The 144,179-nt window shown below is 45.2% G+C and overlaps 2 protein-coding genes, 1 long non-coding RNA gene and 1 pseudogene across 4 annotated transcripts in view; 2 read left to right on the top strand and 2 right to left on the bottom strand.

Annotated features, from left to right (window-relative positions):
* Window positions 1-41,950: 41,950 nt before the first annotated feature.
* On the bottom strand, window positions 41,951-44,625 carry LOC135522483 (uncharacterized). Its single transcript, XR_010452685.1, has 2 exons — window positions 43,787-44,625; window positions 41,951-42,596 (listed from the first exon to the last, which is right to left on the bottom strand). It is a non-coding gene; the product is annotated as an uncharacterized LOC135522483 (long non-coding RNA).
* A 6,460-nt stretch (window positions 44,626-51,085) lies between these two features.
* Window positions 51,086-62,262, bottom strand: LOC135521623 (E3 ubiquitin-protein ligase E3D-like; annotated as a pseudogene).
* A 64-nt stretch (window positions 62,263-62,326) lies between these two features.
* Window positions 62,327-96,952, top strand: LOC135522484 (protein dopey-1-like). Of its 2 annotated transcripts, none has more exons than XM_064948778.1 (38): window positions 62,327-62,704; window positions 63,989-64,180; window positions 64,506-64,687; window positions 65,068-65,238; window positions 65,417-65,606; window positions 65,947-66,045; window positions 66,344-66,443; window positions 69,330-69,439; window positions 70,316-70,430; window positions 70,746-70,866; window positions 70,974-71,093; window positions 71,312-71,417; window positions 74,975-75,196; window positions 76,968-77,466; window positions 77,722-78,005; window positions 79,893-80,045; window positions 80,189-80,289; window positions 82,149-82,408; window positions 82,685-83,953; window positions 84,041-84,944; window positions 86,792-86,903; window positions 87,953-88,135; window positions 88,685-88,810; window positions 88,943-89,077; window positions 89,420-89,475; window positions 89,841-89,945; window positions 90,572-90,638; window positions 91,012-91,156; window positions 91,540-91,619; window positions 92,129-92,238; window positions 92,446-92,595; window positions 92,706-92,767; window positions 92,912-93,064; window positions 93,244-93,380; window positions 93,742-93,797; window positions 94,182-94,346; window positions 94,691-94,820; window positions 96,337-96,952. In XM_064948778.1, exons 2-38 carry the CDS (start codon window positions 64,043-64,045, stop codon window positions 96,643-96,645), a joined length of 7,425 nt encoding a protein of 2,474 aa, XP_064804850.1. In that variant the 5' UTR covers window positions 62,327-62,704; window positions 63,989-64,042; the 3' UTR covers window positions 96,646-96,952. The 2 variants fall into 2 exon arrangements, with proteins under 2 accessions (XP_064804850.1, XP_064804851.1); XM_064948779.1 differs by having other exon boundaries at window positions 62,329-62,434.
* Window positions 96,953-109,719: 12,767 nt separating this feature from the next.
* Window positions 109,720-144,179, top strand: part of LOC135522488 (clathrin coat assembly protein AP180-like) — a 74,744-nt gene continuing 40,284 nt past the window's right edge. The window contains 2 exon segments of the mRNA XM_064948785.1: window positions 109,720-109,977; window positions 110,424-110,652. Of these exon segments, the coding sequence (XP_064804857.1) occupies window positions 110,523-110,652 (130 nt within the window). The 5' untranslated portion in view covers window positions 109,720-109,977; window positions 110,424-110,522.

Genomic DNA, 144,179 nt, shown 5'->3' on the forward strand with positions numbered 1-144,179 from the left:
AATGTCAGATATTGGGTATTTATAAAAAAGAAAATGTGTTATCACTGTGCTTCATCTAATAGCACAACCAAGTGACCTGGATTGTAGTTGAGATTACATTAAAAGTGCATAGTGCAGGTGATCAATGCTGTTCAATATTCTGCGCAGATTATTACAGACCTGTGATCTTTGCATGCATTTATTAGACATTGAATATTCGTGAGCATGGTTAAATGATTAATTACACTTTGGATGGTGTAGATAGATAGATAGATAGATAGATAGATAGATAGATAGATAGATAGATAGATAGATAGATAGATAGATAGATAGATAGATAGATAGATAGATAGATAGATAGATAGATAGATAGATAGATAGATAGATAGATAGAGAGAGAGAGAGAGAGAGAGAGAGAGAGCGAGAGAGAGACTTAGACTTAGATTTATTTTAACTTAATATAATACATCAATAAAATTCTATTTAGACTCTAATAAATAATGAAACATGTTCAATATTGTTTAAATAATGATGCAAAAACAAAGTGTTGGAGAAGAAAGTAAAAGTGCAATATGTGCCATGTAAAAAAGCTAACGTTTGAGTTCCTAGGTCAGAACATGAGAACATATGAAAGTTGGTGGTTCCTTTTAACATGAGACTTCAATATTCCAAGGTAAGAGGTTTTAGGTTGTAGTTAATATAGTATTTATAGGACTATTTCTCTCTATACTCTTTGTATTTCATATACCTTTGACTATTGGATGTTCTTATAGGCACTTTAGTATTGCCAGTTTAACAGTATAGCTTCCGTCCCTCTCCTCGCTCCCACCTGGGCTCGAACCAGGAACACATCGACAACAGCCACACTCGAAGCAGCGTTACCCATGCAGAGCAAGGGGAACAACTACTCCAAGTCTCAGAGCGAGTGACATTTAAAACGCTATTAGTGCGCACCCCGCTATCAAGCTAGCCATTTCACATCGGTTACACCAGCCATTAGGCTGATAGGCTTGAAGTCATAAACAGAGCTGTGCTTGCGAAGAGCTGCTGGCAAAACGCACGAAAGTGCTGTTTGAATGAATGCTTACGAGCCTGCTGCTGCCTACCATCGCTCAGTCAGACTGCTCTATCAAATCATAGACTTAATTATAAAATAACACACAGAAATGCGAGCCTTTGGTCATTAATATGGTCGAATCCGGAAACTATCATTTCGAAAAACAAAACGTTTATTATTTCAATGAAATACGGAAACGTTCGGTATTTTATCTTATGGGTGGCATCCCTAAGTCTAAATATTGCCGTTACATTGTACAACCTTCAATGTTATGTCATAATTACGTACAATTCTGGCAAATTAGTTCGCAATGATCCAGGCTGCCCAAACTGTTGCATATACCCTGACACTGCGTGCAATGAACGCAAGAGAAGTGACACAATTTCACCTGGTTAATATTGCCTGCTAACCTGGATTTCTTTTACCTAAATATGCAGGTTTAAAAATACACTGCTCAAAAAAATAAAGGGAACACTTAAACAACACAATGTAACTCCAAGTCATTCACACTTCTGTGAAATCAAACTGTCCACTTAAGAAGCAACACTGATTGACAATAAATTTCACATGCTGTTGTGCAAAGGGAATAGACAACAGGTGGAAATTATAGGCAATTAGCAAGACACCCCCAACAAAAGAGTGGTTCTGCAGGTGGGGACCACAGACCACTTCTCAGTTCCTATGCTTTCTGGCTGATGTTTTGGTCACTTTTGAATGCTGGTGGTGCTTTCACTCTAGTGTTAGCATGAGACGGAGTCTACAACAAGTGGCTCAGGTAGTGCAGCTATTCCAAGATGGCACATCAAAGCGAGCTGTGGCAAGAAGGTTTGCTGTGTCTGTCAGCGTAGTGTCCAGAGCATGGAGGCGCTATTAGGAGACAGGGCAGTACATCAGGAGACATGGAGGAGGCCGTAGGAGGGCAACAACCCAGCAGCAGGACCGCTACCTCCGCCTTTGTGCTAGGAGGAGCAGGAGAAGCACTGCCAGAGCCCTGTAAAATGACCTCCAGCAGGCCACAGATGTGCATGTGTCTGCTCAAATGGTTAGAAACAGACTCCATGAGGGTGGTATGAGGGCCCGACGTCCACAGGTGGGGGTTGTGCTTACAGCCCAACACCGTGCAGGACGTTTTTCATTTGCCAGAGAACACCAAGATTAGCAAATTTGCCACTGGCGCACTGTGCTCTTCACAGATGAAAGCAGGTTCACACTGAGCACATGTGACAGACGTGATACCATTGAAAGCCTTGAGCTTAAGCACTCAGTATACACTTTTACATCACAACAGTAAAAAGTAGTTCTGCTGCCTGCAACCTCCAGCATGACCGGTTTAGCGGTGGGTCAGTCATGGTGTGGGGTGGCATTTATTTGGGGGGGCCGCACAGCCCTCCATGTGCTCGCCAGAGGTAGCCTGACTGCCATTAGGTACCGAGATGAGATCCTCAGACCCCTTGTGAGACCATATGCTGGTGTGGTTGGCCCTGGGTTCCTCCTAATGCAAGACAATGCTAGACCTCATGTGGCTGGAGTGTGTTAGCAGTTCCTGCAAGAGGAAGGCATTGATGCTATGGACTGGCCCGCCCGTTCCCCACACCTGAATCCAATTGAGCACATCTGGGACATCATGTCTCGCTCCATCCATCAACGCCACATTGCACCACAGACTGTCCAGGAGTTGGCGGATGCTTTAGTCCAGGTCTGGGAGGAGATCCCTCAGGAGACCATCCGCCACCTCATCAGGAGCATGCCCAGGTGTTGTAGGGAGGTCATACAGGCACGTGGAGGCCACACACACTACTGAGCCTAAGGACATTACATCAAAGTTGTAGTGTGGTTTTCCACTTTAATTTTGAGTGTGACTCCAAATCCAGACCTCCACGGGTTGATAAATTTGATTTCCATTGATAATTTTTGTGTGATTTTGTTGTCAGCACATTCAACTATGTAAAGAAAAAAGTATTTAATAAGAATATTTCATTCATTCAGATCTAGGATGTGTTATTTTAGTGTTCCATTTATTTTTTTGAGCAGTGTATATACCTCGGTGTATTGATTTTAAGAAAGGCATTGGTGTTTATGGTTAGGTACAGTCGTGCAACGATTGTGCTTTTTTCGCAAATGCGCTTTTGTTAAATCATCCCCCTGCGTTGCATCGATTATATGCAACGCAGGACACGCTAGATAAACTAGTAATATCATCAACCATGTGTAGTTAACTAGTGATTATGATTGATTGATTGATTGTTTTTTTATAAGATAAGTTTAATGCTAGCTAGCAGCTTACCTTGGCTTATACTGCATTCGCATAACAGGCAGGCTCCTGGTGGAGTGCAATGAGATGCAGGTGGTTAGTTGGACTAGTCAACCGTAAGGTTGCAAGATTGAATCCCAGAGCTGACAAGGTCAAAATCTGTAGTTCTGGCCCTGAACAAGGCAGTTAACCCACCGTTCCTAGGCTGTCATTGAAATAGGAATGTGTTCTTAACTGACTTACCTAGTTAAATGTAAAAAAGTAAATCGGCAAAATCGGCGTCCAAAAATACCGATTTCCAATTGTTGTGAAAACTTGAAATCGGCCCTAATTAATCATCAATTCCGATTAATCGGTTGACTTCTAGTTGAGAGGGATCATGCAAAAGAAAGGGCAAATAAGTCTGCACAACTGATTGACAAACGTACTGCAAATAGAGAAATCATGTGACTAAATTGAATAAAAATAAGAAGAAACTACACTATGAAAAAAGATAAATTACATAAAGAATGATAGTAAAATGCTTTGGAGCAACTTCAATGACATTTTTGGCAAAAAGGCAAATTCCGCTCCGTCATTCATTGGATCAGATGGCTCATTCATCACAAAACCCACTGGTATTGCCAACAACTTTGATGATTTTTTCATTTGCAAGATTAGCAAACCGAGGTCTGTCATGCCAGCAACAAACGCTAACACTACACATCCATGTATATCTGACCAAATTATGAAAGACCAGCATTTTCATTTGAATTCCGTAAAGTGAGTGTTGTCTGTCAACAATGACACGCCACCGGGGTCTGACAACTTGGATGGAATATTACTGAGCATAATAATGGATGATATTGCCACTCCTATTTGACATATCTTCAATTTAAGCCTACTAGCATGTGTGTGCCCTCAGGCCTGGAGGGAAGCAAACGTCATTCCCCTACCTAGGAATTAGTCTCGTCCCCTTTACTGGCTCAAATAGCTGACCAATCTGCCTTTTACCAACCCTTAGTAAACTTTTGGAAAAAATTATGTTTGACTACATTCAATGTTTTTACAGTAAACAAATTAACAGAAGACTTTCAGCACACTTACAGGGAAGGATATTCAACAAGCACAGCACTTACACAAATGACTGATGATTGGCAGAGAGAAATTGATTATAAAAAGATTGCGGGGGCTGTTTTATTAGACTTCAGTGCGGCTTTTGACACTATCGATCATAGTCTGCTGCTGGAAAAATGAAACGGTTATGGCTTTACACACCCTGCTATATTGTGGATAAAGAGTTACCTGTCTAACATAACAGAGGGTGTTCTTTAACTTTTTTGGGATAGGGGGCAGCATTTTCACTTTTGGATGAATAGCGTGCCCAGACTGAACTCCCTTCTACTCTGTCCCAGATGCTAATATATGCATATTATTATTAGTATTGGATAGAAAACACTCTGAAGTTTCTAAAACTGTTTGAATGATGTCTGTGTACAACAAAACTCATATGGCAGGCAAAAACCTGAGAAGAAATCCAAACAGGAAGTGAGAAATTGATTTCAAAACAGTACCTATTGAAATCCCAGTGAGATATGAATGATGATGCACTTCCTAGGGCTTCCACTTGATGTCACCGTCTTTAGAAACTGGTTTGATTCTACTATGAAGCGGAACCCCTGCCCTAGAAAGGTTAATTGTAAACTATCCAACATAATCCAGGTAGAATCAGGAATTCCCCAGGGCAGCTGTTTAGGCCCCATACTTTTTTCAATCTTTAGTAACGACATGTCACTGACTTTGAGCAAAGCGTCTATGTATGCAAATGACTCATCACTATACACGTCAGCTACTGTTGCGGGGTAAATATACACAGGGGTAAATATACACACAGATATTAAAGCAAATGAAAACCAGGTGTGAATGAACCAAAGACAAAACAAACAGAAAAGGAAACGGTGATCGCTAGTAACCCGGTGACGCCGACCGCCGAGCACCGCCCGAACAAGGAGAGGAAGTTGTGACAGTACCCCCCCGGCTCCCGCCTACGCCGGGCCTCGAGGGCGACCCGGAGGACGATCTGGATGGAGGCGGTGAAACTCCCTCAGCAGAGATTGGTCTAGTACGTCCTCCACCGGCACCCAGCATCTCTCCTCCAGGCCGTACCTCTCCCAATCCACAAGGTACTGAAGGCCCCTCACCCGACGCCTTGAGTCCGGTATGGACCGAACTGCATACGCCGGGGTCCCCTTGATGTCCAGGGGGGGAGGCGGAGGGACCTCCCGCACCTCAGCTTCTTGAAGCGGACCAGCCACCACCGGCCCGAGGAGAGACACATGAAACGAGGGGTTAATATGGTAATAAGGGGGAGCTGTAACCTGTAACACACCTCGTTTATTCTCCTCAGGACTTTAAATGGCCCCACAAACTGTGGTCCTAGCTTCCGGCAGGGCAGGCGGAGGGGCAGGTTTCAGGTCGAGAGCCAGACCCGGTCCCCCGGGGCCTCACTGCGGTGATGGTCAGCGCTTGCCTTTTGCCGCCCGGGTCTCCTTCGAGCGCATCACCCATTCATCCACCACAGGAGTTTCGGTCTGGCACTGATGCCATGGTACCAGAACCGGCTGATACCCCAACACACACTGGAAGGGCGATAAGTTAGTAGAGGAGTGGCGGAGTGAGTTCTGGGACATCTCTGCCCATGGAATGAACGTCGCCCACTCCCCTGGCCAGTAAGGCTGCCCGAGACCCCCAAGCGCTCCATGAACGCCTTCCAAACCCTGGACGTGAACTGGGGACCTCGATCAGGCACCCCGTAGTGCCAGAAGGCGTGTGTAAACAGGGCCTCCGCAGTTTGTAGGGCCGTAGGGAGACCGGGCAAAGGGAGGAGACGACAGGATTGTGGTGTTGCCCTGTGACGGAGGAAGATCGGTCAGGAAGTCCATCGACAGATGTGACTAAGGCCGCTGGGTAACGGGAAGGGGTTGTAATTTCCCTCAAGACAGGTGCCTAGGAGCCTTGCACTGAGAGCACACCGAGCAGGAGGAAACATAAACACTCACATCCTTGGCCAAAGTGGACCACCAGTACGTCCCACTAATACTTCGCATCGTCTTACCGATGCCCGGATAACCAGAGGAGGGTGACGTGTGAGCCCACCAGATCAATCTGTCACGAACATCGAACGGAACATACACCCATCCAGCTGGACACAGGTGGAGTGGACTTTGAACATTATGCCCGCTCAATGTCCGCGTCCACCTCCCATACCACCGGTGCCACCAGACAAGAGGTCGGAAGTATGGGAGTGGGATCGATGGACCGCTCCTCTGTATCATACAGTCGTGACAGTGCATCCACCTTAGTGTTCTGGGAACCTGGTCGATATGACATCATAAACCTAAACCGGGTGAAAAACATAGCCCACCTTGCCTGGCGAGGGTTCAGTCTCCTCGCCGCCCGGATGTACTCTAGATTACGGTGGTCAGTCCAGATGAGAAAAGGGTGATTAGCCCCCTCAAGTCAATGTCTCCACACCTTTAGAGCCCTGACGACAGCCAACAACTCCCAGTCCCTCACGTCATAGTTTCGCTCTGCCGGGCTGAGCTTCCTCGAAAAGAAAGCACAGGGGCGGAGCTTCGGTGGCGTACCCGAGCGCTGTGAGAGCACGGCTCCAATCCCAGCCTCAACACGTCCACCTCCACTATGAATGCCAAAGAGGGATCCGGATGGGCCAGCATGGGAGCCGAGGTAAACACAGCCTTCAGGCGACCAAAAGCTCTGTCCGCCTCAGCCGACAACCGCAGATGCACCGGTCCCCCCTTCAGCAATGAGGTAATGGGAGCAGCCACCTGCCCAAAACCCTGGATAAACCTCTGGTAGTAGTTGGCAAACTCTAAAAATCGCTGCACTTTCTTTACCATGGTGGGAGTCTGCCAATTACGCATGGCTGCAATGCGGTCACACTCCATCACCAACCCCGATGTGGAAATGTGATATCCTATGAAGGAGACGGCCTGTTGGAAGAACAAGCATTTCTCAGCCTTGACGTACAGGTCATGCTCCAACTGTCGGCCAAGTACTCTGTGCACCAGAGACACATGCGCGGCGCGTGTAGCGGGAATATATCAGAATGTCATCGATATAAACCAACACACCTTGCCTCTGCAGGTACCTGAGAATCTCATCTACAAAGGATTTGAAGACTGCTGGAGCATTCTTCAACCCTTACGGCATGACGAGGTACTCATAATGGCATGATGTGGAACTAAATGCTGTCTTCCACTCATCTCCCTCCCGGATGCGCTCCTGAGATCCAGTTTTGTGATGAAGCGTGCCCCGTGAAATGATTCAATCGCTGTCGCGATGAGAGGTAGCGGGTAACTGTACCCCACTGTAATGAAATTTTAGACCTCTATAGTCAATGCACAGACGCAGACCTCCCTGCTTCTTCTTCACAAAAAAAGAAACCAGAGGAGGCAGGTGACATGGAGGGCCGAATGTACCCCTGCCCCAGAGATTCAGAGACACATGTCTCCATAGCCCCCGTCTCCTCCTGTGACAGGGATACACGTGACTCCTGGGAAGTGCGGCGTCTACCAGGAGATTTATCGCACAATCCCCTCGTCGATGAGGTGGTAATTGAGTCACCTTCTTTTACAGACGGCGATAACCAAATCAGCATATTCTGAGGGAATGCACACAGTGGAGACTTGGTCTGGACTCTCCACCGTTGTAGCACCGATGGAAACTCCTACACACCTGCCTGAGCACTCCACTGACCACCCCTTTAGAGCCCTCTGTTGCCACAAAATCTTGGGGTTGTGACGGGCCAACCAGGATATCCCCAGCACCACGGGAAACGCAGCAGAATCAATAAGGAAGAGACTAATTCTCCCCTCTGACCCCCCTGTGTAACCATGTCCAGTGGAGCCGTGGCTTCCCTGATTAGCCCTGACCCTGGTCGGCTACCTAAAGAGTGCACTGGGAAGGGCTTATCAACCTGAACAAGGGGGATCCCTAGACTATCAGCAAAACCAAGGTCAATAAAATTCTCCGCTGCGCCTGAATCTCAGCCTTATGCTGGGAATGTGGGGCAAACTCAGGAAAATAAATCAACACATACATGTGAGCAACAGGGGACTCTGGGTGAGTCTGGTGCCTACTCACCTGGGTTCCCGAACAGTGCCCTGCCTGTCGTCTCGACTCCCAGAAGAGTTCCTCCAGCACCGGTCAGTAGTGTGCCCTCTCCGACCACATCTGTGCAGGAAAGGGCTCCTCCTCCGGTCGCCCTCTCTGCAGCGGTCGCCCTCGCTGGGGGATGAAACGGACAGAGCCCGATCTGGATGTCCGCGGGTGGCCAGCAAATTGTCCATCCGAATGGACATGTCCACCAGTTGGTCCAAGGTGAGGGTGGTATCTCTACAGGCTAGTTCCATACGGACATTCTCATGCAAACTACACCTATAGTGATCGATCGAGGCTCTGTCGTTCCATTCTGCGCCGGTGGCCAAGGTCCGGAACTCCAGTGCGAAGTCCTGCGCGCTCCTTGTCTCCTGCCTGAGATGAAACAGACAGACAAAGCCCTGGAGTGGGCCAACACGGTCTGGAATGATGGAGACTCGGCGAGGGACCATTATCCAGAGTTCACCCGCCGCTTTTGGGCAGTGTTCGACCACCCACCGGAGGGCCGAGCAGCGGGTGAACTCTGGATAATGGTTCCTCGCCGAGTCTCCATCATTCCAGACCGCGTTGGACCACTCCAGGGCTTTGCCTGAGAGGCAGGAGACGAGGGCGTTCAAGCTCTCACATCCCGAAGGAGCCGGGTGCACGGTTCCCAGGTAGAGCTCCAGCTGGAGTAAGAACCTCTGACACCCTGCAGCCATCCCATCGTACTCCCTCGGGAGCGCGAGCCGAATGCCACTGGAGCCAGGTGACGAATGAGAGGGTTGTGGGAGTGGTTGTAGTGTGGCTGGTGGAGGAAGGCCACCTCTCTCCTACCTGTCCATCGTCGCCATCACCTGATCCATTGCTGTTCCCAGACGCTGCAGTACGGCAGTATATTGTTGGACCGCTCCTCCATTGATGTCGGGAGAGCGTCTGCTCCTGCTGACTCCATCATGCGGGTGCGGGATTCTGTTGCGTTTACGCACTGAAGGTAGGTGTGGAGTCAAACGCAGGAGAGCAGAGATGTCAGTGCAGTGTACAGTACAATACCCCAAAACAACTCCCAAAGCAACGGGAACTAACAGTACTCCCGTAAGGCGCAAAAACACAACGCACCTTACTATAATAACAACACTCGAAATACACTGAGGAAAGCCTCCACAAGCTACAAAAAAAATCCCACACAAACCTAAGCGGGGAAACAGGGGTAAATATACACACAGAAGTTAAATTAAAGCAAATGAAAACCAGGTGTGAATGAACCAAAGACAAAATAAACAGAAAAGGAAACATGGAATGGTGATGGCTAGTAGGCCAGCGACCCCGACCGCCGAGCACCTCCAAACAGGGAGAGGAACCACCTTTGGAAGTCGTGACAGCTACTACGGCAACTGAAATGACTGCAACACTTAACAAAGAGCTGCAGTTAATTTCAGAATGGGTGGCAAGGAATAAGTTAGTCCTAAATATTTCAAAAGCTCTAACTACAGCATTGCATTTGGGACACATATTTCAATAAACCGCAGCTAAATCTTATATTTATAATATAATAAATAATGTGGAAATTGGGCAAGTTGAGGAGACTAAACTGCTTGGAGTAACCCTGGTGTAATGATGTATGCTGAGAGTCGAGAAACAAGTTCAGGGAGTGAATACATTTAATTAATAAATGAACAAAACAAGAAACAAACAGCGCACCGACATGAAACAGAAACAGAAACAATGACGATTGGCGAAGAAACAAAATTGAGTGACATATAAAGGGCAGGTAAACAAGGAGGTGATAGTGTCCAGGTGAGTGTCATTATGCTCGTAACGCTGATGACAGGTGTGTGCCATAAACGAGCAGCTTGGTGACCAAGAGGCCGGAGAGGGAGCACACGTGACACCTGGATTGTAAAACTGTCATGCTCAAAACATATTGATACAACAGTAGCTAAGATGGAGAAGTCTGTCCCTAATAAAGCACTGTTCTACCTTCTTAATAGCACTATCAACAAGGCAGGTCCTACAGGCCCAAGTTGTCGCACCTGGACTACTGTTCAGTCATGTGGTCAAGTGCCACAAAGAGGGACTTAGAAAAATTGCAATTAGCTCAGAACAGGGTAGCACGGCTGGCACTTAGATGTACACAGAGAGCTAACATTAATAATATGCATGTCAATCTCTAATGGCTCAAAGTGGAAGAGACTGACTACATCACTACTTGTATTTGTGAGAGGTATTGACATGTTGAATCCACCGAGCTGTCTGTTTGAACTACTGGCACACAGCTCGGACACCCATGCATACCCCACAAGCTCCTCGCCCAAGCCTCTCCAGGTTCTCCTTTACCCAAATCCAGATAGCAGATGTTCTGAAAGAGCTGCAAAACCTGGACCCATACAAATCAGCTGGGCTTGACAATCTGGACCCTCTATTTCAGAAACTATCCGCCGCCATTGTCGCAACCCCTATTACCAGCCTGTTCAACCTCTCTTTCATATCGTCTGAGATCCCCAAAGATTGGAAAGCTGCCGCAGTCATCCCCCTTTTCAAAGGGGGAGACACCCTTGACCCAAACTGTTACAGACCTATATCCATCCTGCCCTGCCTATCTAAGGTCTTCAAAAGCCAAGTCAACAAACAGGTCACTGACCATCTCGAATCCCACCGTACCTTCTCCGCTGTGCAATCTGGTTTCCGAGCCGGTCACGGGTGCACCTCAGCCACACTCAAGGTACTAAACGATATCATAACCGCCATCGATAAAAGACAGTACTGTGCAGCCGTCTTCATCGACCTTGCCAAGGCTTTCGACTCTGTCAATCACCATATTCTTATCGGCAGACTCAGTAGCCTCGGTTTTTCGGATGACTGCCTTGCCTGGTTCACCAATTACTTTGCAGACAGAGTTCAGTGTGTCAAATCGGAGGGCATGCTGCCCGGTCCTCTGGCAGTCTCTATGGGGGTGCCACAGGGTTCAATTCTCGGGCCGACTCTTTTCTCTGTATATATCAATGATGTTGCTCTTGCTGCGGGCGATTCCCTGATCCACCTCTACGCAGACGACACCATTCTATATACTTCCGGCCCGTCCTTGGACACTGTGCTATCTAACCTCCAAACGAGCTTCAATGCCATACAACACTCCGTCCGTGGCCTCCAACTGCTCTTAAACGCTAGTAAAACCAAATGCATGCTTTTCAACCGATCGCTGCCTGCACCCGCATGCCCAACTAGCATCACCACCCTGGATGGTTCCGACCTTGAATATGTGGACATCTATAAGTACCTAGGTGTCTAGCTAGACTGTAAACTCTCCTTCCAGACTCATATCAAACATCTCCAATCGAACATCAAATCAAGAGTCGGCTTTCTATTCCGCAACAAAGCCTCCTTCACTCACGCCGCCAAACTTACCCTAGTAAAACTGACTATCCTACCGATCCTTGACTTCGGCGATGTCATCTACAAAATTGCTTCCAACACTCTACTCAGCAAACTGGATGCAGTTTATCACAGTGCCATCCGTTTTGTCACTAAAGCACCTTATACCACCCACCACTGCGACTTGTATGCTCTAGTCGGCTGGCCCTCGCTACATATTCGTCGCCAGACCCACTGGCTCCAGGTCATCTACAAGTCCATGCTAGGTAAAGCTCCGCCTTATCTTAGTTCACTGGTCACGATGGCAACACCCATCCGTAGCACGCGCTCCAGCAGGTGTATCTCGCTGATCATCCCTAAAGCCAACACCTCATTTGGCCGCCTTTCGTTCCAGTACTCTGCTGCCTGTGACTGGAACGAATTGCAAAAATCCCTGAAGTTGGAGACTTTTATCTCCCTCACCAACTTCAAACATCTGCTATCTGAACAGCTAACCGATCGCTGCAGCTGTACATAGTCTATTGGTAAATAGCCCACCCATTTTCACCTACCTCATCCCCATACTGTTTTTATTTATTTACTTTTCTGCTCTTTTGCACACCAATATCTCTACCTGTACATGACCATCTGATCATTTATCACTCCAGTGTTAATCTGCAAAATTGTAATTATTCGCCTACCTCCTCATGCCTTTTGCACACAATGTATAAAGACTCCCTTTTTTTCTACTGTGTTATTGACTTGTTAATTGTGTAACTCTGTGTTGTCTGTTCACACTGCTATGCTTTATCTTGGCCAGGTCGCAGTTGCAACTGAGAACTTGTTCTCAACTAGCCTACCTGGTTAAATAAAGGTTAAATATTTTTTTTTAAGACTATGGGAGGCATGCAGTACAACATAGAGCCATGAATACATGGAACTCTATTCCACATCAAGTAACTCATGCAAGCAGTAAAACTAGATATAAAAAACAGGTAAAAATACACCTTATGGAACAGCGGGGACTGTGAAGCAACACAAATATAGACACAGACACATGCATACAAACACACAATAACAGACAGACTATACACACACATACATATGGATTTTGTGTTGTAGATATGTGGTTGTAGGGTAAGGGCCTGAGGACACACTTAATCTGTTGTGAATGTATTGTAATGTTTCTAAAATTGCATAACTGTTGTAATTTTGCTGGACCCCAGGAAGAAGGCAGCAGCTAATGGGTATCCATAATAAATACAAATACACCATAAGTATTTACTCATGAAAATTATACCTCCGCCTCTCTTCTTTGCAGAGAGTTCTTTATTCCTATCTACATGTACTGAGAACCGAGCAGGCTGTATGGACAGGGACAGTATTAGAGGTCGACCGATTAATCGGAATGGCCGATTAATTAGGGCTGATTTCAAGTTTTTATAACAATCGGAAATTGGTATTTTTGGGCTGCGATTTGGCCGATTAAAAAAAATTATATATATATATATATATATATATATATTTTTTTTTTTTTATATATATACCTTTATTTAACTAGGCAAGTCAGTTAAGAACACATATTTATTTTCAATGACGGTCTAGGAACGGTGGGTTAACTGTCTTGTTCAGGGGCAGAACGACAGATTTTCACCTTGTCAGCTGAGGGATCCAATCTTGCAACCTTACAGTTGACTAGTCCAACGCTATAACCACCTGCCTCTCATTGCACTCCACGAGGAGACTGCCTGTTACGCGAATGCAGTAAGCCAAGGTAAGTTGCTAGCTAGCATTAAGCTTATCTTATGAAAAACAATCAATCAATCATCATCACTAGTTATAACTACACATGGTTGATGATATTACTAGGTTAGCGTGTCCTACGTTGCATATAATCGATGCAACGCAGGGGGATGATTTAACAAAAGCACATTTGCGAAAAAAGCACAATCGTTGGACGAAAAGACCCATGGAGTTGGTAGAATAATCCTGTAATTCATTGCCACCTACTCAGCTGGGCCAGGGGCGCTTTAATTAGGTCAGGTGGAAATGTCAGACAGATCTCAACTCCATAAAAGGAGGAAATTGCCATCGCCTGATCTCGCTGCTTTCTCTTCCTTAACTCCGTCTGATCTAGAAGTTCTGTGCATCCATGAATCCACGTAAATCCACCGACTCTGTTACCTTTCATCTGAACTATCTGTGGCGATCGGGGGAGTGGGCCATCAGTTATTGCTTATAGTTATTACCACGGAGCACGGCTTGGAGCGCACGCTTCAAACATATTGTGTAATGTGAATTGTCAATGATCCTGGCCCTACGGATCCTCATAGGCCAATTATGCAATCGATATGGTTAATATGTAATGAAATGAATTATATGTACACATGAAGACAATTGAAAGGGTGAAATGAGAAACGTCATTGTTTGCTAACTGATCGACTTGATACCAAACTAATAGGGATTGTAGATTGAATTCACTGTTTGTATTATTTGATGATTTATGATAAATAGTTACGAGCCTAAATGACTCACGGATGATTACTATTGACTTCTTAATGAACTGGATTGTTGACTTCCCTAATTATGTTAATCATGAATGATTGTTATAATATGATCTTTGGGATGAGGAATTTGATCGGATACATGTTATTTGTTTCCTTTGTGATGCAGCACAGACTACTCAGTAAATATACCACTTTATGGTTAAAGGAATTCCTGCCTCAGTCTCTTCCATTCCTCTCTCACCTGACACGTGACCACCTGTTCACCTTCACTGTCAGTCATCCCTACCTGTCCAGCTACCCACACAGATTCCACTAATCTTTCAGTACCTAACCATAAACACCAATGCCTTTCTTAAAATCAATACACAGAAGTATATATTTTTAAACCTGCATATTTAGCTAAAAGAAATTCAGGTTAGCAGCCAATATTAACCAGGTGAAATTGTGTCACTTCTCTTGCACGTAGAGTCAGGGTATATGCAACAGTTTGGGCAGCCTGGCTCATTGCGAACTAATTTGCCAGAATTTTACGTAATTATGACATAACATTGAAGGTTGTGCAATGTAACAAGAATATTTAGACTTAGAGATGCCACCCGTTAGATAAAATACTGAACGGTTTCGTATTTCACTGAAATAATAAACGTTTGGTTTTTGAAATGATAGTTTCCGGATTCGACCATGTTAATGACCAAAGGCTCGTATTTCTGTGTGTTATGTTATAATTAAGTCTATGATTTGATATAGAAGTCTGACTGAGCGATGGTAGGCAGCAGCAGGCTCGTAAGCATTCATTCAAACAGCACTTTCGTGAGTTTTGCCAGCAGCTCTTCGCAAGCACAGCGCTGTTTATGACTTCAAGCCTATCAGCCTAATGGCTGGTGTAACTGATGTGAAATGGCTAGCTAGTTAGCGGGGTGCGCACTAATAGCGTTTCAAACTTCACTCGCTCTGAGACTTGGAGTAGTTGTTCCCCTTGCTCTGCATGGGTAACGCTGCTTCGAGTGTGGCTGTTGTCGATGTGTTCCTGGTTCGAGCCCAGGGAGGAGCGAGGAGAGGGACGGAAGCTATACTGTTACACTGGCAATACTAAAGTGCCTATAAGAACATCCAATAGTCAAAGGTATATGAAATGGTATAGAGAGAAATAGTCCTATAAATACTATATTAACTACATATTAACTACAACCTAAAACCTCTTACCGTGGAATATTGAAGTCTCCTGTTAAAAGGAACCACCAACTTTCATATGTTCTCATGTTCTGAGCAAGGAATTCAAACGTTAGCTTTTTTACTTGGCACATATTGCACTTTTACTTCTCCAACACTTTGTTTTTGCATTATTTAAACCAAATTGAACATGTTTCATTATTTATTTGAGGCTGAATGGATTTTTATTGATGTATTATATTTAAAATAGGTGTTCATTCAGTATTTTTGTAATTGTCATTATTACCATTAAATCAATAAAAATCGTCTGATTAATCGGTATCGGCTTTCCCCCCATCCTCCGATAATCAGTATCGGTATCAGCATAATCGGTCGACCTCTAGACAGTATATCCAGAGAAAGCCATGATTCCTTGAAACAGATTGTTACAGTCCCTGATGTCTCTCTGGAAGGAGATTCTCACCCTGAGCTCATCTACTTTATTGTCCAGGGACTGAACATTAGCGAGTAATATACTCGGAAGCGGTGTATGGTGTGCAAGCCTCCTGAGTCGAACTAGAAGTTCAATCCGAATACCTCTTCTCCGCCAGTGGCGTCTTGGAGCAGCCTCAGGGATAAGTTAAATTGCCTAGCATCCAATCCAATTTGTATAAGTCGTAATTCTGGTCAGAATACTGATGAGTTACTGCCACTCTGATATCAAAAAATAATTTCCGTCTGTATATAAAAACGCAAAAAACTTTCTGAACTAATAATGTAAGAAATAACACACAAAAATGTCTATTGGCGCCAATTTGCATCTAAAATAAGCTGCAAATAATGTCAGATTACATAAATTGGTTCATAATTGGTTCATCAAATGTATGAAAGTAATGAAGTGGGATACCTTTCGTATTTGTACAAATTCTAAGTCTGTGAAAGCTGTTGGCGCTGACAGGTGAAGGCTGCTGGCCGGATACTTGCCAAAATGTGGCTTTTTCCATTCATTGGAATGCTCACAGCGAGGGAATGCCTGTATAATGCTGATGAGGGCCCCCTTGCTGGTCTTCTCTATGCTGCATGTTGGGCTGAAAACTGGACTGTCAAATAAAATGTCTTATCAAATATGAAATTCTACATAATTTCAACTACCCAATATAGGATGATTTTATGTGGAATTTTCAACGCAATTTCAACATATACTACACATCATTTTGATGATTATGTTGAAATTAGATTGAGCTAACAATTTGTTAGTCAGTTTAAGTGAATGTTTTTAAGTTGAAATTTTACCCTAATTTCAATGTTTACAACGCTGGTTGAAATGAGATGAAAACAGTACTGGTTGATCCCATTTTTTCAAGTCCAATGTATTTTCCACGTTGATTCCACATCACAATACATTGACAAATTACGTTGAAACAATGTTGATTCAACCAGTAAAGGTTATTAAACTTCTGGTAAAAAATGTGATGCAAGTCAGTGCACGTCACAGTGAATAATGACCTCACCACCACAGAGGCATGGCAGTAGAGGCTAGAATGTCAGAGGGAGGAAGGTCTACCACGCCTCACATCAAAGCACAGCCGCTACCAAGGCCAGATGGAGGCAACCATATTTTAAAAATATTTATTTCTTCCAAATTAGCTGTGTCCCTGCCATTGATCTGTCTGCCTGAATGTTGGAGACCGGTTAAGGAAATCTGGCTCTCAGATATTCTATTTTAGATGGTTAGATTCACATTTTTCAGAGTTAATAAGTCACGGACACTAGAGAAGCATAACCAATTTTAATTCTTCCCAAAGGGTCATTACAGCTGTAATTCAGACGAAGACATGGCTTCTCCCGTGGTGGTAATCATACCCCACTTTGGGTGGAGTCTCCTCCTTATCTCGAAACATTGCATCATTCTTGCCATGCAGGGAACTAAGTGATATGAGTCTTCAACGGTTTCTCCCCTTATCAGTACTGTCACATGTTTCCCCTGCACTCAGCCCCTCCCAAGCTTCATTATGGCACCCCTCATGTCTCCTTTGTAACTAATGATCCTATACTCTGAGTATTACAATGTTCAAAGTTTACCCCAGAATCCAACAAGATACACTATGATGTTTTACAGGGTTACACACGGGTCCTACACAGATGGTGTGCTCATTGATTCAACTCAAATGCACTTCGCTCAAAGGTGTTATGACTCATAATTGTAAGCCTGGTTGAATATATTAACACTGTTTTTATTCCCTATTTAGGTGCAAACAAGTTCCCACCTGGGTCTGAGAGGTGTGGAGTGTTCTATGTCTGAAACAACATGAACATACCATGCCATTCACCACGTGTGTGTGTGTCTTTGTGTGTGTAGTGTATACATGTGTGTATACATTATGCACTTGCGCACATTCATGACAACCCCAGAGTCCATCCATCGAACCTGAGTGCTAGTGGAAACACTCCCATACTACATTTCTCTGGTTACAATATGAGCTCCCTGTTGTCAACTGCATTGTCGTTCCGCCCGCCTGATCTCAAATCTTGTCATTTTCCATTCTCTTTATGAAATGAGACGAGTCGCCTCACCAGGGAAGCTTACTGGCATTCGACACGGGGAATAATGAAATAGGCCTGAGACAGTGAGACACAGCCACAGACCGCCTCCTGAGTCCCGACAGATGTAATGAGATATTCTTAAAGTGATGTGTAATCTGAGTATTATATGTAGATATCAGATCAATTATGTGGCACTTGACTAGACTTCCCGCTATCGTGTACAATCCAAAGTTTTGTGCAATTGTGCCCCTCCACTTACTACCCCCTTCCAATTGGCTCATTCATCCCCCCTCCTTTCCCCTATAACTATTCTCCAGGTCGTTGCTGTAAATGAGAATGTGTTGTCAGTCAACTTACCTGGTTAAATAAGGGTTAAGTAAATAAATACAAAATAAAAGTCTATGAGCTCAGAGGAGATGACAAGGATAAAAGATCATTTCGGTTTGTAGGGACTTGCCTATCTCCCTCGTGCCAGCCCATATCCAACCACAGACCACACCCAGGTACATTGTTGTTTCAAACACTGACATAAGTGCTCTCCAGTTGCCCGGTTTGACCGTTGTACTTTCAAAATGGAAATCCAATTTGTCCTGACAAAAGAAATTCCTGAAATGCGCTGGAGTAGAGCAGAGCTGTAGAGAGGATTCATCTCTTGTGCTCTCCAACAAAATCCCTTAACTATGTGAAAGTAAACAGTGAATAGAACAACAGACGGTTAGACGGTACCTTTTAAAACCCGATACGACAACTTGGCCTTGAGTTAATAACCTGCCCAGGGACTGCAGTTGAAAATTAGCCAGCTGGCTAAAACCAGGCACTTTTACTGAAATGCTGTACCTATAAAAAAAAGAATCTCAATAAAGTAAAGTAAAAAGTTGAATGATAGGGTGACATTTTTATTTCTACCTAAATAGACACCCCCAAATAAATATTTTTAAAGGGACGGCCATCAACAATCAATCGTTCTGGAACTGACCTTTCTTAAAATAGTTCTAAATTGGGGAGGGGGCCTCACTTTTGAGGACCCAAGCTCAAGTACATAGTACAAATATTATTTAACAAAGTGGGGCAATAGGGCTTGAAATTAATGAAATGCGTTCTAAATATAGTAATAATACAACTTACTATAAGATTTCACATTTCTTATAACTGTAAAATTAATGACAGTACAATATTGGTGTAACTGTCACGAATCCCGCTTCCTGAGTCTGTGTTTGCCTGTGTTTCTGTCCTGGAGTGTGTTTCCGGTGTCCTGGAACGCACCCTGTCTGGTTGCCGGGCGAATTAGCTTGTTGTGAGATTGATGCTCACCCGCACCTGTATCCCATCAGTAATCTGCACACCTGTCCTGATCATCACCTCTCCCCTTCAAAAGCTCTGACCTGACATCCATTCCCTGCCGGATCGTTAGCCATGAACAGTATGTTGTGCCCACGAACCAGCCTCCAGTTTATAGAGTTTGTTTTGTTTTATTGTTTTGTACGTCTTGCTTGCCTTTAACTTACCGCCGTTTGTTTTGTCTACAGCCATTCACCCGGAACCCATACCCCATCCCTGTCTGCTCGTCGCCAGTGTGTTGTTATCCATTGGATCTGCCTATCCACTCCCATCAACCCACCTCCGCTGCCCGCTCCTCCACCCGGAACTATCTACCTCCACGTTCTCATTGATTAATAAATACTCACCATCTTTATACTCACCTTGTCCTGGTCTGCTTCTGGGTCCAATTCTGGTAAACCCTGACAGAACGATCCGGCCAGTGATGAACCCAGCGGACCTGGACTCCGTTTGCCATACAATTACCCAGCAGGAGAAGATGTTGGGACAACACAACACGGCGCTACACGAGATAGCGGGTTCAATCCGGAACTTATCGGATAGATTAACGAGTATCCAGGATCAGCTCAGGTTGCCGGCGGATCATCCACCACCTGTTTCACCCATATCACCTGCCGATTCGGGAGCGGGTTCCTTCCGTGAGCCCAAGGTTCCGACACCGGAGAAGTACGAGGGAGATCTGGGAAGATGCCGTTCATTTCTTTTACAGTGTGGGTTAGTTTTTGATCTGCAGCCCTACTCTTACGCCACAGATAAGGCTAGGATAGCTTTTGTTATTGAGCTGCTGCGTGGTAGAGCTCTGGAATGGGCTTCAGCTGTTTGGGAACGACGGGACACATGCATGACGTCATACCAGAGTTTCACGGCAGAGATGAGAAAGCTTTTTGACCATCCAGTCCGAGGTAAGGACGCAGCTAAACGTTTGTTCTCTCTTCGCCAAGGAGCTCGCAGTGTGGCAGACTTTGTGATAGAATTCAGGACATTGGCTGTGGAGAGTGGTTGGAATGAGGAATCACTACAAGCGTTTTTTTACCAGGGGTTGTCAGAGCAACTCAAGGACGAGCTGATCTCCTATCCAGAGCCTAGTGACCTAGATAGTTTGGTCACCTTTCGTGTCTCCTGCCTCAAGCCGATTCTCCTCAGTCCTCTGTTGCCCCCTCCTCCTCGTCCTCCTCCTCCTCGGATGATCGGAGGTGGTCCTGCCTACACGGTGCGCCGCATAATGGATTCCAGACGGCGGGGTCGAGGTTTCCAATATCTCGTGGATTGGGAAGGATATGGTCCAGAGGAGAGGAGTTGGATTCCTCGGCGTCAGATCCTTGATGACGACCTGCTTCGTGACTTCTACCGTCTCCACCCTGGCGCTCCAGGTAGTCCACCCAGTGGCATTCGTCGGAGTGGGGGTACTGTCACGAATCCCGCTTCCTGAGTCTGTGTTTGCCTGTGTTTCTGTCTTGGAGTGTGTTTCCGGTGTCCTGGAACGCACCCTGTCTGGTTGCCGGGCGAATTAGCTTGTTGGGAGATCGATGCTCACCCGCACCTGTATCCCATCAGTAATCTGCACACCTGTCCTGATCATCACCTCTCCCCTTCAATTGCTCTGACCTGACATCCATTCCCTGACGGATCGTTAGCCATGAACAGTATGTTGTGCCCACGAACCAGCCTCCAGTTTATAGAGTTTGTTTTATTGTTTTGTACGTCTTGCTTGCCTTTAACTTACCGCCGTTTGTTTTGTCTACAGCCATTCACCCGGAACCCATACCCCATCCCTGTCTGCTCGTCGCCAGTGTGTTGTTATCCATTGGATCTGCCTATCCACTCCCATCAACCCACCTCCGCTGCCCGCTCCTCCACCCGGAACTATCTACCTCCACGTTCTCATTGATTAATAAATACTCACCATCTTTATACTCACCTTGTCCTGGTCTGCTTCTGGGTCCAATTCTGGTAAACCCTGACAGAACGATCCGGCCAGTGATGAACCCAGCGGACCTGGACTCCGTTTGCCATACAATTACCCAGCAGGAGAAGATGTTGGGACAACACAACACGGCGCTACACGAGATAGCGGGTTCAATCCGGAACTTATCGGATAGATTAACGAGTATCCAGGATCAGCTCAGGTTGCCGGCGGATCATCCACCACCTGTTTCACCCATATCACCTGCCGATTCGGGAGCGGGTTCCTTCCGTGAGCCCAAGGTTCCGACACCGGAGAAGTACGAGGGAGATCTGGGAGGATGCCGTTCATTTCTTTTAGTGTGGGTTAGTTTTTGATCTGCAGCCCTACTCTTACGCCACAGATAAGGCTAGGATAGCTTTTGTTATTGAGCTGCTGCGTGGTAGAGCTCTGGAATGGGCTTCAGCTGTTTGGGAACGACGGGACACATGCATGACGTCATACCAGAGTTTCACGGCAGAGATGAGAAAGCTTTTTGACCATCCAGTCCGAGGTAAGGACGCAGCTAAACGTTTGTTCTCTCTTCGCCAAGGAGCTCGCAGTGTGGCAGACTTTGTGATAGAATTCAGGACATTGGCTGTGGAGAGTGGTTGGAATGAGGAATCACTACAAGCGTTTTTTTACCAGGGGTTGTCAGAGCAACTCAAGGACGAGCTGATCTCCTATCCAGAGCCTAGTGACCTAGATAGTTTGGTCACCTTTCATGTCTCCTGCCTCAAGCCGATTCTCCTCAGTCCTCTGTTGCCCCCTCCTCCTCGTCCTCCTCCTCCTCGGATGATCGGAGGTGGTCCTGCCTACCTACACGGTGCGCCGCATAATGGATTCCAGACGGCGGGGTCGAGGTTTCCAATATCTCGTGGATTGGGAAGGATATGGTCCAGAGGAGTTGGATTCCTCGGCGTCAGATCCTTGATGACGACCTGCTTCGTGACTTCTACCGTCTCCACCCTGGCGCTCCAGGTAGTCCACCCAGTGGCATTCGTCGGAGTGGGGGTACTGTCACGAATCCCGCTTCCTGAGTCTGTGTTTGCCTGTGTTTCTGTCTTGGAGTGTGTTTCCGGTGTCCTGGAACGCACCCTGTCTGGTTGCCGGGCGAATTAGCTTGTTGGGAGATCGATGCTCACCCGCACCTGTATCCCATCAGTAATCTGCACACCTGTCCTGATCATCACCTCTCCCCTTCAATTGCTCTGACCTGACATCCATTCCCTGACGGATCGTTAGCCATGAACAGTATGTTGTGCCCACGAACCAGCCTCCAGTTTATAGAGTTTGTTTTGTTTTATTGTTTTGTACGTCTTGCTTGCCTTTAACTTACCGCCGTTTGTTTTGTCTACAACCATTCACCCGGAACCCATACCCTATCCCTGTCTGCTCGTCGCCAGTGTGTTGTTATCCATTGGAACTGCCTATTCACTCCCATCAACCCACCTCCGCTGCCCGCTCCTCCACCCAGAACTATCTACCTCCACGTTCTCATTGATTAATAAATACTCACCATCTTTATACTCACCTTGTCCTGGTCTGCTTCTGGGTCCAATTCTGGTAAACCCTGACAGTAACGGTCGTCGTAGGTGGAAGAAGGAGAGGACCAAGGTGCAGCATGGTAAGTGTACATGTTGTGCATTTAATCAAAACTGAACACTAAACAAAATAACAACGAGGGAGAACGAAACAGCTCTGTCAGGTGATACACACAAAACAGAAAACAACTACCCACAACCCATAGTGGGAAAACAGGCTGCCTAAGTATGGTTCTCAATCAGAGACAACGGGAACCATACCATACCAGGCCAAACACATAGAATAGAGACATAAAAAAGGAACTAAGGTCAGGACGTGACAATTGTCAGTATTTCATATAACCACCGGCAGAGAATTTTCTCCTAAAAGTCCACTGAACTGCACAGAGACACCATTCAAATGTCGGCAGACTCGTTAAAACTTCACCTTTAAGCATGAAGGGATTTCGAGAAACAAGTCTTAATTTCATTGAATTCTATGATGTTGAGAGCTCTAAATCCGGCTGAGGATATCACAGAGAGATGAAACTAGCATTGTTGCATCTGCCAGATTACATTTAAATAATGAATTTCCCCCCAAAAATGATATTTTGTTTTGCGTGTGTGTGTGTGTGTGTGGGGGGGTCTCAGTTTCATATGTGCTATTGCAATTGTGAGTTTCACAGTTTCACCGTTCCTTTGTCTGGATAGGACCCAAAATGTTACACGTCACTCCCTATGCAAATGTGGGGTCTGAAACCTGCTGGGAGATTGGGAGCAGAGAGCAGAGATTGGGATTTCTTGCACTATAAGACACGGGACCATACAATGTTCACAGAGCACTTTGTACACCAAAATGTCAGTTTGAACCGGTCCAGAACCGGTCAATGTCCCCCAAATAGGGGACATGACATCTAAGAGGTTTTAATGGTACTTGAGCGGGTATTTAGGTATCTGTGCCTATAGGTTTTAATCATTGTTCTTCTGGCATTCACCAACTTAACTGGCATCTGTAGCTTAAACAATAATACGTACAGTACCTGTCAAGAGTTTGGACACACCTACTCCTTCCAGGGTTTTTTCTTTATTTGGACTATTTTCTACACTGTAGGTGTCACGTTCTGACCTTTATTTCCTTTGTTTTGTATTTATTTAGTATGGTCGGGGCGTGAGTTGGGTGGGATTTCTATGTTTCGGCCTAGTATGGTTCTCAATCAGAGGCAGGTGTCATTAGTTGTCTCTGATTGAGAATCATACTTAGGTAGCCTGGGTTGCACTGTTTTTAGGTAGCCTGGGTTCCTCTTTTTGTATAGTGTTTCTGTGTTCAGTTCTTTCTTTATTAAAACATTCAACATGAACACATATCATGCCGCATTTTGGTCCTCCGATCCTTCTCGCCTCTCCTCTTCAGATGAGGAGGACGACCGTGACAGTAAGATAATAGTGAAGACATCAAAACTATGAAATAACACATGGAATCATGTATTATCCAAAATGTGTTAATCAAATCAAAATATATTTTATATTTGAGATTCTTCAAAGTAGCCAGGGTTTGGGATGAGCTGGACTGCAGAGTGAAGGAAAAGCAGCCAACAAATGCTCAGCATATGGAAACTTCTTCAAGACGACTGTTGGAAAAGCATTCCAGGCGAAGCTGGTTAAGAGAACGCCAGGAGTGTGCAAAACTGTCATCAAGGCAAAGGGTGACTACTTTGATGAATCTAAAATATATTTTTATTTGTTTAACACTTTTTGGTTACGACATGATGTGTTATTTCATAGTTTTGATGTCTTCACTATTATTCTACAATGTAGAAAATAGTACAAATAAAGAAAATCCCTTGAATGAGTAGGTGTGTCCAAACCTTTGACTTGTACTGTATATTGTGGATACTGTACAGCTATAAGAATCAGGAATATATTACACCAATAATCTGCTGTATGCTCTCAGCCAATGAAATTGAATTTACACTTGTCTATCTCCGATACTCTACTCTACTTACTTCCCTCAAATACTTTGTCTCTCTTTCTTCTCTCTTTCCCTCGAGCAACTTGAATAATGCTGAATTCAGATGAATCATTTTAATCACATCACAAAAAACAAATATGCCAAGATCTGGGGAGGAAATCTTCCAAAACAATGGCTGCAGGGCACTGTTCCTTCCAAGTGCATGAAGAAGGAACACTATACACCCCACTGCATGCTGGGAGCTATTCTGTAAATATCTCTGTGATTAGAGAGGATATATGATGATCAGAGCAACAACAGGCAGAACATTCAATTCAAATCTCTTTCATTCTGCATTTGTATTCAGCTCGAGTCCCCCTTGTTTAGCTCAGTTTTACCATGCAGTGAGAATATTCAAGTGCATTGAAGACTGAAAACAAAGGGCTACGCTACAAGCTCATTCAGCCCGACCAGACAGCAGGTGAGGCTCCAGCAGTAATTAGAGGGATAGATTAAGAAAGACAGATAGAAGAGACAACATGTTTTCTGTGAGAGGGAGAGAGAGAGAGGGGGGGGAGAAGAATCAGCAGAATGGAATAAAAAGGGGATTGGGGGGTTGTAAGTACAGAGTCAAGCTGACATCTGCTGTGTTAAACGACTGTTTCCTCTATGTGGTTCATTTAGGCAATGGCTCATCAACGCTGAGCCACAAAATGAACTCAGAGTGAGGGCTGAGATGGGTGTGTGTCAGGGACACAAAGGAGTAGTTCTGGTCCTGGGGTAAGTATTAAACTCTTTTTTACCTACATCATAATGGAACTCAAACATAATACAACATAATAAAATATGCTTATACAGAATGTGCATGCATACACACATCTTTATTTGATTTGTTTTACTTACATATATGCATATGAACATATGTAGTTGGAGTGTACACATGCACAAACTAATGGCCTATAGGTTTCTAATGTGAGACAGTGAGTTTAGACTCCACTCCTCACTGCGCTTTACAGCAGTAAACTCCATTCCAATAATATGGAACCCAGTCAACTCCACAAACCAATCCTCCGGCCCGCTCATCTGAACAGAGTGCCCTGTGATTGCATGGCAGAGACAGGCATTTGAGCAGAGGAAGAGAAAGAGAGAGAGAGAGAGAGCGAGAGAGATTCTAATTCAGAGATGGAGACAGGCTTGTGAGATGTCAGATGGAGGCTAGGGATAAACGATAGCCAACAGTACACTATGACAGCCAAAAGCTACTGTAAAGTGTGAGGGCATATAGCAAATGTTTTGTGTGTGTGTGTGTGTAAATTAGCAAGGATATGCCATGTGACACAAATATAAAAATGTGTAACTGTGTTAAAAAGCCACATTTTCTCCAGTTACAATACACTACACAATAACTTGTAATGTCTCCTAACTCTTGATGAGAAGCTGCAATGTGACTGTCAGACCATTTGCACATAAAGTCAAAATGGCAGCTTGTGATGAAATAACTGATGAAATAAAGATGGCAAAAACAATCATTTAAAAGCAGCAACACAGCAGCACAGACATTGTATACAAAGAAATCCCCTTAAAAGAAAAATAGCAGAAAGTACATCTTCCCTTTTTTCCATGGGCGACGAGGCATTATGATGAAATAGGGTGCCAGGGGGCGCTTTGACGAGCGAGACCAAGAACTAAATGTATGACGTGCTCTATATTTGTTAGGGTGAGCCCCTCCACCTCCCCCACTCTCTTCCTCCTAACCCCATTTGGTTGAGTGTAGGTCTTTCGTCTGTCAGAAGACACGGTAATATCTCCATCCCAGAATAAAGTCTGGGATCGGATAGAGGAAGCTGCCTCCGAGACCTTTGTTTGGGGTGAACTACAATCACCTGAGACTGCTTTGCGAGTGTAACGGCGTTCTTCGTTTGTCGAAAGAGAGTCGGACCGAAATGCAGCGTGTTGGTTACTCATGTTTTTAATGGAACAAATGACGATACACGAAATAACTTATAAATACAAAAAACAACAAACGGAACGTGAAAAAACCTATACAGCCTGTCTGGTGAACACTAACACAGAGACAGGAACAATCACCCACAAAATACAAAGTGAAACCCAGGCTACCTAAATACGGTTCCCAATCAGACAACGAGAATCACCTGACTCTGATTGAGAACCGCCTCAGGCAGCCAAACCTATGCAACACCCCTACTCAGCCGCAATCCCAATAACTAAAAAAACCCACTACGAAATACAACAACATAAACCCATGTCACACCCTGGCCTGACCAACTAATTAACGAAAACACAAAATACTAAGACCAAGGCGTGACAGAACCCCCCCCCCCAAGGTGCGGACTCCCGGACGCACCTCAAAACCATAGGGAGGGTCCGGGTGGGCGTCTGTCCATGGCAGCGGTTCCGGCTCGGGACGTGGTCCCCACTCCATAAATGTCATAGTTCCTCCCCTTCGCGTCCTGGGATGATCCACCCTCGTCGCCGACCATGGCCTAATAGTCCTCACCCAGAACCCCACTGAACTGAGGAGCAGCTCGTGACTGAGGGGCAGCTCGGGACTGAGGCAGCTCAGGACTGAGGGGAAGCTCGGGACTGAGGGGCAGCTCGGGACTGAGGGGCAGCTCGGGACTGAGGGGCAGCCCAGTACTGAGAGAAAGCCCAGCACTGAGAGGAAGCCCAGTACTGAGATGAAGCCCGCCAGGCAGTTGAATCCGGCAGATCCTGGCTCACTGGCAGATCTGGAAGAGTCTGGTTGACTAGCGGATCTGGAAGAGTCTGGTTGACTTGCGGATCTGGAAGAGTCTGGTTGACTGGCAGATCTGGAAGAGTCTGGCTGACTGGCAGATCTGGAAGAGTCTGGCTGACTTGCGGATCTGGAAGAGTCTGGCTGACTGGCGGATCTGGAAGAGTCTGGCTGACAGGCGGATCTGGAAGAGTCTGGCTGACAGGCGGATCTGGAAGAGTCTGGCTGACTGGCGGATCTGGCTGACTGGCGGATCTGGAAGAGTCTGGCTGACTGGCGGATCTGGAAGAGTCTGGCTGACTGGCGGATCTGGAAGAGTCTGGCTGACTGGCGGATCTGGAAGAGTCTGGCTGACTGGCAGATCTTGGCAGACTGACGGCTCTGGCTGCTTCATGCTGACTGACGGCTCTGGCTGCTCCATGCAGATTGACAGCTCTGGCGGCTTCTTGCAGACTGACAGCTCTGACTGTTCCATGCAGACTAACAGCTTTGGCAGCTCCTTGTCGACTGGCAGCTCCTTGCAGACTGGCTTCTCCTTGCAGACTGGCAGCTCCATGCAGACTGGCAGCTCCATGCAGACTGGCAGCTCTGGCTGCTCCAAGCAGACTGACAGCTCTGGCTGCTCCATGCAGACTGGCAGCTCTAGCTGCTCCATGCAGACTGGCAGCTCTGGCTGCTCCATGCAGACTGGCAGCTCTAGCTGCTCCATGCAGACTGGCAGCTCTGGCTGCTCCATGCAGACTGGCAGCTCTGGCTGCTCCGAACAGGCAGGAGGCTCCGGCAGCGCTGGAGAGTAGAAAGGCTCTGATAGCGCTGAACAGGCGGGAGACTCCGACAGCGCAGGAGAGGGAGAAAGCGCTGGCTGCGCTGAACAGGCGAGGCGCACTGAAGGCCTGGTGCGTGGTACTGGAACTGGTGGTACTGGATCGAGGACACGCACAGGAAGCCTGGTGCGGGGAGCTGCCATCGGAGGACTGGTGTGTGAAGGTGGCACAGGATGGACTGGACCGTGAAGGTGTACTGGAGAGCCTGAGAGCAGGACTGGCACAGGACGTGCAAGGCTAGGTAGGTACACAGGAGGCTTAGTGCGTGAGGCTGGCACATTTTTCACCAGCCGACTAACACGCACCTCAGGACTAGTATGGAGCGCTGACCCAGGTGCCATTAAATCCCCGACACACTCCGTCGGACGAATCTTGTACCTAAAGCACCAAACTAGCAACTCCCTCATTACTCTCTCCTCCAATTTCCCCATTAACTCCTTCACAGTCTCTGTTTCGCTCACCTCCAACACCGGTTCTGGTCTCCTCCTTGGCTCCTCACGATAAACAGGGAGAGTTGGCTCAGGTCTGTCTCCTGACTCAGCCACTCTCCCTCTGAGCCCCCCCAAGAAATTTTTGGGGCTGATTTTCGGGTTTCGCTCTGCGCCGCCGTGTCTTTCTTTTCGACTCCATTCTCCTATAGCCCTCTTCGCACAGCTCCAGGGAATCCCAGGCGGGCTACGGCACTCTCTCTGGGTCGGCCGCTCACCTGTCTATTTCTTCCCACGTCGTATACTCCAAGCCTCTGCTGTCCATAACGTACTCCCTTCGCTGCTCCAGCTGCCTGTTAACACGCTGCTCGGTACGTGTGTGGTGGGTGATTCTGTAACGGCGTTCTTCGTTTGTCGAAAGAGAGTCGGACCGAAATGCAGCGTGTTGGTTACTCATGTTTTTAATGGAACAAATGACGATACACAAAATAACTTATAAATACAAAAAACAACAAACGGAACGTGAAAAAACCTATACAGCCTGTCTGGTGAACACTAACACAGAGACAGGAACAATCACCCACGAAATACAAAGTGAAACCCAGGCTACCTAAATACGGTTCCCAATCAGAGACAACGAGAATCACCTGACTCTGATTGAGAACCGCCTCAGGCAGCCAAACCTATGCAACACCCCTACTCAGCAGCAATCCCAATAACTAAAAACCCCACTACGAAATACAACAACATAAACCCATGTCACACCCTGGCCTGAACAACTAATTAACGAAAACACAAAATACTAAGACCAAGGCGTGACAGCGAGACAGAACTCACAGATCACAAAGCACCTCAGCACCTCGGAATAATGTGGAAAGTGCCTGCCTCATTCAGCAAGCCAAAGAAAGGTTTTGGTCACAATGACTTTCAAGTATGCCACCAAACTCAGATGAATCCAGGGAAATCTGCATGAGACTTCTGCAAAACTTAACAGAAGTAGAACAACCTTCAGCCATACACAGACACACATTCTGGATACTGGCCAGCAGGATTATCTGCTGGACATTGTTTAATTTGGTTTACAGCTCTCTTGAGCTAATCACATGAGTGGGATATGGCTCCCGTGTCCTGAGGCTTCATCTCCCACACAAACAGCAGCCCCTCTCACCAAGACCATGATAACTGAAAACAGATAGACGGAGTAGGAGTGGAAGAGTGAGTGGGAGAGAGAGAGAGCGAGAGTGAAGGCGAGAGGAAGACATTTCTCTCGACAGCCCCAATTTTCTGATCTTGCTATGACCTGGCAGTTTGAGGTGACATAACATCTTTCCCTCTGTGCTGATGCTCCTACATGGGTAACGTAGGCTCAGGACACAGCTGCTGCAGGGAGGGATGACATGAGGCAAACAGAAGACACATTGGCCTGCTCTAATAGGGCCATTCGTCTTGGCTTTAGAAGCTAACAGATTGCCCTGTCCATAACCACCATCCATCCATGTGTCTATTCACCTCTCATGTAGCACTCACCTTGAGAGGTCAAGTCAGCTCAGAAGTTCATTTTACTGACATGTCATTTGGGACTTGGTGAGAGATTCATCCCTGTGTTGGGAGTAAGTGGTTATCATCCCAACTAACTGTCTTTTGTCATGGGGACCTCACCTGGTCTAACTAGTCAAACTCAGGTACCACAACTCATACAGCCACAAAGACCATGCTACAATATACTGAACAAAAAATATACTGAACCAAAAATATAAAACGCAACATGCAACAATTTCAAAGATTTTACTGAGTTGCAGTTCATATAAGGAAATCAGTCAATTGAAATAAATGTATTAGGCCCTAATCTATGGATTTCACATGACTGGGCAGCCCAGCCAATCAGAATGAGTTTTTCCCCACAAAAGAGCTTTATTACAGACATAAATACTCCTCAGTACCTTATTTATATATATTAAAAAAATGGTTTACCTTTATTTAACAAGTCCTTTATCAGGCAAGTCAGTTAAGACCAAATTCTTATTTTCAATGACTGCTTAGGAACAGTGGGTTAACTGCCTTGTTCAGGGGCAGAACACCAGATTTGTACCTTGTCAGCTTGTGGATTCGATCTTGCAACCTTTCGGTTACTAGTCCAAAGCTCTAACCACTAGGATACCTGCCGCCCCACTATCATGTTGTTTAATCAGTTTCTTGATATACCACACCTGTCAGGTGGACGGATTATCTTGGCAAAGGAGAAAGGCTCACCAACAGGGATGTAAACAAATGTGTGCACAACATTTGAGAGAAATAAGCTTTTTGTGCGTATGGAACATACGGAGTTCTGAGAGTTCTGAGACCAACACTTTACATGTTGCGTTTGTATTTTTGTTTAGTTTTTGTTTAGTTTAGTGTAGATTGCTATCTTCATTATAGAAACCATTCCTTTTCCATTTATTTACTTCAGCGGTCTGCTCACCAACTATACTAAGCTACTACCCAGTGTGCATTTTTGTTCCAGCCCTACACTAAAACATATGATTCTACTAATCACCTAGTCATCTCAGGTGTATTATTGCTGGGCGGCAACCAAAGCCTGCATATCCTGTAGGTCTTTATGACCAAGGTTGATCCCCACCTTATTCTATGGTTACCACATCATGGAACTTTTCCATATTTATACTATGTGTACATAATGACCGTAATATACACTGAGTATACAAAACATTAAAAACAGACTGACCAGGTGAAAGCTATGATCCATTATAGATGTCACTTGTTAAATCCACTTCAATCAGAGTAGATGAAGCAGCTGTGAGTAGGGGTTAAAGAAGTATTTCTAAGCCTTGGGACAATTTAGAGATGAATTGTGTATATGTGCCATTCAGAGGGTGAATGGGCAAGACACAAGATGTTTGGTATACTCAGTGTATCTAACTGCCCCTATGCAGTTGACCTCGGGCAGTGATCACTGAGCAGCTGTTCTGTTCATCTTGAAAGGTAATAAAATATCTACTGCTACACCATACAGGCGCTGTACACCCTGGTCTCATCATTACCAACGCTCCAATCGCTCCTGTCAACTGTCACTGGAAGGTCTATTCTCCTGACTGTCAGGCCTACCCCTCAGACACTCCATCAACCTACTGAGAAATCCAAGCTGCCTTTAAGGATTTTTTTTTTTTAAGATACAGAAACAACAACAAATTGCTGTTCAAATGTTTATCTTATATAGTGAAGATACACAGGTAACTACAAAAAAAGAAAAGGAAACACATAGTGTCTTAATAGGGCGTCGGCTGCCAGAACAGCTTCAACGCACCTTTGCATAGATTCTACAAGTGTCTGGAACTCTAATGGAGGGATGGTCACCTGCCTTCCATGATAAATTCCCATAATTTGATGTTTTGTTGATGGTGGTGGAAAACGCTGTCTCATGCGCTGCTCCAGAATCTCCCATAAGTGTTCAACTGGGTTGAGATCTGGTGATTGAGACACACACACCCTTTAAACCCCCTATGCTCGTTTGAGACCCCTCTTTCAAATGCACTGAGATCTCTTCTTCAAGACACGGTAGCCACAATAATGGGCAACTGGGCATTTGTATACATAACCCTAAGCATGATGGGATGTTTTAATTGCTTAATTAACTCAGGGACCATACCTGTGTGGAAGCACTTGCTTTCAATATACTTTGTATCCCTCATTTACTCAAGTGTTTCCTTTATTTTGGCAGTTACCTGTTTATAGATAGATATAGAGAGTGTATTAAACATTAGGAACACTTTCCTAATATTGAGTTGCAACCCCTTTTGACCTCAGAACAGCCTGAATTCATCAGGGCATAGACTCTACAAGCCCATGTTGACTCCAATGCTTCACACAGTTGTGTCAATTTGGATGTCCTTTAGGTGGTAGACCACCCAGTAGCATTGCAGCTATTGACATACTCAAACTGGTGCACCTGGAACCTACTACCATACCCTGTTCAAAGGAACTTAAATCCTTTGTCTTGCCAATTCACCCTCTGAATGGCACACACACACAATCCATGTCTCAATCCATGTCTTCTTTAACCTTTAACTCATCTGTCAGGATTTGGCCAGGGTTGTTCCGTGTTTTTGTCAGTAGATGTCCCCATTGTGCTTTTTGTCCCTGTGTTTTTCCCTTGATCCCCATTATTGTTTGCACCTGTGTCTCGTTTCCCCTGATTGTATTTAAACCCTTTGTTTCCCTCAGTTCTGTGCTCTGTGTTTGTATGTTGGCACCCTGCCCTAGTGTTCTGTGTGCTCTTGTCGATTCCGGGTGAAGTTCTTGTAGTATTCTGTTTTTTGTTTTTGTTTAGTTTTAGTGAGTTTCTTTTTAGGTTTTTTGTGTTTTACCTACCACCTTTTGGATTTGCCATTTTTTATTTTAGGAGTTTTTCTTTATTAAATACACCGTCTTAAGTACTGCTGTGTCTGCCTCATCTTCTGGGTTCTGCTGTCTATTCGTGGCTCAGTTGGTTAAGTGACTGTTTCTCACTCCGGAGACCCAGGTTCGAAACCGGGTCCTGACAGAAACACAGAGCCAAAAATGAACCCAGAGGCAGCCAGTTCCCAGGACCTTTTTGCCACGCTGTCCCACCACCAGGAGACTGTCCAACGCCACGAAGCCGCCCTGGTTCAGCAAGAGGCCTTAATGGCTAGACATTCTCATCTTCTGTCGGAGATGCTGACTTCCATTAAGCAAGTATCTGATCGACTTACCCCGGCAACAGTTCCCGTCCCAGTACCTCAAGTTCACGTACCCATGGCAGTTAACCCCCTGGCTGAACCTCGTCTTCCACCTCCCCAACGGTTCTCAGGTGATCCAAGTGCTTGTAAAGGGTTTCTCACTCAATGTTCTCTCTTCTTTGAGCTGCAACCCTCGTCATTTCCCACCGACCGGTCTAAGATCGCATATATCATCACCCTGCTGTCGGAAAAAGCCCTGGCCTGGGCTACTGCTGTGTGGGATGCCCATAGTTCCTGCTGTGCCAGCTACTCTGCCTTTGCTGAGGAATTCAAACGAGTGTTTCAAGGCCCAAGCAGTGGTTCTGACTCAGCCAAACAGCTCCTGACTCTCCATCAAGGTTGGCGCAGCGTGACGGACTATGCCATCCAGTTCCGCACGGTGGCAGCAGCGAGTGGCTGGAACAACGAGGCGCTCACGGTGTGCTTTCTGAAAGGCCTTTCCGACACTATCCAAGATGAACTGGCCACTCGGGAACCACCGGACAATCTCGAGTCCCTGATCAAGTTGGCCTCACGCATTGACCAGCGTCTGAGAGAGAGAGAACTCAACCGTAGACCTCTAGCCCCTATCAGTCCCAGCTCCGAGTCCCCACCTTTATCATCACTGGCTCCACCGGAACCCATGCAGATTGGACGCATCTCCCAGGCTGAGAGAGACCGCCGGATGAGGGAGCGACGCTGTCTATATTGCGGCAAACCGGGCCATTTCCGTTCCACGTGTCCCAGGCTCCAGGGAAACTCTCTGTCCCGTACAGACCGGGGGAACTGTAACGGGAAACATAACCTCCTCCCATCCGTCCAACTCCCGTCTGCTCATTCCAGTCACCCTCTCCTGGGACAACCACAAGCTTCACCTTCAAGCCTTGGTAGACTCTGGAGCCGCAGGTAACTTCATGGATGGTGTCTGGGCGAAGAAGAATGGCGTTCCCTCTGAACCTCTAAGTGACCCCATGAGGGTTACTACATTGGATGGAAGCCCTTTGGGATCTGGACTTGTCACTCATGTCACTACCTCCTTGAGACTTTCAGTTTCACAACACCAGGAATTGATGAACTTTCATTTGATCTCCTGTTCCGAGTTCCCTCTCGTCCTTGGATACCCCTGGCTTCACAGCCATAACCCTCACATCGACTGGTCTGTGGGCACTATCAAGCAGTGGGGTCCTACGTGCCAAGCTACTTGTATTTTCCAGAATTCCCCGAGTTCTACTCCCGAGTCTTTAGAATCCATCGATCTGACCCGAGTTCCCGAGTGTTACCATGACCTCAAACTGGTGTTTAGCAAACAGAGGGCCACCATGCTACCACCCCATAGATCTTACGATTGCCCCATCGACCTGTTTCCGGGCACTTGCCCCCCAGGGGTCGGATCTTTTCCCTATCTCCACCCGAACGAGCTGCTATGGATACCTATATCAAGGACTCTCTGGAAGCAGGCCTCATGCGTCCATCCACCTCCCCGGCGGGAGCAGGGTTCTTCTTTGTGGCCAAGAAAGACGGTGGGTTACGTCCTTGCATCGACTACCGGGGACTCAATGACATAACCGTCCGTAACCGTTACCCGCTACCCCTTATGGCCACAGCCTTCGAGCTGCTCCAGGAAGCAGTTGTTTTCACTAAGCTTGACCTGCGGAACGCATACCATCTTGTGCGGATCAGACCTGGTGACGAGTGGAAGACCGCTTTCAACACGCCTACTGGTCACTATGAATACTTGGTGATGCCCTTCGGCCTGACCAACGCCCCAGCGGTGTTCCAAGCGCTCATAAACGATGTGCTTAGGGATATGCTTAACATATTTGTGTTCGTTTACTTGGATGACATCCTCATCTTTTCGAGCTCCCTTCAAGAACACACTAAGCATGTCAGACAAGTACTCAAACGCCTCCTGGACAGCCATCTGTACGTTAAGCCGGAAAAATGTGAATTCCATTCATCCCGAGTACAATTCCTGGGATTTGTAGTGGAACCCGGTCGAATCCAAATGGACCCTAGGAAGGTAGGGGCGGTAGCGGATTGGCCCACCCCAAATCCGTTAAGGATGTTCAGCGTTTCCTGGGCTTCACAAACTTTTACCGCAAGTTCATCAAGAACTTCAGTTTGGTGGCAGCTCCTCTCTCAGCTTTAACCAAAGGTGGCAATGCAAGGTTTTCTTGGGGAAGAGAAGCTGAGACGGCCTTCCAAGGACTCAAGCAGCGCATCCTCTCTGCTCCCATCCTGATACTACCGACTACGGATGAACCATTTGTGGTGGAGGTAGACGCATCAGAGGTTGGTGTTGGAGCTGTCCTGTCTCAGAGGGGTGAAGACAAGAAGCTTCATCCGTGCGCTTTCTTCTCACACCGGCTTACCCCGACTGAGAGGAACTACGATGTGGGGATCGTGAACTCCTAGCGGTTAAGATGGCATTGAAGGAATGGAGACACTGGCTCGAGGGGGCTTCTCACCCGTTTCAAGTGCTTACGGACCACAAGAATCTGGAGTATATCCAGCAGGCGAAGCGATTGAACTCTAGACAAGCTAGATGGTCTCTTTTCTTCAATCGATTCCAGTTTATCCTCACCTATCGGCCCGGGTCGAAGAATCTCAAACCGGATGCCCTGTCCCGAGTCTACGCTCCTGCCATTCGAGATGACACGGACATGCCTGTCCTTCCTGCTGCTAAGATTGTGGCTCCGATCTCGTGGCAAGTTGAGGATACCGTGAGACGTGCTCAAGCTAGCGAACCGGACCCTAAAGGAGGTCCTGCCAATCGGTTGTTTGTCCCGAAGGCAGTGAGGACTCAGGTCCTTCTGTGGGGGCACTCCTCTCGCCTCACCTGTCATCCGGGCGTAGGTCGCACCTTGGAGTTCATCCAGCGTAAGTTCTGGTGGCCTACCATAAGAGAAGACGTTGCCACTTTCGTCAATGCCTGCCCCGTGTGCTGCCAGGGCAAATCTTCTCACCTCCGCCCTCAAGGACTCCTTCACCCTTTACCTGTTCCCCACAGACCCTGGTCCCATATATCATTGGACTTTATTACTGGACTTCCTCCATCCCATGGCAATACTACTATCCTAGTCATAATCGACAGGTTTTCAAAGGCGGCCAGGTTCGTCCCTCTGACTAAGTTACCTTCTGCCAAGGAAACGGCTGAGTTGGTAATTAATCATGTGTTCCGAGTCTTCGGCATTCCTCAAGATGTGGTTTCTGACAGAGGTCCCCAGTTCGCCTCAAGGTTTTGGAAGGCCTTCTGCCAACTCATGGGGGCTTCTGCCAGTCTATCTTCAGGGTACCATCCGGAGTCCAACGGCCAAACAGAGAGGATGAATCAAGAGCTGGAAACCACCCTCCGATGTATGACTCGTGACAACCCGTCCACATGGTCATCCTTTATTGTTTGGGCCGAATACGCGCACAACACCTTGCGCTCCTCCTCCACTGGTATGTCCCCGCACGAGTGTCAGTTTGGCTATGCTCCTCCATTGTTCCCGGACCAGGAGGCAGAAGTCAGAGTGCCTTCAGCCTTGAGATTCGTCAGACGCTGTCGGTTTATGTGGAGGAAGACCCGTCTTAATCTGATGCGTTCCTCACAGAGGTATCAACAACAAGCCAACAGACGTCGCCGTCCCGGGCCTACCCTGCGCCCCGGCCAGAGAGTCTGGCTCTCCACAAGAGACTTACCTCTACGGGTGGAGTCTCGCAAGCTGTCCCAAAATACATCGGTCCCTTCAAGGTTGCCAGGAGAGTTAACCCAGTTTCTTATCGCCTACACTTACCCAGATCCCTTAAGATTAATCCCACATTTCATGTGTCTTTGTTAAAACCTGTTGTTTTTTCTCCCCTTGTCCCGGCAGACAGACCTCCCCCTCCGCCTCGTGTCATTGGAGGCCAGCCGGCTTATACCGTCCACCGGATACTGGATTCCCGCCGGGTGCAGCGGTCCTGGCAGTATCTGGTGGACTGGGAAGGCTACGGTCCTGAGGAGCGCTCCTGGGTTCCTGCCAAAGACATCCTGGACCCTGACCTCATTCGTCAGTTCAGGGTCCTCCACCCTGAGAGAGCTGGTAGGAACGTCAGGAGCCGTTCCTAGGGGGGGGATTCTGTCAGGATTTGGCCAGGGTTGTTCCGTGTTTTTGTCAGTAGATGTCCCCATTGTGCTTTTTGTCCCTGTGTTTTTCCCTTGATCCCCATTATTGTTTGCACCTGTGTCTCGTTTTCCCTGATTGTATTTAAACCCTTTGTTTCCCTCAGTTCTGTGCTCTGTGTTTGTATGTTGGCACCCTGCCCTAGTGTTCTGTGTGCTCTTGTCGATTCCGGGTGAAGTTCTTGTAGTATTCTGTTTTTTGTTTTTGTTTAGTTTTAGTGAGTTTCTTTTTAGGTTTTTTGTGTTTTACCTACCACCTTTTGGATTTGCCATTTTTTATTTTAGGAGTTTTTCTTTATTAAATACACCGTCTTAAGTACTGCTGTGTCTGCCTCATCTTCTGGGTTCTGCTGTCTATTCGTGGCTCAGTTGGTTAAGTGACTGTTTTTCACTCCGGAGACCCAGGTTCGAAACCGGGTCCTGACATCATCTACACTGATTGAAGAGGATTTAAGTGACGTCAATAAGAGATCAAAGCTTTCACCTGGATTCACCGGGTCAGTCTATACCATGCAAAGAGCAGGTGTTCCTAATGGCTTGTATATATCATAAAATATAGATACTGAGCACACAGATGCTAATTCAGATTGTTTCCAGTAGAATGTTAAAATTGACTGACTTCATGCCATCACACCATCTTGTACTATCATACGTCTTAGTGGACATCTGTGGGAGTACAAGTCACCAATTAACAGTTAACATACAAGTAGTGTGTTTAACATTGTAATGTGTGTCTGCTATGCTATGGCTTTTTATTTTTGGGAGAACAGTAGCACAGAATCCAGAGCAAGATTTATTCTTGAGCATCTCATGCCTACTGATGTGGTGGTACCATCCTTGCCCAGGGGAGGGTTGGCACTACTGTATGCTCAAACCTTTCACTGCGGGCATGGCATTTTCACGGGTTCTTGTCCGGGGGTGGCACCCAGGCCAATGGGCAAACTAATGAGTCACAGGGGACACGCAGATACACTCCGATGCCATATTAGTGAGCGGTAGGAAGAGAGAGGGAGGAAGGGAAGAGCAGAGGAGAGGAGTGAGAGAGAGGGATGGGAGAGGGAGGAGCATAGGAGGGCAGTAGTGGAAGTAGCTGAAGGTTTGGAGAGGGACAGAGAGGGGGGATGAAGGAGGGGTTAGGATAGGATGAGAGGAAGCTGACAATGTAGTCGTAAGAGCAGGAAGAGAAATGTATCAGACGAGAAAATGAGAGAACGAGACGAATTATAGATGTGAAGAGTAATAAGCATGCTCAAAGAGGGGAGGAAAGAGAGAAATAAAAAGATGCCAATATTATCTTGGAGTGCCCTTACAGCAAAGAAAGCGATCATATTAATTCCACCTGCTATAAATATCATTATTTTTTTTACCCATATCCTTTAACCCCAGTAATGACACTGATTCACAAAGAGCGATCATCAAAGGTTCAGGAATCATTCGTAGGGGGAATGAGCTTGAAGATGCACTTAGGCAGAGACAACATTAGGGCTGGTTGACTGCAGCAGGAACTCTATCCGATGCCTCATTGACTAAAATAACTGAGGTAGGTTCCTCTGACTATATACCAATGGATCTCACCCTTTACACAGGGCAGGTAATCTCACACACACCACCCGTCCCAGTTAATCTAAAAATAATACAGAACGAATTCATTTCGGCACATGCCCGGAACATCCAATCTGAAATTGATATCGGAGAGCTCTGAATGGCTCTGTCTGCACGTATGTGATGTTATCTAATAATGAACTATCTACAATGGGAGTTGGGAGAAAACTGAAAACATTTGCAGGGGTTGGAGAGTCAAACGGGGTATCAATGCCTTATACTCACTGGGCTGGTTTCCAAGACACAAATGTAAAAAAAAATACAAAATCAGTCTCCATTGAAAATGTGTCCTAGTCCCGGATTGGGCTTAATATGTGTCCGTGAAACCGGCCTACTGTGTCAGTTTTGGGGGCACTGAGATCTCCAGAGAGTCAGTGAGGATGGGCAGAAATGTCTATGAAATGTGAATGAGTTTGAATGGGTCCCCTTTCTTAAATTGGTGTGTGTGTGCTCTCCAGAAATAGTGTGTGCCTAATCTCACACGCAACACATTTTCAATCTTGTGATTACATATGAGCTCCCTGATTGACAAACACACTCACACGGTCGCACACTCAGCCAGTGTTCACCCCTTAGATTAGATACAAATCACATTTGAGAGTTACAACCTTTTATTCTCTCAAGGTAGGTTTTGATCCCTTCCTTTTCTACCTTCTACCTTTTCTAAGGCATCCTGATATGAAAAAAACAAACAGTTGAACTACGTCCAAATCATAGGTCCAAATAGGAAGAAAATTATTCCTGAAAATGTTTTTTTTTTTTGCAGTTGTGCATTTCTCTAGCGATAACTAGGTGAGGAGACTAATGAGCAGTACAATGACAACACGGGGCAGCCCAACATCACCTTGGAGGACCCTTTAAAAATAATAATTTTACACCGTTTTCTTTGATCAAAGACGAGAGGAATGAAAGACAGCATCTCCTCAAGGCTTCCAAATGCAGCGATTCCGAACAATAAACACTGTTAATGTATCTGTCATGTTTGTGTGTGTGTGTCTTCAGAACGAGGGCAACTCTTCCAGTACCTCTTCCCACTCAGTCTGCTTCGGTTCATACTGATGGTTTTTATAGAGAGCTCACTTAATTGACTCTTGTGTGACAAGGGCTGGAAAGAGAGCCGAGACCCTCTTGACCGTTCAACACAGGATATATTTAATTAGCCAATTCCCTCTCTGCTTTTCCACCTCAGTGAGCACAATGTGCCTTTGTATTGTATCAAAGTAATTGTCAGTTGCCGCATCAGCACATGGGAGGAAAACCAGAGGAATCTACATCTAAAAATAACGTTAGACACCTTATGTTGGCAGAGACACAATGCTGAATCGTCTCTCATTGTCTGCTACATAACCTACGCAGGTAGCTTGTCTGATTCACAAAACAATGATGGAGGGGTAGGCCTGAATAGCTCCAAAACAGAGACAGCAAAAAAATATTGAGGAATAGAGCCTAGAGCTTGATACATTTGTTCTTTCTGTTGGATCCGTGTTGGCGAAGCTTAGTCCCCCCCCCCCCCGTTATACAGTACTGTTAAGGTCTACCTTTTCTAATACTATAGACAAGCTGGTCAAACTCTGCATCTACATCAGCTAGGGCTGATGTTACAGTTTACAGTTACTTGCTGTTATACAGCTACCAACAATGACCCCCTTATAATGTACCTGTGTTGGGATTCACTATAGTTATGTCCTAATATTGGTTCACAAAACCATGATAGACAAGATGGGTCTGAAAAGCCCCAAAATAGAGCAAAAAAAAATGCATCTGTACATTTGGTTAACTTAGTTTGTCATGAAGCTCTGCTCCTGGTACTCAAACCATGACCTTTTAGCTTGCTCACTATAGACATTAAGTGATACTGAATATAACTATTCCCGTATTCTAAATAGTGCAGACCCTGTTCCACTTCATTGCTATTCTGTTTACAGTTGCTACCAACAATGACCTCCTTATAGCCTATGGGGATGCAATATTTGTGTCCTATTATCAGATATGCCTTGTTTATAGACCCAGTGTAAGAGAACATCCAAATCCTCAAAATGAAACTGAATCACACTGACTTTCCTTGAGTCTAATGGAGTTATAGAACAATACTCTGCATAATATATAATCATATTCTGCATGGACCATATGTTGTCATGTACTTTTAAATCTGGTTGAGTTTCTATTGCATATTCATCTGAGGAAGTATTTGTAATTAAAGCTTGACTAGCTGACATTCAGAAAACTCTGGAGCGTTCGATCTCATAAGCAACCACATAATTACTAGGTCTCTGGTAAAAAAAAGCCATTATAGCTGAGTTATTATAATGATGCTGTCAGTTGATTTTCCTCTCACACAGTAGCAGGTAGTGTGGCTTTGAAAATTGTGTAGAGGTAAAATTAAAAGCCTGTCACAGAGGTTACATAGAGCCCTCCGTAATTATTGGGACAGTGAAGCATTTTTTTCTTCTTCCTCTTTTGGCTTTATACTTCAACAGTTTGGATTAGAAATCAAACAATGACTGAGGTTAAAGTGCAGACTGTCAGCTTCTTTTTGAGGGTATTGGGACAAATTCACTTATGTATGTGTTAAAGTAGTAAGAAGTTAAGTATTTGGTCCCATATTTATAGCCTGCAATGACTACATCAAGCTTGTGACCACACATTTGTTGGATGCATTTGCTGTTTGTTTTGGTTGTGTTTCAGATGATTTTGTGCCCAATAGAAATGAATGGTAAATAATGTAGTGTGTCATTTTGGAGTCACTTTTATTGTAAAAAAAAAGAAAGAAAAAAAAGAATAAGACGGATAATCCTGAAGGAATCGTGAATAATGAGTGAGAATGTTAGATGCACAAATATACCTACAAGCCATTGAGGGGTATGATATTTGGGCATCTGTAACTTTGTCACTCATCATTATTCACGATTCATTATCTGTAATCATGGTAGCATCCACATTCATGCAGAAGTGTTTAGAAACATATTCTATTCTTATTTACAATAAAAGTCCCCCCCCCCCTCTAATAAACATGCACTTCAACATAGGCATGTTAGTCAGATTCACTATTTAATCTGGGCAGGTCATCAATAATTCAGACATTCCAATGGAATGGAATGATACAAGTCTTTTTACATGGTCTGCATTACAGCAGCTATCAGGGTCATGTTCAGTAGGACCAAAATGAATAAACCTATTCAAAACGTATAGCGGAATGAGCATTCTTTTTGGAAAATGCTTGAAACTTGGTGTTCCATTACGTGCCTCTTGAACACAGCCGAAGACATAAGTCACTGTACTCTAGTGTTCCAGTGCTTCTTCTGCTGGTGCTCCCTCTAGGAAAGATGAGTGGATCCATGGCTCTTGACCTCTGACATTACAGTCTCATGTACGCCACCTGTAGAGAATTCAGATCGATAGGGTTAGATCTCTAAAGTGTAACGATAAGAGATACAGTATTACTTTTCTCACCTGTTTATGTACATTCAGATATACAGCCAGCAAAATATAATCTTCATTACATACAAGGAAACTGACTTATGATGAGTATACTGTATGGATTGTTTTAAAACAATGGTGAAAAGTGACATTTAGGTAAACAATGTGCTCAGATAAAATGAGAGTATTTGTTGGCTCATGGCATGTCCTGTCCTTTTTCATGGTCAAGATGGCTGACATAACAGTACATTAAGAATAATTAAAAAACACAGGTCTTGCACATACACAAAACTCAAAGCCATCTCCTAGTCCTGGTTGTTTGCCTGGAAGAGGGTCACAGCTATGCCTGACTGTATCTCCAGTGAGACCGCTATATTGGGATGATGCATGAGGGCATTGGCTTCACTTAAGGCTCCCTCCCGAAACTCATGACTCAGCCTGTACACAGCATCAAGACAAATGATAATTTGCTGTCACAGACCAATTTGTTCAGCCCAAATGTGAATGTGCTACAAAATAGCTAAGCCCCCAAAGAATACAAGAAAAACTAAGCAAGAAACAAGCTACTATTTATTTCCTTTGACTGAAGAGAGTGAACCTCAACCTCTAACGTTAATGCTTTCAAGGATGTACCTTTGAACCAGCTGCTGTCACTGATAGATGGTTGCAATGGCGCCTAGTAGCAGACGTGGTAGTTTACTCCTGCAAACTTATTCTGAATTATTTGTTTTAAGTGTTTTTTTATGTGCATTGCTTTTTTTGTGTTGAACACATATCTAGTTATTTTTTAATCAACAGCGTTAAAATTAGTTAACATATTTGAATCCTAGCTAATTATTTGGATTCAAATACCAGCACTGTTGCTGTTCTCTATTGTGAGCAAGCGCCTCCAACCTGTCAACATTTCTGCTACCTCAGCCTCCTCAGAACAGTGCAACAAATACCTGCGCTTCTTCCAAATACAAAATTGAAAACTCCAAAACACCATCCTGTCCTTTCCAGCCCCTGTAGTTGGTCTACCCAGTCCTACACTCCTTGAGTCTAGGTTCTCCACCTTCACCACAGTCACTGCAGCTGATGTAACCAAGCTGGTTAGAACAACTTGCTCACTTCACCCTATCCCCACCTCCCTTGTCAAGACCTGCTTACCTGCTCTGGAGCCTTTCTTCACAGAAAGTATCAACAAGTCCCTCATCACCGGATGTGTCCCTCCTCAGCTCAAACTGTCCACAGTCACACCAGCACTTAAAATGCCTGACAACCTCCAGAACTACAGGCCTATTTCCAATCTGCCCTTCCAGAGTAAGCTCCTCCCTCAAACGTGCTGTTTCTAACCAACTCCAAAACCACCTGGCCACTCAAATCAAATCAAATCTTATTTGTCACATACACATGGTTAGCAGATGTTAATGTGAGTGTAGCGAAATGCTTGTGCTTCGAGTTCCGACAATGCAGTAATAACCAAAGGGATAAAGAATATGTACATAAAGATATATGAATGAGTGATGGTACAGAGTGGCATAGGCAAGATGCAGTAGATGGTATCGAGTACAGTATATACATATGAGATGAGTATGTAAACAAAGTGGCATAGTTTAAAGTGGCTAGTGATACATGTATTACATAAAGATGCAGTAGATGATATAGAGTACAGTATATACGCATACATACGAGATGAATAATGTAGGGTATGTAAACATTATATTAAATAGCATCGTTTAAAGTGGCTAGTGATATATTTTACATCAATTCCCATTATTAAAGTGGCTGGAGTTGAGTCAGTGTGTTGGCAGCAGCCACTCAATGTTAGTGGTGGCTGTTTAACAGTCTGATGGCCTTGAGATAGAAGATGTTTTTCAGTCTCTCGGTCCCAGCTTTGATGCACCTGTACTGACCTCGCCTTCTGGATGATAGCAGGGTGAACAGGCAGTGGCTCGGGTGGTTGTTGTCCTTGATGATCTTTATGGCCTTCCTGTAACATCGGGTGGTGTAGGTGTCCTGGAGGGCAGGTAGTTTGCCCCCGGTGATGCGTTGTGCAGACCTCACTACCCTCTGGAGAGCATTACGGTTGTGGGCGGAGCAGTTGCCGTACCAGGCGGTGATACAGCCCGCCAGGATGCTCTCGATTGTGCATCTGTAGAAGTTTGTGAGTGCTTTTGGTGACAAGCCGAATTTCTTCAGCCTCCTGAGGTTGAAGAGGCGCTGCTGCGCCTTCTTCACGATGCTGTCTGTGTGGGTGGACCAATTCAGTTTGTCTGTGATGTGTATGCCGAGGAACTTAAAACTTACTACTCTCCACTACTGTTCCATCGATGTGGATAGGGGGGTGTTCCCTCTGCTGTTTCCTGAAGTCCACAATCATTGTTGTTGGTAATCAAGCCTACCACTGTTGTGTCTTCCGCAAACTTGATGATTGAGTTGGAGGCGTGCATGGCCACGCAGTCGTGGGTGAACAGGGAGTACAGGAGAGGGCTCAGAACGCACCCTTGTGGGGCCCCAGTGTTGAGGATCAGCAGGGTGGAGATGCTGTTGCCTACCCTCACCACCTGGGGGCGGCCCGTCAGGAAGTCCAGTACCCAGTTGCACAGGGCGGGGTCGAGACCCAGGGTCTCGAGCTTGATGACGAGCTTGGAGGGTACTATGGTGTTAAATGCCGAGCTGTAGTCGATGAACAGCATTCTCACATAGGTATTCCTCTTGTCCAGATGGGTTAGGGCAGTGTGCAGTGTGGTTGAGATTGCATCGTCTGTGGACCTATTTGGGCGGTAAGCAAATTGGAGTGGGTCTAGGGTGTCAGGTAGGGTGGAGGTGATATGGTCCTTGACTAGTCTCTCAAAGCACTTCATGATGATGGAAGTGAGTGCTACGGGGTGGTAGTCGTTTAGCTCAGTTACCTTAGCTTTCTTGGGAACAGGAACAATGGTGGCCCTCTTGAAGCATGTGGGAACAGCAGACTGGTATAGGGATTGATTGAATATGTCCGTAAACACACCAGCCAGCTGGTTTGTGCATGCTCTGAGGGCGCGGCTGGGGATGCCGTCTGGGCCTGCAGCCTTGCGAGGGTTAACACGTTTAAATGTTTTACTCACCTCGGCTGCAGTGAAGGAGAGTCCGCATGTTTTCGTTGCAGGCCGTGTCAGTGGCACTGTATTGTCCTCAAAGCGGGCAAAAAAGTTATTTAGTCTGCCTGGGAGCAAGACATCCTGGTCCGTGACTGGGCTGGTTTTCTTTTTGTAATCCGTGATTGACTGTAGACCCTGCCACATACCTCTTGTGTCTGAGCCGTTGAATTGAGATTCTACTTTGTCTCTATACTGACACTTAGCTTGTTTGATTGCCTTGCGGAGGGAATAGCTGCACTGTTTGTATTCGGTCATGTTTCCAGTCACCTTGCCCTGATTAAAAGCAGTGGTTTGCGCTTTCAGTTTCATGCGAATGCTGCCATCAATCCACGGTTTCTGGTTTGGGAATGTTTTAATTGTTGCTATGGGAACGACATCTTCAACGCACGTTCTAATGAACTCGCACACCGAATCAGCGTATTCGTCAATGTTGTTGTCTGACGCAATACGAAACATATCCCAGTCCACGTGATGGAAGTAGTCTTGGAGTGTGGAATCAGATTGGTCGGACCAGCGTTGGACAGACCTCAGCGTGGGAGCTTCTTGTTTTAATTTCTGTCTGTAGGCAGGGATCAACAAAATAGAGTCGTGGTCAGCTTTTCCCGAAAGGAGGGCGGGGCAGGGCCTTATATGCGTCGCGGAAGTTAGAATAACAATGATCCAAGGTTTTGCCAGCCCTGGTAGCGCAATCGATATGCTGATACAATTTAGGAAGTCTTGTTTTCAGATTAGCCTTGTTAAAATTCCCAGCTACAATGAATGCAGCCTCAGGATGTATGGATTCCAGTTTGCAAAGAGTCAAATAAAGTTTGTTCAGAGCCATCGATGTGTCTGCTTGAGGGGGAATATATACGGCTGTGATTATAATCGAAGAGAATTCTCTTGGTAGATAATGCGGTCAACATTTGATTGTGAGGAATTCTAAATCAGGTGAACAGAAGGATTTGAGTTCCTGTATGTTTCTGTGATCACACCACGTCTCGTTAGCCACAAGGCATACGCCCCCGCCCCTCTTCTTACCAGAAAGATGTTTGTTTCTGTCGGCGCGATGCGTGGAGAAACCAGCTGGCTGCACCGACTCCGATAGCATCTCTCCAGTGAGCCATGTTTCCGTGAAGCAAAGAACATTACAGTCGCTGATGTCCCTCTGGAATGCTACCCTTGCTCGGATTTCATCAACCTTGTTGTCAAGAGACTGGACATTGGCGAGAAGAATGCTAGGGAGTGGTGCACGATGTGCCCGTCTCCGGAGTCTGACCAGTAGACCGCCTCGTTTCCCTCTTTTACGAAGTTGTTTTTTTGGGTCGCCGGCTGGGATCCATTCCGTTGTCCTGGGTGAAAGGCAGAACACAGGATCCGCTTCGCGAAAGTCATATTCTTGGTCGTACTGATGGTGAGTTGACGCTGCTCTTATATTCAGTAGTTCACGATGCTGTCTGTGTGGGTGGACCAATTCAGTTTGTCTGTGATGTGTACGCCAAGGAACTTAAAACTTTCTACCCTCTCCACTACTGTTTCATTGATGTGGATAGGGGTTGTTCCCTCTGCTGTTTCCTGAAGTCCACAATCATCTCCTTAGTTTTGTTGACGTTGAGTGTGAGGTTATTTTCCTGACACCACACTCCGAGGGCCCTCACCTCCTCCCTGTAGGCCGTCTCGTCGTTGTTGGTAATCAAGCCTACCACTGTTGTGTCGTCCGCAAACTTGATGATTGAGTTGGAGGCGTGCGTGGCCATGCAGTCGTGGGTGAACCAACTGGGGGTACTTGAGCACCTCCAGTTGGTTTTCAGAGCTCGACCCAGCACCAAGACTGCCCCGGTAAGGGTCACCAATGACGACCTCATGAACGCTAACTCTGGGGCTGACACCATCCTGCTGGACCGCATGGAGAAGCACCTGGGCCTGTCAGACACTGTTCTGGTTCCGGTCCTATCCCACTGCTCGCTACCAGTTTGTAGGCATGGGTCCTAGTAGGTGAGACAGTTGTGGTCCGACAGGGGGTCCCCCTCAAGGCTCGGTTCTAGGGCCACTACTGTTTTGTATCTACATGTTGCCACTGAGACACATCTTGAGGAAACACGGACTGGGCTTTCACTTCTATGCTGACGACACTCAGCTGTATTTCTCCACAAACACTGACAATGCCACTGCACTCCTGGTCAGCTGCCTGCAGGACATCAAAGCATGGATGCAGTTTAGTTTCCTGCAGTGAAGACAGAGGTCGTCCTGATTGGCACTCGCATCATCATTGACTAAATCAGCAGTTACAACCTCAATATTGATGGTGTCAAGGTCCTCCCCTCCAGTGAGGTTCACAACCTGGGTGTGATATTTGACAGTCAGCTCTTGTTTGTTGCCCTATCTGCCAAGTGCCTAAACAGGCTATAATTTGTCCAGAACGGTGCTGGACGTGTCCTCACCCACACCTCCCCCGTGAGCACATCAATCCATATGCTCACGCATCGACTACAAAATCCTGGTTCACACCTACTGAGCTATCCACAACTCTGGACCCAAAGTACCTGTCTGACCTCTTTCTATCCTCCTGCTTCAAACGCACCCTTCGCTCCTCCAGGTCCGTCTTCCTTCAGCAGCCCTGCAGCAGACTAAAAACGACAGGTGACAGGGCTTTCAGTTGTGTGGCTCCGCAGCTGTGGAACACACTTCCAGACATTATTAGTGCAGTCTCTGTCCTCTTTAAGGCACAGCTCAAGACCGTGCTGTTCAGAAAAGCTTTCAAGGACCTCAGCTAATTCTGTTCTCATGACCTCCAGAGTTGATGATACCTGTATATAGCTTTGCTTCTTGTCTGTCTATGTTCTATTTTGTGGATTGCTTTTATTACATATAAAAATAAAATGGCGCCTTGGGTGTGAGAAAAACACGTTACAAATTAAATAAATTATTATTGATATAAATAGTTGTGATATGCTAATGTTCTTACCAGGGGTGAAACAGTTTCTCATGCCAGCTTCATCGTGAGCTCACAAGTTACAAATTTGAATAATAGAAATACAATTTTAGACCGCCTCCTTTATGAACGTCTATTCTCCCCCGACGTCCTCAGGATATTCTTTAAAAAAAAAATATATATTTATTTGTTTGTTTATTTGATCTAGTGGCGAGTGGCTCAGCGGTCTAAGGCACTGCATCTCAGTGCTAGAGGCGTCACTACAGACACCTTGGTTTGAATCCAGGCTGTATCACAACCGGCCGTGATTGGGAGTCCCATAGGGCGGCGCACAATTGCCCCAGCGTCGTTCGGGTTTGGCCGGTGTAGGCCGTCATTGTAAATAAGAATTTGTTCTCATCTGACTTGCCAAGTTAAATAAAGTTTAAAAAATAAAAAATTTAAAAATAGGCTACTGACTGAGGGAGGTTTCTGATTCTGATTGAGAGCCACAGAAAATGACTGAGTAATCTAAATTATAGGGACCAGCCACACTGACTGAGTTTCACAAGTCATTCATTCTAATACAATAAAGTGCGGGTTAGCAGAGAATTCCGAAATCCCTTTTTTCATGCATCCCCTGGCACAGAAGTAATGAAACGAGGCGCGTGTATCTGAGGGAGGTAATTGATTTCAACAATGCGCCACACTAGTTTTCAAGTCATCGTTAGGGTGAGACTTGATATAGATCAAATTTTCCTGCATTTTGCCCCTTACCTTTTTCTGTCCAGTTTTATCTTCCAGTGTGCCTCTCTGCGTGGGAGATGAATGAGCTGGCGGGGGGGTATGTCTGTTCCCTGATGCAGGGGTGGCACTCTGCACTGGAACTACTTTACACCGCAGCACAGCTCAGAGGTGGAACACAACATCCCAGACAACACACCATTCCTCCTCCAATAAATGAGAGGCTAGATCTGGTTAGATCTAGACTGGCACACTCACCATTTCACATGCCCGCACATCACGCACACAAACAAAAAAACACACACACACACAATTAAGGCTACATTATCAATTTGGGAGTTGTCAGCCCTCATCTGCTGTAACTCTGTCTGACTATGTGATCATCGCACTCCTCTCTGGTACTACTAGGCCTACAGCAGAGCAGTGACTCCATCTCTCGAGTAGAGGTATTTAAGTGACTAAAATCAGACACTCTTCATCACTCCCCTCTTGTCTCTTCTCCCGCCCTAAAACAAGTCCCTCGTCAGCAGCAGGATAATCACTCACGGTCAGGACAAGACATTGATATCCTCCATTTCCAGGAGGATTTGGGAATATGGTAACGTGTGTGTGGGGGGGGGGGGGGTGTATGGCATCGCAACTGTAGACGATTGATGGTTTCTATGGAAAATATGTATGTAAACTAAAAATACTTATTGCGACATCTGGAATGTACGGAATTACTAACTCTTAACACCCTGCACACCTATCAGACTGAAATACGACGAACTGAAGAGAACTTCTTTCCTTACTTTTTCCATTTTCTCTCTCCCCTCCCTCTAAGTGGAATAGATAGCTTCTTCCAGAGTCAAAATTTAGTTCCTCCACCCCTGTACAGACCCAGAGGGCAAGTAACAAGAGTTTTGTGAAAGAGGGAAGGAACACAAAATATGAGATTGCAGAGCCTGGGAGAGAGAGAGAGATAGAGAGAGGGAGGGGAGCTCTTAAACGTAATAAGCAGTCTCGTAGAGGTTTGGTACTGTAGTTGTGGTGGGAAGTGAGAACAGTAAGTAGAAAGCATTTTAATCAAAGGACCCAGAGTCAAGATAACTATATAATGAGACAGGAGCCTGAAGCCTTATTTACAGCCACACTAAATATGCAGGAGCTCAAATGTTTGTTATGTTTCATATGTTTTGTGGATGTTAGGCTACTACAACTTCTTCAACTATACGTCTTGATGTCAGGTGAGTGCTGCTGTGACAGGTAAAGAGGCAGGGATGAGACAATGCTGGTAATTACTGTGCAACTGTCTGGAAAGTCTTTGGAGAGTCCCTGGTGAGGTCAGCAAAAGTTCACACCTCCTAGTCTTGCCTTGGTGCAAGAAAACTCCCTTTTGTACTGTAGAGGAGACTGTTTTTGTGTGCACTAATAAGTTAGACTGCCCAACAGTATTGGTGGTGCTCCAGCATCTTCTAAAGATGTGTCAAAAAAGTGTGGACCTTCTGGACCTCTTTTAGAAAATGAGCTTAAAAAATGGGTGTGACGATAGCTACTAGGCAGAAGCTGTAAATAATGGATAGCAGCAATATGGAATCAAACAGTGGCATGCTCCTCCTGCCAAGGGGAGAAGCTCTGCCTACATTACCCAGAGGCGCTGTTACCTGGTAGGAGTTCATGGAATGCAGTGACAGAGGGAGACAGGAAGTACTGGCTGTCAGCACCGACAACAGCTCCTGGCACGTGGTCTGTGGCAGGTCTAGGGGGTGGACACCGATGTCCTTCTCCCAGGTGTCTACAACACTGGACACACACAGAGATAAGGGATAACGAGAGAAAGAGACAAAGAAATGTAAAAAAAAATAACGAGACCGAGAGAAAGACACGAAGAGAAATTGTACAGCACTGCATCAGTCAGAGTAATACATAGGTCAAATATCTCTCAGAGGTTCACATCTTCTAGGCAAGAGGACATAAATCCCAGTTTGAAGTGTTATGATGTTAATCAAATCATTTGAATATATCACTGGGTAATGTTGAACAGCGAGAGTTTGAAAGGGATGGAGGAATGAGAAAGTGAGGGAGAGATTGATTCCCTGTCGCAGGTTGTGGAAGCGATCCAGGCTTTTTCATTACATTTGGCCATCTGTGCAGTAGCCCTGTGAGAGACACCGAGTTAAAATGATGATAAGCCCTTCGTATCGAAAGTAACACTCACTTAGTATACAGTGAATACAACTGCTTTTACAGTAAAGAAAAGCATAACACATGCAGCGCTGGTCATAACACTTCAACGGTCACGCAAGAACACCTGGGCTGTAGTGTTGAGGAGCCATTGTTCAAACAGAAGCAAATGGCTGAAACAGGGAGGGACTAACGTGACCTTGTCCAATAAGAAACCCTCGTATTCATTGCAAAAAATGTTTTTCTACAGTTTGTACTAATGAGTACACCCCTGGTAATAAATTAGATTAGTTCTGCAGTCGTCAACTCTACACTAATCAAGTCATTGCCCTCAGTGACAGCCACAATTAAATTAAGCAAAGGCTCACGGATTCTCCCACCAATTAGAGACACATTACTGGCGTGCATCTTCAACAAACACCACGTCACCTCTAGTACTTTCAACCAAGACAGACGGTGCTCCGTGACTTACACGGCTGAATTAAAACATGGTCAGGGATAAATGTCTCATATGTAACAGTATGTAACGTTAGGCCTAGATGAAACAGATGTTTCTCTACCACTTCCCCACCTTCATATAAGCTGTGTCAGCCAATAGCCACGCTGTTTTCTTCCCGAAATGTTGGAGGAGTGATCCGGTTTAAGCTAGTGTAGGTCAGGGCTCTCCAACCCTGTTCCTGGAGAGCTAACCTCCTGTAGGTTTTCGCTCCAACCCAAGTTATAACTAACCTGATTTAGCTTATCAACCTACTAATTATCAACCTGCGTGCTAAGGTTGGAGCGAAAACCTACAGGATCGTAGCTCTCCAGGAACAGGGTTGGAGAGCCTTGGCGTAGGGTGTTCGTGTATTCAAATCCGAGCCTGGATTTCCAGAGTATTGCAGGCTTTCTGTTCTTACCTGATATTTAATTCCACCCACCTGGTGTCCCAGGTCTAAACCAGTCCCTGATTAGATGGGAAGAATGAAAATCAGCAGTGGAACTGGCTTCGAGGTCCAGATTTGAATACAGATTTGAATACCCCTGAATACCTCCTGTCATACTTAAAACAGCAGGCAATTTCCCATCCTACATGCAGTTAACAGCACCGATGTGATGCGCTGGGTTACGCTGTACTGTAGTGCCGCGCGGATAGGAGAGGAGTCCTCTCCTTTCATCTACAGTTTGTTAATTACAGCTCGGCTGCCAGTCTGCTGGAGGGGCCGTCACATCCTACAAAGCAAAACCAGACTTCTCTAAGGTGAAGAAGGAAATCGTAACCGAAGTGAAGAATCCTCCTGCAGGGGAACTCGGCATGGAGGAACATGGAGCAGCCACCGCATCTATCTGTGACTCATTTCTGTTCTCAGTTGCAAAACACAATTTTAGAATAAATAAAAACATACTCTAGCAGAAATGCAGAGGCTGTCAGGCTGACATTCAGCAGGAGATTGGTATGTAGGCTATATCTCACTCTTGGCGTGTGCTGCCAGTGCTTTGACGGCGCTGCCAGCCTTAGTGGGTGATTGACGCTCAGAACACTGGCGGTGGCCGGGAGAGGTGACAGCATCACCTCTGATAGCCGATGACATAGTGGCAGAGAGAGAGACGATGAGGGAGTCACTGTTCAGGAGCCAGAGCTGAGGATCAGAAGAAGTCATTGAACACTTCACATCCGCTCTGTTAAAGCCACACACATTTCACCAATGCAAACGCCGTCTCTACCGCACATATTTCAAGCGCTCTCGCTCACACATATGCATGCACGTTCACACCTCTTACCAATATGAAGGCTTTTCCATCTGGGGTCTGGATAGAGAAACGAAACATGCTCTGGGAGGAGGACAACTCCACCAGTCTGGCAGCTATGGTCTGTTCCAGGAACAGTGACCTGTGGAAGAGTAGGGCATGGTTAACCATCATTATGAATTCTACCTTCCTGTGTCTAAAATAACATTCTACATCTCATTGGCATTGTAGTAACATCATGAAGAACGATACATTTCCATTGATTTGCACTTTGAGAAGCTGAGTATCCATATGATGATGAGTATCCACAGATGTTACAGCAACATGCACCAGTCTGAGAAGCATCAGCATAGTTACCTGTCGAGAGAGGTATCAAACTGGCTGTCTCCCACACTGGGTCTCACCGTCACCTCTGTGATGTAGAGTTTCAGGGTCCCTGCAACATTTACAGAAACTGTTACTATTGAGCGAACCCTCATGCAGACAGAACCTGGCCTGGGCATCTTTCCTAACGCAATGTAACTTCATTATGGTTCAAGCCCCGGGGTAGATGATAAAAGTTGGTAATTGAACAGGCAAACAAAGGGCTGCTGATCTCATGCCATTTACTGCCTTTGTGCCCGTGAGCAAGGAACTTAAGCACTAAAATTGCTCTGGACGTGCCGCTCTGAGGCAGACGCTGTGCTGCTCCCAACCAGTATGTGTGTGTGTGTGTGTGTTTGTGTGTATGTGTATGTGTATGTGTGTGTGTGTGTGTGTGTGTGTGTGTGTGTGTGTGTGTGTGTGTGTGTGTGTGTGTGTGTGTGTGTGTGTGTGTGTGTGTGACATTGGGTATTATGACCATCCAATCAATAAATTCCCGTTGACAAAATGGACAATATACTGTATCTATTCTATAATGACTGCTATGTACCTGGTGCCACAGCCTCTCCCAGGCCGGCTGTACAACTCTTACAGGAGACAAGTGTACGCCTGCGGTTGGGTTTCTACAAAAAAGAACAGAAAAATACAAAATAAAGCTAAAGACAAGAACACACAGTTCTAATTTAAATTCCTCCAAAACGGAAATCGATAACTGCAATCAAACAGCCTAAAAAGAGGAGAGAGCAATGGGCAGGCAGAATTCCTCTCCTCATCTCTCTTTCCACTTCCCATCCACTCAACCACAAACACACTAAAAGGCCCAGGCTGAGCCACAGATAGTGACTAATAGATGGAGAGGGAAATCAATCCCACTCCAGATAGTGATGGAGAGAGAGAGGCCTGGCTGTAAGCTTGGGCTAAAGTGGCTCACGATAAGTGTTGATGTGCTGTCTGTCTGCCCGCCTCCCCAAGTTTCCTCTCTAAAAGGGAGTGCTGCTAGCTGCTGCTGGTAGTGAAGTAGAATGTGTCCATCTCCTCCTGCCAGTCTCGGGCCCAGTGGGATGGGGGTATACAGATAGTCTCCCACTAACAATGAGCCTGAAGCACATACACTGCTCATGTAACTACAGTACACTTTCCAAACATGAGGGAAACTTTTGAAAATGTAGCTTTACTTTTTGGTTGGTATACAGCACATTGGGGAGGGAGTGAGAGCGAGGTGAAACGTCAAAATGATGTTTCTAACGAACATCAAAGTGATGAGCAATGCTAAAACAGCATTGATCTTCTGCCTCAGAGGTTCCTTCCTTCCTTGCCTCCTCTCACCGGCGTGTCCTGATTTTGACCATCAGCCATTTTGTTGGTGATGGGCCTGGGGCTGAGCTCCTGGGTGAGAGTCTCCTCACAGCCTCTATCCCGGTGGCACAAGGAGGTGAGTGTCGCCCAGTAAACAGTCCTCCGCTCGGGGCAGCAGCTTCAGGTTGGCAAAGGGGTCCGGATGGCAACACCAGTCATCCACCAGGGAGCTCCAGTTGCCGTTGGGGAGAGGGAGCACTCGCTTGAACACCCTGAGAAAAATTTATGACATCACATTGTTACACAATGGAGACTGTTTGTACTGTGATGAAATGAATCGATAACATCAATCAAAAACCTATTTGCATGAATCAATCAAAAACATATTTGCATTAACAGGGAAAGCAGGGCAATATTCCAGTTCTACCCATTTTCCATGACATAATGTCACAAACATATGTATTCCCTAAGCAGGTGTGCATGTATCCCCCTATCCAATGTCTCCATGACATTTGGGAGATGAGCTGAGACAGAACACAGCACTGTCCTCTAGCTCAAACAGCCATCCATCTCCCTCACTGAACCCATCTTCTCCACTACTGTGAGCGGCATCACTTCTGAACGGAGGAACGGAGGACGTAAATTAACCAACAAACCAACTTCCTTCCCGTGGTCGTCTCACCTCTCCTCCAGCACCCTGGTCCCACAGGACTGGCAGTGGAAGCAATAACTCTCTTGGACCAGCAGCCTCTCCATCACACTCCCCAGGGCCCCTGTCAGGAGAGAGTAGCCACAGAAAACATAAACAACTCTATCGGTGGAAAAGAGCTTCACCTAGAGACGAAGAAAAAGTCGATAAACACTGGGGTGGTGGCGGACTGGCGGTGGTGAAAGAAGCTGGGAAGAAAGCTGCCAATCAATCTGTTTTTGATTGGATTTGTCAATGAATTACCCCCCCCCCCCCAGCTGTCCTTGTGTTGTGTCGGCTGAGCCGTTGGGTGGGGCGCTAAATTACTCCCTCACACCATAAAACACACAGAGGGAACAGAGGCAGGGAGATGAAGGCCTGGGGTCTGGGCCCATATCCAAAAAGCATTTCAGAGAAGGAGTGCTCAAAAACAGATTAATTGCCAGCTTTCTGCCAAGCTGATTTCACCACCGCCAGTCCGCCACCACCGCAGTGTTTATCGACTTTTGCCCCCTAGATCAGACTTTTTGTGTATATGGATAGAGAGAGAGACATGGGAGCAATCTCCTCTGGTTCCCAGGTTAGTGCTGCAATGACTACAGTTAATATAAGCCAGATCTGATGAGTGAGACAAAGTAAACCTAACGCAAGAAAACAGACTGGTGCCAGGACAACAACCTCTCCCTCAACGTGATCAAGACAAAGGAGATTATTGCAGACTACAAGAAAAGGAGGACCGGGCCTCCCGGGTGGTGCAGTGGTTAAGGGCGCTGTACTGCAGAGCCAGCAGAGACTCTGGGTTCGCTCCTAGGCTCTGTCGTAACCGGCCGCGACCAGGAGGTCCGTGGGCCGACGCACAATTGGCCTAGCGTCGTGCAGGTTAGGGAGGGCTTGGCTGGTAGGGATATCCTTGTCTCATCGCGCACCAGCGACTCCCGTGGCGGGCCGGGCGCAGTGCGTGCTAACCAAGGTCGCCAGGTGCATGGTGTTTCCTCCGACACATTGGTGCGGCTGGCTTCCGGGTTGGATGCGCGCTGTGTTAAGAAGCAGTGCGGCTTGGTTGGGTTGTGTATCGGAGGACGCATGACTCTCAACCTTCGTCTCTCCCGAGCCCGTAAGGGAGTTATAGCGATGAGACAACATAGTAGCTACTAACAATTGGATACCATGAAATTGTGGAGAAAAGGGGGTAAAATTCACACACAGAAAAAAAGAAGAAAAAAAAGAAGAGGAGGACCGAGCACGCCCCCATTCTCATCGATGGGGCTGTAGTAGAGCAGGTTGAGAGCTTCAAGTTACTTGGTGTCCACATCACCAACAAACTAACATGGTCCAAGCACACCAAGACAGTCGTGAAGAGGGCACGGCAATACCTATTCCCCCTGAGGAGAATATTTGGCATGGTCCTCAAATTCTCAAAAGGTTCTGCATCCTGACTGGCCTCCGACCGCAAGGCACTACAGTGGATAGTGCGTACGACCCAGTACATCACTGGGGCCAAGCTTCCTGCCATCCAGGACCTCTATACCAGGCGGTGTCAGAGGAAGGCCCTATAAATTGTCAAAAGACTACAGCCACCCTAGTCATAGACTGTTCTCTCTGCTACTGCACGGCAAGCTGTACCGGTGCGCCACGTCTAGGTCCAAGAGGCTTCCAAACAGCTTCTACCCCCAAGCCATAAGACTCCTGAGCATCTAATCAAATGACTACCCAGACTATTAGGAAAATCAGGTTACAGCTGATTCAGGTCAAATATTCACATTGTCTGTATATCTATCAGTGTGTGTAGCTTTATGCACCAGGCATGACGGGCCAATTACTGAGCCGATGACTCAGTCCTTTATAGATCAGTACTGTGTGGGCTGATCAGGCTTCAGAGAGCACACAGGAGGACTCCTCCACTGTTTCAGTTTGAGGGAAGGCTTCACAGCCACGGAGTAACCGACTCAAGCCAGATGAGAATAAATTATATAAATAACAAATTATCTGCTGATACTGTTCCATCTTGACAGAAGTGGAGATGGTAATTAGGCTATGTGAGAAACATACATTGACATGGTGGTAATTCTGTCTCTGTGTGTGTGTGTGCGTACGTGCACACATTTATTTTTGAGTGTCGTCCATACAGCTAGCCTCACCATTACCGGTGTCATCTGTGTGTTGGTCCACATTGAGGCGCATTCTGAAGTGTATCTCGTCTCCTGTTCCAGGTGCTTCCCTGCAGGAGCCCTCCACGAGGCTGACCCCTGCTGGCAGCTCCACGATTAGCAGGACCCGAGGAGTCCGGATGTGGAGGGACGAATCTCCTCTTGTAACGCTCACCTCTGCATAGCTCTTAGCCACATCTCTCCTGGGGGAGGGACAGACAGAGAGCGTCTTAATTTTTCTAAGCACAGGTAAACCTGGTAACAAAACATATACAATTGGATTAATGACTCAGCATAATGGTAGACTTTCTGCACAATGGCTAAGAGACAAATGAGACCACGTTCCTTGACAAGTGGATGATAAACAAGTGAATTGTAGACCAGTGTGTGTGTGTGACAGTACTAAAGTCATTTATCATAACCTTCCAACCTGTCCTTATCCCCCTCTACCTCCTGCCTGTTGCCGTCTTAGCTCAAAGTAGAAGTCTAATGAGTTAGAGGAAAACTTGCAAAGAGAGAGGATGCACTCACTGCTCTGAAGGAAGAAGGGAAAACAGCTGTTGGCCAACTGAAGGGAGAGGGGGAGAGAGAAATAAAGATATTTATATTGTGTGTGTGTGTGTAAGAAAGAGAAATTAAGGAAGAAATAAAGAGTGGTGGGTAGGGGAAAGAGCATGTACAATGTTTATCTAATAGAGAAAAAGTCCCCCCCCCCTCGAAGCGACACCCCTGATGCACTCATGCATGGATGATATGTTGCCCTCTGCTCAACTGCTCAATCTCTTGGTTCGATGCAATTATTTTCACTAGCCATGCAATGTGTCTCTGTCCATGCTTGACACAACTGCTGTCCCCCAGGAAGAAAAACATATTTCCCAGCGAAGACAGCTTTAAAGACTTGGGTCAGCTGCATTGGATTTTCTCACTTCCAACCGAGTGAAGGAAGCAACAACAAACAACTGGAAGGAACCATCATCAGATTTGCTCTAAATTATTCTGTCTACAATTAGATATTTAGGCTACTATTGGCTCTTCAGACAATACACAAGCAATTGGCAAAACAAGGGTCTCTAACCAGTAAAAACCTGCTCTTTTTTTACAAGATATTATCCAACTATAGAACAATTAGGCTATGCAGCGAAGCACCGACAAGGCTATAGGCCTAACCTACAGAATCCCACACCAATAAACTGTAACACATTTAGGGGACTTTTCTGTGTCCATCTACCGTGTCTCAATGGGCCATGGCTCCGGCAGGCCTGCTCTCACTTAGGGCAACAGCCAGGCCACTGGTACTTTTCAGATTGTGTTTACATAACAATGGCTAACTGTGAACTTTAACACCTTCTCACAAAGCAACTGTTTTGATAACCTATGCAGAGGTTGTTGATTCTGCTCTTCACAAGTCCTCACTGTCAGCCCTGTGGAACAGTGGAAACGCAATTTCCCAAGTATCACAGAAGGGTGTATACACTTGTATAACACTGGTGTTACAGTCGAAAAGCAGCATTAAGTGAGAAGAGTATACATTTATTCTCAGAGATGAAAAGATTCATTAGGGGCCGATTCAAATTTGAGATAAGCAGACTTAACATGGGCTTAGGTCCATAACACATGGATTTAAGTCCAAATATTTTGTTCTAAGTCCATCTTAAGTCAACTTATCTCAAGTCTGAATAGGGCCCCGTACGCTGTTTTTGTTAACAGTCCAAATGCAGCATTAGGGCCCTATTAAAACTAAACATTTTGACTTAAGAGCATGTTTTATGGACTCAAGTCCATGTTAAGTCTGACTAGCTGCCACAGCTGGAATGGCCCATTTAATTTTATAATATCAACGAAACAAAAAATTTGCCCAATGTGAAACTGTTCATTTCCTACTTCAAAACCCCAACTGGTGTCAAAATATAGCATTACATCCATGAGAACATTTTGGCCCAATATATGTGATGTAAGGGCAGGGCCATCACCTGTTTCCTAACATTCGGGGGTCATATCTGAAGAGCAGGGGCTGAGAGGGTTGTAGGTCAGAGGAAAAAAAGAGGCCCTTTTCTAATATAACTTCCTGCAATTCTATGTGATTTTATATGACTGGAGATATTAATCATATTTTTTATATCACACAAATGATCAAAATGGCAAGTTACTCTGATGTTGAAATAGGCCTACCGAGATCAATAAAAGAACTGTCCATGTCTTTAAACGCAACCAATAGCATAGGCCTGTGAAAAGAGAGGATACACATATTTTAGGCCTACAATATGAGGAAATTAAAGTACACCAACTTTCTGGTGGCACTCACTTATCCAAACAGATTTTTCCCGCAATTGTATTTTGAAATATATATATAAAAAAATGCTGTTCATTGATAGCTACAACAGTCGGCGGTTTGATATTTGGCGCCTGGGCTGTAGCCTTGGCGCTCATTTCCGACTGCAGGCTTGGCGCTCATGTGACAAAACACAATCAACAGCATAAAACAAGAAGAGAGATATTGATAATCTATGGCTATATTATGCTCTCTGGTGTAGTATTTTCCACGATTTCATTTATTTCTGTAGAGACGGGAGTAGTTACATAATTGGCACATTCATTTCAATTTAACTGCAGCACTTCGAGCGCCCCTTCCGGCAGCTCGCTGTATTCTCCAAGGCCAAATAATCAACACTTCTTATTTATTCAAATGATCGTGGTCAATAATTTTATGAAGTTATTGTGAAGGTAGGCCTACTGTAACAATGATATATCAGCAAGTAGCCTAGCCTATTACAAGATAATACATTCAGAAAGTCAATGAAGCTATAGTGGTTTCAGCTACACTGTTATAGAAGGCCTTATGACCTTTTTAACCTATAAGAAAAGATGTCAAATGACTTGAATAGCCTATGGGAAAAGTGTACACGTGTATTTGCATCAGTAGGCTATGTGACTGAAATGCATCAGAAAAGTATTGGAAAGTTGGGCTATAGGCCTAATGTGTGTGTAGAGAAGTTCTGGATTGCTTTCAATTGCGAGACTAAAGATCATGTGCACTCGCCTCATTTTAGCTAATATTTCCAAGCATAAATGTAACCAAATATCCAAACGGAGATTCACTGAAAACAAAAATCGGACATTGATTGATTTATCAAGATGAGTTCCCATGCGTGTCTCAAAACAGCGCAACGACTCTGTTCTCAATCAAAACGGTGCTGGTATTATCAGTTGACCACACATGGCAATTGCGTTACATTTATTATAACCAGCGGTGTATTGATATTCTTTTAGCTTGCCGACAGGACCACAATTTTGCATTATTATTACGTCATCATTTCTGAATGAAAGTATGTACCGACATTGTATAAGATGATTTTATAATATACATACAATGCATAATCCAAATTGCACGATTGCCTACACACACCGTAAGTAGCTCAAGGAAAATGTTATATTTTTTAAATCCTAAAACTCCACATTATGCCTACTTTATTACAAATTAGGCCGTCATCACTGTCAATCGTGAATGATAATTATTCACGTTTTACATGTGAAACGTACTTGCTGCATGCATGCCAACCATTTGATCCAATCAGTTTCATGGCAATATGCATTTCAATCTTGAATGATGTAAAGGTGGGTAACCGGCCTAACTACTGTCTAATCGAATTTTCTAGCAGATGGAGTTAAACACAGCCACAGTATGAGAACAAAAATGCAACAACTTCAGCACAATCATCCTAAATTGACATAAACAATTACGTGGAGTTTTTGGTATAACAGTAGCCTGACATTATCTATGCTATTATGGTTGGTGTGTTATGTAGAATACTAATGAATCATGAAGTGATCTTGCGAGAAATATCACTATTCTGAGAAGTGTCACCAGCCACACTACATCCCTGATTATAACCGTTGGATGAAAAAGATTCGGGGTTGACCCAAAATCAATCGGGACAAAAAGCCAGGTCCTAGTTAAGTTCCTGTGATGTAGGGCCCGGAGTTGATGTTATAAATATCCCATAAGTGTGTGGTCCTTGCTTGAGATGTTGAATCCCTTTCTTTGCGTTTGTTCTGCGAGAATTTGTGCACGGCACGAACGCACCCCTGTCCTGTCCTGCGAACGTTAGCACAACTAGCTGACATTAGCTAAGACTAGCTAACGTTACCTAACTAGAGCTTGCTAACTATTTCGCAAATAATTACCGGAGAACAAGAAGACCACTTTGCAACCGCTTCCTTAGTTCGATAAACACCCCACTGGGGTCCCCAGCTCTTTTGGTATTTTCTCCCATGGTGTGTCTGTCTTTTTTTTCTCTGTACTTCTGGTACTCGCAATGGCTAACATTTAATAACAAAGACACGTGCAGTTTACTTTTTGCTTTAACAGAGATAACGAAATGGCTATGTACATCTGATTGTCAGTATGGTGAATTAAAGTAAATGTAGCAATAAAAAGGATCAGCCTATCCATTTAAAACGGTGAAGACTTCTAAGGCATATATTTGACGAGCCGGAACTTGTATATCGCTAGGATGGATTGCAGTCGGACAAATGAAGTAGACGTGCAACAATCTGCAATGCAGTCTGGGACAGCTGTAAACGGGATTGTTTGGGCTTTGTGAACCTGAACGTAGGGCAGGTGTGGTTTTGATGTTCGTTTGTTATTCAATAATAAAGGTAAAGACATCGCAATCTCAGAATATGTAGGATACACGTTATTATCTGACCCGTGAGCGTTGTGTGCTTACTTGACAAGTGCCACGGTTTAACTGAGTCGACGACGGGGGCCCGGCAGCAGCAACATCAATACGGGCATTGCTATCACATACCGTTAGCTAGCAAGGATACATTTCCCACTGTGCCAATAGCGCAGACTTGACTTTTTTTTTTCCATTCGTCAAGCTGGATAAATAATTTAGTGAGAGGTTTTCAAATATCCTACTAACGGTAAGCATTTATCGTTGATTGTCACGGCCGAGAAATAACTGTCGTTGCTAGCTTTGGGACACAACATCGGGAGTTAGTCTGTCTGAGAATGTGTCCCAAAGCTAGTCGTTGCAGGCTGTAACGTTACAGCGAACTAAGTTACATGGTACTATTGTAACCATCTGGGTGTTGGTTCCATGCATTGACCGAGTTAGCTAGCTAACTTATTACGATAGGTGATGTCATTCGAGTTTGGTTGCGAGTTATTTTTAGCTGCCTTGAAAAGTGTATAACGTCGTCTGCCTTCGAAATAACACTTGTTGTCTTGTCTCCATATTTTTAAATAGGTGACTTGCTAGCTATTTTGAGCTTGCGTTATATAATTTGCATATCATTATATAGTTCTGGTCAATATCTAGTTGGTGTCATTATGAAAATAGGCTATCTTGCCAACTAACTACAGATCCATATTGCAGCAAGTACAAAGACTATAGGGCTGTCATTTAGTTTCCTGTGTCGCCCACTCCACCAATAACGCATTTTATTGTGAGGCAATGGGCAGGGCTGTCATGTGATGCACGTACTGTATGTACCACGTAGATCTGTCCCTTCCCTGATTACCAGGCGGCAGGAATTTAGGTTTTCTGCCTCGGTTGACATTGTATTCGATACTGGTACTCCCTGTATCAAGCCATGTTATTTTCAACTCCCTATACATAGCCATGTTTTTTTTACTCATGATTTTTATTTGCTATTCACTGTGCAACTATTTCCATGTTTTTTTTTTTATCTGTAACTGCACTGTTGGAAATGGACCCATAAGTAAGCATTTACTGTTAGTCTACACCTTGTTGTCTACAAAGCATGTGACAATTAAAATGTTATTTGATTTGATTGTAGTTGGAACCCAACTCTCTCACACACATCTTTCTCTCTATCTACCTCATCCATGTCTTAGTGAAACAGATGCCTGTTTCATAAGACGTCTGGAAGAAGACACTCATGATTACGCACTCTTCACATACCAACACTAACCGTGTCAATTTCTTGTACCCTGTCAGACTTTGTTCCTAATAAACATTTGTCTTTTGTATATGACTGGTCAATAAACAGCTCCATCTGTGCACCATCATTAATCCATGTACTTCTCCTCTGTAATGCTCTCATTCTGACAGATTGACTGGACACATTAAGGACACATATGTAGTGTGAGACTAATGACGCTTCCATACACAATGTTCTGATTAATCACTCACTATGACTCAGAGTTATGATCTCTCTCCCCCCCTGACTCATTCACTCCAGGTGTGATGTATGTGAGCTTGGTGTTGACAAGTAGCAGAATAACCACCCAGGAGGATGAATGCAGAGGAAGTGGAGCTGCTCAGTGACGCCAAGTACAGGAATTATGTGGCGGCGGTTGACAAGGCTCTCAAGAACTTTGAGTACTCTAGCGAATGGGCGGACCTCATCTCTGCACTTGGCAAACTCAACAAGGTAACGACCACAAACATTTACGTGTTTGGATATTTCACATATGTACATTTTAGTTTGGAATGGATACACAATAATTAGTGGACTCGGCTATTTCATCCACAGCTGTTGCTGGCGGGTGTATAAAATCGAGCACACGGCCATGCAATCTCCATAGACAGACATTTGCAATAGAATGGCCTTACTGTAGAGCTCAGTGACCAATTAAAACCAGATCTGCATAGTCTCTAATGCGCTAAATGCATATTATTTTTAACTCAACACTTTTGTGGAAAGATGTTGATTGGCCACTGGTACCCCACGTCTGATGTTTGAATCTGTTTCTCAGGTTTTGCAAAGCAATGCCAAGTACCAGGTGGTGCCCAAGAAGCTGACGATAGGCAAGCGTCTGGCTCAATGCCTCCACCCAGCTCTGCCCAGCGGGGTGCATCGCAAGGCCCTGGAGACCTACGAGATCATCTTCAAGATCATAGGGCCCAAGAGGCTGGCCAAAGACCTCTTCCTCTACAGGTACCGACTAGGCTACTGGATGTCAACACTTGTTCAGGACAGTAGGAGAAGTACAGTAGCTTTATTGTAACTGGAGAACATTACATCAACTGAATTTGAACTAGTAAAGTAAATAAATAAGCCTTGTCCAAGCCAGAATGGTCCATAGGGCAGGAGCCGGTTTCTCCTGTTTCTGTAGCGTGAGGCAGCATGATGTAGAAGTACACCTCCTGGACAGAACGCTAGTCTATCGCAGGGCCTTACCCTCAATCCATCTCCTTTGAACTAGTAAGAGAATGAAAATAAGGCATATTTTTCTACAGTTGACCTACCTGCCCTATAATTTAGCCTTTACTCTATTACCACACCACCGAACACCTGCCCCCTGCTTTCTGTTTCAGCTCTGGGCTGTTCCCTCTACTCTCAAATGCTGCTATGTCTGTGAAGCCAGTGCTGCTGGGCCTGTATGAGACATACTACCTGCCCCTGGGAAAGACCCTCAAACCTGGCCTGCAGGGGCTGCTGACTGGGGTCCTACCGGGCCTGGAGGAGGGCTCTGAATACTATGATAGGTACGAGATGGAGGGCTGGAGAAAGAGAAATGTCATTGAATGAAGTGAATTGCTAATTATGAAGGGAAAAAAATATTCAGTCTAAATCAATCTTAGTAACAATTCAATCATCTGGGATTCAGTATGTTTGATTTGCAACCCAAATTCAGTTATTTCAATTCAATGCAATCCTCACTAGGACCAACATGTTGCTGGAGAAGGTGGCTGCGGCAGTGGAGCAGTCGGCCTTCTACAGCGCCCTGTGGGGCAGCATCCTGACCAGCCCCGCCGTGCGCCTGCCCGGGGTCACCTTTGTCCTGCTGCACCTCAACCGCAAACTCTCCATGGAGGACCAGCTCTACGTCATGGGCAGTGACATCGAGCTCATGGTACACTAAAAGAAGAATCATTTTCAGAGACACTTGTCTTTTTCCTTTATTCCCCCCCCCAAGATGCACACACCAAGTAGAGCTTGTAGTGCCTGTGTTTGGGGAACATTTAGAAATCATTAGTAGTGTATTCATGATGCAGACTGAGATAATAAATCCTGTGAACTTGTATTGAGTAGGTCCAGGAGTTTTTCCTAATAAAAGAAAAACTTAAACTTTGGGCCTTACTTCTTTCCTGAAGAACAAGAACAAGCAACAAATGCAATAGGAGTCAACCTAGTCTGGTTGTTCTGATGTAAATGGGGCTTGATTTAACCCTGTGTGGTGTCGAACCCTGCAGGTGGAGGCAGTCAGCACGTCAGTGCAGGACTCCAGTGTTCTGGTCCAGAGGAGCACCCTGGACCTGATCCTCTTCTGCTTCCCATTTCACATGAGTCAGGTAAGGACAGATCTGCACTACTCTGTCAGCACTGCTCAGCACACAAGACAGCAGTCACAGCACTTTTGGGAACTGGCCATTCTTGACGATGAGGCTATCCGACATCCAGTTAGAGGGAGAGCATGCAGTGACTCACAGTGGATGCTTTTTTGGCTGTTCACCTCTCCATTCAATCATCGAAGCACAATGTGCCTCAGAGACCAAACAGCCCAAATTACGGCATCCTTCTAATTAAGAACTCGTCTGACCTCAGCTATTATTTCCTTACTTTTGTTGTGTGTGTGTGTTGCTGTTCCAGGCCACCCGTCCAGACATGATTCGGATCCTCTCTGCAGCGCTGCACGTGGTTCTGAGGAGGGACATGTCACTCAACCGCAGACTGTACGCCTGGCTGCTGGGTAAAAGACACACTCACGCACATGCAATGGTTTTCCTTAGCCGGTAATAGGCAAATTGTCTGGGAGAAGAAGAAAAAAATCCCATTGTGAAATAATGATTTTTAGCCTATTCACTGATGGAAATAAAAGTATATGGAAATACATTTGACGGGTCATGCTTATCAGTCGATAAGATAATTAGCATCATTTAGTGAAATTAAATTGGTACGTGTTCAGTATATTTGTTATGTATCCTGTTTATCACATGCGTACAGCATACAGAGCGTTTTAGCAGAGAATCCGTCGGACAGCGGCGCTAGCTGCTGCTACAGCAAAGGCTTAGGCAACCGAAAACGGGCTTCATCAGCACGTCACACCAATTTGCAATTAGTTGTGTCAAGTTGGCTGGATGTTCTTTGGCTGGTGGACCTTTCTTGATACACATGGGAAACTGTTGAGCGTGAAACCCAGCAGCGTTGCAGTTCTTGACACAAACCGGCGCGCCTGGTACCTACCACCATACCCCATTCAAAGGCATTCCAATTTTTTTGTCTTGCCCATTCACCCTCTGAATGGCACACCATACACAATCCATGTCTCAATTGTCTCAAGGTGTTAAAATCCTTCTTTAACCTGTCTCCTCCCCTACACTGATTTGAAGTGGATTTAACAAGTGACATCAAGGGATCTTAGCCTTCATCTGGATTCACCTGGTTAGTGTATCATGGCTTTCCATGGAAAAGAACAGGTGTTCTCAACTTTCTTTCATTGTCCAGTAGCCAAAGACGCAATCCTAGTCATATTAACAACCCATGCTAGTGGCTGCATTTTAGATCTCCCCTCTCTCGGTCACATGAAACCACTAGAATGTGGGGTGTGCTTTTGACAACTGTGTTTTCCCATTAATTGCATTATGGAACGAACATTCACTCCTAACCTACTGTCAGAGCCACAACTGTCCCAGAGTCTGTTTGGAATAGGCTATTTCTTTCTTGCACAGAACGACAAGATGACCAATAGAATAGGTCAACTTTTCTATGGGGGATAGTAGGTTGACATAGGCTAGTGATTTTGCTGTTCATTACTTCCTCGTCTTGTTGGCTGAGGAAAAGTAAATATGGACAGTTATTGTAACATCTTCAAAGTGCACATCAGAATTTGGTTAAGAACTTCCTTGCCTCCTCGTCTTGCATGTTTTTTAATATGAATTACCATAATCTAAATGTGATTTCTGTTATGGGTTCGGTATATTTCCGGTAATTAAAGTGCTGCTGGCCAACTGTCCGGCGCCACATTTTCATAATGGAAACCCTGGTATACAGGCACAAACTAGCACACGCACACATACATACTAGAGGTCGACAGATTAATCGAAATGGCCGATTAATTAGGGCCGATTTCAAGTTTAAATAACAATCAGAAATCGGTATTTTTGGACAGAGATTGTTACCTTTATTTAATCTTTATTTAACTAGGCAAGTCAGTTAATAACATATTCTTATTTTCAATGACAGCCTAGGAACGGTGGGTTAACTGCCTCGTTCAGGGACAGGCAGAACAACAGATTTTCACGTCAGCTCGGGGGATCCAATCTTACAACATTACAGTTAACTCGTCCAACGCAATAACGACCTGCCTCTTGTTGCACTCCACAAGGAGTGCCTGTTACGCCAATGCAGTATGCCAAGGTAAATTGCTAGCTAGCATTAAACTTATCTTATAAAAATCAATCAATCATAATCACTAGTTAACTACACATGGTTGATGATATTACTAGATATTATCTAGCGTGTCATGCGTTGCGTATAATCTGACTGAGCATACAAGTATCTAAGTATCCTACAGAGCGGTGGTAGGCAGAAGCAGGCGCGTAAACATTCATTCAAACAGCACTTTTGTGCGTTTTGCCAGCATGGCAAGCTAGTTAGTGCGGGCTAATAGCGTTTCAAACCTCACTCGCTCTGAGCTTTCTAGTAGTTGTTCCCCTTGCTCTGCATGGGTAACGCTGCTTCGAGGGTGGCTGTTGTCATTGTGTTCCTGGTTTGAGCCCAGGGAGGAGCGAGGAGAGGGATGGAAGCTATACTGTTACACTGGCAATACTAAAGTGCCTTTAAGAAAATCCAATAGTCGAAGGTTAATGAAATACAAATGGTAAAGAGAGAAATAGTCCTATAATAACTACAACCTAAAACTTCTTACCTGGGAATATTGAAGACTCATGTTAAAAGGAACCATCAGCTTTCATATGTTCTCATGTTCTGAGCAAAGAACTTAAACTTTAGCTTTCTTAAATGGCACATATTGCACTTTTACTTTCTTCTCCAACACTTTGTTTTTACATTATTTAAACCAAATTGAACATGTTTCATTATTTATTTGAGGCTAAATTGATTTTATTGATGTATTATATTAAGTTAAAATAAGTGTTTATTCAGTATTGTTGTAATTGTCATTATAAAAAAAAAAAAATTAATCGGCCGATTTAATCGGTATTGACTTTTTTGGTCCTCCAATAATCGGTATCGGCGTTGCAAAATCATAATCGGTCGACCTCTAATACCTAACACTGCATGCGTTCTGTACGACTTAGTATAATTGCGCTGTTGGACTTTGCCTGTTGGAATGATCATCTGGTCATTAATGTCTTGTGCAGTAACATGTCTTGTAACAAGTTATATGCCAGTGCTTATTTCCCTACTTTGTTTTGTCTTATTTGCGTCTTACTCGCTGTGGATTAAAAAATAAATGCTGGTAAGTATCTGCTTGGTTAAGCAGGGCTCATTTTTTTACATGCAGAAAAGCTTGTTTGTTTGCAAAATTACTGGTAACTCAATCTCACCCCACCCTCTTCTCCCTTGTCTTTCGTCATATTGTGTGTGTGTGTGTGTGTGTGTACTCTGCTCCTAGGCTTTGACAACAATGGTGTGAGGACAGGCCCTCGCAGCTCTCGACAGAGCAACCCTGAGGACCATGCTACCCAGTATTTCAATACCTACTCCAAGGACATGCTGGTCCAGGTACGCCTTGTATGCACACACACAGCCTTTATAAAAATGCATACAAAAACAAGACAAGCTGTTCCATGTGCATTTGCTCAGCCTTTAAATACAGATGGCTAACACACACTTACAAGACAAACTGTTCCAAAGCTATTTGCTTAAATTATTATTTTCAAAGACCTCAAAGTTTGAGTGGTTCGTCTGAAAGGGAGCAAGGTAAATGCCATTTTTCAGCAGGTGAAATTCAGACCCCTACTGCTCCCCCTCTGTGCCCCCTTTTAATCTCTAAACTACCCCCCACCCCACCTACACACACACACCCTTAGGGGTTTGCCTGTAATGCCTGTAGCCCCTACTTCCACACCCCTCCTAATCCCAGGGGCCTTCCCTTTGAAGCTCTCTGAAATACTGCTCTGTGCCTGGGCCATGATCACACACTCACACACTATTCCCCCTTGTAATGCACTGTCACGCTCCAACAGCATTGGCCCTTATGATGGCGGAGCCTACATGTGATGTGTCCTGTTACTCCAGGGGTTGGGACAGACAGACCAGGGCTTTAATTTGTTCATCTGCCATCTGTTCATGGACACTTGTTGGGTCTCCTCCTGCCGGGAAACGGGGCTACTGCAGGGACTGTCTGTTCCCCGGACCCATCCGCTTCTGTGTTAGACGAGGCGTGAAACACACACACACACACACACACTGAAGGACAAAAATAAGACTTGCCTTGGAAAAAGTCCCCAGGCCCTAACCCAAAAATGTAATCCCAACCAGAAACTAGATAGCTAACCAGCTGAGTCCGTGTTCTGCCGCCTGTCTCTGGAGTTGCTTTGATCGTTCTGTATTTTTTGAATGCGGTTTGATCCAGAAGTTTTGACCGTGTGTGTGCAGGCAATGGTGGGGATCCTGCAAGGGAAGGCCCGAGGCGGGGAGGAGGAGAGCATCCTGATGCATGACCTCAAGCCTTTCCGCATTCTCATCAGTCTGCTGGACAAACCTGAACTCGGTACGGTATATTACTACATCCATCAGATCAATGCAACACATATCATTCATGTCACTTTTACACACCGAATAGAACACACACAGCATTTTGGTCATAGTGACCCACTACTGGGCCGCTTTTAGAAGGGAACACCATAGCAAAACGTTTCACAGCTGACAATTAAAATGAGCGCTTCTTATTGGACAAATCCAGGCAGTCTGTCCCCGTTTCAGTCCATTTCCTTCCATTTGGTGCCTAATGACCCTATTTCCCTTCGACTGTTCAAGATACATTTGTAAATGATCAGTGACTGATTTGTAACCCTGTGTGTTCCAGGACCAGCCATCCTGGAGGACGTTTTGATCGAGGTCTTCAGGACATTACACACACAGTGCCGAGCAGAGTTGGACCTGCAGAACCACAACCAATTCAGCAAGGACCATGCTCATCTCAGCAGGTTGGCTAGCGTGTGTGTGTGTGTGTGTGACACTAAACACATGAAAAAAGCCAAAGCTTTAATAATAACCATTGTATGCTAAGGGTCGTATTGATTGTTTCCCTCAGCAAACTGCGAGAAAACAAGAAAACTGCAGAGCTTATCAAGACGGCAAATCTCCTGTTCAACTCTTTTGAGCCGTACTACATGTGGGACTATATCGCTCACTGGTTCGAGGACTGCTGCAGGTCTGTGTGTATGCGCTGCTCCATGTGTTAATGCTGACATGGTAAGATAGCGAGACAGAGCCTGAGTCGTGTTCAGTAGGCCACACCATAGCAAAATGTTTCGCAACAGAAAATAAAGTTTGGCATTTCTTATTGGACAAATTTTACTCTGTTTTTTTGGCAGAATGAACACCCTCCTGTTTTGTGTTTGTAAATGGGTCACTCTGTCCATCTTGCAGCAAGGCAAAGAATGGACCAGGGAATGCTGGGAGCACAGAGTCCCCAGGGCTCTCATTGGTGGAGTTCTGTCAGCTGGTGGACTTCCTACTGGACATTGTGTCCTTGGTGAGGCACACACACCCTTCTCTCCCTGCCTTCCTTTCTCACTCATACTATAGTCTCTCTATACAGAACAACAGCCATTGACATTTCAGTACTCATACAATAGAATATTTACTAATTATAAGCCGCAGTTTCTGAATGTGAGTGCTCATGGCAATCCCTTATGGTGTGTGCTGTTTTTCTATCTGTGTGTGTGCAATGCATTAACAGGTTCTAGAACTGCCTGTATTTTGTGTCATTGCAACTTCTAGTAGAGAGAATGCTTGTCTTCATTTCCAATCTGAATAGGTTGGAAAGCCCCTGACACCTTTATTACTGTCTGTGTGCGTGCACAGCGTGTGTGTGAGTGATTGCATGTGCAGGTGTTTGTGTGTGTGTGTGTGTGTGTGTGTGTGTGAGCGTGTGTGTGAGCGTGCAGATGTTTCTCTGCATGAGTATGTTCTGCATACAAAGTGTCCTCTGGCCTATGCTCTGCTTGCTCCTGTCTGTTCAATCTATCTGCTCTCTTTCCTTGAAGCCTACTAGAAGCATGAGGGTTATCTGCCAGGTAAAGTACTGCTGTCTCCTGCTTCTTCACCCTTCATCCTGCCTGCCTGCATTACTGTGCTTGGATAACATTTTAGCAACGTCCCAGCAACATTCCTAAAGCCAATTTTTAATTTTGGTTATTTTTCTGGCTTTGAATATGGTTATTGTACTTCAGAGTGAGTCAAATTTTCCTGTATTATTGGGAATATGGGAGTAATTTCTACCTAGTCCAATAGAATTGGGATTTTTGTGTAGGAATATACTGTATATATATTAAAAGTTTGGTGGGGGATGTTGTGAAAATTAAATTTCAGCCTGGTGTGTCATTATCCTGCATGCACAGAATAATATGCTCCCATTGCTCACATTTAAAGAAGTAGTCTATGGCTTTTTGAATATTTCACTTTTGTTTATTCTTAATTTGTCCATTGTTCTGTTTTCTTTTAGCATAATTTTTAATGTAATTTGTAAAGAAAATGTCCATTACAACGTTCAAGGAAAAGGTATAATGTAAGATGACAATGATTTGAGGAAGACTGCTCATTATGAAATATTTTAGTAGGGTTGTATTTTTCAAAGGGTCTAACCTATTAAACTTTGATGGCCTCTGATGGCTTTTTCTAAACAACGCATAGTATTGTGTACTACCCTCATAAAATACAATGCTTTCAGAAAGTATTCACACCCCTTGACTTTTTCCAAATGTTTATTTTTTTACAAAGTGGGATTAAAATTGATTTAGTTGTAATTTTAAGTGAACGATCTACACAAAATACTCATGTCAAAGTGGAATATCTTTTTTAATGGAAAATAAAACATGAATATATCTTGATTAGATAAGTATTCAACCCCCTGAGTCAATACATGTTGGAATCACCATTGGCAGCTATTATAGCGGTATGTCTTTCTGGGTAAGCTTTGCACATCTGTATTGTACAATATTGCGTCTTATTCTTAAAATAATTCTTCAAGCTCTGTCAACTTTGTTGATCATTGCAAGACATACATTTTCAAGTCTTGCCATAGATTTTCAAGCCAATTTCAGTCAACTGTAACTCGGCCACTCGGAACATTCAATGTTGTCTTGTTCAGCAACTCCAGTGTAGATATGGCCTTGTGTTTTAATTTATTGTCTTGCTGAAAGGTGAATTTGTCTTCCAGTGTCTGTTGAAAAGCAGACTGCACCAAGTTTTCCTCAAGGACTTTCCCTGTGCCTAGCTATATTCTGTTTATTTTTATCCCCCAAGAAACTCACTAGTCCATAACATGATGCATTTTGTTGGATTTGCCCCCAACATAACACTTTGTATTCAGGACAGAAAGTTAATTTCTTTGCCACATGTCTTGCAGTATTAGTAGTGCCTTATTGAAAACCAGATGCATGCTTTGGAATAGTTATGTTTTGTACATGCTTTAGTATTTTGGATTTATGATAGTGTTGTTGAGCCACACTCTGTTATCTCCTCTCACAGCCATTAAACTCTGTAACTATTTTAACATCACCATTGGCCTCATGGTGAAATCCCTGAGGTTTCCTTCCTCTCCGGTAACTGATTTGGGAAGAGCACGTGTGTCTTTGTAGTGACTGGGTATATTGATACACCATCCGAAGTGTAAAATTAATAACTTGACGCCATTCTCAAAGGGATATTCAATGTGAGCTTGAGGTGCCTTTCTTTGCGAACCATAGGAAAACCTCCCTGGTCTTCGTGGTTGAATCTGTGCTTGAAATTCACTGCTGGACTAAGGGACCTTGCAGATAATTGTATGTGTATGGTACAGAGATGAGGTAATCGTTTAAAAAATAATGTTAAACACTATTATTGCACACAGTGAGTCCATTCAACTTATGTGACTTGTTCAGCAGATTTATACTCCTAAATTTATTTAAGCTTGCCGTAACAAAAGGGTTGAATACTTATTGACTCGAGACATTTTCTAGTTCAGTCTGCTTTTAGACCTGTAAACTTTTCTAAAAGCAGACTGAGCCAGGCTTTCCTCTATGATTTTGCCTGTGCCTAGCTATATTCCATTTATTCTTATTAACAAACAAAAAAACTCCCTAGTCCTAGCCAGTGACACAATCTGAATTCAGGCTTTAACATAACAAAATGTGGAAAAAGGGGTGTGAATACCTTCTGAAGGCACTGAACATTTTAAGTTTCAAAACTGTAAGTCCTACAAACACATGCTTAGGACAGTTCGGAAGGTAAGCACTGTTGGATTCTGATAAAGAAAAACAGTGTGACTACTACAGAGCCCGAGATGCAGCAGGCAAAAAAAAACATTTTTTTTAGTTCATTTTTTTTCTTTGGGGGTGGGGGGCAACGTGCCATGCCTTCATTTTTTGTCTTGCTGGAATGATATACAGTGCCTTCAGAAAGTATTTATACCCCTTGACTTATTCCACATTTTGCTCTTAAATATTTTTTTCTCTCACCCATTTACACACAACACCCCATAATGACAAAGTGGAAACATGTTTTATAGAATGTTTTGCAAATTTATTGAAAATGAAATACAGAAATATATCTCATTGACGTAAGTATTCAGACACATTTTAGTTTATTGCATTCAGTTATACAACTGACAGGGTATCCCCCTTTACCTCCTTGGGGCGGGGGTACCCCCCCAAATCGTTGGATGCGGTTCTGGGTCCAAAACAACCACAGATTATTCTGGAAATGCCTACAAAGCCATGGTAATGGTATACAGTTTCTCTAATGTGTCGACTTATTTTAAAGAATTGAGAGGTTAAACACAAGCGTTGTACTAATAATAATAAATAACTATATAGATTCGGAATTGGATTGTAATTACATCAAGCTCCAAAAAGAGCTTTCTCAGATATGCTTGATGCTGCCTTTTTATTTTATTACGTTTATTTGACAGCGTCTATTTACAGTTAAAACACAAATCAGGTATTGTGATGCATTGTACCAGATTAATCTAGGAATCTAATGACCATCCCCAGGTGAGTGGCGACCCTATTCCCCAGAGCCCTCTCACCTTCCTCTTCCTCCTCCCTTCAGGAGACCTACATAGAGATCCAGACGGAGCACCTTCCCCAGCTTCTGCTGCGCATGGTTTCTGCCCTGACCTCTCACCTCCCGGCCCTGGGCCTTGGGGAGCTCACTCACTGCCTGCGCCTCTGCTCTAAGATCCTCAGCAAGGTTCAGCCCCCCCTGGTGTCCCCCCTGTCCCTGCCCACGGGCCCCCTCGCCTCCACAGTCTCTGCTATGGAGGAGAAACGGGTAAGAAGAACTTAGATGGAGCTCCAGCCCGGGACACCTATACGAGTTAGATTAACCTTGGTTCTTACAGCCAGAGCATATTCTATAGCTTTTGTTGTTTATGTTTGAGGTTTTCTTCATCATTGTATGCATATGTAAAATGTATGTAAAATAGATGCTTAGATGAATGATGAATCAATATTCCGTGCAGACATTTCCCAGGTAATAAGGATAATCTATAGGCTACTTTTTCATGACAAAAGCAACTGGACTTTGTCTATCCTGATTTACGCTTTTAACCCAGTTACATTTGATCCCGTAAAGCATTGGTGATGATGAATGAACTTCAGTCATCACCTCTGCCAAGTCTGAAAGCATCCTGTTGTCTTCCGAGTTCTACCTTGCCTTTACACAGTTTGCTTTTGCAAATTGTCTCTGAGCATTTGATTGATCATAAAATAACACTGTTCCTTTTATCTCTGAACAGTGTTAAATCGTTTTTGCCTTTTGTCATTGTCAAGCGGATGTTCAAAGGCAAACATACAACCGCCTAACACGCCCACATTCATTGATTCTCACTTTGAAAATTAAAACTTTGTCAATTTTTCAGTTCCTAGCTGATGTCTGACTACCTTTGATAGTAAACAAATGTCACTTTCACTTCCTGCCAAATAAAATCATCAGAGCAGGGCTTCTCTGTTGTTGACCTAGCAGAGACAACAGCAGTTTGGCCTGATTCCCTAGCCCTCAAAAATATAAACAACCATCCAAGTCCCTCATGGTGTCCCCTGGTCCCAGTGCTGGCCCCCACCCCTCTACCCCCTCAATTTGTCTGGGTGGTCCCCGCTCCAGGACTGGAGGGGAGCTGGAGAACTGTCCCTCCCCTTTCCCCAGACAGAGGTGTTAGAAGCTGGGATCAGTCAACTATCTTTGTCCCCCTGTCTGTTACCTGGCGGTCTGGTAGAGTGTTTCAGTGCTCAGTAAGGCATGACTAAAAGTTGACCAACTCCTAGGCTAGAGGTAGAGGCCAGGGAGGGGGCACATAGTTACCACTTGTGTGTGTCTCTAACAAACAGCTGAGCCCCTCTTTCTCTCAGAGGAAGGGTTTCCCCTTGGGTATTTCTGCTCCATTGGAGTGGAAGGTTTCCTTCCCTCCCTTCAGCTCTATCCATCCTCCCCCCTCTCCCTTCCTCCTGTTCTCCAGCTACCCTCCTGGGGACATTTACAGGACTTAGTTTGCCATCTGAGTCCTGCCGCCAGAATGCGTAGCCTCAGCCTGCCGCACTGCATGCTGGGAAAGCCCTGGGGCTGTTTTGTGACATGGCAATGTGGGGCTGTCTGTCGATCTGTCCTAAGCTGGCTGGCATGATGCAGGGAGGGAGCTGTATGTAGGGTGTAGTTAAGGAGTCCATTCAGTTTGGGGCAACAGCTGTCCACTTCCCTGTCTGTGCTGTGGGTGCCTAAGGTGTGTGTGTGGGGGGGGGGTCTGTCAGGGAGTGTCTGTGCTTAGAAATCCTCTCCCTCCTTGTCTCCTGAGAGACCTGCGCTCTTCTCTTGACCTGATGCACTTTGGTCCCCACTGACAATCCTGAAACAGGCCCTGTTAAAATTATTAGGAACTGTGCTGTTGTTACTTGTTACACGGTCAATTTGTTCACTGGAGGATCCAGTTTTTGGTTTCCAGCTTGTTTAACATGGACACCTTTTGTTTCCACTCCTGATATGTGTTGAATGCTGTCTGCGTTTGACCTCTTCTCCTTCCTTCTCTCTTCTTTTTTTTCTCTCTCCTAAGTCCCTGCCCTCTACTCTGGAGCTCCCCAGCGGCGAGGTGTTTGAGAATGGGGAGAAACCCAACAGCAGTCGCTCCCCTGAGAGTGGCTTCACAGATTTTGTCCAGTACCAGGCCTCTGAGGGACCAGCGCTACCCACTCACCCTTCCCTCAAGACGGGCTGCAGCGGCTCCCTCCCAGCCTCCCAGAACAAGCCGCAGGACAAGCCCGTCATGCAGTGCTGCCTGGAGCATTTCCAGCACTTCCTCTCCCGCCTGGTCACCCTTTATATCACCCCGGGGATGGTAGAAGGATCTGGGGGTGAGAGGAGCGAAGTGGTACGAACGGAACCAGAGGGCGGCGCCCAGCAGAACGGGCGTGATGTGGTTGAGGTGCCGGGGCAAAGGGAGTGTCTGGCGGCCTTTACTGCTGCCTGCCAGCTCTTCCTGGAGTGCTCCAGCTTCCCCGTCTACATCGCCGAGGGCAACCTCAAGTCCACGCCCCCGCCTAAGGAGCAGACGGGTAAGACAGACTGACTGACCACGTTTGAGATACAGTACAGGCTCTGCTCAGATGAACAGATCTTCACTATGGCTGGAGAAGCGTTTAATTACATTTCAGTTTGATATGATAATCCTATACCCTTCTCCGTATGTCAAACATATGGTCTCTTCTCTCCCCTTTGTGTTAGATGAGCACATCTGAACTACAGCTATTTACTGTTGTATGTCTTCTCCCCTTCTCTCAATATAGTATCGTTTCTATTCTCTCCTGCAGACTGCGAGCAAGTGTGTCCTGCCGTGTGGTTGCAGACCTTGATGGACGCCTGCTGCCTGGCCAGTGACTTCAGTGTCCAGGGCGTGGCCATCTCCCTGGTCATGGACCTGGTGGGCCTCACCCAGTCTGTCGCCATGGTCACTGCCGAGGGCAGCATTGCTGGTGGCAACGCAGACTCCACCCAGCCCATGAGCCCTAGCCAGGGCCGTGTTGCTGTGGTGATCAGGCCACCACTCACACAGGGAATCCTGAAGTACATCGCAGAGAAGACCGACTTCTTCAAGGTAAGTGACAGGGAAGATATTTGTGGCTTATTTGGATCTGATATTGTTGAGATGTTTAGAAGTGGTTCAGTACAGAGAACACAGACTGTAGCTCAGTATGATGGAATAAACTTTTGAGATCTCTTTGCCATTGCTCACCATGGTAAATGGTAGAAACTTATATTCATAAATGTGTTTTGCAGCATGATGAATAGTACAAACTTACAGTACCAGTCAAAAGTTTGGACACACCTAGTCATTTAAGGGTTTTTCTTATTTAAAAAAAGTATTTTCTACATTGTAGTATAATAGTGAAGACATCAAAACTATGAAATAACACCATATGGAATCATGTAGTAACCAAAAAAGTGTTAAACAAATCTAAATACATTTGATATTTTAGTTACTTCAAAGTTGCCACCCTTTGCCTTGATGACAGCTTTTCACACTTGGCATTCTCAACCAGCTTCACCTGGAATGTTTTTTGAACAGTCTTGAAGGAGTTCCCACATATGCTGAGTACTTGTTGGCTGCTTTTCTTTCACTTTGTGGTCCAACTCATCCCAAACCATCTCAATTGGGTTGAGGTCGGGGGATTGTGGAGGCCAGGTCGTCTGATGTAGCACTCCATCACTCTCCTCCTTGGTCAAATAGCCCTTACACAGCCTGTAGGTGTGTTGGGTCATTGTCCTGTTGAAAAACAAATGATAGTCCCACTAAGCGCAAACCAGATGGGATGGCGTATCGCTGCAGAATGCTGTGGTAGCCATGCTGGTTAAGTGTGCCTTGAATTCTAAATAAATCACTGACAGTATCAACAGCAAAGCACCCCCACACTATCACACCTTCTCCAAGCTTCAAGGTGGGAACCACACATGCAGAGATCATCTGTTCACCTACTCTGCATCTGACAGACACAGCAGTTTGAACCAAAACTCTCAAATTTGGACTCATCAGAACAAAGGACAGATTTTCACCGGTCTAATGTCCATTGCTTGTGTTTCTTGGCCCAAGCAAGTCTCTTCTTATTATTGGTGTCCTTTAGTAGTGGTCTCTTTGCAGCAATTTGACCATGAAGGCCTGATTTCACACAGTTTCCTCTGAACAGTTGATGTTGGGACGTGTCTGCTACTTGAACTCTGAAGCATTTATTTGGGCTGCAACTTCTGAGGCTGGTAACTCTAATGAACTTTTCCTCTGCAGCAGAGGTAACTGTGGGTCTTCCGTTCCTGTGGAGTTCCACATGAGAGCCAGTTTCATCAAAGCGCTTGATGGTTTTTGCAACTGCTCTTGAAGAAACATTCAAAGTTCTTAATTTTCTGGATTAACTGACCTTCATGTCTTAAAGTATTGATGGACTGTCGTTTCTCTTTGCTTATTTGAGCTGTTTTTGCAATAATATGGACTTGGTATTTTACCAAATAGGGTTATCTTCTATATACCACCCCTACCTTTTCACAACTCAACTGATTGGCTCAAACACATTATAAGAAGGAAATAAATTCCACAAATTAACCTTTTAACAAGACAAACTTGTTAATTGAAATGCATTCCAGGTGTCTACCTCATGAAGCTGGTTGAGAGAATGCCAAGAGTGTACAAAGCTGTCATCAAGGGAAAGGGTGGCTACTTTCAATAATCTCAAATATAAAATCACTTTTTCTTTTTGGTTACTACATGATTCCATATGTGTTATTTCAAAGTTTTCACTATTATTTTACAATGTAGAAAATAGTACAAATAAAGAAAAACCCTTGAATGAGTAGGTGTGTCCAAACTGTTGGCTGGTACTATATGTTGATAAATCTGTTTTTCAGCATTATAAATGGTAGTAAACCTATGCTAATAAATCACTCTATATCTCTCTCTAACACACACTCTCTCTCTCTCTCCCCCTCACCCCTCCAGAGTGTGGCCCTTATCCTGTGGGGACAGTTGGGGGAGGGGACCCCTCAGCACCACCAGCGCAGTGTGGAGCTCTTTTACCAGCTCCACAACCTGGTGCCCTCCTCCAGTATATGTGAGGACGTCATCAGCCAGCAGCTCATGCACAGAGACAAGGTTGGTCAGCTCAGTACATATGCCTTCAGACACATGGGAACACACACAGCTTCACAGTATGCTTGTAAGAATTCTGTATGCCGGAAGGAATACGCTCCAACACACACGCATCCACACACGATTTCTGTTTTTTTTTTCTTCAGAAAATCCGTCTTGAGGCCCATGTGAAGTTCTCTGTGCTTTGGCATCTGACCAGAGACTTGAACATCACCAAGTCTTCCCCTTTCAACCGCACCTTTGACAGGTAAGTCTTCCCTCTCTACTGACACCCCACTCAAAAGTTTCATCAAGGATGGACAGAACAGCTGCTAATATATTAATGTAATGCATATCTCATACTCTTTTTCTGTCGGTCTCTCTCTCACACTCACACGCACGCACACACATACCGTTTGGACGCTACAGACTTTCTAGTGAGAAGACCGATTTTGGGGATGTCTCATGGTCCGACAAACACCGTTGTAGCTCGGCCACCTTCCTCCGCAGATTGAGATGCAGCCCGTGCAAAAGAAACATGTCTCTAGCATAAACTGGCTGATTTTGATAGGGATTTTTTAAATGTAACTTAGATTGACGCTCGGTGGATTATTAATATACACCATCACAATAAATCCATTAAGAAACATGATGTGTATTAAATATATTTCAGAGGAACTGGATAGCATAGATCTGGCTATGCTCCATGCCAATGGCAGCCTAAGCTGTAGACTAGTTCATTGAGCGGACATGAAATGCTTATAATTCCCGTACCATTATTTTATAATATATCAATTGGGCTTATAAGAACTTACTTCACTCCACGCATCAACCAGCTCAAACCATGTATGACTCCACCCTATCCCTGCAAGCTACCCAGTGCTTAATTTGGGAACGGACAGTAGCCCACAACATCGAAAACCAAGTGAAATCTATTCGGAAACGTCGATGGTAAACCCCCACCCCCCTTTGCCCTCAGAACAGCCTCAATTCATCGGGGTATGGACTCTACAAAGTGTTGAAAGTGTTCCACAGGGATGCTGGCCCATGTTGACTCCAATGCTTCCCACAGTTGTGTCAATTTTGCTGGATGTCCTTTGGATGGTGGACCATTCTCTATCCATACAGGAAGCTGTTGAGTGTGAAAACCCCAGCAGTGTTGCAGTTCTTGACACAAACCGATGCGCCTGGCACTTACTACCATACACCGTTCAAAGGCACTTAAATCTTTTGTCTTGCCCATTCACCTTCTGAATGGCACACATACACAATCCATGGCTCTGTAATATTGAGGCTTAAAAATCCTTCTTTAACCTGTCGCCTCCCCTTAATCTACATGGATTGAAGTGATTTAGCAAGTGACATCAATAAGGGATTATAGCTTTCACCTGGATTTACTTGGTCAGTCTGTCATGGAAAGAGCAGGTGTCCTTAATGTTTTGTACACTCAGTGTATGTATAAGCTTTAAGATAGGCTTATATAGGTTTAGACAGAACTATATGTATGTATTGTAATTATTTTAATTCAGTCTTTTTTTTGGCTTGGATTCATATAGGCTAGGCTTATGCATATGCATAAGCTCTAATATGCATATGAGGGTTCTGCATGTCTTAAATGCTTTGAATTAATCAGCTAGGTTAACCAATGGGGACTATAATGCTGCGTTTCGCAAGCATGATATTCCCAAACACCCATCCCAAAATAATCAGAATGCCGTTGATAAAGATGTAGGACTCCCGCCATCACCAGTTATCCTCATCATTCAGGTTCTTATAATTCAGTCTTGAAATGTTTGATGTGAATTTTGGATGCATTTGAATTGATGCCAGACTGATTAGAGACAATCGAGTGCTGAGTACCAGGCCGTTAGCGAGTTGTGTACTACCAATGCATCAACTACAGAGCGGAGAATATGAGGAGATTACTGTGACTCAGCAGTCACTTGGATTTTGACTGCGGTCATGACTCATGACTGCCGGCGTGGCTTCTGTCGATCTCTCTCTCTCTCTCTCTCTCTCTCTCTCTCTCTGTCTCTGTCTCTGTCTCTGTGTGTCTGTCTCTCTGTGTGTCTGTCTCTCTCTGTTTCTTTACTCTCGCTCTCTCTCTGTCTCTTTGCTCTCTCTCAGGTCTCTGTTCATCATGCTGGACAGTCTAAGTTACTGGGATGCGTCAGCCAGCGCAGTGGGCCGGGCCTGGCTCAACCAGGTGCTCCAGAGGCACGACATCGCCCGGGTCCTGGAGCCCCTCCTGCTGCTGCTGCTGCACCCCAAGACCCACCGTGTGTCCATCCAGCGCGTCCAGGCCCAGCGCCACTGGGCCCAGGCGTTCCCTAACCACAACCCCCAGGCCGAACAGGACCCCTCAGAACCCATCTACATCTCTGACAGTGAGTATAGGGGAGACACGGGTTAGAATGGTGGTAGACAGGACAGCCATGGTCGTGAAGAGATACAGAGCACTTGCAGGCTTTTGTTCCGCCCAGCCCTAATAGATTCAACACTCATCTCATGATTGTATAATGTTGGGCTGGAAGAAAAGTCTATAGCTCTAAATGATCAATGTAGTTTGGTGAACATTGGTTTGGAGTGAATCAAGTTCAAGGTTCATTTCGACTCTGTAATTTATTTGCATAAACAGTATGTCACATATCCTCTTCTCTCAGACTTCAATCAGATGCCAGGGGACTCTTTGAAGTCAGGGCTCCGAGGGCTGCCGTTGAGCGACATGGAGCCCTTCTGCCTGACAGTCAACCCTCTGAGTGACAGCCTATCCCTGCTCAGCCTGAGCAGTGAGAACCTGGCGCTGAGCGGTGACTACCATCCTCCTGACCAGCAGGGGGAACCCCACCTCCACGGCTCTGAGTCCAGCGGCTCCCACTCCTCCTCCATAGACAATGGCAGCTTCGGGGAGCCAGACGGCACCTGCAGCACAGTGAAAGGATTAGGATCTGACCAAGTCCCTGTCCTTATAGAGTCAGACAGTATGGTTCCTGATGAGGAGGATTCACTAGAAGAGGTTGTGTTGTCGGTGTTAAATGAGTTGATAGACAGGGTGGTGAGTATGGGAGAGGATGAAACACCGTCCCCCCCTGAAGCGTGGGCGCAAACGGACTCAGATAGCTCCTCATCAGACACGCAGGCTGGTCTTCGGCTCGATTCGGGCCCCCACGCCCCCTCCCACCGCCTCGAGATGTTAGCGGGAGGCACCCTGGGGTTCTTCCATGTCACCCCACCGGACCAGACAGGGGAGGAGTGGGAGAGGCACCGTGAGGGCATCACTCGCCATAGCTCGTCCCCCTCCATCGTGACCCTGCCGGACAGCTCGGGCCCGGCCTCCCCTCACGACCAGAACCTCCGCTTGGACGTCGTGGACCTGCGGGCCCGTAAGCGCTCCCACAGCAGCACCCAGCTCAGCCTCAAGGGTAAGATCATGGAGCGTCTGCAAGACAAGTCCCCCGGCGCCAAGCCCAAGGTGAAGAAGAGCAAGAGGAAGGAGGAGGAGAGGCTGAGGAAGGCCCTGCAGGCCGAGAAGCTCCGGCCACCCAGCATCTTCTTCGGAGACAGCCTGGATCTGGAGAATTGGTACAGCTGTGGAGAAGGTGAGGTGTCCGAGATCGAGAGTGACACCAGCTCGCCGAGTGGGGGCGGAGGGGTGAGCGGGGGAAATGGTCCCAATGCGAGAGTGGAGCGTAGAGCTTCCGCCTCGCCGCCTCAGTTCAACATCCACCCCCTCTACCAGCACGTGCTGCTCTACCTGCAGCTGTACGACTCATCCCGCACACTGCACGCCCTTTCGGCCATCGCCTCCATGCTGCGGGCAGCGCCATCGGACTTCGTGGACGCCATCTCCACCACCAGCATCAACAACACCTACACGCCCCAGCTGTCACTGCTGCAGAACCTGCTGGCACGCCACCGCGTCTCCGTCATGGGCAAGTCACATTTATTTTTTTTATGCATAGAAACACAGATAAAGACCACATAAAATAATGCGATGTTCAATCTCCACCTCCTTCCAGGTAAGGACTTCTACTGCCCCATCTCCCAGGACAGCCACTCCCACTCGTTCCGTAGCGCCATGTTCCTAGAGATCATCATCTCCCTCTGCCTCTACTTCCTGCGCTCCTACTACTCTGCCCACGTGGGCACGGCCGCCACCGACCTGGCGGGCAACCGGGCCATGCAACTGACCAGCTTGGAGGTCCTCACCCTTCTCTTCAGCGAGCTGTCCAAGGTGACCGGCGGCTCGGCCAAAGGCTTCGCCAGCTTTATCAGTGACGTGCTGTCCAAGTGTAAGGTCCAGAAGGTGGTGCTCCACTGCCTGCTCTCCTCCATCTTCTCGGCCCAGAAGTGGCACGAGCAGCGGGCGGCCGGCGTCAACGTGGCCTCCCAGGAGGAGGGTCTCTCAGAGGACAGCGTAATCAACCTCTCAGAAGATCAGATGGACGGCTGCAGCGCCGTTCAGTCCCAGCTGCTGAGGCTTCTCCAGAGCCTGGTGGTGCTGGAGCACAGGGTCCTAGTGCCCGCCGAGGAGGGCGGCGACGGGGGGCCCGTGGTCGTCCCGGGGGGTGTAACATTAGGGGTTGTAACATTAGGGCCGGGTAGCGGGGCAGGGACGGGCTTCGAACTGCTGGGAGGTGAGGTGGAGCACATGAACCCACAGCAGCCAATGACGTCGCTGCAGTACCTTCACGGGCAGCCTATCACGGCGCAGGGCATGTTCCTGTGTGCGGTGATCCGGGCGCTGCACCAGCACCACGCGTGTAAGATGCACCCGCAGTGGATCGGCCTGATCACGGCCACGCTGCCCTACATGGGCAAGGTACTGCGCAGGGTGGTGGCCTCAGTCACACTGCAGCTCTGTAGGAACCTGGACAACCTCATTCAGCAGTACCGCTATGAGACCGCCATCACAGACACCAGGTAACTGCTATAGGATAGTTTCTTATGAGCCCATATGGGCTAGGCATTTTGAAACGGTACTGAGACATCCATATCCACCCATCTATCCATCAGTCCTGGTTAGCCATTGTAAAACCACACCACTGCTTCCTTTGTCGTCCACAGAACAATGGGATAGTGGCTATATTGGAAGGTTTTTTACATGCAATGTTAATGTGTGTGTTTTAGGTCTACCTACTTTATTTGATTGCGCTGATTGATTGTAAGTCACTCTGAATAAAAGTGCCTGCTAAATAACTTAAATGTAAAACTGGGAAAATTGTTGTTCCAGGATCTGGTGTGAAGGCAACTGCAAGCAGATTGTCAGTAATCAGACCTGGCTAATGGAAACAGGACATTTTGGGACAATTTCATAAATGTCGGGGGACAATTTGTTGATTCGACATGGTGTCAGTAAAATTTGGCTAATTATGCAAGAAATGGCAGTGGAAACGCTTTTATTGTACCTTTTATTTAACTAGGCAAGTCAGTTAGGAACACATTTAAATTTTTCATGACTGCCTACGAACAGTGTTCAGGGGCAGAACGACAGATTTTTCAGGGGGAGAACAACAGATTTTTATCTTGTCAGCTCGGGGATTCCATCTTGCAACCTTTCGGCAACCTTTTGGTTATACGCGATTATATTTTGTGTGGTCCTCCCACTACGACTTGGGGGAAAGCATGCAGTTTATAAGGCGACAGGTGAAATAAGTTATGATGAACTTCAAACGTTTGTGAAAGTGCACAGGGATGAGCTCGATGCACCTTTACAATAAATATCAATGGTCTTAATCTGGTGACATGATAATCTCGCTCTTATCCATTATAATGTCATCATATAGGCTAGCCTATATACAGCCCGCACTGTATTTGCAAACTGTTGTCTAGAGCGCACCTGCCAAGACCATAGTGGGCACATTTGCTATTTAACGCAACAGTTTTTGTGACAAAACCATCGGTACAGTTGAAAATGAGATGAATTCACATTGAACTATAGGTTTCTATTCGGTACAAATGTAAAGGATATTTCAAGATTTTGGCAGTTGAAGCCCTTTATCTATTTCCCCAAAATCAGATGAACTTGTGGATACCATTTTTATGTCTGTCTCTGCATCCAGTATGAAGGAAGTTAGAGGTAGTTTCATGAGCCAATGCTAACTAACGTTAGCGCAATGATTTCAAGTCTACAGGAACACCTAGCATGCTTGCTGTTCCCATAGACTTCCAGTCATTGCGCTAATGTTACTTAGCAACTTCCTTCAAACTGCAAACAGAGACATAAAAATGGTATCCACAAGTTCATCTGGCTCTGGGAAAGTAGATAAAGGGCTTCATTCACAAAATCTCAAACCATCCCTTTAAGAAGAAAAAAGATACCTTTTTATGTTCTCTACTTCATCACGTAGTGCTTTTTATTCACAAGTCAGTTTGGTGGAAACGCCACTGGTGGGAAAATGCGCATATTCTTTTTTGCAGATTTTTGAGTATTCATCTGAAAATCTATCTCCAATTGGATGAACCTAGCTAGTAAAGTGAAATATTTGTATGAGGATGAATTGGTTAATTTAAGTGCATATCCAAGGCAATAGATTTACAGCTGATTTGTAGCAGATGGAATGTTTGTAAGAAGTTAGGTGAATGATGCTGCCACAAGATGTCTCTCTTGACCAGCAGTTGCCTCAATTACCCACCTTTGACTAATGCCTTTGTGGATTCTAAATTGTAACTGTATATTCTATGACAACATAAATGATTTATGGCAAAATAGTTTTTTTATACCAAATTATGACTATTAATTTATACTTTCCCCACTATCCCTCTTCCAGACCTCAGTGGATGGCCCTGTGCATCCCCCCAGATTTGATTCTAACAGTACTGGAAGGAGTGACAGCTATCATCCACTACTGTCTACTGGACCCATCCTCCCAGTACCACCAGGTGAGGGCGCTAGTCAGCCGCACTGCACTCCCAAGTAGACAGACATGTCATATCTGCATTGATTTAATGCCGATGTCACTTATTTACACATCGATAGACCTCCTTTGTTTATATTGCACACATGTATCTAAGAAGGATGGCATTTTCTGTACAAATCTACACAACCTACTACACCATTTTCAAAGTGAAAGAAAATGATTGGACATTTTCCCAAATTAATAAATAAATAACTTAAGATGTCATGATTGCGTTTGTCTTCACACCCCAGAGTTAATACTTGGTGGAAGCACCTTTGGCAGCCATTACATCTGTAAATCATTTTGAAGAAGATTCTACCAACTTTGCACTTAGGGCAACATATATCCATTGTTATTGACAAAATTGCTCCAGCTCAGTACATTTGGTTGGGAGTCATTGATGGACAGCAATATTCAAACAGTGATTGCTATTATCATGGCTATTGTGGTAGCAGCATCAAGTTATGGGTATGCTTGTCACCGGCAGGGACTTGGGAGTTTGTCATGATCAAAATAAATATGAAAGAAGCAAAGCCCAGGTAAAAAGTTAGCGGGAAACCCAACGTAGTCTTCTGAAAACCAAACCCTGGGATAGTTTTGTTTTTCAATGTGACAATTACACAAGCTTTAATGCCAAAGACACACCAGAATGGCTTTCCAAGAGGTGGTGAGTCCTGACTTGAAAATCTGCTTGAAAATGTAGAGTCAAGATTTGAATATTGCTGTCCAACAATGACTCCCAACCACATTTATTGAGCTTGAGCAATTTTGTGAAAATTTGCCTGCCAATGTTGCTTCCACCAAACTCTGGGGTGTGAGGACATACACAATCAATGCATCTTCCTTTTACATATTTAGATTAATTTGTTAATGTTTCTATAATTTTTCTTTAACTTTGAAAATGTGGGGTAGGTTAAGTTTATTGGTAGAGGAATTTTTTTTTTATATAATTTTAAAGCAGATAAACATGAAGACTGCAATGGGGTGTGTAGACTTTCACTAGTGACTGTATCTCCCTGTCTCTCCTCTCAGCTGCAGGTGAGTGTGGACCAGAAGCACTTGGCGGAGGCTCGCTCAGGGATCCTGTCCATCCTCCACACCATCATGTCCTCCGTCACCCTGCTGTGGAGCGTCCTGTACCAGGCCGACAGCACAGACCGGCCAGCTGCCGCCTCCGCTGCATCCACTTCCAACATCAACCTGGGATCCACCAAGGTACTGCGGTTACACACTGACCCTAAGCCTTTTCACAGTACTGAATTGAACTAAGGCGAGCTAAACCAAGCTCTACTGAGCTGATCTGATTACTCACTCATCCATCCATAGTTGCTAGAACTGAGATGAAATGGACAATGTAATAATAGCCATCAGTTTGGTCTAGGTCGACACGATACTGTGAAAAGAGTACCTGTAGTTGATACCTAGATCAGTGTTCTTCAATATATATATTTTTTGGGGGGGGAAGTGTACTTAGTTTAGCATGTGTTATAGTGGATGCAGCAAACTGCTTATGTTACTAGCTCTTAACTATATTGCTCCTAAGGACCCTACAGAGTGTGCAGACTTTTGTTTCAGCCCGGTACTCCTGATTTGAGGATTAGACTAATCATCCGTTAGCGCTGGACTGGAACAAAAGCCTGCACTACATGTGGGTTTCCCCAGGACTCGCACATTGTTCAAGGAGAATGGACCGTCCACTGCCTGTTGGCCTGGTCTTATTTCTGGCACTGCATAGAGTGCTCAATCTTTCCTCTTTCTCCTCAGAACTTGCGTCAGCAGATCCTGGAGCTGCTAGGCCCCATCTCCATGAACCACGGAGCCCACTTCATGGCAGCCATCGCCTATGTGTGGAACGAGAGGAAGCAGGTCAAGACCAGTGCCGCTTACAAGGTAAGCCCCAGAAATCAACATGGCAGAAACCCTTACTAAACACGTACATTTTGTGTTATTAGTGTGGTTAATGGCGGTGCGCAGAGGTCGCTTACCCTGCCTGTGTCCATGTTCGCGCACGTGTGTGTGTAGGTGATCCCCACTGCCAGTGAGGAGCAGTTGTTGTTGGTGGAGCTGGTGCGGTCAGTCAGCGCCATGCGTACTGAGACCGTGATGCAGACGGTTAAAGAGGTCCTGAAGCAGCCGCCAGCCATCGCCAAAGATAAGGTTGGTGCATGCTCTGTTTTACCATTAAAATAAATAAATTAGTTTCCCAATACATACGCTTAGATCACACTGTGCTACTCTAACCTTACAGTTTATGACTATATTTAAAGCTGCACGACTCCTAGCCTCCTGCTTCCATTAGTCCTAATTCACCCTAATGCAGGTCCTCTGTTACTATTACATTGGACAGATGCCATCTTATTGTTACAGTATATCAAAGTAAATTGGCAGCTTCCCTGCCACGGCCTCATTATTTTCTAATTAAATGTAATTCTGTCCAGTGTTACCTCTTCCTCAACCCTCTCTCACTCGTCTTCCCTCTTTCTCACCGTCTCGCCGTAGAAGCATCTGTCTCTGGAGGTGTGCATGCTGCAGTTCTTCTATGCCTACGTTCAGAGGTGAGACCAACAGACCTCCACCTGTCTGTCAAGTGTGTTAAGCATAAGTAGCAAATATATGTGATCCTAAGATGATCCATGCCTGGAAGACGTGTACCATCTGAGTTTTCCAACTTTGGTAGTTTAGTTCATGTGATGTCATGTTTAGTTTGACATTTTTGTTATGTCAAGTGTGTTGAGCATGTAGAATAAAATCGAGTTCTATTCTGTTGAAACCCCTGAATTTTGTTTGTCCACTTCCTTGAGTTCTGTAGCATTACTATTATTGTTACTAAACTGTCTATACATGTGTCTTACTTAAATGAGTACTTGACCCATCATTAGAACATTGTTTGTGACTGTATCCTTCTTGTCTGTCTATGTAGGATCCCTGTGTCCAGTCTGGTGGACAGTTGGCCGTCTCTGCTGGCACTGCTGAAGGACTCTATACAGCTGGGGCTGCCTGCTCCTGGACAGTTCCTCATACTGGGGTTAGACCACACACACAGACACAGACAGACAGCCTGGGTAGGCAGTCATTGTAAATAAGAATTTGTTCTTTTAACTGACTTGCCTAGTTAAATATACATTTAAGCAATAAGGCCCGAAGAGGTGGGGTATATGGCCAATATACCGCGGCTAAGAGCTGTTCTTGTGCACAACGTGGAGTGCCTGGACACACCCCTTAGCTGTGGTATATTGGCCATATACCACAAACCCCCAGGTGCCTTATTGATATTATAAACTGCTTACCAAAGTAATTAGAGCAGCTGATATACCACAGCTGTCAGCCAGTCAGCATTCAGGGCTCGACCCACACAGTTTATAATTAGCTAATAATCAAGTCGGAGGAGGGAGAGTCTTGCAAGCTAGCTTTGGCTCTGTGCTGTATATGCCAATATTCAACGTGATGTTGTGAGCCTGTTACTTGGAGGCTACACCCACAAAGGAGGAGAGCTCTGCGATTCCTTACTACTTTGTAGTTTTTGGTATAACTGCGCTTTACAACACTCTCTGAGACACTGCCCTCTCTCACTTACACCATCACTCTCTTCCCTTTATGTACCCTTTACATACGCAGCCACCAGACTAACCTATCCATCGGTCTCTTCCCCAGAGTTCTGAATGAGTTCATCCTCAAGAACCCAAACCTAGAGAGCAAAAAGGACCAGCGGGAGCTGCAGGTAAGCCTCAGTCCCATGCAAAAGGATTCACTATTCTTCTGTTTTTAAGATGACATAATTCACAATTCTCATCTTCTAGATAAGATCATATTAATCGAGGTAAAAGCCCCATCGAGGACCACTTTGTATTCAAGTGTTTTGAGTAATACTTTTAAGTGCTGTCCCCTGGGAATACAATGTACCTATTGCTGAATATGTTTTTACCCAAATAAATCAAATTCAAGAGATCCGTTCCATTATTTACCCCAGCATACCGATTAGATTGAAGCAGTGTATTGGGCATGCATTTTATTGAAGTGGTATGGTAGTATGGTTATTGTAATGAAGCCAGTAAGATTATTCACCGTGTATGTGTGTGTGTGTGTGTGTGCAGGATGTGACCCACAAGGTGGTGGAGGCCATCGGCACCATCGCAGGCTCCTCTCTGGAGCAGACCACCTGGCTGAGGAGGAACCTGGAGGTCAAGGCCTCACCACAGATCATGGTGGACGGGACTAGTCTGGAGCAAGACGTAGAGGGTAGGAGTGATGAGAGGACCCTGGCTGTCTGTGCTACTTGTGTACAATACGTCAGCTCCGTGTTCATTGGGGCACTGGATTCTTTTGCACTTAAGTCCAGGGTAGTCCCTCCCTGTTTCAGTCCGTTTTCTTCCGTTTGGTCCCTAATGAACACAACCTTAATTGGGAATGTGCAGATTAGAGGTGTTTCTTGTGTGACTGAATGTATGGCTGTGTTTTCAATATCCACACTATCATACCACTTAGAATGACCCAATGTATTGGGAATGCATTCAAAGGGGTACATTATGTTAGTGTGGATATTTGATCGTGCACACGAACAGCATGTGTCTGCATGTGTGTGTACTGGGTATGATCTGTCACTAATGGTGTGTGTGTTTCAGATCTAATGCTCACAGTGATGGAGGCGTCCAGCTTTACTCCATCTGTGTACAGCGTTCACGCCCTCACACTGCTAGCGGAGGTAAAACACCCAGCGCACTGTCTGGCCGTCTGTCGGTCTGTGTCCGTCCGTCTGTGCATCCTCTCCACTCGCGGCTACCAACAGCCTTGTTTCTGCTATTAGGACCCACACACAGTCTACTCTCACTCAGCTGATTTACGATCAGCTCTCCCTCCCCCAGGCCCAACCTCAATCATTATTAGCAAAGCAATACATTCTTCCCTGAACACTTGCTGCTGAAGCCAGATATAAACTGGAGGCTCTAAGTGTGCCTCTCTTGCTTTAGTGTTATAAACAGACCTCCCTCTCTTCCCGTTGTTTAGGCTTATGTCACTCTCATGTGACCCGTTTACTCATTGCAGTGCATTGGTGGTTATTCGTCGGTTGATGTCTGCTGTAGTGCAAGGATGTATCTTTTAAAGCAATATTGCAATGTGCTAAGTCTTATGACTTTTTAGTGTAGTACGCTGTTGCCTTGTATCCTATCTGAACAGTGCAGAGTATTGAGAGTAGTGATTGTGTGTTGTCAGGTGCTGGCCCATCTCCTAGACATGGTGTTCTACAGTGACGAGAAGGAGAGGGTGATTCCTCTACTGGTGAACATTATGCACTATGTCGTGCCCTACCTCCGCAACCACAGGTAAGGATGGACCAGCCAATACACTACACTCCTTCACTAGAGCCTAGAGCACACCCAGGTCCTCAGTTAACACGAAATAACATGCCATGGGATCTGCCAAGGAGACACTCCCAAGCTGTATAACTATGGCCTAGTATTTCCTGGTCAGGTCATATCTGGGTCCTATCTCTAATGTGCAGTGTGTCTCTGTGGCCTCTTCCCTGGCAGTGCCCACAACGCCCCCAGCTACCGGGCGTGTATCCAGCTGCTGAGCAGCCTGAGTGGGTACCAGTACACCCGGCGGGCCTGGAAGAAAGAAGCCTTCGACCTTTTCATGGACCACACCTTTTTCCAGATGGATTCGTCCTGTGTCAGCCAGTGAGTTGAGCATTGTTGAGTGTGTGGGGGAGGGGAACGGGGATCGTGTAGTTTTGTTATGTGCTTCATATAATAGGATTCTATCTGAAGTCCTCTCCTGTATTTTCCAGTTGGAGAGCCATCATTGACCATCTTATGACCCACGACAAGACCACGTTTAGAGATCTTATGAGTAAGTATAATTGAGTATCCTGATTCTTCTAAATGAGCATTTCTGTGTGTATATAATTTCTGTGTATAGTTGTATTTGAGCTCTACAGGTAGATATTATATTGGAACTGTTATAGTAGAGTAGTTAACGTGCGTGTGTCTGCAGCTCGTGTGGCGGTGGCTCAGAGCAGCTCTCTGAATCTGTTCTCTAACCGAGACGCAGAGCTGGAGCAGAGAGCAATGCTGCTCAAACGCCTGGCCTTCACCATCTACAGCAGCGAGGTGGACCAGTACCAGAAATACCTACCTGACATACAGGGTAAACGCGCACATGCAGACAGCATACAGACAGGCATGCACACAAACGCATACCCCTGCTTACCAACACACACCTCTAAGAAATAAACACACACATCCTTCTGTTTTCAAATATTTACACACACACACACACACAGCGATGGAGTATTGACTTATGAGTGTGTGTGTTTCCCCTATCAGAGCGGCTGGTGGAGAGTCTGCGTCTGCCCCAGGTGCCCATCCTCCATGCCCAGGTGTTCCTGTTCTTCAGAGTTCTACTGCTGCGCATGTCTCCTCAACACCTCACCTCACTGTGGCCCACCATGATCACTGAACTGGTGAGAGACACAAGAGCACGCTACAAACATACACCACAAAAAAATGTACGCACTTAGTCTCATACACACACACACACAAGCGACAACTGCCGATGAACAGCCGGATGAAGGCCTACGCCTGCTGTTTATAAATATTTTGATAGAATTACCAAGATAATGTAGGCTTTTTAAATCAAGTATTGAGTGTCTTGATTGGATAAGTAAGCTCCACTGTTATTCTTGCAATACTTTTCGATTGCCGAGTTGTGGTTGTCATCCCCTTTGTCTCAAACTACTGTACTATAGATCGTCGACCAAGATAATAGATTGTTATATATAATCCTTCTCCTATTTACTTAACTATGTGTTTCCTCCCTCTCAGGTTCAGGTCTTTTTACTCATGGAGCAGGAGCTCACTGCAGACGAGGACATGTCAAGGTAACTGTCAGTCCACCAAATGGGAGTGGACATTGATTAATACATGACAATGAGAGTGTGTGTTTTTCCTGCCATATAAATGTGAGTTGATGATGATGGATTGGATTTATCGAGTTTTCAGGTGCTCAACGCGATTTAGATTGTATGGTGGGGGAAACATCCACTACCAATGTGTATCTTCAACCTGGGTGACTTTGTAGGGCTGGTTTCCTGGACACAGATTAAGAATAGACCTGAAATGTAAAAGCATGTTCAATGGAGATTCTCATGTTCAATGGAGTCCAGGGCTAGGTTTCATCTGTGTTCAGGAAACGGGTCCGTACTGTCTTGAGTCTATGCTGTGTGTATGCATTGGTCATGTTTCCATCTGGGTTTGACCTGTAGGACGTCAGGTCCATCGGTGGCTGGCTTGGAGACCACCTACTCTGGAGGGAACGGTTTCTCCACCTCCTACAACAGCCAGCGCTGGCTCAACCTCTACCTGTCTGCCTGCAAACTGCTGGACCTGGCCCTGGCACTGCCCTCAGAGAGCCTGCCCCAGTTCCAGATGTGTGTACCCACTACTCCTGCCTGGGTTCATACACTCCCATGCAGTACATTTATCTGAAGACTGTAGTGCACACTGTACTGTTTCATTTATATTTTTTGGAAGGTATAAAAGGTTCAAGCACATAGATTGCATTTCACAACGCATTAAAGTATGTTGCAACACTTTTACCCAATGAGGTCCTCAAGCCTTTTCGCACTATCATACTGAACGAAATCATTCAGTGATGGCTCATATATATATTCCTGTCACTTTGTCCTTTCCCTCATAAATTGTGTTTTTTTGCTCAGATGTGTGAAAAGGTTTATGTGTGTGTAATGTTTGGGCGTTGGCTGTTTTTACCCAGGTACCGCTGGGCCTTTATCCCCGAGGCATCTGATGACTCGGGCCTGGAGGTGAGACGACAGGGGACCCACCAGCGAGAGTTCAAACCCTATGTTGTCCGACTAGCCAAGCTGCTGAGGAAACGAGCCAAGGTAACTGCTCTGGTCTACCTTCAGAGCAACGTAATGCAAGGCTGGACAAAGACCCACATTAGTAAAAGTGACCAATCCCAATGACCATGGTAACTTGAGCTATTACTAACATTTGGGACAACTTACTGTACCCCTAAGGCCAGTAGTGTAAGAGCCTGGACACAGCAGGCTGAAAATCTTTTCTGAAGGCTATCAGTGGGCGAACATTAGCTGCTGTCCACACGGTGTGTTCCAGGAGCCACCTGCCAGGTGGTCGAGAGTGATGGCAGTCGTTCACGATTCAACATGTAGAATCTTGGAGGAGTGTCAGGAATAGCTTCACACCCTTGAGCCAATCAGAGCGCTTTCCCCACGTGACAAGAAATGTAAATGTCAGCTGTAGCCTGAACAGTGTTCCAGCAGGTTTTGTACTTAATTTGTGTAAAAAAAATATATTTAAAAAAATGAATATGTTAGAAAAATTCTGGCAGACAATCCAGTCAGATAATGGCACACCAACAAAGCACATACACTACCATTCAAAAGTTTGGGGTCACTTAGAAATGTCCTTGTTTTTTTTAAGAAAATCACACAAAAAAGTCCCATTTTAAAATAACATCAAATTGATCAGAAATACAGTGTAGACATTGTTAGTGATTTGTATTTGACTATTGTAGCTGGAAACCGCAGATTTAAAAATAAAATACAAATATCTACAGTACAAAGGCGTGCAGAGGCCCATTATCAGCAACCATCACTCCTGTGTTCCAATGGTACATTGTGTTAGCTAATCCAAGTTTTTTTTAAATTCAAAATCTAATTGATCATTAGAAAAACCTTTGGCAATTATGTTAGCACAGCTAAAAACTGTTGTCCTGATTTAAAGAAGCAATAAAACTGGCCTTCTTTAGACTAGTTGAGTATCTGGAGCATCAGCATTTGTGGATTCAATTACAGGCTCTAAAAATCCAAGAAATAAAGAACTTTCTTCTGAAACTCATCAATCTATTCTTGTTCTGAGAAATGAAGGCTATTCCATGTGAGAAATTGGCAAGAAACTGAAGATCACGTGCAACGCAGTGGACTACTCCCTTCACATAACAGCACAAACTGGCTTTAACCAGAATAGAAAGAGGAGTTGGAGGCCCCGCTGCACAACTGACCAAGAGGACAAGTACATTAAAGTGTCTAGTTAGAGAAACAGACGCCTCACAAGTCCTCAAATGGCAGCTTCATTAAATAGTACCCACAAAACACCAGTCTCAACGTCAACAGTGAAGAGGCGACTCTGGGATGCTGTCCTTTTCGTTTCTAGCTACAATAGTGATTTACAACATTAACAATGTCTACACTGTATTTCTGATCAATTTGATATTTTAATGGACCAAAAAAATGTGATTTTCTTTCAAAATCAAGGACATTTCTAAGTGACCCCAAACTTTTGAACTGTAGTGTAAATATAATATATTCATAGCTATATAAAGTCACAACTTTTTGCTCATTCTGCTGTCGTCTGTTTCCATCCATTCGTCCATAGAAGAACCCAGAGGAGGACTGTTCCCTGCGTACTCTGTCCTGGGAACGGGGCCACCTCACCCTGACACTCTACATGATCCGCAGCATGGAGCAGCTCCTCCCCTTCTTCAACCTGCTCAGTCAGGTGTTCAACAGTAAGGCCAGCAGCCGCAATGGCCCCACCCACACCACCGCCCCTAGCCACTCTGGCAACTCCTTCCCCAACAAGGAGGGCAAGCTGGAGAGCCAGAAAGTGTTCTGGAGCCGGGCACGGCAGAACATTGAGGAGATGGTGGAGAAAGACTTTCTAGAGGGCCTTATCAAGACGTGAATATGAGGGACAGAGGGAAATGTATTTTCCGAAGCGATATATATTAATAAAACTAATCTTGTATATAATGGAACATATTAGGGACATAAACCATGGGAACTAAAAATGAATGAAGTTTGTACATTTTTTTTCTCTTTTTGTATTTATGACTGTATTTTACTTTTCAAAGGCTTTTAATTATTTGTATATACAGGGCAGCTGTGAAGACTGTCTTTAGCAGTTTGTGTATGCCCTCTGGGACAATGTGAAGATGCTGTGCAATTCTATATTGTTGTGACTTACTGAATTAAAGGCATCATGAGATCCACATGCCCTGTGTGTCTTGGTCTCACCATCACCATGGACAGACATGTTATTTGAAATGTTTCAAGCATCATAGTGGAAAGCTCTTAAAGGTCCAGTGCAGCTGTTTTTATCTCAATATCACATTTCTGTTTAGCAATTAAGTACCTTACTGTGATTGTTTTCAATTAAAATTGTCAAAAAAGAATAACTTCTTGGTAAAGAGCAATTTCTCAAGCAAGATTTTTGCTAGGACTGTCTGGAAGTCGTCTGAGTGGAGAGAGAAACTGAAAGCTAGCTGTTATTTGCAGAGAGGTTTGGAACTCTCTTTCTTATTGGTCTATTCACCAGGCAGGCCAAAACTTTACCCCACCAGCTGAAATTTCAGTCTTTTCAAACCGCTGTCACGCTGAAAGTGTGGAAACACATAAAACACAGGAAAATCATTTTTTACTGCACTGGGCCTTTAACATGTTCTCTCTCATATTGTACATAAATAGTGTGATTGATTTGTGCCATTTTTATGTATAATTTCATATATAGGGTTGGGGACAGAAGCTGTAATTTGTGCTTATTTTGGCTTCATGACTAATAGAATGAATAACTAGAATGTTGCCACATTTTGGCCAGTTACATCCACCACTTTCTGAAATGTGATATTAGATAAGCTACAATAACATTAGTATAATAAGACTAATACATTCCTCTACAAGGTCCTGCAGCAGGAGGATTTTTTTGGAAGTCTTCCTCAGGCATGAAAACATGCTCACAAAGAGGGAGCGCTTGCATGGTTTCTCCTGTGGTTGAGGTGGATTTTCTGGCAATATGTACGTACGGTGCTAGGCAGGAGAGAGGGTTGACATGAACATGAGTTTGTGTCTGTCAAACATTTTCCTCCCAACATTAAGATTTACTGTAATGACTGTCCATGTTGAGGCATTGGAAGTACATTGAAGGCCGAAACATTCTTGATTGGCAGAATATATTGTAAGGATTTGTTTCATTTTATGTACACAGTTAAACATGACCATATACTAAAAGGGTCTTAATGTATGGACTTACAAATGCAGTAGTCATCCTCGTGGACAATCTTAGCCTGGTCCTGTGCTGCCTCAGAGGCCTAGCTGTTCTTATATATATATATATATATATATATACACACAGTGACTTTGAAAAGTATTCAGACCCCTTCACTTTTTCCACGTTTTTGTTAGGTTACAGCCTTATTTTAAAATTGATCAAATTGTTTTTTCCCCTCATCAATCTACACACAATACCCCATAATGACAAAGCAAAAACTGTTTTTCATTTTTTTGTGCTAATTTATTAAAGATAACTGAAATATCACATTTTTTGAACTATTCAGACCCTTTACTCAGTACTTTGTTAAATCACTTTTGGCAGCGATTACAGGCTCGAGTCTTCTTGGAAATGACGCTGCAAGCTTGGCACACCTGTATTCGGGGAGTTTCTTCCTTCAAGTCCGGGCTCTGGCTGGGCCACTCAAGGACATTCAGAGACTTGTCCTGAAGCCACTCCTGCATTGTCTTGGATGTGTGCTTATGGTCATTGTCCTGTTGGAAGCTGAACCTTCACCCCAGTCTGAGGTCCTGATTGCTCTGAAGCAGGTTTTCATCAAGGATCTCTGTACTTTTCTCTATTCATCTTTGCCTCGATCCTGACTAGTCTCCCAGTCCCTGCCACTGAAAAACATCCCTGCAGCATGATGATACAACCACCATGCTTCAATCAATCAAGCAAATGTATTCATTAAGCCCTTTTTACATCAGCCGATGTCACAAAGTGCTATACAGAAACCCAGCCTAAAACCCCAAACAGCAAGCAATGCCGATGTAGAAGCACTGTGGCAAGGAAAAACTCCCTAGAAACGCAGTGTTGTGACGGTGGTACCATTAATGCGATTAACCATTTCTCAGCCATGTAGTCACCGCTTCACGCTGTCTGGTCTGGTAGAGATGTTCTTTTTCTCTGTTTTGTACCTTTCAGCTCACACTGTCATTCACGCTGGTCTAATATGTTAATTCTTCAGCAAGCCCTTTTAAGCACTCGCCTTGGAGGGCGGTTCCATCCCATTGCCACAATGTCTGTGCTCACGTTAGCGTGGTTACTGACTTGGCAAAAGTATTTTGATGTTACAGTATCAGCTCATTTAGAAGGCTAAAATCACATTTCATCTTCTCACAAATAGTTTCATATTTAATCATTTAAGTTTCACAGCATTTAGATGTAAATCTGATAACTGGGACGTATACATTTGTAGAGTTACCGTTATTTGGTTATACTGTCCTTAATGATATCACAAAATAACAACTTATTTTACATGATTATTGTTTAGAGCCCCACAAACCATTTACCACAATTTGTTAGAAATAATATTTCTATGTCCAACCTTTTGATGTTACAGTACTGACAAATATCTCTGTTGTAACAAAGGGATTTTTAACTTCCATTTCTGCAGAGTGGGAGGGAGTTCCTGCAAGGTATTTATGACCGTTATAAAACTGGCCAACTCCCCCCTTCCTCTCTGGTGGGAGAGGGAACTCTCTCTGATCCTCACCCTGGAGGGAAAGTCATGACACCCCCCCTTTGGTAGGTTGAATATTGTGATTGTCCTGCAAGTTGCAAACCAACATAACAATGACCACTGGATGTCATGGTTGTGGATAATTGTTGTGGTACCCCTCTGGTGGTTGACCCGGGTAGGCTTTCTGAAAGCACCACAAGAATGACCAGGGGATGTCCTGTTTGTTGATTGCCGTTGCGGTCCCCCTCTGGTGGTTTACCCTGGTAGGCATTCTGCCAACGGAGCAGTCCACCACCAGAATGAGCAGCAGATATCCGGATATAGGGGTCGTCGTTCCGGACCCGTCGTCTGGTCGTTCAGGCTGGTAGATCTGGGCAGATGTTAACAATGCACACACACTTACAAAAAATATAATCACATTTCTACAGAAATGAATGGTGTTGTGGCACTAACTGATGGTTGTATGGGGGACTTGTTTATGACTATCACTTCCAAAAGTGTTACAGAAAATGAAGCGAAAACTAATATAAGCACAAACAAAATATATACAAAATATAGTTATCATACCTTAATCCTCAAATTGGACTGTATTCTATATACGTCCAAGGTCTTTGCAAAATGACCATGGCATTGTCTCTAATGTCATATCTCGGGCGTTCCTAATTAGCGGTGTGTTGCTTCGGGCACTATCCTAAGTTGATAACTACATGATACATCTACAGCTGTAAGGCACCAGCTTCGTGCAGTCTACAGGATGGACCTCTGTGGTGAAACTGGTGGGTACTGTAGCTGTAGAGTCAAAGGCCTCCAGTACATTTTCAACTTTACTGAGGCTGGTATTTTGCTCGAACCCTTAAGTTATCCGAGCATAAATCCTCATTAAATGTTCCATTGTACGTGTGCGTTTATGCTTACATAATCACACATGCCAAGGGAAAGAAAACCAATTATCCTGACAGGCTGCAACCTGTTTAGAATGAGTCTGACGTCATCAGATCATTTTCATGTCAATGCCTGGAGGTCAGTAAGAATTGATGTCGACCTATGTTAAGGGGACCTGTAGTAGTTTTACTACACATGAATGTGTCTTACACCATTGTAGTGGTGATAGGTATGAAGGCGTCTATTTCATATCTATGTTATCCACAGAGGAGCTACCCTCACGACGTTAGTAAAGTCATACATGGTGTGATCATGGTTCATGACTTCTAATAACTTTCCTCCTGAATGGACAGTTGTATGTATTAGTGGCATGTGTGTTAACCATCAAAAGAGTGTTCTGGAGATTCCCTTACATGTGTTGCAATCTGAGTGACCACTAACTCCTCTGTCAATGTTAGCAATTTGACTTGTGAGGTCTCTAACCTTCTTACTGATTATGGCTGGACTGACTGTGCTGGCATTGGTACTGGTACTCAAGGGGACCAGTTATCCTACCGATTTATTCTGAAATGTTGTCCTACTGGAACACATGAGTAGAGCATTTTACTAGTTGCTGTGATAGCTCAGATTTGTTCTCACGTTATCCACATTGAGGGTTGTCCGCTCTCTGTTCTTATTGGGAAGTTTACAAATATATTTGTTTCCTGCTTTGGCGGCCTCGTACAGTGTTGCACGTAGTCTCAACCCCCTCACTGGCCTCGATGAGGATCATCATGGATCTGGGCTAGTATTTCCCCCCTTTGTGTCTCGGGACCCCCCCCCCCCACCAGCGGTTGGTGTTGGCACAAGCAAAAAGATCGAACCCTATGTACGTTTTGTCAGCGGCCGCATTGTTATTAGATTGGCTGTAACCTTTCAACCAAATCTCCCGGTGTGCTGTCGATAGTTACCCCTTGTGGATGATTGCATTGCAGCTAGCTTTAGTGGAATACAGTGTGGTCAGTGCGGAAAGCACTGTGACCTGTGACCATACGTGAATGGTTATCCAATCCATTAGTGGGAGTAAGCGATCCACCAAGTCTGCTCCGAGGAGCAGGGGTTCAGATTCGAGGCTGGCAACATACACAAGGTGAACAGGCGATACTTCCTGGAAGTGTAGTTTCAGCATGAGTCTCAATGTGAGAGGTGAGGTAGTCTGAGTGAAACCTTAAAGTGTAGTGTCGGATTGTTCCCTTTTTAACCAACATTTAGTTGGCTTCAAAGCCCTTTTGAGATCACTGAACACAGTTTGAGAGATGAGCGATATTGTTGAGCCCGAATCAATTACCACATGAGAGGTTAAGCAGTCCTGCAGGACTGTTTCCAGGTATGGCCTGTTTGGAGTTGCGTTTAGTGGACATATTCCCCACAAAGTGAAGGCAAAGTGAAGGCTTTTGTGAAGCTTTTGACCTTTTTCTTCACAACTTTTGTATCAGAGTCTATAGACAAAGCCTGTGGGCTTGCTTCTTGGTCGAGCGGACCCTCGATAGGTTCTCGAGTGAGAACGGGAGAAATTAGATTTTTAACGTCCTTGCTAAGGGTGTTAATTCCTGCAGACCTGGTGTTCGTCAATTCCACGTCTAGTCCTAGTGACTTAATTTTTTCCCTTTTCTCTATTTGTCCTCGCTTTAGTTATTCACGTAGTAGAACTTCTAGAGAACATTGGTCTACGTTTTGATCATCCTTGAACTCGTTGTTACTCTTGTTCTCTGACACTGTGTGAGTTGGGGTGCAGAAACATAGCGATCAGGTCGATTGTAGCTGTAGTCATTTCAATGACGACGTACTTTGCAGTTATTTCGAACTGTGGGTATTGGTATCGTAGTTTTGTGGTAGATACTGTTGTTGTGGGTCATCTCTCAATGCTCCAATACCTGATAATGCACCCTCTAACTCGAGTGAGTGCCCCTGGTCAAACTTCAAAACCAAGATGTCAAGGCTCTTAGGGTTGCGTGCTATTGATGATGCCTCAAAAGCTGTCCTGGCAAGCTCTCTGAGTTGTAAGATAGGCATGCCAACGTGGACTGTAGGGCCCAAGTAGGTAATGAAGGTTGGAAACATGTTCGACAGAAACATTTGTTTGAATGGTAACTGCTCTTCCATTCCTGTTTCAGTGAGTAGACCAAAGTAAGCTTGTGGGTGTTCATTCTGAGCTTGTTTGACAGTGTTAGCCAGTGAGCTGTCGTGTTTGCGAGATGCGGAACCACAGAATTTCAATTTCAAAGCTGTGGCAAGTTTAGCATAGTTGTTTTGCACATGTTGCTGTTGTAAATGACTGAACCTCGTCACGTGTCTATTCGACGTTCGCTTCATCAGATAACGCCTATCATCCTAGGCAAAGCCTCTCATCCAAAGCGTCCTCTATGTCTGCTAGGAATGTCTGTGTCGTTTGGCTGACCTGGAATGGGTCAAAGTTGCAGAAGGTTTTGACGAGTTTGCAGGTAGAGGTCTTGAGTACGCAGTGAGAGATTCAGTGATGAGATCTCCTCCGCTTGCTTAAAAATCAATATTTCCATCTTCATCACCTGAGTTCTCTCGTCATTCATTTGGTCAGTGACTTCAATTAGTTCTGCTGATTTGTCATCCAACTTAGTCATTGTGTTCATTAACAGATCGTCTTAGGTTTGCAGCATTTGGACTAGAACATTATTGCTTCTGTCACGCCATGGCCTTAGTATTCTGTGTTTTCTTTATTATGTTGGTTAGGCCAGGGTGTGACATGGGTGATTTATGTGTCTTGTTTTGTCTAGGGGTTTTGTAGTCTATGGGGTTGTGTTCAGTTGAGTTTTCTAGGTAAGTCTATGGTTGCCTGGAGTGGTTCTCAATCAGAGGCAGGTGTTTATCGTTGTCTCTGATTGGGAACCATATTTAGGTAGCCATATTCTTTAGGTATTTTGGTAGGTGATTGTTCCTGTCTCTGTGTTTTGCACCAGTTAGGACTGTTTCAGTTTTTCCACAGTTTCTTATTTTGTAGAGTTTTCACGTTTTCATCTTTCATTAAAGATGTTTATAAATAACCACGCTGCGTTTTGGTCCGCCTCTCCTTCCCAGGAAGAAAACCATTACAGCTTTGAGTAACGTTCATCAAAACTGCATGCATGTTATCAAATTGCGCGCTCCTGTTTATAGATAACTTGACAGATTTATCTAGTTTAGCGTAGATGTCATCGCTTTTAGTTTTGTCTAAATCGAGTTGTTCCTGTAGAAAACGATTTTGTGGAAGAGTTTGTGCTAGTTCACCGTCATAAGTATTTTCAATTACTTTTAATTGTTCAGTTTTCAAACGCAGTTCCTCGGCTAGCAGAATGTTTTCACTTCCTGCTTTTGTCATTAGTTGCTTGGTTCTCTCCACCTGTCCCTTCATATCAGCCATTTCTTGCTCATGCTTCTGCTGAGCACTGCTGGAGCGATGCCAATCTCTGATGGCGATACATAAGGGCTAAAGTGGAGAGAACCTTTACAATGCCTGCGTCCGACGGTTGATTTGGCAAGCGATTTTGCAATTTCTGCTGTTATTCCACTAATGGCATAGTTAGGGTTTGTATCGCTGCTGACGATTAGGGCCTCCCCAGTGGCGCAGTGATCTGAGGCACTGCATCGCAGTGCTAGATGTGTCACTAGAGATTCTGTGCTTGAGTCCAGACTCTGTCGCAGCCGGCCATGAACGGGAGGCACATGGGGTGGTGCACAGCGTCGTCCGGGTTAGGGAGGGTTTGGCCGGCAGGGATATCCTTGTCTCATCACGCACTAGCGACTCCTGTGGCGGGCGGGCCGGGTGCAGTGCACGCTGACACGGCCGCCAGGTGTACGGTGTTTCCTCCGACACATTGGTGCGGCTGGCTTCCGGGTTGGATGTGCATTGTGTCAAGAAGCAGTGCGGCTTGGTTGGGTTGTGTTTCGGAGGACGCATGGCTCTCATCCTTCGCCTCTCCCTAGTCTGTACGGGAGTTGCAGAGATGAGACAATACTATAACTACTACCAATTGGATACCACGAAATTGGGGAGAAAAAAGGGGTAAAATAAATAAATAATGATGACGATTATTTTATCAAATCAATTAACTATTATGATTAAATTAATCATGTAGCAATTAACTCATTAGCAAACTTGGGGCACCACGGAAAACATTTATTTAATGAGTTACCGTTTCCTGAATGAACTCTAAATATATAAATGTATCGTTACACCAATTATCCATTAATTATCATTATTACCTCATCAGTCTTATTCTGAATGTCGTTGACTTCAAATCTGCACGGACCCTTGTCTCCATGATGAATCAGCGATACACAACTTGGCTTAATTATTTATTTACTAAATAACTAAATAATCACACAGAATTAAAGAAACACACACACAGGATAGATTATACATTGGTTACTAACATGATGCAATGAAAAGCCCCTAGTGGACTAACCCGATATGATGGCTTAGTACACAATGAAAAGGGGTGGGGAACAAAAGAGTGGGAGGAGGAGAGACAAAGGAATTCAACTATCGTACATACAGTTGAATAATACGCTCATCGTAAATGTGGATATTTAGCAACCTAACAACCGCTCATTGGGATTTAGAAATGCAAAGTACATATTTATGTATGTCTTTGTCATCTCTCTCTGGTAAAATCAACCGGTCCATCTATGGAGAGCAGTTCATCAGAAGTCTCTGATTGTCCACCAGAGGTCACCATGTCCTTAGTAGTTGTGTCCCCCCTGGTGTCCCCCAGGGCTCTGTTCTAGGCCCTCTCCTATTCTCGCTATACACCAAGTCACTTGGCTCTGTCATAACCTCACATGGTCTCTCCTATCATTGCTATGCAGACGACACACAATTAATCTTCTCCTTTCCCCCTTCTGATGACCAGGTGGCGAATCGCATCTCTGCATGTCTGGCAGACATATCAGTGTGGATGACGGATCACCACCTCAAGCTGAACCTCGGCAAGACGGAGCTGCTCTTCCTCCCGGGGAAGGACTGCCCGTTCCATGATCTCGCCATCACGGTTGACAACTCCATTGTGTCCTCCTCCCAGAGCGCTAAGAACCTTGGCGTGATCCTGGACAACACCCTGTCGTTCTCAACCAACATCATGGCGGTGGCCCGTTCCTGTAGGTTCATGCTCTACAACATCCGCAGAGTACGACCCTGCCTCACACAGGAAGCGGCGCAGGTCCTAATCCAGGCACTTGTCATCTCCCGTCTGGATTACTGCAACTCGCTGTTGGCTGGGCTCCCTGCCTGTGCCATTAAACCCCTACAACTCATCCAGAACGCCGCAGCCCGTCTGGTGTTCAACCTTCCCAAGTTCTCTCACGTCACCCCGCTCCTCCGCTCTCTCCACTGGCTTCCAGTTGAAGCTCGCAACCGCTACAAGACCATGGTGCTTGCCTACGGAGCTGTGAGGGGAACGGCACCGCAGTACCTCCAGGCTCTGATCAGGCCCTACACCCAAGCAAGGGCACTGCGTTCATCCACCTCTGGCCTGCTCGCCTCCCTACCACTGAGGAAGTTCAGTTCCCGCTCAGCCCAGTCAAAACTGTTCGCTGCTCTGGCCCCCCAATGGTGGAACAAACTCCCTCACGACGCCAGGACAGCGGAGTCAATCACCACCTTCCGGAGACACCTGAAACCCCACCTCTTCAAGGAATACCTAGGATAGGATAAGTAATCCTTCTCACCCCCCCCCCCCTTAATGATTTAGATGCACTATTGTAAAGTGGCTGTTCCACTGGATGTCAGAAGGTGAATTCACCAATTTGTAAGTCGCTCTGGATAAGAGCGTCTGCTAAATGACTTAAATGTAGTTGTAGTAGGTTGGTCTCGGAGTGTCTGTTACAACATATCTTCAAGAGGTGTACCACGCCATGTTCAGCGGGCCTTATTCTTCATACCCTAGAGATACCTATAGTGGTGAGAGGAAATTGTTCTTTGTCTCTCGTCTTCGGTCGAGTTTCCTAGGCTAACAGTGCATAAACAGCTGCAGACTGAATGTTCCTGTGTCGTCTTCTTCTTCTTTGAGAGAGAGAGAGTTTCAGAGGGTCTTACAATTTTCTGGTGTTGTAATTTCAAACCATTTTGCCATATCCAGCTCGTGCTGGACTTTGGCTGGTCTTTAGTTTTAAACCATTTCTTAGCCGTGTAGCCACCGCTTCACGCTGTCTGATCTGGTAGAGATTTTCTTCTTCTCTGTTGACAGTTTCAGAGTTTCTAACCACTTCGTACCTTTCAGCTCACGCTGTCATTCACGCTGGTCTAATATGTTAATTCTTCAGCGAGTCCTTTTAAGCACTCGCCTTTGAGGGCAGTTCCATACCATTTCCACAATGTCTGTGCTCACGTGGGTGTGGTTACTGACTTTGCAAAAGTCTTTTGATGTTACAGTATTATCTCATTTAGAAGGCTAAAATCACATTTAATTGTCTCACAAAAAGTTCCACAACATTTAGATGTAAATCTGATAACTGGGATATATACATTTGTAGTTACTGTTATTTGGTTATACAATCCTTAATGATATCACAAAACAACAACTTATTTGACATGATTATTGTTTAGAGTCCCACGAACCATTTACCACATTATATACGTTAGAAATATTGTTTCAATGTCCAACCTTTTGATGTTACAGTACTGCCAAATCTCTCTGTTGTAACAAAGGGATTTTTAACTTCCATTTCTGCGGAGTGGGAGAGAGAATTCCTGCAAGGTATTATTGATCATCATAAAACTGGCCAACCCCCCCCCCTCTCTGGTGGTGTCAGGATTTGGCCAGGGTTGTTCCGGGTTTTGGTCACTAGATGCCCCCATTGTGCTTTTTGACCTTATGTTTTTTCCCTTGTTCCCCATTATTATTTGCACCTGTGCCTCGTTTCCCCTGATTGTATTTAAACCCTTAGTTTCCCTCAGTTCTGTGCTCTGTGTTTGTATGTTAGCACCCAGCCCTAGTGTTCTGTGTATTCTTGTCGATTCCGGTGGATGCTCTTGTGGAATTCTGTTTTTGTTTTTGAGTATCTCTTAAGGCTTTTTTGTGCTATTCCTACCACCTTTTGGATTTACCATTTTTGTGTTGAAGGACTTCTCTTTTTTTACTTTATTAAATACACCGTCTTAAGTACTGCTGTGTCTGCCTCATCTTCTGGGTTCTGCTGACTATTCGTGGCACAGTTGGTTAAGTGACTGTTTCTCACTCCGGAGACCCAGGTTCGTAACCGGGTCCTGACAGGTGGGACAGAGGGCTCTCTCTGATCCTCACCCAGGAGGGAAAGTCATGACAGCAGGATCCTAGGAAGAACATGCTTGACCGTTAGTATAAGGTTCTTACTGTGGAATGCAGTGTTTTGTTGTTTTTTTAAACATTTTTTACCATTTATTTCTATTGGGCACAAAAATCTGGAACGCAAACCAAACAAACAGCAAATGCATCCAACAGGTTTGTTGAGTCACAAGCTTGATGTAATTATTCCATGCTTGGAATATGGAACCAAATATTAAACTTTTGGCTACTTTAATACATATATAAGTGAATTTGTCCCAATACTTTTGGTCCTCTAAAAATTGGGGGAATATGTTTAAAAAGGGCTGTAATTTCTTAATTGTTCCCCAATATGGATGAAAATACCCTCAAATTAAAGCTGACAGTCTGCACTTAAACCTAATAGTCTTTGTATCATTTAAAATCCAAAGTGCTGGAGTACTTAGCAAAAACAACAAAAAATATTTCACTGTCCCAATACTTTGGAACTCATTGTATACTGTAGGTTTCATGCTTTACCTGCTTTCCACCTACTCTGAAAGCATGGAATGTACATTCTTTTCAAAATCTCGCTGCACTTGTTAAAACACATTAGTTCACAGTAGACTACAAACGTCTTATAAGCAAAATATGGACAAGTGAATAAATTCGACACCTGGTGGTGTCATGAAGATGATCTCATAATAGGCCTGCACCTGATCTTACAAGCAACCAGAGAAGGCTAGGCCTAGACATTTAAGCTAAAAACAATTATAACTAGGCTATTATTAGTATTATTAGTCCTTATAGCCTACAATAAAAAATATATACACTACCGTTCAAAGGTTTTGGGTCACTTAGAAATATCTTGGTTTTTGAAAAATAATGCTTTTTTTGTCCATTAAAATAACATCAAATTGACCAGAAATACAGTGTAGACATTGTTAATGTTGTAAATGACTATTGTAGCTGGAAACGGCAGATTTTTTATGGAATATCTACACAGGCGTACAGAGGCCCATTATCAGCAATCCTGTGTTCCAATGGCACGTTGTGTTAGCTAATCCAAGTTTATAATTTTAAAAGGCTAATTGATCATTAGAAAAAAAATGCAATTATGTTAGCACAGCTGAAAACTGTTGTGCTGATTAAAGAAGCAATAAAACTGGCCTTCTTTAGACTAGTTGATTATCTGGAGCTTCAGCATTTGTGGATTTGTTTATAGGCTCAAAATGGCAAGAAATAAAGAACTTCTGAAACTCGTCAGTCTATTCTTGTTCTGACGGCTATTCCATGCGAGAAATTGGCAAGAAACTGAAGATCTCGTGCAACACTGTGTACTACTCCCTTCACAGAACAGCGCAAACTGGCTCTAACCAGAATAGAAAGAGGAGTGAGAGGCCTCGGTGCACAACTGAGCAAGAGGACAGGTACATTAGAGTATCTAGTTTGAGAAACAGAAGCCCTACAAGTCCTCAACTGGCAGCTTCATTAAATAGTACCCGCAAAACACCAGTCCCAATGTCAACAGTGAAGAGGCGACTCCGGGATGCTGGTCTTCTTGGTGGAAGGTGTTTTTGGTGGAAATCAATTGAGGACAGCGCCATGATGCTGAAATGGTTCGAGATCCATAGACTGGGCAGCACTTGTGGACAGTGCCATGGTGCTAAAATGGTTCAAATATAAATATTTGAAGGTTTCTCTATCATCATCAATAGATGCGCAAACATATAATTGTGAACAAGCCATTCTTCTCAGGGAATCCAGAGGAAAAGACAAACAGACTTCCAACGGGGATTACATATGATAAGCATAATAAGCATTGTAATACAACACAATACAGTTGAGTCAGGGAGCTTTCCATACCCTTCTCCAGCACTGGATAGATCAGCTGTTGGTTACTCTGCATATCTGCCTATCAGTTGCACCGTTGGTTTCTGTAGTCCCCTTTAACCCTTTAAGAAAACGCCTCGCCATTGGGATGCAGCCCGCTGATTATATCGATGCTGCTACTAGCCTACTGGGTTCTTAAACGACGTGCCATCTGATGCAGACCAGGGGGAGGAGTGAGATAATAAATAAATAAATTAACAAACAAGGCAAATCCACCGAAACGCCACCATCCACCTCAGTTTCAAGCATCGTCGGTGGTGAACGGTGGATCACTTGGAGGAAGAACGACATTGTTATTTAATGGCCCATAAATTGAGAGGCGAAATAGTTGGCTGAAAAACTGGGGTCCTTAGCGAGGAATATAGTCCTTCGCTGGAAGAGAGAAGGACGCGTTGTTGGTCGAGCATCATCCACAGCGAACCATCATTTTATAAGGAGGAGACCATCCAAACCGTTACAGTAAGGACTTTAGAATATAATAACCTACAAGTAATTGAACGGATATTTAACTGTAAAACATTTATTACTAATGTAGAATTATACAAATCAAAACATTGCAAAAAATAAATACCCGTTTATAGACAATTACAACGAGAAGGTATCATAGAAAATAAATCGACCTCATCTCTCCCTTTGCCTTTTTTGTATTGCATATTGAGGATAAATTGCACCTCTGTTAGCCTATTGGCCAATCTTATTGATCAAATCGAGTTCATATAGCATGGGCCAGGGCTAAGTAAGGCATAGGCTATCGGTAAATTGGACTCGAGAGGAAAGCACGACGCAACCTTATTTGCCATTATCCATGTCAAGCATCCTTTTCAATTCGTCGTTTCATTTCCGATCTCAGAACATTTCCCCATATCTAGGCTGAGAGTATTTTTTTCCTATATCCACCTCCCCAGTGGATTTTTAAGGGCAGTCTGGAATACCACGACTGGTTGTGCTTTGGGGGGGACCATTTTTGACGTTTGATTCGTGAGGTTTGACGCCACGGAGAGAAGATGTCGGGGCAGACGCTGACGGACCGCATTGCCGCGGCGCAATACAGCTTAACGGGATCGGAGGTTGCTCGAGCTGTTTGCAAAGCCACCACTCATGAGCAGACAGCACCCAAGAAAAAACACCTGGAATGTAAGTATGGCCTCCCCATCTCTACACACACCTAACAAGTACTGGTTCCCTGCCTGTGTGTGTGTGTTCCTGTGATTTAATAATATTATACCTATCAGCTGTTAAGGGGAGGACGCTCATAATGGAGCAAATGGAATGTCATCAAACTATGCGTTTCATGTATTTGATACTAGTCTACTCATTCCCCTCCAGCCATTACCACGAGCCCATCCTCCTCAATTAAGGTGCCATCAACCTCCGGTGATACCTATACCCATATTATAATATTATTACATCAATAGTAATGGTTCACCATCTTCATTTGCTTGTGTGAAATACATTTTTTCATCATGTAGACCTAAAACAAATGATGTTTTGCTTTAGCCAGACTATCCAGGCCCCTTGCCAGGCATCACCGATCTATATTGATGCCTGCTGTGCTCATAAAAGGGGCAGTTAGACTGAAGTAGTCAACTCCGAGCCAGGACATTGAACAGAACAGAGCCATCAGCCTCCTACCTCTGCATCCTTCCTTCCACCCTCATTTGAGAAATAAGTGATCTGATATGGTTGAAATGGTGGAAGCTATGGGATAGAACCATGAATTACACCTAGCCATTTTTGTTAGATCAGGGATTAGCTCAAAGAAGAAAGGAAGGAAGGAATGAAGGAAGGAAGGAAGGCAGGCTATGTTTTTAAAGCATTGGATCAGGCCTCTATCTGTCTGAATAATAGATTCCTGCACCAATGTTGTTAAATGCATAATGCAAAAGGTCAAAGGTCCTGTTGTCACTACTACTAACACAGGCTTGTAACTTGGGACCTGGCCAGTTTGAGGGGGTATAGGAGGCAGAGTGGCACTGTCTGTCAGCTGTGTCTGGTATCAAAGCCCCACTTTGTAAGATGGTGAGGAGATACAAGTTTTTTTTTCAGGTTTTGCCTTACAACGACATAGGAAACACGATGTGCTGAATTTACTTCTTAGTTTCAGAGTTGTATTTTACTAAATGTCTGAAACACCCAATATACAATGAGTATGCCAAACACTAGGAACATCTTCCTAATACTGAGTTGCACCTCCAACCTTTTGCCCTCAGAACAGCTTCAATTTGTTAGGGCATGGACTCTACAAAGCGTTCCACAGGGATGCTGGCCCATGTTGACTCCAATTACTTCCCACAGTTGTGTCAAGTTGGCTGGATGTCCTTTGGGTGGTGGACCATTCTTGATACACAGAGGAAACTGTTGAGTGTGAAGCATCCGTCAGCGTTGCAGTTACATTTACATTTACATTTAAGTCATTTAGCAGACGCTCTTATCCAGAGCGACTTACAAATTGGTGAATTCACCTTCTTGACACAAACCGGTGCGCCTGGATCCTACTACCATATCCCGTCCAAATGCGTTTAAATCCTTTGTCTTGCCCATTTACCCTCTCAATGGTGCACGATCCATTCTTCAATTGTCACGAGGCTTATAAAATAATTATTTAACCTGTCTCCTCCTCTTCATCTACACTGATTGGGATCATATAGGGATCATATAGCTTTCACCTGGATTCATCTGGTCAGTCTATGTCATGGAACGAGCAGGTATTCTTAATGTTTTGTATACTAAGTGTATACCCCTGTATGCGATTATGTGGAAACATTTGAAAGATTATACAATCCTACCTAAAATAATCTTTGTCATGGGTGCCCATGTCAGGCACCAGATCAATTTAATCCAAAGGCCTCTGATTTGCATCAGGCCTACATTATCACTGATGGCAGGTGGCTTGTTTGCCTCACTTTCTCCCTAAGAACCATTGGTGATCAGTCTGTGGCAATTAGGTCAAGAGAGTCTGCTTGCCAGGATGATAGTCCAATACTGAGCCAGCTAGGTAACCTTAGGCTATAGTTTCTCCTTCTGTACATCATCAATATGAAAACCACGAGTGACCTTGGCAAAACCTCACAGGGGAAAATCTATCCACCCAATCCACCCTCCTTGAGTCTGGGAATAAAGCATACTTATGTTCTCCCCTTAATCATGGGATTGGGGGATTGGAAAGCCCACCCCTGGCCAATCATGTGTCAGCAATCTTTTGACATCTTGGAAAGTGCAGACTCAGTGTCCTCTGCTCCTCATAGCCAGTCACTCTCGTTTAGTGCTCTGAGTATATGTGATGTCGCCCATTGACTAGCTCTAAGAGACAATGCTCTCCACTGAATACACAACAGGTTCACACACATATATATGCATGCACATGCGCGTGCACACACACACACACACACAAAATAGTACATATGGCAAATAGTCTCATAATTAAATCAAACATTGCTGTAGATATTACAAGTCTAATACAACTGCAATATAATCACAAGTATTCCCTTTTTAATGGGAGGGTTGGGGAGGGAAAGGGGGATGTTTACATGAGTTGCAATCTGTGAGGTATAACGGTTTTCTTGTGTCGAAGGGGAGGCAGACCAAAACGCAGTGTGGTTATTATTGGTTCTTTAATAAAGAAACTATACATGAATAGACTAACAAAACCAAAACAACCCTATCTGGTGCAAACACAGAGACAGGAACAATCACCCACAAAACCCAACACCAAATAGGATACCTAAATATGGTTCCCAATCAGAGACAATGACTAACACCTGCCTCTGATTGAGAACCATATCAGGCCAAACACAGAAACAGACAAACTAGACACACAACATAGAATGACCACTCAGATCACACCCTGACCAAACAAAACATAGAAACATACAAAGCAAACTATGGTCAGGGTGTGACAGGAGGGCTCTTGGAAAATGTAGTTTATTTTTATTTTTACATACTGTAGTCTATGCTGATTATTGATTACTCATCTATTTACTTTGTATTTACTTTAAAATGGGATTGTACTCATTATTACATTTGCAACAAAGTCTCTTCCAGATTTTTTATGGTTAAGCTAACTGTGCTTTTTTGGAATTTACAGGGCATAAAAGGAGAAAAAAAGCATACTAGTTGTTTTGATATTATGCATAGGAAAGGAGTAGATATTGCCATACTCCATGCATCTCATATAATGAAGGATGATGATATAAGCAAAATAGAAAACAACAATTTGAAGTTGGCTGCCTTTTCTTCTGTTAATAATAAAACAAAAGTGGTAATTGTTGTGTTTCGCCGTAATCTCAAGTTTCAATGATCAAGAAGGGAGGATTGCCTATGTGAAATAAATATTTTCTGGCAAATTTACAGTACCAGTCAAAAGTTTGGACACACCTACTCATTCAAGGGTTTTTATTATTTTTTTTAAACTATTTTTACATTGTAGAATAATAGTGAAGACATCAACACTATGAAATAACCCATATGGAATCATGTAGTAACCAAAAAGTGTTTTAAACAAACCTACAAATATTTTAAATTTGAGATTCTTCAAAGTAGTACCCCTTTGCCTTGATGACAGCTTTGCACACTCTTGGCATTCTCTCAACTGGCTTCATGAGGTAGTCACATGGAATGCATTTCAATTAACAGGTGTGCCTTGTTAAAAGTTAATTTGTGGAATTTCTTTCCTTCTTAATGCGTTTGAGCAAATCAGTTGTGTTGTGACAATGTAGGTATACAAAAGATATCCCTATTTGGTAAAAGACCAAGTCCATGTTATGGAAATAACAGCTCAAAAAAGCAAAGAGAAATGACAGTCCTTCATTACTTTAAGACATGAAGGTCAGTCAATGTGGAGCATTTCAAGAACTTTGAATGTTTCTTCAAGTGCTGTCGCAAAAACTATCAAGCACTCATGAGGATGGCCACAGGAAAGAAAGACCCACAGTTACCTCTACTGCGGCGGATAAGTTCATTAGAGTTAACTGCACCTCAGATTGCAGCCCAAATAAATGCTTCACAGAGTTCAAGCAACGGGCACATCTCAACATCAACTGTTCAGAGGAGGCTGTGTGAACCAGGCCTTCATGGTCGAATTGCTGCAAAGAAACCACTACTAAAGGACACAAATAAGAAGAAGTGACTTGTTTAGAGGGTGATGGAGTGCTGCATCAGATGACCTGGCCTCCACAATCACCCGACCTCAACCCAATTGAGATGGTTTGGGATGAGTTGGACCGCAGAGTGACAGAAAAGCAGCCAAAAATTGCTCAGCATATGTGGGAACTCCTTCAAGACTGTTGGAAAAGCATTCCTCATGAAGCTGGTTGAGAGAATGCCAAGAGTGTTCAAAGCTGTCATGAAGGCAAAGGGGTGCTACTTTGAAGAATGTAAAATATATTTTAAATTTTTCAACAATGTTTTGGTTACAACATACGTGTTATTTCATAGTTTTGATGTCTTCACTATTATTCTTCCATGTAGAAAATAATAAAAATAAAGAAAAACCCTTGAATGAGTAGGTGTGTCCAAACTTTTGACTGGTACTGTATATATTTTTGTTTCTGCATATGCCCCCAATACTTACGATTATTAGTTTTTTTGTTTCTCTATCCAAAATTCTAACATCGGATTTCCATATGGTCTTAGGTGGTGACATGAACACAACCATAAACGCGACAATGTGTAAATCTTAACAAATCGGGTACCGAACCACTAGCCACTATAGCGTAGCAAAATAGGGTTTCTGATGTTACACTGGTAGATATACAATATGGAGAGTGCATAATCCACACCTGAAATAATATACCTTTTACTCTGCTAGGCACAGATCATTTTCAAGGATAGATTGATTCCATATTACTTTCATCACAGTTATTGCATCTAGTACAAAAGGTGGAAATTGTACACACTGTACGTCTATGTCTGATCATGACAGAAACTTATGCAAACTATAACCAATGTTCCAAATTATGCCACAAGTAATCTCACTCTCTTAAACAAATTGGATTTCTGTAATCAATTCAGGTCTGATTTACATGAATTCAACCTCCTCAACAAAGAATTGGTGAATGATAATGAATTCCTGTGGGATGCCATTAAAGGGTTCATTAGAAACAATACAATAGCATTTGCTTCTGGTTTGAACAAGTCTCAACAGTCTCACTTTATCCTTGCTAACTCGTCCACAGCAGAACATTTTTCCAGCCGAGAAGGAGAGAGAATTATTCATCATCAAATCGGAGTTAAATTCCTTACTCAGATTAAGAGCAGAATTTCTCATTCATAAAGTCAGACAAACTGATTATGTGGACGGTAATAGACCTAGCTTCCGTTTTGCTAGTAAATTACACAATAAGGATAGTCTTGCTGACGTTGTTCCCATTCAGCCTGATTGTGTTCTCTTTTTCACCATCAATCAATTTACAATTTAAAAATGTATATGAAAAAGTATACAGTTCTGAAGTACAAAATACAGAAGAGAGCAAGAGACCCTTTTTCGAGGGCTTGAATCTAGCACAACTCTCCTCCGATGATTCACACTCTAAATGCACCTACAGTATAATGCTCAATGAACTGCACGATGCATTGAAAGACATGAACTGAGGTAAATCCCCTGGATGGGATGGCATCCCACTGGAATTCTATTTAACCTTTTGGTCTGAACTATGATTAGAAATGATACAAACATCTATTCAAATGGGATTTTTCAATAGAGAGGTTAATAGTGCAATTATCTCTCTGTTACATAAAAAAGGCAAAGACACAACTCTCTATTCAAGTCATAGGCCTCTCTTCCTCATTAACAGTGACATGAAATTGTATGAAAAGGTTCTAGCCAAACGTCTTGAAACCATTTACCCAAACTAGTTAATCCTGATCAAACAGGTTTTTATCAAACATAGATTGTCTGACGCCAGTCTGAGACGTCTCATATGTATAATGCACATTACTCCTAATATACCATCCCTCTGTGCAGTCAGGCCTTTGTCCGTCTCTGGTATTCTATGGAAAGAATGGTATTTGGCTAAATATTTATAAATATGTATCGTAACCCCTTTGCGATGGTCTTGATGTGCAACCAATGCTCCTCACAGTTCGACATCAAATGGGGAACTCATCAAGGCTGTCCAGTGTCTAGTCACCTATTTACCCTGTCACTGGAGCCTTTAGCTAAAACAATAGATCAATCCCAAGATTTTGAGAAACTATCAGTTGAGGACACGGACCACCAAATCTCATTATATGCAGATGACATACAGTGCATTCGGAAAGTATTCAGACCCTTTGACTTTATTGACACTTTGTTACATTACAGCCTTATTCTAAAATTGATTAAATTGTATTTTTTCCTCATCAATCTACACACAATACCCCATAATTGTAATGATGGGGCTGTGAGTCGGAAGCAGGTGCAGGTGAAACGTTTTAATAAAACAACAAAACCAAGAACACGACACTAACATACGCATGAACAATACCAACTGGTGAGTGAACCTGGGAGAGTGACATATAAAGGGGAAGAAATTATGAAGATAATGGAGTCCAGGTGTGAATCATAATGATCATAATGATTCACAGTTGCGCGTAATGATGAGTGCCAGCTGTGTGTAATGATGAATCCCAGGACCGGTGGTTAGTACTCTGGCAACGTTGTACACCGGAGGTGAGGAGAGGAACAGACATGACAATAATGACAGTCTTCTTGCGTATGACGCAACAAGCTTGGCACACCCATATTTGGGGAGTTTCTCCCATTCTTCTCTGAAGATCCTCTCAAACTCTGTCAGGTTGGATGGGGAGCTTCGCTGCACATCCATTTTCAGGTCTATCCATAGATGTTAGATCGGGTTCAAGTCCGGGCTCTGGCTGGGCCACTCAAGGACATTCAGAGACGTATCCCGAAGTCTTGGCTGTGTGCTTAGAGTCATTGTCCTGTTGGAAGGTGAACCTTTGCCGGAGTCTGAAGTCCTGAGCCCTCTGGAGCAGGTTTTCATCAAGGATCTCTCTGTACTTTGCTCTGTTCATCTTTCCCTCGATCCTGACTAGTCTTCCAGTCCCTGCCACTGAAAAACATCCTCACAGCATGATGCTGCCACCACCATACTTCACCGTAGGGATGGTGCCAGGTTTCCTCCAGACGTGACGCTTGGCATTCAGGCCAAATAGTTCAATCTTGGTTTCATCAGACCAGAGAATCTTATTTCTCATGGTCTGAGAGTCCTTTAGGTGCCTTTTGGTAATCTCCAAGTGGGCTGTCATGTGCTTTTTTACTGAGGAGTGGCTTTTGTCTGGCCACTCTACCATAAATACCTGATTGGTGGAGTGCTGCAGAGATGGTTGTTTTTCTAGAAGGTTCTCCCATCTCTACAGAGTAACTACAGTGGGGAGTAGTTACACACTGCCGATTTTGTAGGTTTTCCTACTTAGAAAGCATGTAGAGGTCTGTAATTTTTATCATAGGTACACTTCAACTGTGAGAGATGGAATCTAAAACAAAAATCCAGAAAATCACATTGTATTATTTTTAAGTAATTCATTTGCATTTTATTGCATGACATAAGTATTTGATCACCTACCAACCAGTAAGAATTACAGCTCTGACAGACCTGTCAGTTTTTCTTTAAGAAGCCCTCTTGACACATTTGATCAAGATAAATGTCTTTCTTGGTTGTAAATTGAGGAAAATATAGTGTCACCATTCACACTGAGAGATACTATTCTCTTCCTCATCTCCTAAATTGTGCCGTACTCAGTTAGGACCAATAATCTCCCACACAATATAGACCTGGCAGGCAACAAATCGAAGAACTGGGTAATTGGAAAGTGCAATGGCATACCCAAACACCAATATTTAGAAAAAGCTCCCTACCTTTGGGAGGGAAACCTATTATTTTTAAACAACGGTCTGAACAAACAACTCATACATTTTCAGACATAACGAATGATAAAGGGTTATTATCCTTTCGTGACCTAAAAAAAAATGTTTAATTTGGTATGTCATTTTTTTTTTTTTTTTTTTTGCATTTGCAGTTAAGAACTGCTATGTGCACTTATGAACACCATTCCATCCACTCACTGAGTTTTGGAACCTACATGCATGCACATGATGTGGGACTGCCCCAGTATGAAGACCTTTTGGTCCAAGGTCTCCAAGTCTGTGTTGAGCATAGTTGGTGCTGCCATTTCCCATCTCCCCAGTATTTTATTGTTGAAGATGACTCTTCACTGACTTTCACAGTACCCCAGAAACGAGTATGGTTGTCTGGACTGACTGCGGCAAAAAGAATGATAATGACCAGATGCAAGTCTCCACATAACCTCAGCATAACGCAATGGCTACAAAACTTCCTTGATGATCTTTCACTGCAGCTCTCCATAGCTCGTGTGAACAGCGCCAAGGAAACAACATTAGATACATTCAATAGAGTAGTCAAAAAGGTAGAATTGTTTGAATTTATCATTTGTATTTTGAATGTCAGTATAGAATATTGATGGATGCAGGCTGATTCTATTCATGTGTGCCTTGGTCCCACAAACAATTTTTCAAACATAAGATGAGCTACCCATTATGTTTTGTTTTATGCATAGATATGTCCACAATATGAGCTCATGGGGAAGAGAGAGGGAGGGAGGGAGGGAGGGAATAGAAAATGGTGGCACCTACTAAGAAGGGGGAGGGGCGGGGGAGATGGGACAGACAAGACAAATAATATAGATCTTTTTCAAATTATTTTTCATTTTTTTATATATGTAATTTGTTTTATATTATTGCAGGTCTGTGATCTGAACCCCTCACAAAAACATTATTAGATCTAACAACATTATGAATTTAATAACTTTTGCATCCAGCACATTTTCCTCTCAGACTTCAATAATTGAGAGAAAAAAAGGAAATATACAAGAAGTATGATTTTTGAGCAAAATGGGGATCCTACTGTTTTATTGTTCATTTCTAACTAGTTGTGATGCTGTCCTTCCAAGTCTTGTTCATCGAGGCTTCCCCATCGGCTAGAGGAGGACTGGAAATTGTTATTCATTCAGAGCATGTTCTTGCCTGATTGACGTACACCGAGGCACACTTAATGTTGTTATCAATGTGTTATCTTGAGATAAGGAATAGTTTGTCTGGATAGAGAGTGGTGCCATCTAAAAAGATGAAAGTTCTCTCGTGTCTTTTTCATTTGAAGACTGTGTCCCCGGTATGTTTCCATGGTGATTTCGTGAGTGTGATATCATCAAACACCAGGCCTGTAAGCTTTCCATGCTGACCCATAAGCGGGAATCATCCTTACCTCACCCATATTCATTTTCTCCCAGTAGAGAGTGAAATTATGCAGTGCTAGTAGTGTGCTGCATTGAGGTGAGAGAGAGAGAGCCTCCAACTCTCTCAGGTGTCCAACCCTCACTGGACAAGGGATTTCACTAGACATAATACAGTAGTAGTGTAATAGGACACCAGTGTAGTAGCTGAACTAGATTACTTGGGTCATGTTTAGTAGGGCACTCTGTAGCAAAACATTTTGTAAAGCAATATTTTGCATATAAAATCTCCCTATTTCAAAAATGTTTCTCTCTTGAGAACATGACTCTGATCAGAAATGGGTCTTCCTCCTGCCAGACAACACAGTAGACTATAATGGTCCGTTTGTCAGTCAGGATTCCTCAGACCACACCTTCACACCTAGAAGATGGTGTAGCTTCACACCACAGCTTACATTGAAAGCCCTGAAAAGAGTAAGATGTCAGGCCAGCTATCATCTTAGCAGGGGATTTGAGACACACCTGTGTGAAAGATCCATGCGCTAATTATTTTAGAATTGTGATCATTACAGCTGAACAGCAAGGAGGTGCTTTAACATCTTTCAACACTCTTGATGGTGGCTCAACAGGGCCCGCTTGTGTCTTCAGTGCAGGCTCCAGCAATCTTAGAGCTGTTACACTGCTTATGTGTGAATGCTAAGTACGTTCTCCTGCCAAGCTCTCGTTGTGTGGAAGGGGATAGAGAACACAACTGTATAGGGACGCTATGGATTAAGAAGCCCAGCTTTGTGTGTCTATGCCACTCATGGCCCCCAGCTGCCTGGGCACAAGTCTTGGGAAACGTTTAACCTCTTCATGACTCTCACATCAACTTATTATTGTGTCCATGTTGGGATTCTGGCTTCTACCGTGCTTTTTGGTCCCTATGTTCAGAAAAACGGATCGTTTTCATACTGACTTCAAAGGTTAAGACCCCAGTAAGATGAGAAGAACAGCCTTAGCCTGAGCCCAGAGGGAGGTAGTGCACTGGCAGGATTTGGATAATAGTCAAATTAGATGGTTCAGAAGGAAGAGACCTGCTACCCTGCTGCTCATAAGGACCACCATCTTTATCCAATGCAATTTAAACAATATGGCTTCCATCCTCTTGCCCTGCTACAACAGCTGTTTGATGTAAATGAGTCATGATCAGGGCTGTGAACACACGCATGCACGTACACACACCAAAACACATACATAACAACACATATATATTCTATCATGACATCCGACAGGCATTTGCAGCAGAATACCCATCTCTCTCTGTGTGTGTGTGGTGTTAATTATCACAAGGACTGTTAATTATCACCTGCACTGCCTAAATCTAAATCAACAGTCATTCCAATTAACAGGTTTTATGTAGTAGTAGGGGTTGGAGGGCACAGGGGAGGAGGTGAGAGGTGGCAGCAGATATGTAACCCACCACCTGGATTTGGTCCCATTTAGCAAAATTGGAAATTGTGTTTTTTACATTGGATAAAATTAGTCAGAGATAGAAAATAGTATATCGTACACTGCAGTTGAGGAACAATGGGAAAGTTATTCTGCTTTGAAAGTTAATAAACTTGTAATGCCACCTTTGAGAAAATGCCCTTAAATATTTTGGTACACCTACTGTTTTGGTACACCTACTGGAGAGTAGTGTTCTAAGGTAGTATACTAAACAACCAGATATTTGAAGACTAAAAGTAGTAGCAAAAAAGTAGTAGTACAAATACATTTCATCTTGTCCTTGGCCTATATCCTAATCTAACTTTGGTGCAGGTCATCAAATCAAAATTATTTATATAGCCCTTCGTACATCAGCTGATATCTCAAAGTGCTGTACAGAAACCCAGCCTAAAACCCCAAACAGCAAGTAATGCATGTGTAGAAGCACGGTGGCTAGGAAAAACTCCCTAGAAAGGCCAAAACCTAGGAAGAAACCGAGAGAGGAACCAGGCTATGTGGGGATGTTCAGTCCTCTTCTGGCTGTGCCGGGTGGAGATTATAACAGAACATGGCCAAGATGTTCAAATGTTCATAAATGACCAGTATGGTCAAATAATAATAATCACAGGCAGAACAGTTGAAACTGGAGCAGCAGCACAGCCAGGTGGACTGGGGACAGCAAGGAGTCATCATGCCAGGTAGTCCTGAGGCATGGTCCTAGGGCTCAGGTCCTCTGAGAGAGAGAAAGAAAGAGAGAATTAGAGAGAGCATACTTAAATTCACACAGGACACCGGATAGGACAGGAGAAGTACTCCAGATATAACAAACTGACCCTAGCCCCCCGACACAAACTACTGCAGCATAAATACTGGAGGCTGAGACAGGAGGGGTCAGGAGACACTGTGGCCCCATCCGATAATACCCCTGGACAGGGCCAAACAGGAAGGATATAACCCCACCCACTTTGCCAAAGCACAGCCCCCACACCACTAGAGGGATATCTTCAACCACCAACTTACCATCCTGAGACAAGGCCGAGTATAGCCCACAAACATCTCCGCCACGGCACAACCCAAGGGGGGGCGCCAACCCAGACAGGAAGATCACATCAGTGACTCAACCCACTCAAGTGACGTACCCCTCCTAGGGACGGCATGAAAGAGCACTAGTAAGCCATTGACTCAGCCCTGTAACAGTGGAAAGAGGGGAACCGGCCAGACAGAGACAACAAGGGCGGTTCGTTGCTCCAGAGCCTTTCCGTTCACCTTCACACTCCTGGGCCAGACTACACTCAATCATATGACCCACTGAAGAGATGAGTCTTCAGTAAAGACTTAAAGGTTGAGACCAAGTTTGCGTCTCTCACATGGGTAGGCAGACCATTCCATAAAAATGGAGCTCTATAGGAGAAAGCCCTGCCTCCAGCTGTTTGCTTAGAAATTCTAGGGATAATTAGGAGGCCTGCGTCTTGTGACCGTAGCGTACGTGTAGGTATGTACGGCAGGACCAAATCAGAGAGATAGGTAGGAGCAAGCCCATGTAATGCTTTGTAGGTTAGCAGTAAAACCTTGAAATCAGCCCTTGCCTTGACAGGAAGCCAGTGTAGGGAGGCTAGCACTGGAGTAATATGATAAATTTTTTGGGTTCTATTCAGGATTCTAGCAGCCGTATTTAGCACTAACTGAAGTTTATTTCGTGCTTTATCCAGGTAGCCGGAAAGTAGAGCATTGCAGTAGTCTAACCTAGAAGTAACAAAAGCATGGATTAATTTTTCTGCATCATTTTTGGACAGAAAGTTTCTGATTTTTGCAATGTTACGTAGATGACTAGAAACAGTCTTGATATGTTCGTCAAAAGAGAGATCAGGGTCCAGAGTAACGCCGAGATCCTTCACAGTTTTATTTGAGACGACTGTACAACCATTAAGATTAATTGTCAGATTCAACAGAAGATCTCTTTGTTTCTTGAGACCTAGAACAAGCATCTCTGTTTTGTCCGAGTTTAAAAGTAGAACGTTCGCAGCCATCCACTTCCTTATGTCTGAAACACAGGCTTCCAGAGAGCTCCATTTTGGGGCTTCACCATGTTTCATTGAAATGTACAGCTGTGTGTCATCTGCATAGCAGTGAAAGTTAACATTGTTTTCGAATGACATCCCCAAGAGGTAAAATATATAGTGAAAACAATAGTGGTCCTAAAACAGAACCTTGAGGAACACCAAAATTTACAGTTCATTTGTCAGAGGACAACCCATTCACAGAGACAAACTGATATCTTTCCGACAGATAAGATCTAAACCAGGCCAGAACTTGTCCGTGTAGACCAATTTGGGTTTCCAATCTCTCCAAAAGAATGTGGTGATCGATGGTATCAAAAGCAGCACTAAGATCTAGGAGCACAAGAACAGATGCAGAGCCTCGGTCTGATGCCATTAAAATGTAATTTACCACCTTCATAAGTGCAGTCTCAGTGCTATGATGGGGTCTAAAACCAGACTGACGCATTTTGTATACATTGTTTGTCTTCAGGAAGGCAGTGAGTTGCTGCGCAACAGCTTTTTCTAACATTTTTGAGAGGAATGGGAGATTCGATATAGGCCGATAGTTTTAAAAATATTTTATGAGTCAAGGTTTGGCTTTTTCAAGAGCTGCTTTATTACTGCCACTTTTAGTAAGTTTGGAACACATCCATCTGGTGGATAGGAGGGCCAAGCACAGGAAGCAGCTCTTTCAGTAGTTTAGTTGGAATAGGTCCAGTATGCAGCTTGAAGGTTTAGAGGCCATGACTATTTTCATGAATGTGTCAAGAGATATAATATTAAAAAACTTCAGAGTCTCCCTTGATCCTAGGTCCTGGCAGCGTTGTGCAGAGTCAAGACAACTGAGCTTTGGATAAAAACGTTATTCTTATTCTCCTCAATTAAGTTGGAAAAATAGGATGATCGAGCAGCAGTGAGGGCTCTTCGATAATGCATGGTACTGTCTTTCCAAACGAATCGTAAGACTTCCAGTTTGGTGTAGCACCATTTCCGTTCCAGGGCTCAGGTATTTTCTGTATTCCAGGGAGCTAGTTTCTTATGACAAATGTTTTTCATTTTTAGGGGTGAGACTGCATCTAGGGTATTACGCAAGGTTAAATTTAGTGTGTCTGTGGACTTTTCCATGTGAATATTAAAGTCACCAACATCACCAATGTTTTATATTATCTGCCATGACTACAAGGTCTGATAGGAATTCAGGGAACTCAGTGAGGAACGCTGTAGATGGCCCAGGAGGCCAGTAAACAGTAGCTATAAAAAGTGATTGAGTAAGCTACAAAGATTTCATGACTAGAAGCTCAAACGAAGAAAATTGTTTTTTTTTTTATTGAAATTGTCATGTCTTGTTATGTCTGTTCCTGTCCTTTCTCTTCACTCTCTCTCTCTGCTGGTCTTTTAGGTTACCTTCTCTGTCTCTCATTCTTCAGCTGTTCTACATCTCCTCTAACTAGCTCATTCACTCTTTCACACCTGTTCTCTCTTCCCCCTCTGATTAGGTCTCTATTTCTTTCTCTGTTCCTGCTACTTTCAGTGTCTGATTCTTGTTTGTGTTTTTTGATGCCAGAAGCAAGCTGTCGTCTCGTTTGCTTCCACCTTGTCCTGTCCTGTCGGAGTCTGCCTGGCAGGTGCCACCTGCACTATACTAACGTTCTTTTTGTTCCGCTGACAACGTTGGAAGAGGATTTATGCCATTCCTGTTTTTTCATTAAAGAACTCTGTTTTCTGTTAAAGCCGCTTTTGGGTCTTCACTCAAGTTCATAACAGAAGAATCAGACCAAGAATGGACCCAGCGGCTCCGGACCCTTTTCACTCCGCCGTCGAGATCCAGGGAGCGATGCTAGGCAGACACGAGGAGGAATTGTCTGCTGCTCGACATGCCGTTGAGACCCTGGCCGTCCAAGTCTCCGACCTCACAAGACAGGTTCACCAACTCCACCTCGATCCACCGCCCACTTCCAGGGTTTCCGAGTCTCCGGAGCCCAGGATCAACAACCCGCCGTGTTACTCTGGGGAGCCCACTGAGTGCCGCTCATTCCTCACTCAGTGTGATGTGGTGTTCTCTCTCCAGCCCAACACTTACTCCAGGAGCGCAGCCCGCATCGCCTACGTCATTTCTCTCCTTACCGGACGGGCGCGTGAGTGGGGCACGGCAGTCTGGGAGGCGAGGGCTGAGTGTATTAACCAGTATCAAGACTTTAAGGAGGAGATGATACGGGTTTTTGACCGTTCTGTTTTTGGGGAGGAGGCTTCCAGGGCCCTGTCTTCCCTATGTCAGGGGAATCGATCCATAACGGATTATTCTATTGAGTTTCGCACTCTCGCTGCCTCAAGTGACTGGAACGAGCCGGCTTTGCTCGCTCGTTTTCTGGAGGGTCTCCTCGTCGAGGTTAAGGACGAAATCCTCTCCCGGGAGGTTCCTTCCAGTCTGGACTCCTTAATAGCTCTCGCTATTCGCATAGAGCGACGGTTTGATCTTCGTCGCCGAGCTCGAGGAAAGGAGCTCGCGTTCTCCGCTGCTCCCCTCTCCACATCACTGCCACCTGCCGCATCACTGCCACCCTCCTCCGCCGGCTCGGATGCTGAGCCTATGCAGCTGGGGGTATCCGCATCTCGGCCAAGGAGAAGGAACGGAGAATCACCAATCGCCTCTGTCTCTACTGCGGCTCCGCTGGTCATTTTGTCACCTCATGTCCAGTAAAAGCCAGAGCTCATCAGTAAGAGGAGGGCTACTGGTGAGCGCAACTACTCAGGCCTCTCCTTCTGGATCACGCACTACTTTTCCGGTCCATCTCCGCTGGCCCGGTTCATCTGCTTCCTGCAGTGCCTTGATAGACTCTGGGGCGGAGGGCTGTTTTATGGACGAGACCTGGGCTCGGGAACATGACATTCCTCTCAGACAGTTAGGGAGCCCACGGCCTTGTTCGCTTTAGATGGTAGTTCTCTCCCCAAGATTCAGCGTGAGACGCTGCCTTTAACCCTCACTGTCTCTGGTAATCATAGCGAAACCATTTCTTTTTTAATTTTTCGTTCACCATTTACACCTGTTGTTTTGGGTCATCCCTGGCTAGTGCGCCATAACCCTTCTATTAATTGGTCTAGTAATACTATCCTATCCTGGAATGTTTCTTGTCATGTAACCTGTTTAATGTCTGCTATCCCTCCTGTTTCCTCTGTCTCTACTTCACAGGAGGAGCCTGGCGATTTGACAGGGGTGCCGGAGGAGTATCACGATCTGCGCACGGTGTTCAGTCGTTCCAAGGCCACTTCTCTCCCTCCACACCGGTCGTATGACTGTAGTATTGATCTCCTTCCGGGAACTACTCCCCCCGGGGTAGATTATACTCTCTGTCGGCTCCCGAACGTAAGGCTCTCGAGGATTATTTGTCGGTTTCGCTCAACGCCGGTACCATTGTCTCCTCCTCCTCTCCCGCCGGAGCGGGGTTTTTTTTTGTTCAGAAGAAGGACGGGTCCCTGCGCCCATGCGTGGATTATCGAGGGCTGAATGACATAACTGTTAAGAATCATTATCCGCTTCCTCTTATGTCTTCAGCCTTCGAGATCCTGCAGGGAGCCAGGTTTTTCACCAAATTGGACCTTCGTAACGCCTACCATCTCGTGCGCATCAGGGAGGGGGACGAGTGGAAGACGGCGTTTAACACTCCGTTAGGGCACTTTGAATACCGGGTTCTTCCTTTCGGCCTCGTTAACGCTCCAGCTGTCTTTCAGGCACTAGTTAACGACGTCCTGAGAGACATGCTGAACATTTTTGTTTTCGTTTACATGGATGATATCCTGATTTTTTCTCCGTCTCTCTCGATTCATGTTCAGCACGTGCGACGCGTCCTCCAGCGCCTTTTGGAGAACTGTCTTTATGTGAAGGCTGAGAAGTGCATTTTTCATGCCGCCTCTGTCCCTTTTCTCGGTTCCGTTATTTCCGCTGAGGGCATTAAGATGGATCCCGCTAAGGTCCAGGCTGTCATTGATTGGCCCGTTCCTAAGTCACGCGTCGAGCTGCAGCGCTTTCTGGGCTTCGCTAATTTCTATCGTCGTTTCATCCGTAATTTCGGTCAGGTGGCAGCTCCCCTCACAGCCCTTACTTCTGTTAAGACGTGCTTTAAGTGGTCCGTTTCCGCCCAGGGAGCTTTTGATCTTCTTAAGAATCGTTTTACATCCGCTCCTATTCTTGTTACACCTGACATCTCTAGCCAGTTTGTTGTTGAGGTTGACGCGTCAGAGGTGGGCGTGGGAGCCATTCTTTCTCAGCGCTCTCTCTCTGACGGCAAGGTCCATCCTTGCGCGTTTTTCTCTCATCGCTTATCGCCGTCAGAACGTAACTATGATGTTGGTAATCGCGAACTGCTCGCCATCCGCTTAGCCCTAGGCGAATGGCGACAGTGGTTGGAGGGGGCGACCGTTCCTTTTGTCGTTTGGACTGACCATAGGAACCTTGAGTACATCCGTTCAGCCAAACGACTTAATGCGCGTCAGGCTCGTTGGGCTCTGTTTTTCGCTCGTTTCGAGTTTGTTATTTCTTATCGTCCGGGCTCAAAAAACACCAAGCCTGATGCTTTATCTCGTCTCTTCAGTTCTTCTGAGGTCTCCACCGACCCCGAGGGGATTCTCCCTGACGGGCGTGTTGTCGGGTTGACTGTCTGGGGAATTGAGAGGCAGGTAAAGCAAGCACTCGCTCACACTCCGTCGCCGCGAGCTTGTCCTAGGAACCTTCTGTTCGTTCCCGTTCCTACTCGTCCGGCCGTTCTTCAGTGGGCCCACTCTGCCAAGTTAGCCGGCCACCCCGGCGTTCGGGGTACGCTCGCTTCCATTCGCCAGCGTTTCTGGTGGCCCACTCGGGAACGTGACGCGCGTCGATTTGTCGCCGCTTGTTCGGTCTGCGCGCAGACTAAATCTGGGAACTCTCCTCCTGCCGGCCGTCTCAGACCGCTTCCCATTCCCTCTCGACCGTGGTCTCACATCGCTTTAGATTTTATCACCGGACTGCCTTCATCAGCGGGGAAGACAGTTATTCTTACGGTTGTCGATAGATTCTCTAAGGCGGCTCATTTCATTCCTCTCGATAAGCTCCCTTCTGCTAAGGAGACGGCTCAGATCATTATCGAGAATGTTTTCCGAATTCATGGCCTTCCGTCTGACGTCGTTTCCGACAGAGGCCCGCAGTTCACGTCTCAATTTTGGAGGGAGTTTTGCCGTTTGATTGGGGCTTCCGTCAGTCTCTCGTCCGGCTTTCATCCCCAGTCTAACGGTCAAGCCGAACGGGCCAATCAGACTGTTGGTCGCATTTTACGCAGTCTTTCTTTTCGTAACCCTGCGTCTTGGTCAGAACAGCTCCCCTGGGCAGAGTACGCCCACAACTCGCTTCCCTCGTCTGCTACCGGTCTATCCCCTTTTCAGTGTAGCCTCGGGTACCAGCCTCCGCTGTTCTCATCTCAGCTCGCCGAGTCCTGCGTCCCCTCCGCTCAGGCTTTTGTCCAGCGTTGCGAGCGCACCTGGAAGGGGGTCAGGTCGGCACTTTGCCGTAATAGGGCGCAGACTGTGAGGGCCGCTAATAAGCGTAGGACCAAGAGTCCTAGATATTGTTGCGGTCAGAGAGTATGGCTCTCCACTCAGAACCTTCCCCTTAAGACAGCTTCTCGCAAGTTGGCCCCGCGGTTCATTGGTCCGTTCCGTATTTCCCAGGTCATTAATCCTGTCGCAGTGCGACTTCTTCTCCCGCGCTATCTTCGTCGCGTTCACCCGGTCTTCCATGTCTCCTGTGTTAAGCCCGTTCTTCGCGCCCCGCTCGTCCCTCCCCCCCCATCCTTGTCGAGGGCGCACCCATCTACAGGGTTCGTAAGATTTTGGACATGCGCCCTCGGGGCCTTGGTCATCAGTACCTAGTGGATTGGGAGGGGTACGGTCCTGAGGAGAGGAGTTGGGTTCCCTCTCGGGACGTGCTGGACCGTTCGCTGATCGATGATTTCCTCCGTTGCCGCCAGGTTTCCTCCTCGAGTGCGCCAGGAGGCGCTCGGTGAGTGGGGGGGGGTACTGTCATGTCTTGTTATGTCTGTTCCTGTCCTTTCTCTTCACTCTCTCTCTCTGCTGGTCTTTTAGGTTACCTTCTCTGTCTCTCATTCTTCAGCTGTTCTACATCTCCTCTAACTAGCTCATTCACTCTTTCACACCTGTTCTCTCTTCCCCCTCTGATTAGGTCTCTATTTCTTTCTCTGTTCCTGCTACTTTCAGTGTCTGATTCTTGTTTGTGTTTTTTGATGCCAGAAGCAAGCTGTCGTCTCGTTTGCTTCCACCTTGTCCTGTCCTGTCGGAGTCTGCCTGGCAGGTGCCACCTGCACTATACTAACGTTCTTTTTGTTCCGCTGACAACGTTGGAAGAGGATTTATGCCATTCCTGTTTTTTCATTAAAGAACTCTGTTTTCTGTTAAAGCCGCTTTTGGGTCTTCACTCAAGTTCATAACAGAAATTTGCTATTGTAAATGTTAGCAACACCTCCACCTTTGCGGGATGCGTGGGGGATATGGTCACTAGTGTAACCAAGTGGAGAGGCCTCATTTAACAGAGGAAATTCATCAGGCTTAAGCCATGTTTCAGTCAGGCCAATCACATCAAGATTATGATCAGTGATTTGTTCATTGACTATAACTGCCTTGGAAATTGAGATGTGAGATATCACAATCTCTTTCAATAATGCCAGGAATAGAGGAGGTCTTTATTCCAGTGAGATTGCTAGAGCGAACAGGTCCATGTTTAGCTCATTGTGGAGCTAGAGGAGTTAGAGCCCTGTCTATGTTCATAGATAAGATGAGAGACCCCTCCAGCTAAGATGGAGTCTGTCACTCCTCAGCAGGCCAAGCTTGGTCCTGTTTGTGAGTGTATCTCCAATTTCTATCTTTTGGGAGGGGCAGAAAACAGTTTTCGACCAGCGATTGAGTTGTGAGACTCTGCTGTAGAGCTCATCACTCCCCCTAAGTGGGAGGGGGCCAAAGACAATTACTCAATGCCGACACATCTTTCTAGCTGATTTACAGGATTACACTATGTTGCACTTGGTGACCTCTGAATATTTCATCCAAACATCGTTGGTGCCGACGTGGTTAACAATAACTCTGCAGTCTCTACACTCGCCAGTTTTAGCCTGAGCCACCACCATTTTCAGATTAGTCTTAATGTCAGGGCAGCTATGTTTAAAAAGTAGCAACACTTTAGCAGTTGTTCATGATATCTTTGAAATAAAGCCTTGATAAAAAAAGTGTTATCTACACATCCTGAGCAGCTCATGTTATAGACAGAAGCATGCTTTCATGGCAGACCAATCCGAACTCTCGGCATGTCCAGCCCATCCATTATCTCAGCCAATAATGTCTAGCTGGAAGGTTCTTTTATTTGTCCGTCTCTAAACCAACTAGGCTCGTTATTTAACTATTTTATTTTTATTTACAGATGGCATACAAGTTTGATATTAAGGCAATGTTTCATATTGATAAAAATGTTTTATCCTCAAATATCTCTCTTGTGAAATAATGACGTGCGACATACGCCTATCTTCTTGAAACGGGTCAAAATCAAATCAAATCAAATTTTATTTGTCACATACACATGGTTAGCAGATGTTAATGCGAGTGTAGCGACATGCTTGTGCTTCCTATTCCGACAATGCAGTAATAACCAACAAGTAATCTAACTAACAATTCCAAAACTACTGTCTTATACACAAGTGTAAGGGGATAAAGAATATGTACATAAAGATATATGAATGAGTGATGGTACAGAGCAGCATAGGCAAGATACAGTAGATGGTATCGAGTACAGTATATAAATATGAGATGAGTATGTAAACAAAGTGGCATAGTTAAAGTGGCTAGTGATACATGTATTACATAAAGATGCAGTGGATGATATAGAGTACAGTATATACGTATACATATGAGATGAATAATGTAGGGTAAACATTATATTAGGTAGCATTGTTTAAAGTGGCTAGTGATATATTTGACATTTTTCCCATCAATTCCCATTATTAAAGTGGCTGGAGTTGAGTCAGTGTGTTGGCAGCAGCCACTCAATGTTAGTGGTTGCTGTTTAACAGTCTGATGGCCTTGAGATAGAAGCTGTTTTTCAGTCTCTCGGTCCCAGCTTTGATGCACCTGTACTGACCTCGCCTTCTGGATGATAGCAGGGTGAACAGGCAGTGGCTCGGGTGGTTGTTGTCCTTGATGATCTTTATGGCCTTCCTGTAACATCGGGTGGTGTAGGGCCACATACCGTATAAACAATGTGTTCCTCCCTGTCCCTTATTCAGTACAATCTAGGTCCTGTGTAGGGCCCTGAGTTTTTCCTGACCATGTGATCCAACCAGGAAAAACTCCCTTGACTGTAGTTACAGTGACAAGAAAAAAATATGTGAACCCTTTGGAATTACCTGCATTTCTGCATAAATTGGTCATAAAATGTGATTTGATCTTCTTCTAAGTTCCAACAATAGACAAACACAGTGTGCTTAACAAATAGCACACAAACAAATATATGCGTTTTCATGTCTTTATTGAACACACCATTTAAACATTCACAGTGCAGATAGTAGGAAGTATGTGAATCCTTCGATTTAATAACTGGTTGACCCTCCTTTGGCAGCAATAACCTCAACCAAACATTTTCTGTAGTTGCAGATCATACCTGCACAACAGTCAGGATATGTTTTGGACCATTCCTCATCACAAAGCTGTTTCAGCTCAGCAATATTCTTGGGATGTCTGGTGTGAACCGCTCTCTTGAGGTCATGCCACAGCATCTCAATCGGGTTGAGGTCAGGACTCTGACTGGGCCACTCCAGAAGGCCGATTTTCTTCTGTTGAAGTCATTCTGTTGTCGATTTACGTCTGTCTTTTAGGTCGTTGTCCTGTTGCATTACCCAGCTTCTGTTGAGCTTCAATAGATAGCCTTACATTCTCCTGCAAAATCTCTTGATAAACTTTGGGAATTCATTATTTACGTCGATGATAGCATGCAGCAAAGCTGCACCAAAACATAATGTTCCCTCCACCATACTTTACAGTTGGGATGAGGTTTTGATGTGTGCTGTGCCTCTTTTTCTCCACACATGGTGTTGTGTGTTACTTCCAAACAACTCAACTGTAGTTTAATCTGTCCACAGAATATTTTGCCAGTAGCGCTGTGGAACATCTAGGTGCTCTTTTCAGACATGCAGCAATGTTTTTTTTTTAGACAGCAGTGGCTTCTTCTGCGGTGTCCTCCCATGAACATCATTTTTGTTTCAGTGTTTTATGTATCGTAGACTTGTCAACAGAGATGTTATTATGTGCCAGAGATTTCTGTAAGTCTTTAGCTGACATTCTAGGATTCTTTTTAACTTCAATGGGCATTCTGCGCTGTGCTCTTGCAGTCATCTTTGCAAGACGGCCACTCCTAGGGAGAGTAGCAACAGTGCTGAACTTTATCCATTGATAGACAATTTGTCTTACCGTGGATTGATGAACATTAAGGCTTTTAGAGATACTTTTGTAACCCTTTCAAGCTTTAGGCAAGTCAACAATTCTTAATCTTAGGTCTTCTGAGATCTCTTTTGTTCGAGGCATGGTTCACATCATATTGTATTTACTTTGCCACCATGGCCTGTTTTTGCCTTTACCTCCCTTATCTCACCTCATTTGCTCACATCGTATATAGACTTGTTTATACTGTATTATTGACTGCATGTTTGTTTTACTCCATGTGTAACTCTGTGTCGTTGTGTGTGTCGAACTGCTTTGCTTTATCTTGGCCAGATCGCAATTGTAAATGAGAACTTGTTCTCAACTTGCCTACCTGGTTAAATAAAGGTGAAATAAAACATCAGGCAATGCTTCTTGTTTTTTATTTATTATTGTGATACATCTTTAATGAAGATGATAAATTAACAATATACAAACCACCAAACACAGCCCTATCTGGTGTAACAAAGACAGGAACAATCACCCACAAACCCCAACACCAAACAGGCTACCTAAATATGGTTCCCAATCAGAGACAATGACTAACACCTGCCTCTGATTGAGAACCATATCAGGCCAAACACAGAAACAGACAAACTAGACACACAACATAGAATGCCCACTCAGATCACACCCTGACCAAACAAAACATAGAAACATACAAAGCAAACTATGGTCAGGGTGTGACAGTATTTATGTAGTATGTTGCTCCTGCATTGTAAGTCCTATCAACTCATTCATGGAGAGTGAAGATCTCCTTCAGAATAGATTGAGAGAAAACATGCATCTGTAGCGGCAGAGGGAGAGTTAAAAAGAGACAAGGTGGAGCAAGGAGAGACGAGATTGAGCAAGCTCACTTTGTGAGATGTATCGAGTGTTAGTATAGTGAGAAGAAATAAGAGGGAGTGGTAGGGCTAAGTGGTGCAGCTACGCCCCCCCAACTTCATTGTGCTCTTCCATTTTTCTCCATCTTCTCCTTGCTGTTTTGTTAGGCGCTCCCACCCCATCCTTACCCCACCCCTATTCATTCTCTCCCAGTAGAAAACCGGGAAATTAGTGTGCTGCAGTAAAAAGGGGATAGAAGAGGCATAGCGAGAGAAAGAGGAATATACAATTGAGATCTTCTTTTAATACTGTGATAAAATGACATGCTCCCTCTTGTCAAACTATTGTGCTGTATCTACAGCTGCACCACTCATGCTCCCGAGTGGCGCAACGGTCTAAGGCACTAGAGGTGTCACTACAGACCCTGGTTTGATTCCAGGCTGGATCACAACAGGTCATGATTGGGAGTCCCATAGGGAAATGTACAATTGGCCCATTGTCGTTAGGGTTGGCTGGGGTAGGCCATCATTGTAAATAAGACTTAACTGACTTGCCTCGTCAAATAAAAAATACTAACACTGGTCACGCTATTGACCTGGTTTTATGTATATTAAGTCCTCTTATTGAAGGGGAACAGTGGGTTAACTGCCTTTTGCTCAGGGGGAGAACGACAGATTTTTACCTTGTCATTTCGTCGATTCGATCCAGCAACCTTTCTGTTATGTCTGGGGTGTAGCTCATAGCGATGCTCTAGGAGCTCTGTGGTTAGTTTATGCTCAGACTAGTCACATATTCAGTGCCTTGCAAAAGTATTCATCCCTGTCACGATCGTCGTCAAGGAAATGACCTGACCAAGGTGCAGCATGGTAAGCGTACAGTATTTTCTTTGAAATGTCGCCAACAAAACAATAAACAACAAAAAGAACGTAAGGCTATACATGCCACTAACAAAGACAACAACCCACAATTAAGAAAAGGAAAAGGCTGCCTAAGTATGATTCCCAATCAGAGACAACGAAAGACAGCTGTCCCTGATTGAGAATCATACCCGGCCAAAAACAAAGAACCAGAAAGCATAGACTTTCCCACCCGAGTCACACCCTGACCAAACAAACATAGAGAATAAAAGGATCTCTACGGTCAGGGCGTTACAGTACCCCCCCCCCCCCCCAAGGTGCGGACTCCGGCCACAAACCTGACACTATAGGGGAGGGTCCGGGTGGGCATCTATCTTGGTGACGGCTCCGGTGCGTGACGCAGACCCCGCTCCACCTCAGGCTCCCCCCACTTTGGTGGCGCCTCTGGTGTGGGGACCCTCGTTGCTGACCACGGACTGGGGACCCTCGCCACAGGTCCTGGACTGGGTTCCCTCATCGCAGGCCCCGGACTGGGGACCCTCGCCACAGGCCCCGGACTGTGGACCTTCGCTGCAGGCCCCGGACTGGCCCGTGGAACAGGCCCCGGACTGGGGACCCTCGCTGCAGGCCCCGGACTGGCCCGTGGAACAGGCCCCAGACTGGGGACCCTCGATGCAGGCCCCGGACTGGCCGTGGAGCAAGCACAGGACTGGGGACCCTCGATGCAGGCCCCGGACTGGGGACCCTCGCCACAGGTCCTGGACTGGGTTCCCTCGTCGCAGGCCCCGGACTGGGGACCCTCGCCACAGGCCCCGGACTGGGGACCCTCGCTGCAGGCCCCGGACTGGCCCGTGGAACAGGCCCCGGACTGGGGACCCTCGCTGCAGGCCCCGGACTGGCCCGTGGAACAGGCCCCGGACTGGGGACCCTCGCTGCAGGCCCCGGACTGGCCCGTGGAACAGGCCCCGGACTGGGGACCCTCGCTGCAGGCCCCGGACTGGCCGTGGAGCAAGCACAGGACTGGGGACCCTAGATGCAGGCCCCGGACTTGGGACCCTCGCCACAGGTCCTGGACTGGGTTCCCTCGTCGCAGGCCCCGGACTGGGGACCCTCGTTGCAGGCCCTGGACTGGAGACCCTCGCTGCAGGCCCAGGACTGGGAACCCTCGCTGCAGGCCCCGGACTGGGAACACTCGCTGCAGGCACCGGACTGGCCGTGGAGCAAGCACAGGACTGGGGACCCTCGATGCAGGCCCCGGACTGGGGACCCTCGCTGCAGGCCACGGATTGGACCATGGAGCAGGCACAGGACTGGGGACCCTCACTGCAGGCCCTGGACTGGGGACCCTTGTTGCAGGCCCTGGACTGGAGACCCTCGCTGCAGGCCCCGGACTGGGAACCCTCACTGCAGGCCCCGGACTGGGAACACTCGCTGCAGGCACCGGACTGGGAACCCTCGCTGCAGGCCCCGGACTGGGAACCCTCGCTGCAGGCCCCGGACTGGGAACCCTCGCTGCAGGCCCCGGACTGGCCCATGGAACAGGCCCCGGACTGGGGACCCTCGCTGCAGGCCCCGGACTGGCCGTGGAGCAAGCACAGGACTGGGGACCCTCGATGCAGGCCCCGGACTGGGGACCCTTGCTGCAGGCCACGGATTGGACCATGGAGCAGGCACAGGACTGGGGACCCTCGCTGCAGGCCCTGGACTGGGGACCCTTGTTGCAGGCCCTGGACTGGAGACCCTCGCTGCAAGCCCCGGACTGGGAACCCTCGCTGCAGACCCCGGACTGGGAACACTCGCTGCAGGCACCGGACTGGGAACCCTCGCTGCAGGCCCCGGACTGGGAACCCTCGCTGCAGGCCCCGGACTGGGAACCCTCGCTGCAGGCCCCGGACTGGGAACACTCGCTGCAGGCCCCGGACTGGGGACCCTCGCTGCAGGCCACGGATTGGACCACGGAGCAGGCACAGGACTGGGGACCCTCGCTGCAGGCCCCGGACTGGGGACCCTTGTTGCAGGCCCTGGACTGGACACCCTCGCTGCAGGCCCCGGACTGGGAACACTCGCTGCAGGCACCGGACTGAGGACCCTCTCTGCAGGCCCCGGACTGGAGACCCTCTCTGCAGGCCCCGGACTGGCCCGTGGAGCAGGCACAGGACTCACCAGGCTGGGGAGACATACTGGAGGCCTGGTTCTTGGAGCAGGCACAGGACTCACCAGGCTAGGGAGACATACTGGGGGTCTGGTTCTTGGAGCAGGCACAGGACTCACCAGGCTGGGGAGACATACTGGAGGCCTGGTCCATGGAGCAGGTACAGGTCGAACCGGGCTGTGGGGGAGCACTGGAGATCTGGTGCTTAAAGCTGGCACCACTCATCCTGGCTGTATGCCCACTTTGGCCCGGCACGTGTGGAGCACATGCACAGGACGCATTGGGCTGTGATAGTGTACCGGAGACACTGTGTGCAGAGCCGGCGCAGGATACCCTGGGCCGAAGAGGCGCACCGGAGACCAGGAGCGCTGTGCTGGCACAATCCATCCTGGCTGGATGCCCACTCTAGCATGACACATGCGGAGAGCTTGCTCAGAGTGCACCAGGCTGTGAACGCGCACTGGAGACACCGTGCGCTTCATCCCATAACAGGGTGCCTGACCAGTACCACGCTCCGCCAACCTCCCCGTGTGACCCCCCAATTTTGTTTTTGGAGTGGCCTCCCGGTCTTCCTTGCCAGCCATGACCCTGTGTAACACTGGGCCCCTTTACTAGCTGTTTCCGCCTTCCTCGCTGCTTCCACCTGCTTCCACAGCAGACGATCCTTTCCAGCCAGGATCTCCTCCCACGTCCAGGATCCCTTTCCTTCCAGAATGTCTTCCCATGTCCACTCTGTCTGCTCCTCCTGGTCACGTCGCTTGGTCCGTTTGTGGTGGGTTGTTCTGTCACGATCGTCGTCAAGGAAATTACCTGACCAAGGTGCAGCCGTGGTAAGTGTACATTATTTTATTTTAAATGTCGCCAACAAAACAATAAACAACAAAACGAACATGAAGCTCTGTAAGGCTATACATGCCACTAACAAAGACAACAACCCACAAATGAGAAAAGGAAAGAAGGCTGCCTGAATATGGTTCCCAATCAGAGACAACGATAGACAGCTGTCTCTGATTGAGAATCATACCCGGCCAAAAACAAAGAACCAGAAAGCATAGACTTTCCCACCCGAGTCACACCCTGATCAAACAAACATAGAGAATAAAAGGATCTCTACGGTCAGGGCGTGACAATCCCCATTGGTATTTTTTTCCTATTTTGTTGTATTACAACCTGTAATTTAAATGGATTTCAATTTGGATTTCATGTAATGGACATACACAAAATAGTCCAAATTGGTGAAGTGAAATGAAAAAAATGACTTGTTTCAAAAAATTCCCCCAAATTAAAAACGGAAAAGTGGTGCGTCCGTATGTATTCACCCCCTTTGCTATAAAGCCCCTAAATAAGATCTGGTGCAACCAATTACCTTCAGAAGTCACACAATTAGTGAAATAAAGTCCACTTGTTTGCAGTCTAAGTGTCACATGATCTCAGTATAAATACACCTGCTCCGAAAGGCCCCAGAGTCTGCAACACCACTAAGCAAGGGGCACCGCCAGGCAAGTGGCACCATGAGGATCAAGGAGCTCTCCAAACAGGTCAGGGACAAAGTTGTGGAGAAGTACATATCAGGGTTGGGTTATAATAAAATATCTGGAACTTTGAACATCCAACGGAGCACCATTAAATCCATTATTAACAAACAAACCTGCCAAGAGTGAGCCGCCCACCAAAACTTATGAACTAGGCAAGGACGGCATTAATCAGAGAGGCAACAAAGACACCAAAGATAACCCTGAATGAGCTGCATATGTTTTGGGAGACTCCCAAGGTACTCTGGTCAAATGAGACTAAAATTGAGCTTTTTGGCCATCAAGGAAAACGCTATGTGTGGCGCAAACTCAATACCTCTCATCACCCCGAGAACACCATGTGTTTCATCCGCAGGGACTGGGAAACTGGTCAGAATTGAAGGAATGATTAATGGCGCTAAATACTGGGAAATTCTTGAGGGAAGCCTGTTTCAGTCTTCCAGAGTTTTGAGACTGGGACGGAGATTCACCTTCCAGCAGAACAATGACCATAATTATACTGCTAAAGCAACACTTGAGTGGTTTAAGGGGAAAGATTTAAATATCTTGGAATGGCCTAGCCAAAGCCCAGACCTCAATCCAATTGAGAACCTGTGGTATTACTTAAAGATTGCTGTACATCAACGGAACACATCCAACTTGAAGGAGCTGGAGCAGTTTTGCCTTGAAGAATGGGCAAAAATCCCAGTGGCTAGATATGCCAAGCTTATTGAGACATACCCCAAGAGACTTGCAGCTGTAATTGCTGCAAAAGGTGGCTCGACAAAGTATTGAGTCAGGGTGGGTGAATAGTCATGCATGCTCAAGTTTTCAGTTTTTTGCATATTCAAAGTGGTAGGCATGTTGTGTAAATCAAATGATACAAACCCCCCCCAAAAATACATTTTAATTCCAGGATGTAAGGCAACAAAATAGGAAAAATTCCAACGGGGGTGAAAACTTTCGCAAGCCACTGTACGTATTCTCAGTCATTCTGAAATCCCATTGAAACATGATCTACTGCTCTACCACACATATAGAACAGTAGGCCTATGACAAATAGTTGTTTTGCTGCTTCTGTGACTGATCAGCGCTCGAACCCAGGATGTCTCCATGCCACAAGACTGTGTTTGCCTGCTGAGCTAAAAAACTGTATTAGTCTGCTGAGCTAAATACTATGTTTGCCCGCTGAGCTAAATACTATGTTTGCCCGCTGAGCTAAATACTATGTTTGCCCGCTGAGCTAAAGACTGTGTTAGCTTGCTCCGCTAAAAATTGTTAGGCCGCTGAGCTGAGCTAAAGACTGTGTCAGCCTGCTGAGCTAAAGACTGTGTTAGCCTGCTAAAGAACTGTGTTAGCCCGCTAAGTTAAAATACTTTACAATTTTCTCTCCTGTATGAGGGCACAGCTCCTAGCCAACATCCAGGTGGGCCTCCCTTTCCTAACCTGCACACAGCAGTGATGGGTGGGCTGTGTCTCACTGTCTGTCTCGACACAAGCAGGGCTTCAATAATGCAGGGACGCTTGTGTTTCCTGTTTATTCACCCTGCATCCTCACTGCTTTGCACCCAGGGGCACTGCTACAAGCACCCAGGAGGGAACCCGGGACAGGGCAGCCCCATGGGGATGGAGAAGGGGGAGGAAGAGACAGGACTGATTTAGACTCCCCCCAGGAGTGAAGGGATAGTAGGGCATGTAGGAAGTGGGAGTAGACAGAGTGTTGGATGCTTAGGGAGAGATAGTAGGCTGAGTGCAGGGTGCTTAGGGAGAGAGAGTAGGCTGAGTGTAGGGTGCTTAGGGAGAGAGAGTAGGCTGAGTGTAGGGTGCTTAGGGAGAGAGAGTAGGCTGAGTGTAGGGTGCTTAGGGAGAGACAGTAGGTTGAGTGTAGGGTGCTTAGGGAGAGAGAGTAGGCTGAGTGTAGGGTGCTTAGGGAGAGAGTAGGCTGAGTGTAGGGTGCTTAGGGAGAGAGAGTAGGCTGAGTGTAGGGTGCTTAGGGAGAGAGAGTAGGCTGAGTGTAGGGTGCTTAGGGAGAGAGAGTAGGTTGAGTGTAGGGTGCTTAGGGAGAGAGAGTAGGCTGAGTGTAGGGTGCTTAGGGAGAGAGAGTAGGTTGAGTGTAGGGTGCTTAGGGAGAGAGAGTAGGCTGAGTGTAGGGTGCTTAGGGAGAGAGAGTAGGCTGAGTGTAGGGTGCTTAGGGAGAGAGAGTAGGCTGAGTGTAGGGTGCTTAGGGAGAGAGAGTAGGCTGAGTGTAGGGTGCTTAGGGAGAGAGAGTAGGCTGAGTGTAGGGTGCTTAGGGAGAGAGAGTAGGCTGAGTGTAGGGTGCTTAGGGAGAGAGAATAGACTGAGTGTAGGGTGCTTAGGAAGAGGGTGGCTGAGTGTAGAATGCTAAAGGAATGGGGATAGGGTGAATGTAGGGTGCTTAGGGAGAGGTGTTAGGCTGAATGTATGGTCACTATGGTGCTTAGGGAGTGAGGGTAGGGTAAGTGTCGGATAGTAGGATGTACAGGGAGCGAAAGAAGGGAAATTGCGAATGAGATAAAGTACGTGATTCACAGTGGTACACACAAGGGATTAAAATCAGAGTGCTCTGGAAGTGACAGTAACATATTTATTCCTCAAATGTGTCTCTCTTTCCCCAATGTCCCTCTCCTCTCACTGTCTGCTCTGGATTATGCTGGTTCTCTCTTGGCTGATATGCTTGCAATCAGCTGGTCAGTGGGGTTTCTGGATAATTTGACCTGTTCTGCTCGGGGACGAGGTCTATACATAACATGTGCCTTTCATGGTCCATTCATGTGCAGTGAAACATGATCTTAGGGTGCACGCCAGATACTAGAGCACTCACAGAAACAGGACATGGTTGCTTTAATGGTTTGATTTGCTGGTGCATCTGACACCAGTCAAAATGGACATACTGAAGAGAGGGCATGGCATATATTGAAATCCTTATTTTCGAATCTATTTGTATCGCCCAATTGAATGCATGTTATACACTTGGTGATACACTTTGTCATGCACTGTATGTGGAATGGGGTAAATTGGGACATGAGATATCAGGTAAACGTGTGATTCTGTGTAGTCTAGCACTACTATGTTATGTCTATAACTGTTGCAGTGAAATTATACCTGTAACATGTTCTGCAAAAGTATTTTACTGCAACCTTATGAGAGATTTCTAGTTGCCAAGGAAACAGTCTTGGCTCATCCCCATTTGCACTCTAAACTCGTTTATAAATAAAGACTCAATACATTTCCTGTGTGAGTTAGTGCACATGCATGTATGCTTATTTGTGTGTGTGCATGTGCTTATGTGTGTGACTTTGTGTGTCCCTTTTGTGTCCTGTGGCACCAGTATCACTTTCAGCTATTGATGAATGAAATAGGTCTGTTCGATTCAGAGTTTGGCACAAGGACATATGGCAGGGTGTTGTGGTATCGATTTCACTGGCAGTGACCCGACACGATATCGGTCAATAGAACACACACACATGCACACATGGACGCACACACGCACACACACACACACACACACACACACACACACACACACACACACACACACACACACACACACACACACACACACACACACACACACACACACACATACAGTACATACATACATACATACATACATACATACATACATACATACATACGTATGTACTGTAAATAGCTCTACAGTAAAAGCTGTGTCAATGAGAGCTCATAGGATGAGTAGCAGGCGTCATGTCTGTGTTTAGCCTTTGTCTGAACCCGTGCTTAGAGTAAACAACCTCAATGTTAAGTTCCAGTCACATTGTAACACTACACTTGCATCAAAGATGAAGAAGTGATGAAAGCACAGTGTGAGCGGCAGTATGGCAGTGTGATGATGCTGCTGTCAGTGTGAGCGGCAGTATGGCAGTGTGACGATGATGCTGTCAGTGTGAGAGGCAGTATGGCAGTGTGATGATGCTGCTGTCAGTGTAGGCGTGGATGTTCTCTGTCTTGTCATGCATAATAGCAGCAGAGTGCGTGTGTGATTGCAATTTTCCAGTCAGCATTGCGGCTATTCGACTGACACACTGAGCCCTGGTGTAAGCGATGGAGAATGGATGATGGATGATGGAGGATGGATGATGGATGATGGATGCATTTGAGGTAGAGTAGTAGTATCTTTGACGCTGACAGGTTTCTCTGCCTACTCCTCCCCCTCATTGCCTTTGTTCACGTACAGCACGAGGATGAGATTATGTCAGACCCATGATGTTCCTCTTCTGCTCGCTCTACTGCACAATGACGCCTCAGGGGGTGGGGCTTTATGAATACGGCAGAAGGGCTGTGTGTAGCATGTGCACTGTGTTTGTGTATGTTTAGTAGTAGAGATGCATTTCCCTACGCTTGTGTGAATGAATAACCTTGCCTAAATCCTAAAAGCGCATACATCTTAGCTCAGCGGGCTAACGTTGCCTTACTGTGCAGACACCCTGTCTGCACTCGTCAGCTAGTTACACATGTCTGTGTGTGTGATAATGTGTGTGCGCGTGTGGGGTGTGTACATCTTTGTGTGTGCGTGTATATTTGTGTGTGTGTGTGTTTGTGTGTGTGCGAGGTACATACTAACTGAACTAAATGTGTGTATCTGAGTATGTGTTGTCTCTCTGCTGCAGAATGACGGGGCCATTGAGTAGTGTCTGGTGCAGTGGGGAGACGGGGATGTGACTATTACCGTAATCACTGCCAAGGCTGCTGCTATTACTGCCACCACTTTCCCAACTGGCACTGCAATTACTGCTGCCACTGCTCTTCCTCAATTACTGCTGCCACTGCTCTTCCTCAATTACTGCTGCCACTGCTCTTCCTCAATTACTGCTGCCACTGCTCTTCCTCAATTACTGCTGCCACTGCTCTTCCTCAATTACTGCTGCCACTGCTCTTCCTCAATTACTGCTGCCACTGCTCTTCCTCAATTACTGCTGCCACTGCTCTTCCTCAATTACTGCTGCCACTCTGCTCTTCCTCAATTACTGCTGCCACTGCTCTTCCTCAATTACTGCTGCCACTCTGCTCTTCCTCAATTACTGCTGCCACTGCTCTTCCTCTATGGCTCCCTACTGATAACATACGGCTCTGGTTGCTTCTTCCAAAGCGAATAATCTCATTTGTGGCTTTTTATGATATTATCTCAAGAGCTCAGTGCCCACCCAGTGAATAGATTATGTTTTACATTTTAGGCAGTGAAATGGTCCCATATTGTGGCATGAGTAGGATTTCAAGAAAATAAAAGATTCAAGTTTTCACTAACACCCTTGTCACATTGACTGCTCCTCCTTATTCCAATATGACTGGGCTTTTTCCACTAGGCAATTATATTTGATCCATGACAGGAATCTTTATGATCCCTCCTCCTTCCTGTGTTGGCTCCAGTAGTGTCACAAGGTGGTGATTCACCCTGTCTGTCTCATGCAGGTACACTACATGGAAGTAGTCCCTAATAACTAGGGCAGTGTTACTGCTGCTATGACAACATTGTCTAAGTGAATGCATGACTGTGTGTGCATAGTCATGTGTTTGTATTTGCATAGTTTGAGGAGCTACTGTACATCCCTTGTGGGTCTATGTGACACGTATGGGACTTTGTGAGTAGGGGATATTTGTGAAATTGCTGTGTGCATAATTACATACACACACACACTCACACACACACACTCTCTCTCTCTCTCTCCCTCTCTATATCTCTCTTTCTCATCTCTCTCAGTATGAATTATTGAGAGATGGGAAGGGAGAGCTGTGCTGAGACAGTGAGTCAGGGCTGCTGTTTGCCCGGCTGAGGTTCCTGCTGCTCAGCATCTCAATCAGAATAGCTCAGCCCTGAGTCACATTTCTCCTCATCTCTAACCCGCCCTTTCTCTCTCTCTCTATGCTCTCTTCCTCATCTTTCTCGCTCTCTCCATCTGCTCTCTCCATTCGCTCTCTATCTCTCTGCTTTCTCTCTCTGCTCCATCTCTTTTGTTTCTCTCTCTCCATTCTCTCTCTCTCTCTCTCTCTACATTTAATTGAAATGATCTCTCTCTACCTTCCT

This window comes from Oncorhynchus masou, chromosome 30 (genome assembly GCF_036934945.1).
Source record: "Oncorhynchus masou masou isolate Uvic2021 chromosome 30, UVic_Omas_1.1, whole genome shotgun sequence".
NCBI classification, from domain to species: Eukaryota; Metazoa; Chordata; class Actinopteri; order Salmoniformes; family Salmonidae; genus Oncorhynchus; species Oncorhynchus masou.

Excerpts from the sequence above, each read along its gene's own strand:
- LOC135522484 (XM_064948778.1), top strand. The coding sequence starts at position 64,043 with ATGAATGCAGAGGAAGTGGAGCTGCTCAGTGACGCCAAGTACAGGAAT. Across the intron at positions 77,467-77,721 it reads CCCGCCTAAGGAGCAGACGG|ACTGCGAGCAAGTGTGTCCT; the intron begins GTAAGACAGACT and ends TCTCTCCTGCAG. Across the intron at positions 84,945-86,791 it reads ACCGCCATCACAGACACCAG|ACCTCAGTGGATGGCCCTGT; the intron begins GTAACTGCTATA and ends TCCCTCTTCCAG.